The sequence below is a fragment of the Perna viridis genome, chromosome 2, assembly GCF_037379345.1.
Source record: "Perna viridis isolate PV_CMFRI_1.1 ecotype Kerala chromosome 2, ASM3737934v1, whole genome shotgun sequence".
NCBI lineage: Eukaryota > Metazoa > Mollusca > Bivalvia > Mytilida > Mytilidae > Perna > Perna viridis.
Genome location: NC_142446.1, coordinates 8,191,965 through 8,336,143, shown reverse-complemented (window position 1 = coordinate 8,336,143; position 144,179 = coordinate 8,191,965). Strand labels below are relative to the sequence as shown.

The 144,179-nt window shown below is 33.7% G+C and overlaps 4 protein-coding genes, 1 long non-coding RNA gene and 1 pseudogene across 21 annotated transcripts; 3 read left to right on the top strand and 3 right to left on the bottom strand.

Annotated features, from left to right (window-relative positions):
- Window positions 1-11,138: 11,138 nt before the first annotated feature.
- Window positions 11,139-28,546, top strand: LOC148623526 (cholecystokinin receptor type A-like). 9 transcript variants are annotated; one of them, XM_088565394.1, is made up of 3 exons: window positions 24,309-24,393; window positions 24,746-24,845; window positions 27,256-28,546. In XM_088565394.1, exon 3 carries the CDS (start codon window positions 27,276-27,278, stop codon window positions 28,485-28,487), a length of 1,212 nt encoding a protein of 403 aa, XP_088421520.1. In that variant the 5' UTR covers window positions 24,309-24,393; window positions 24,746-24,845; window positions 27,256-27,275; the 3' UTR covers window positions 28,488-28,546. The 9 variants fall into 9 exon arrangements, with proteins under 9 accessions (XP_088421523.1, XP_088421521.1, XP_088421515.1 ...); XM_088565391.1 differs by having other exon boundaries at window positions 24,746-24,858; XM_088565392.1 differs by having other exon boundaries at window positions 24,746-24,919.
- LOC148623527 (uncharacterized) lies at window positions 19,520-22,473 on the bottom strand. Its single transcript, XR_015919459.1, has 3 exons — window positions 22,346-22,473; window positions 20,270-20,366; window positions 19,520-19,713 (listed from the first exon to the last, which is right to left on the bottom strand). It is a non-coding gene; the product is annotated as an uncharacterized LOC148623527 (long non-coding RNA).
- Window positions 28,547-32,536: 3,990 nt separating the features above from the next.
- On the bottom strand, window positions 32,537-36,149 carry LOC148623525 (low affinity immunoglobulin epsilon Fc receptor-like). The gene is made up of 5 exons (XM_088565398.1): window positions 36,052-36,149; window positions 35,066-35,154; window positions 33,880-33,967; window positions 32,833-33,034; window positions 32,537-32,634 (listed from the first exon to the last, which is right to left on the bottom strand). The coding sequence occupies exons 1-5, from the start codon at window positions 36,098-36,100 to the stop codon at window positions 32,604-32,606; spliced, it is 459 nt and encodes a 152-aa protein (XP_088421524.1). The 5' UTR covers window positions 36,101-36,149; the 3' UTR covers window positions 32,537-32,603.
- A 14,271-nt stretch (window positions 36,150-50,420) lies between these two features.
- LOC148623524 (uncharacterized) lies at window positions 50,421-52,269 on the bottom strand (annotated as a pseudogene). The gene is made up of 2 exons (XR_015919458.1): window positions 51,339-52,269; window positions 50,421-50,960 (listed from the first exon to the last, which is right to left on the bottom strand). The product of XR_015919458.1 is annotated as an uncharacterized LOC148623524 (transcript).
- Window positions 52,270-69,550: 17,281 nt separating this feature from the next.
- LOC148623523 (neuroendocrine convertase 2-like) lies at window positions 69,551-130,314 on the top strand. 8 transcript variants are annotated; one of them, XM_088565384.1, is made up of 16 exons: window positions 69,551-69,710; window positions 72,586-72,747; window positions 81,319-81,384; window positions 82,242-82,367; window positions 86,687-86,739; window positions 88,887-88,972; window positions 91,389-91,561; window positions 95,068-95,197; window positions 100,125-100,225; window positions 103,486-103,586; window positions 105,462-105,574; window positions 105,845-105,962; window positions 111,080-111,354; window positions 115,775-115,852; window positions 122,344-122,512; window positions 123,735-130,314. In XM_088565384.1, exons 3-16 carry the CDS (start codon window positions 81,370-81,372, stop codon window positions 123,781-123,783), a joined length of 1,587 nt encoding a protein of 528 aa, XP_088421510.1. In that variant the 5' UTR covers window positions 69,551-69,710; window positions 72,586-72,747; window positions 81,319-81,369; the 3' UTR covers window positions 123,784-130,314. The 8 variants fall into 8 exon arrangements, 7 of the variants coding, with proteins under 7 accessions (XP_088421510.1, XP_088421506.1, XP_088421509.1 ...); XR_015919457.1 differs by lacking the exons at window positions 69,551-69,710; window positions 72,586-72,747 and adding an exon at window positions 77,001-77,063 and having other exon boundaries at window positions 123,735-123,870; window positions 128,264-130,314; XM_088565380.1 differs by lacking the exons at window positions 69,551-69,710; window positions 72,586-72,747 and adding an exon at window positions 77,001-77,063 and having other exon boundaries at window positions 123,854-123,870; window positions 128,264-130,314.
- A 6,801-nt stretch (window positions 130,315-137,115) lies between these two features.
- LOC148623522 (uncharacterized) lies at window positions 137,116-140,356 on the top strand. Its single transcript, XM_088565387.1, has 6 exons — window positions 137,116-137,273; window positions 137,635-137,775; window positions 138,167-138,277; window positions 138,519-138,711; window positions 139,072-139,192; window positions 140,157-140,356. The coding sequence occupies exons 1-6, from the start codon at window positions 137,211-137,213 to the stop codon at window positions 140,308-140,310; spliced, it is 783 nt and encodes a 260-aa protein (XP_088421513.1). The 5' UTR covers window positions 137,116-137,210; the 3' UTR covers window positions 140,311-140,356.
- The last annotated feature ends 3,823 nt before the right edge of the window (window positions 140,357-144,179 follow it).

The window sequence follows — 144,179 nt, the reverse complement described above, 5'->3', positions numbered from 1 at the left end:
TGGTTGAGCGTATACACGTTTTAGAACAGTCTAAGAAAGACACAACTGCAAAATTAGCGGAAATAGAACGATTGAAGGCCGAAAATAAAATACTAAATGATAAGATTAAAGACATGGGTCGAATCAATAGTGAATCTAACACTAAACAGTTTGAGACAGTCAATAACGGTTGATGGGAGTAATAAATAAAATTGGATCGTTCACTGAAACAGAGTTCAAAACACATACAATTCAATCGGACAATGAACTCGAAAGACTTCGTAAATACACAAAGGTTCTAGAAGGTATGATCAAAGATATTCAGACAAACAGACAATCGTATGCTAATGTCACTGCCGCTACTCCCGACCGTGCCCCTGACAATAGACCATACGCGGGCTCACAAAGTTCACCAGACCGTATAACGACTACACCAGTAAAACCAGACGATAGTCCCGTTAGTAATTTAACGGATAAGTCACCTGTAAATAGACCTAACACTAATCTAGAACCTGATACGCATGAGTCCTCTCAATACGAAATGAGTGAAAGTCGAAATAAATTTATAGACATAGTTACATAGATTCATCCGAAAAACGAAAGTGTAATGGTGAAAAACATAATTCGTCCTTTAAAATACATGATACTACATATCACATACCTGTGTGTGTTGGTAGAAACACTGCGGAACCGGAAAAGGTTAAGACGTCCGAAGACATATTTATAGGTTTCACGCGCAACAAAATCTCACGATTCTATGTCCGCAATATTAACTCTCGATTTACTAAGTCAGGCATTATTACTTTTTTGACAAATAAAGCTATTCACGCAACACATTTTGTACTCTTTAACTCCAAGAACAATACTTTATCTGCTAAACTAAATGTGCCAAGCGAACATGCGCAACAAATTTTATCAATGGACTTATGGCCGCCAAATGTGACTTGCCGTAAATTGTACGGTGTGAACTCATGAAACCAAAGGTCTACATTCGGACACTCAGATTATCAAAATGGATGGTAAAAAGTATTCTGGTTTCAAATTGCATATGACGCTTGCCCTTCTTATAACCCTGATTTCGCTCATGTGTTGGAATGTACGAGGTATGATATCCTCGTATTCTGCCTATAATCTACTGAACAATTCTTGTTGTGATATAGCCGTTTTCTCCATGTTACATCTTAAGCAATCAAACAAAAAATTAGACCAACTTCACACAGAATACATATGTTATCCTAGCATAGCACACCGATCCCTTACAGGTAAAGGCGACGTTGTTATTCTTGTCAATAAACGATTATTCTCGTTACTCCCGTAGTGGTATTAATTCAATGTGGATCCTGAAAAATTCGAAAGATCTTTTGGAGACAATCAGTTCAAGACTATTATCTGAATATAACAGCATTAAAACCTATGATTTTTCAACACTGTATACTTCTATTCCCCATACTCAGTTAAAATCCCGACTTAAAAACATTATACATCGTTGTTTTTCCAAAAAAGATGGTACACCTAGATACAAATATATAGTTCTTGGTAGAGATTCCTCATACTTTGTAAGAAATAATTCTAAATCATCTTCAAAATATACAGAGGAAGATGTTTACAAAATGCTGGAATTTTTAATCGACAACATATTTGTCCAGTGTGGTGGACGTGTTTTTCAACAAACGGTCGGCATTCCAATGGGAACAAATTGTGCTCCTTTACTTGCTGACCTATTCCTTCACTCTTATGAGGCTGACTTTATAGCTGATCTGATCAGAAAGAAAGAATATCGTTTGACTAGATCCTTTAATCTCAGTTTCCGCTTTATAGATGACGTATTATCTTTAAACAATCCTAATTTCGGGAATTTAATACATCGCATCTACCCAAAAGAACTTGAGATAAAGGATACTACAGACACTGTGAAGTCAGCCTCATATCTTGACCTACACTTAGAAATCGATGGTAAAGGAAAACTATTGACCAAACTTTACGACAAACGTGATGAATTTTCATTCAGAATTGTCAACTTTCCTTTCATCTGTGGCAACATCCCTTCGGCTCCTGCGTATAGAGTGTTCATATTACAACTCCCTCCTCATACGTTTTGCCAGAGCTTGCCGAAACTACGCAGACTTTTCTTATCGCGCTAGAACTCTAACAAATAGGCTTCTGGAACAGGGTTATGTTGCTACAAGATTGAAGTAATCACTACAGAAGTTTTATGGTCGTCATCATGAACTCGTGGATCGTTATGGTGTATCCATTAGCACCATGAAAACAGATTTATTCAACGGGTCATAGTTTTCTTTTCCTCGTTTGTCTACCCCGGACTTGACTTTTTATGAGCAACTCAGCGGGTGTTTCTAGAAAAGCAGAGGACGCTTACCCTACCGGTGCACCTGGTCCGTGCTCCTAGTTTTTAGTGGAGTCCGAGTTGCTCATTTACTTTTGTTCCTTTGTATGTATGGTTTTGGTTACTTTATGTTCTTTGTTATGTATGTCTGTTTTCCATGTCTGGTCTTTGTCACTGGATTACATTCTTTTGATTACCGCTATAACCTTGGTTCTCTTGCTTACTCTTTCTGTAACGTCTCAGAAATTGAAATTGAAAGTACCGATCGCATTGTTGACATACGTTTATATTACGGGAACGATGAAAGATCGTTATTTATATTTGGTGCGTATCTACCTAGTGATAGTGACATTACATCATATAAAGACTGTGTCACTGTCTTAACTGACGTATATCAACACTTTGTTCAACTTGGACATGTGATAATAGCTAACGGCCTTAATGCTACACATATGGTTTGAACTGTACAACAATTACCAAGCATAAATCAGATGAACTGCACAAATTTCTACAGGAAAATGACATTACAATACTTAATAAATCCAACATTTCCCGAGGATTGGAGCATACATATAATCCAATGCATTCGACACTAGACTACAATCTCATCTCACGCTCTATAATAGGTTATATTCATGACTGTCTTGTGTTTGATAATCCAGAAACGTGTGTAGCTTCCGATCATAACCCAATAATATGTACATTACACGTGCCGATAGCCGGTGCAAATCATAGCGTAAACGGCGACAACAATAAAGCAGCTTGGAGTAAAGCCTCCATAGACAATCTGATAAACTATCAACTTATAATCAACGAGCAATTGAACACTCATGAAAAAAATCTATCATTTGATTCGAAGGCAGATATAGAAAATGGTGTCACCTTGCTGAATGCCATACTCCATCAAGCAGAAAATAGTTGTATACCTAAATATAGTTACAAATCGTATTTGAAACCTTACTGAGCTATTGATGTAAAGACAGCCCACAAAGCGGCATCGACTAAACGTAATATTTGGATCGAAAATGGAAGACCACGTGGGACAGAACATTTGTGTTATATTGATTACAAAAAAGCTAAGCGAAATTTTACTAATGTCCAGATGAAAGCATATAATGACTATAAAGATAAGCAAAACCGTGATCTTGTAGAAGCGGCTGATTGTGACATAAAATCATTTTGAAAACTTTATCGTTCTAGGCAGTCGAGAAGCCTTTAATTGTGTAACAGTCTCTTAGTCAACGAAATTATAATCCAAACCCCACACGGTATCGCCAATGCTTTCATGTACTTTTTTAGTGCAATAACAGATTCAAATGATGAATTCAGTACAACTGAGTACAGCTACCCGGACACCGCAAATCAGGATTATATTTTGAATAAGGAGTTCTCAACGAGTGAGATAGATATGACGATTCGATCATTAAAGCTTAGAAAGGCATCGGGTGTTGACATCCCGAAAATATTCGCTATGGTGGTAAAACCTTGGCTGATGTATTAACTAATCTATTTAATAATATAAAAAGAGCCGCATACATTCCCACTCAATGGAAAACTGGTATTGTAATCCCTGTGTACAAGAGACACCCGAAAAATAAAGCTGATCCTAACAGTTTTCGACCAATAACATTACTACCTGTGATATATAAACTTCTTGAAACGATTCTGCTAAATCGAATTCTATATTGGATTGAAATATCTTCTGTTGACTTTCCATACGAACAACAACACGGTTTTAGAAAAAAAAACGTAGGATGTTCCACAGCTTCATTCGCACTGCATGAGACAATATACGAAAATATTGAACTTAATAGTCAAGTCTATGTTGTCTTTCTAGACACACAAAAGGCATTTGATACTGTGTGGCGTTCTGGATTACTCAACAAGTTGTACCAATTCGGGATTACGGGAGACATTCACAAGCTGATATATAATGCATACCAAAATATTTGTGGAACAGTGCTATTTGATGGAGCAATGTCTTCAAACTTTAAGATTCGCCAAGGCGTACGCCAAGGAGGAGTACTGTCCACCTTCCTTTACCAACTTTATGTTAATGAACTTTCAGACATACTTGAAGAACTGAATATCGGAGCCACTGTGAAGATGGTATATTCTGGCTCGCCTACGTTAGCTGACGATATTGCTTTAATAACTACAACTCCTCATAAACTTTTGCTATGATTATTCGATGCGTTGGAAATTCAAGTTTAATCCAGCTAAATGTTCTATTTTAGTTTTTGGACATAAATCGCGTGTGGTTGGGCATGTTTGAAAAAAGACGTTATCGAAGTAATTGATACACAATGTCATTTAGGTATTCATATTACTGATAACTTAAAACATGAACTTAAACCTGATAAAGCTTGTGAAAAAGGTCGTAATGCTCTGCATTCCATTGTTGGATATGGACACAAACAACCGGATATAAACCCAGTGACTACTGTAAAACTTTACCGAAAAGTCGTCATACCAACAGTGTTGTATGGCTGTGAAACATGGGCTAACTTACGTCAAATTGATATCACAAAAGTCAACCGTTTTCAGCATTATGCAGTCAAAATTATACAGAAGTTTCGTAGACTTACCCGCTCGGATATGTGTGAAAGTTTACTTGGTGTACATAAACTGGTAACTGAAATCGACAGGAGGAAACACTCTTTTTTTCACAAACTTACAAACTCACCATATAAAGAAAATCTTTGTAAAACGACTCTAATCATTTGTGTACAAGCCTGACAGTCAAATTTGTTTCTTACCGGATGTATTCAAACTATTTGTCAAGTACAACCTAACATATGCCTTTATCGACTATGTTTCCAAATATACAGGTTACAGACCACCAATTCAACCAATGAGCATTTGGAACGTACGCAAAAATAGTCCTACGCAGAAATTACCCCTGTTCCTCATAGTGCTGTGAAAAAAGTTCTCATCTTATTTTAAAAATTTAAACAGTTTCTGAAAGGAAAAACATTTCTGTACATTTTATAGGTGCATTTTGCTTCTTGTGATGTGAAGCCTAATCTCCATAATGATTTTTAAATATACCCCTATCTTGTGAAAACACTGGGATTTCCCATGCTATTTATAGACCCTTCACTTCCGGTGACCAGTACTGCACTGCAAGTCTGCTAACCCCACATGCCATTCTGAGGATTGTGAGCTGACATATGTAGAATCATGCTGATATATAGTCATCTGCAGGTTAAAGTTAAGGTAAAGTCCAGAGAAGCCATTGAATATTGTGAAATTAGCATAGAAGCCTATGGGAAGTGGAATTAGTGGTTTTTAGCCTATACATTCTCGAGTAAAACCGTGTGGAAAAACATTCTCAGCCATGCAATACATACCTTTGAAACTAGCGAATTGCAATCCCGAATGAACAATGATAATGAGTTTATAAGATTCAAAGAAATCGAAAACAAGGATGTCCCTGGATCTGTTTGGACTATTCCAAAAGACGGCTTCTGAACTACGAGATTCATTCTATGTCTCAAAAATGATTACATGCCCACCTCAACAGCAACATAAACTTTGTGCGAAATGTGACAATTGGCACCAGGACACAATATATCACAGTGTTATTGAATGTTCGTACACTGATCCATTACGGGATACGTTCTGGAACAAAGTAATTGACAATGACGTTAATCTGTTTGTTTATCTGGACAACCTTGAAAGTGAAATACTACTTCAAACAAGGATGGGTAAAGTTCTACCTGATGACAAATTTAGTGACTCCACAAAAGAGGAATTTTTGAGATTGTCATTTCATCTTCTGAGACTCATGAACACTTCATATCTTTCCTAGTGAATAATTTTAAAATGTCAGTTAGAATAAATTTATATTAAAGTGTGCTGTATTGTACATAAATTTTGTGATTATAATGTATTTTTGTCTATTTCTTTGTCTTTAAACTTATTAATTCATTAAATTATTCATTCAACTAGTCTCTATAAACTTTCAAGTCTTAAATTTTCAAAACTAATAGAGGTCTCTGTAAACATGAGTTATGAACTATATGATTAAACTTTTATTGCTTTCCTTTAAATGTTTTGAATGTTTTTTGTACATACCCTTATAAAAGTTTTCATGTATATACTATTATATCTTGCTTGGTCTCACTTTATATATGATGATCCATATGATGACTCTGTGCAGGTGTGTGTGTGTGTGTGTGTGTGTGTGTGCGTATACATGCGTGTTTCAGGTTGTGTGTATTCATTTTAAGCGCCTGTGTATACACGAGTAACTGTGATCATGTGTGTACATTCGCGTGAGTGTTTATGTAGAATGTTTGCAAATGTCTTGGGTATGTATGTGCATACTTGTATGTGTGTGTGTACAAATGTGCGTGCTTAACCTGACTGAGTGTATATATCTCTAATTGCAAATGATTCCATAACGGATATTGGTCTTTACGAACAGTATTCATATCTTATTATAAATGACTTGAAGTCTTCATCTGCATTCATTGATATATATTAGCATTATGAGTCTTCATGAAATCTCACTTGTCTGTATTTCAATCCTAAAAGGTCTTCATGAACATTACATATATACTCTCACGGCTATTCCCTTCATAACCTTACAGTCGTCATGGACATTTGCATGAATGGTGCATGTACATAGATAATTACGTGAGTTGAAACTTGTCACTGACTCATCTTTTCAAAATGAATTTTTGTGTGTGTGTATGATCATAATGTTTTGAATATATATTTGTTGTATACTTATACCATGTTTATTGAACGTAAATTCTGTAAAGAGGAAATAAAGATAATGATAATGATGATAAGGTCAGTTAGAAAAAAATAATCACCGCACAACATATTTCTATTATGATTTTCTAATCTGACGATTTATTTCTTTTTCCAGCAAAATTTGGGTCAAATACATTAATATAAATTATGATCACGTGGTTCACCAAGGAAAATCCCAATAAATCGAAAGAAAAATCGCGTATTTTAAAACCTGTTTTATCAAACAAATCTTACATAAAACGTATAATAGCAATTTTATTTATTTCAAAACAGTTTTACTGTAGAATGCAACTTATTTATTTTTTTTAAATTTCACTAAAAACGGCCTTAACCGTCCTGCGTTGCTCGAAGTAATCGGAAACCTGCGTCTGAGAGACCTGCTCTTACTATATCGCCATGAGAGAATTCATTTGCATATCCAAAGGATTCTGTGAACTAATTAGCATACAAAATTGACTTTTGTGACACAAAATTGAATTTTGTCTCACAAAATTGACTTTTGTGACATAAAATAGACTTTTGTTTCACAAATTTAATTTTGTGACACAGAATTGACTTTTGTGACACAAAATTGAAAATCTGTAGTATGTTATAAATTTTGTGAATCTGAATTCATTTTTGTTGAACAAAATTCACTTTTGTCTGTACAAAATTGAATTTTGAGTGCAAAACCACAAGAGTCCTATTCGGCGCACCGTACATATAAAGCCTTTTGTGCTGGTTAAGCCAATTTTTCATCGCTTTACATAAATTACCATTAAAACTGAAAAGTATCAGAATCTTCAATCTCTTCACTACAGATTAGGCTTAAATTTCTTTTTACTAAAAACAATAACCTTAGTTTTACTTATATTAACTTGAAGCCGCCAACTTTCACAATATCTCTCAAAAACATGAAGCATCTTTTTAAGTGCAGTATCGTCTGTGTACAATATAATAAACAGCTTTATATGGAACGCCTAAACTGTCTGATGAGATACACATTTGTTTACGTGTTGTTAATTTTATATTACTTGCTGTGGTTTCATAATTACATGTGGTCATTTTGTATTTACGTTATGTAGGAACATCTTTACATTATGTCGTTTTGTCTTTACGTTCTGCCATTTCGTCTTTACGTTCTGTCGTTTTATGATTACGTTATGCCAACATATTTACGTTATGTGGATTTATCTTTACGTGCAGTGGTTTTCCTATAACGTGAGGTCGTTTCATCTTTACGTCTCTAAAGATCTCTAAATACTTTATGTGCATGTTCTTTTCTTTACGTGCAGTGATTTATTCTTTACGTGATCTGGACAAAAGTTTCATGATGACGTGTGACCCCAGAACTTTTCGATCCGGGGTAGGTTACAGACCACCAATTCAACCAATGAGCATTTGGAACGTAGGCAAAAATAGTCCTACGCAGAAATTACCCCTGTTCCTCATAGTGCTGTGAAAAAAGTTCTCATCTCATTTAAAAAATTTAAACAGATTCTGAAAGGAAAAACATTTCTGTACATTTTATTGGTGCATTTTGCTTCTTGTGATGTGAAGCCTTATCTCCATAATGATTTCTAAATATACCCCTATCTTGTGAAAACACTGGGATTTCCCATGCTATTTATAGACACTTCACTTCCGGTGAACAGTACTGAACTGCAAGTCTGCTAACCCCACATGCATTCTGAGGATTGTGAGCTGACATATGTAGAATCATGCTGATATATAGTCCTCTGCAGGTTAAAGTAAAGGTAAAGTCCAGAGAAGCCATTGAATATTGTGAAATTAGCATAGAAGCCTATGGGAAGTGGAATTAGTGGTTTCTAGCCTGTAACTTCAAATCAGTCCGTAAAAGGCAAAATAGACGTCACAACGCCGATTAGAACAGTGCTGAACGAAATACACTTGGGTAGTCTACCCAGTCACCCTAGAGTGTTTATTCTATAGTAAAAAATAGCTTATTTATTATTTACGTTCAATATTATCATAATTGATACACCTTGGACTGTCTTGATGACTTGTGGGGATTTTCGTAGTCAGAACGTATTTTTTGAATTCCAAAAACATGGGAATTTCGACTCCCGCGAAAATTTGCATAAATTCGACTCTTACAATTTATTGCGTGATTGAATTTAATTTTCTACATTAATAAACCACCAAAACTAATTTTCAAGAAAGAATTTTCAAAAAAATATTAAAAATGTTACCCCTACCCCTAGAAAACTGGTCCCAGTATCAAACATAATTTTCATTCACAGCATACCGACACTGTGAAACTCATATTTTAGGCATTCATAATTTAAAAGATAATTATTTGCCCAAAATATCTGAACAATTCAGGCGTGTGATTTTTTTATAGGGTTACAATTACACATGTACTATAAAATCGTAAAAAGTAGAATTTACAGAATTTCTTCTATATCACCCGTTATTATCTTTTTTTTCCCAGAATACCGTAGTTTAAACAAGCTTTTTTGTGATACAGTAGATTTGTATAGTGTCTAAGCTTTCAAATCGGCCAGGTAATTAATATTTGAACTTTTCCAAGTAAAGTTGGTGCAAAAATTACCACCCATTACCATGAAAAAAACCTCAACATAAACCAAAATGTTAATTTTTAATATATAAACGGCGTACACTGGGCATGTTCCGGCGATTGCTTTCATTATCGATGCATCCAACATATTTGCTAATATCAAGAGCGTAGGCGACAATGTGTTTTTTTTTTTTTTTCATAAAAAGGGAAAATTCATAAAGAAATTCAAACGCTTGAATTGATTAGATATGTTAGGGACATCATTATCTTAATTATGAATGCTTAAAATATGAGTTTCACAGTATCGGTATACTGTGAATGAAAATTATGTTTGATACTGAGACCAGTTTTCTAGGGGTAAGGGTAATATTTAAAAAAAAAAAAATTTTGAAAATTTTTTCTTGAAAATTAGTTTTGATGGTTTATCAATGTAGAAAATAAATTTAGTCACGCAATAACTTGTAGATTCGAATTTATGCAAATTTTCGCGGGAGTCGAAATTCCCATGTTTTTGGAATTCAAAAAATATATTCTGACTACGAAAATCGCCACAAGTCATCAAGACAGTCCAAGGTGTATCAATTATGATAATATTGAACGTAAGTAATAAATAAGCTATTTTTTACTACAGAATATACACTCTAGGGTGACTGGATAGACTACCCAATTATATTTCGTTCATCATTTTTCTAATCGACGTTGTGACGTCTATTTTGCCTTTTACGGACTGATTTGAAGTTACACCGGATCGAAAAGTTCCGGGGTCACACGTCATCATGAAATTTTTGTCCACATCACGTAAAGAAGAAATCACTGCACGTAAAGAAAAGAAAATGCACATAAAGTATTTAGAGATCGTAAAGACAAAACGACATAATGTAAAGATGTTCCTACATAACGTAAATACAAAATGACCACGTGTAATTATAAAACCACAGCAAGTAATATAAAATTGACAACACGTAAACAAATGTGTATCTCATCAGACAGTTTAGGCGTTCGATAGCTTTACAATAGTTACACTTTTACTTGACATGAAATAGATAAATCATTTCGTGGTTCAACGTTATTTTCAGCAAAAAAAGCCTCCAAGTCATTTAAAAACACTGAAAATAGAAAAGGTGATAAACTTTCACCCTTTCTAATATCAGCATATGAAATAAATAAAATCAGAATATTCGTATCCTAATTTGACATAGGTTTTGACATTCTGATACATATTAAAAATGACAGTAAATATTGTTCCTTTAATGTTTGATTTCAATAAGGTTTGCCACAATTCAACCCTCCGTACAGTGTCAAAGACGCTTTTGAAATCAACGAACTTCAAGGTACACAACAATTTTTTACCAAAAGAAAAATAGGTACAGGTTATCGGGTAAACGATAAAGCGAGTTTAATGAAAGTACAGTTAATATAACGCTGATTCCGGTTTTCGACAAGGCTTTATAATGCTTACGTCAGTAACCTGTTACGTCATTGTCAGCGTTCAAGAATGGCGAACGGTTCTCAAAAATGAAATGCACGCAATTCAACATTTTCAACCTGATTAGCACGGAATGTTCAAAAGGATAGAAGTTAGGAGAACGTGCAATATCGACTGATCCCTCAACTTGAATCAGTGTATGTCGATTCAAGCTCGAGATGGAAAAAGGGCCATTTTGTCAGTTCTGTTTATAAATCTCGGTAAGTTAACTGCTTCACTCTTCAAATTGAGAGTTTTATTTTGTTTATATTTTGAAGTTCAGGAAAATAAATCATTTTTACTTGTAGCCGTTTTGTATGAAATTATATTCATAGGTTAAATCACCTTCAACATGTGCAATAATATTACTGTATAGGTAAACTATGGAACGCTAGTTTTGTCACCGTCAAGGGCAAAGAACAGGGTTTTTTCTATATTAAATGGATATGTAAACTACGCAAACGAATCATCTACATATATGACAAGCTTACTCTTAAAAGCAGCATTTAGAATTTCTATTATCGTACATACATGTATGTGGCATTTACTGATTTATTGTACTGCTGATATGTGGCATTTACTGATTTATTGTACTGCTGAAATTTGACTTTTGAGCCCGTACAAGTACCCCTTCCAGGAGGCACTGTGTAGTAGGTCAATTTTTGTCGAAATGAAGCTGTCTAATAGAAAATTCTAGTTCCCCATCCCCCCCACCCTAGAGGCATGATGAAGAAGTTTGTATAACAGTTCATGGAAGTACACACATAAAATGTTTTGTTAAATGTCGGGCACTTAGGAGTTGGTTGCAAGAGGCGGTATGCCAAAGTAAAAAGTGAAAGCAAGAAAACATTGATTAGATCAAGGAGCTAGGTATTGACAAAGTTTTAAATCGACTACCGTTCGGAACAGTACAAAGCCATGTTGTACTGTACTTAGGTTAGAGCGTGAGTATTGTATCACGAAATTATCACTTGAAATCTAAATTTCTGTTGTATTTCATTTGACGTGCTTAAAGTGAGTGAGTTACTCCTTTTATCCAGAGTCAAATAGTTATAAGGTATTAATTAGTGTGTTAAATTCTTACAAGGCTAGATAGTCTACTGTTCTTGTATGGTCAAATCCTCTTTATGTAGATACAAGTTTTGACACAAGATGTAAGAAGTTATTACTGTATGATGAGTGAAGAATATTATTAATGGTTTCGCATCTGTAATTGTACACACATTTTACGAGACTGTTTATGGAAGTTATCTAATATGTACATGTATGTAAAGAGAGGTGCGTATAGAATTTATTAAAATCGAAATTTTTTAGGGTTTAGCATCTGCCGATCCATACAGACTTATGATATTCTTATTGAAGTCATCATTTAAATTACCATTATAAAGTTTCTTTTATTTATATATTTCTTTTTCTTTAATTTTGGAGCATGACAGTAACTTTCAACGAGATACTATCCAGAAGAATGGTAATACTACTACTGCACAAAACATATAGTAGAGAAAACTTGAAAAAAAACGAGTAAACTAAGTTGTTAATGCATATCAAACATTAAAGCAGTATGAAATATAGAAACAAGCTAAGCATTATACTTCTGTAGCGGCTAGGGGTGCTACTAGTTATTTTTTATATACATATAATATATATATATACGAGACTGAAATGCAGGCATTCACTATATTGGGGTTATTGGCCTTGGATTTACAGTAACTGAGATCTAGTGAAATTCATAATTTTATTTTGTAACAACAATGGTTTGTATAGGTTAACAAATCTATACTAACAACATATCATGAGTATTCACTCATTCACTTTTATCATATTATATTTAGTACATGTGGCAAGAATCCATTGTAGTACCAAAATATATCTTCAATACTTAAAGATAGGACAATGAATAATCATAGATTCCTTACCCATGAAATTACAATAAAATTAAAAATATGCATGGGAAAATATCTGAGTTGAGTCCTGCTAAAAAATATTAGAAAAATAATTTTTGATTTGGTTGTCAGAAAAGCTTATTCTGACTATAATATAATTCAAATGACTGGTTTATCGCCAAATCATTTAACCAATAGTACTTCTCAACTCCTCGTTGAGGTTGTACAATGAAAAGTTTATTTGTACAAATTTTGTCCTCCAATCTAAGTACATTTTTAAAATAGTTTCTTGCCTCAAGAAAACTTCCTTAAATCCAAATATCTCCTATTTATTCCTATTTAAAAAATATACTGATGATTGGCAAAGTTCTATGCAATTCATATTTTATTAACTTAAGCTTTGCCTGCGAAAGTTCAGAAATTAACTATAATTATAATAAACCAAAATTTATAATTTACCATTATTCTTAACTTTTCTCTTAATTGATTAACAAAAAAATAAATTTAAAGTAAAAATAAGTATAAAAATAAGCTCTTAAAAAAATACTAACGTTTACAGCCAAAAGTTTCAGCAAGACTAATTTTTTTAGCGTAATTACGTCACTTGCTGGAAGACGTGCGTTGTTGGAAAATGTTCACTTCCAACAAGTTCACAAATATTTTAATAATAATTTATAAAAATACAATAATATTGTACATCATTTTAACAATAAAAACATTCTATGGTGCAAAACATATTTGTTTTATATTTTAATCTTAAAGTACAATTCTACTATGCGTAACATACATTGCGCACCGGAAGTGTAACTTGAAAACGAAAGTACAACGAGTGTTCAGAACCGTGAACAAAAATGACAAATATCACCAATTAGTGTGAGTAAAATCAGCGAAATACATGATACTTTGTTCCTAAATACTATGTGTATGAACGTTATTACTTTAAAAAGACTTGACAACTCTCGAATCTGTTTTTATTGAAAAATTGACTCTTCTGAGATTGCGAGATTCTACATGTGGCGCAGTGCGCATGTCACCCGGTTCATTCATAAGACCAGAAGATGCTAGTATTTACTATGTACGTTCCCTATTTCCATGATTTAATGGGAAAACATATCGAGACTCCTATGACAACTTATTCAAAGAAAGCAACAAAAACTACAGAGTTTGATGTTTACAAAACTACAACAAATATGCGTAAAAGCCGTTCAACAATGGATCATTCAACTGTAAAAGGACTAAACACATGGTGACCACGTGGTTTGCAGCAGATGAACAAGTGGACACAAGTGGTATCTACTTCAATATTTGTGACTTGTGATAATTATATTTTATAATAATTTCTACCTTGCAAATCTTGTAAAAATTGATATGGCAAATATGAATAAAAATGAAAATACCTGTCATGTCATGTACAAATATGATGTAGTAAAGGTTTTAGATCTGTCCATTTACTGAAACAGTGTTGCACATCACTATGGCAAATTATGATTGGATATATCATTCGTGTACATACTCATAGGTTACATACATAAATAAACATGCAATATTCATAAAATATTAGCCTTCATTTCTTCAACCCATTGAATATTCAAATACGCATGGTAAAAAAAAACAACACGTCTATCTATATTATATATGGCCTATGGTTATTTAATCATGAGATAATAACCTGATAAACGACTCAAGTGTGCTTTACTAAAATAAATGTATACTATGGCTAATGGTGTTCTCTACACTTCGAACAATCAGTCTAGGTTTTAATTCTGCACAAAAAATATATATTATGTAGCAGTAGAAAAAAAAACTCGAAAAGTGAGGAAACTTATTTGCTAATGAATATTAAAACGATCGTACATATCAGTACGACAGTAGCCTACATACATGTAATATAAACAACAACAAAAAGTTATTTTCGCAAGTGGTTTATCTCGCTGTCTTTTCCCGCTCTATTGGGAATGGACACGTTTGGACGTGACCATATTAGCGGAATCTGACAAGATGAGAGGGGGTCAGGATCCTATAATTCTGTGTTGGACCATATTATTTTATATCTTTCTGTGGTACCACGGGAAGGTGGGTTTAAATAAGGCTCTATTTGTTACCAGAGCGGCCGGTTCACGACTGGTACCAATGGAATTTCTCGTCCTCTGTAACAAGGAAGACTTATTTACATGTGGCCTAACGTATGTGAGAATCGGACTCCCTGTTCACTCAGTAATGCACGGAGGAACTTCCGTTATTGCTGTTACCAGCGAAACGCCTACCTTAGCAAATTTACTTCTCGGCCGTTTGTACCGTCTTGCCAGGTCTCGTCTTTCCGCTTTCTGCAGCCGTTTTGCCAACACAACACTTCACATTTTATTGAATCTTTTATCAAATAGTTATTAATGAATATAGAAGTGGGAAGTGGGAAGAGTAGCAATCGGAAGGCAGGGACTTGATGTCACACCAACAGACAAATGGGGAACAGCATCAGCAGAAGGAAAAAGAAAGTTGGTACAGAGAGAAGTGCGGACAATGCAGAAAGACTCTAGAATGGTGAAGGCAGTGGGAATGAAGCAACAAGGAAGCTGGTTAAACTGGGTACTCCAAGGCGCAAGACAAGTGAAGCTAGGATGGAACGATATATGTGTAACGGGAGAGCATGATTTGATTCACAAAATTATACTCCGCCACCGAGGATCGAACCCTAGCCCGCTCGGTGACAAGAGAGCGACAAACGATTCGGCTAAAGAATTAATCCTTTAGCCAAGTCAATTAACTGGCTATTAAAATCTCACTACCTACTACAACGCAGCTAGGCCGTCCTGCCACATATGGAAGATGGAACCATCTAGACTGCAGTTTAAGCTGAAATCAGTGTATTACGTCCTTCCAAGTCCTACTAACCTTGCAACTTTGGGGACTAACAGCAGATCCGAAGTGTGTATTATGTGGAAAGCCAGCAAATTTAGAACACATACTATCAGCACGCTCAGAGTTATTGAAAGATGGAAGGTACACTTGGAGACACGACAAAGTACTAGCAGTATTGACTGACACCTTAGAGAGAAATGTAAAGAAGCCGAAGAAAACGAAAGAAAGCTTGAGATTTGTCAACATTGAGAAGGAAGGGGAGACAGGACACAGAGCTGGTGCTGAAGGAAGTGGTCTATATTGCTGGGACAGCAACAGATTGGCAAAGAAGGGTAGACCTGAGACAGAAAATGGAGTTTCCAATAGAAATAGCAGTTACAAGAGGCCCGATATTGTCATCTGGTCGGCAACAACAAAGCAGACAATGCTTCTAGAACTTACTGTGCCATGGGAAGACAGAATTGAAGATGAATATGAAAGAAAGAACCTTAAGTACGAAGTGCTGGTGAAGGACTGTCAACAGAATGGATGGAAGATTTGGTTCTTTGCTGTAGAAGTGGGATGCAGAGCTTTTGTTGGACAGTCCACGTGGAGAGCACTGAGGGCCATGGGGATTACTGAAGCAGTCGAAAGGAGATTGATAGGATGTCTGTGTAGAGACGCAGAGACAGCATCTATATGGTTGTAGAGAAAGAGGGCAGACAAATGGAAGACCAATAACTGAGATGAAGAGCCAAGTGGTTCCGGGCTGGGACTTGACCACCCCAGTCGGCACACCTCTGGAGGTTGTAGTGGACAGCGCCGAAACAGCCGAAGAAGGAGGATCCACCTGAAGACGGAGCCACGCATCATTCCACCAAGATGTATACAGGTAGGTAGCACAAAAATGTTATCAGTTGTAGAAAATCCTTTGCGTAAACCTGCTTGTGCATTGGATATGAGGTCAATTTCTTTAGAAAATTTGTTCAGTCTATTATTCAGTACCACAGAGAAAGTTTTACTGAAAAGCAGTAATGTACGTGCGACTGAGATAAAATTTAACACAGGACCCGTCATTTATTAAAAGAATATCACACTACTTATATGGTTAGCTTGATATTGATTTTTAGTCCGATTTCAAAGTGTAAACTGGCCATTTTCACTGAGAGACTTGCACATACAGAAGACTCCCGTTACATCTTGACACTTTGAAGTGACTGTGAAGTTCTGTACATTTATAGGGTTTGTGTGTTTTGAGTTAAAGCCTATTGCAGCAATCCTCGACAAGTGTGACTATTTGAATCAAATGTCTGTGTAAAGACGTACATTTCAAGTTTTAAAAAATATTTTGTTCTGAAAATGCTATGATATTCCAGTTAATAAAAGCAAAGGCTTTAATGACAATAAATGAATTTCCGCGTATATCTTTACATATCGGAAATCATAAATTGTGTATCATCCGGATATAACAACACCGCCATTTTACGTGATAAAAGGAGCAACCTTAGGTATGGGATTCACTAACATTGTGTAAAGCATTGATTCTGTTTTTTTTTCTTGAAGAAATGAGGGCGTCGAATTCATATTCAAGGCTACCTAAGTCGCATGGCATTTTAGTACGACATCTGTGTTCATACATACAGTAAGTGTAAAGATGGTTTGATATTTCATGACGTAGTGTTAGTGGTGGTAATAAACTTATAACATATAGAGTATTCAAAACTCTCTAAGTTATACCATCATCTGTTCTTTTATCAGAATCTTTTTTTATAAGTACTTCTTTTATAACTAGAGAATTTTTCAGTTCCCGATTATGAATTTAAGGTTTTTATTTTCAAATACTGCTTTTTTCTTACTTTTTTGGATGGAAAAAAATTAAGAGTTCTATCAAAGAGTAATCAAGGGAACCAAGGTTATAGCGGTAATCAAAAGAATGTAATCCAGGGACAAAGACCAGACATGGAAAACAGACATACACAACAAAGAACATAAAGTAACTAAAATCATACATACAAAGTAACAAAAGTAAATGAGCAACTCAGACTCCACTAAAAACTGGGAGCATGGACCAGGTGCACCGGTAGGGTAAGCGTCCTCTGCTTTCCTAGAAACACCCGCCGAGTTGCTCATAAAAAGTCAAGTCCGGGGTAGACAAACGAGGAAAGGAAAACTACGACTCGTTAAAGTTTTTAATCGTCTCTCATAATTCTTTTAGGAATGGCATTAAAATATTTTTATCATAGTATAATCTATGTGTATTTTTTCTATGTACTGATGGTCATCCTCCCAAGTCGGGGTTTTGGGTCCATCCTCGCTACCTCAAACCCCTGACATCACTCATTCATATTTAGTGGGTATCGTCCAGCGCCATCTAGTAAATTACTTAAATTTTACCCGGCTCCAAAATCCAATCAAATCACTCGTAATAGAAACTCTTCGATATAACTTACAAAGAGGCTACACATAACGTCATTTTTGTTCACTAAAGACTCCAAACAGTTATCATTTTTGCTCATATTGCATCATTTGTGACATCTTACAACTTTCAGTTACTATATCGGATCGTCCATTACCTCGTATTATTGTTTACCTTTCCACAGACATTTTATGTTAAATCGATTTTCATTGATGCTTCTCACCCGGAGAAGCAACTTATCGGAATTACCTGGACGATACCCGTTAAATATGAATGAGTGATGTCAAGGGTTTGAGGGAGCGAGGGTGGACTCAAAACCCTGACTTGGGAGGATGATTGATGGTGAGACGTTAGTAAACAATCTACGTATCTACATGGAAACACATTTTTGACGTCACATATAGTTTTAAAATGATCTGTGTCCTGGGATATACGAGAACTTGTCCTTTCAATAACTAATGTTCGACTCAAGATTATGACCATTGATTGATGGTATACTCGTTATACCCGACATGGATCTGGAAACGTTTCTATTAGTAATCTCTTGCTGTCTAGAATGTGTGCCAAATGAAGATTCATTATAAATAAATTAAAGTTTCACATATTTTGACGGCTAACTGTGTCGTTATTTGTATAAAAGGATTTTTTCAATAGACATTTCAATCGTCTATTGTCCATTGTATAAAAGGATTTTTTTCAAAAGACATATCAATTGTCTATTGTCTATTGTATAAAGGGATTTTTATTATGTATATCAATTGGCTATTGTATAAAGGGATTTTTATTATGTATATCAATTGTCTATTGTATAAAGGGATTTTTATTATGTATATCAATTGTCTATTGTATAAAGGATTTTTTATTATGTAATAAATCTTTGGCAAATCTAGTTTCTTAACTGTTAAAAGAACATATATACTATCGAAAGTATCTTACTTCTTTTGTAAATTAAACAATTTATTTGATTCAGAAATTCCTAAACACTAAGCAAAACAAAACTTTTTTTTGCTTGGGATATGAAAAGAATACAAAAAACTATTAATTTCCAAAGATGTACATGTACATGTAGTCCCTGATACCGGAAGCATGAATACAATAATAAAGACATAAAGTTTTTGTTTGCAAATAGCAAAATACAAATAATCAAGCAATCGGACTTAAGTAAGTACATGTATATCTTAACTTTTTCAAATGCAAAGGTAAATTTGCCTTATAAATAATAAGTCTGTATAATTTTGCACTTAAAATTTAAAAAATAAGCATTATTCAAAACTCACTTATTGAATAACAAAGATATATGCCACTATTACTATTTGTTTACAAACTATCAATAAATCATAGAAAAATCAGCCTGATATTTTTCGATAAAGACATACTGTTATGTTTAAACAACTGCATGGAAACTAGACTTATGCCATCAAATGATTTTGATAACCAACAACCATTTCATTTTCGGGCTGGGGTTATGGATTTTTGTTCGCATTTGGCGGAAACCATTGTTTTCTACAAATATATGGTTAAGCTTTTAACAGATATATTATTTTATTGTTTTGTAACACCCCAACCCCCCCCCCCCACCCCGAAAATCAAACGAATTCCGCCTAATATAATTTGGTACCATGTGAACATTATAAAGGTCTTCTATAGTGAACGAATCGAGAAGGTCGCTGTTTTTTTGTTTGTGTGTGTGTGTGTGTTTTTTTTTGTAGTCCCAAGCGACGGAAGGACATGATTGATTGATTGATTTTTTTATGACGATTTACAGAACACATTTTTAACTATTCGATAAAGCACTTTTTGGTCAGTCATACACATAAAAAGAAATAGATTTAACTTACTCGATACAATTTACACGTAGTTTCTCAGTCAAAGAGTATAAAATACGTAATTAGTGACCACAACTGTAGCTGTTTTATGGAACTTATTTTAGCATATTTTAACAGTAGAAGACCTTGTGGGTGCAACTCCTTAAAAACCGTTAAATGAATTATGATTCATTTGATGTATTGTTATAAAGATGTGCAACATAAACTGTCATATAGACGACTCCGATACTTACACTCGTTACCATTTATCGTTATTCGTTATTAAGGATTTGAGTATTATACCAATCTTCCCACTTTAACAATAATAATCTTCTTTCCTTTAGTCACCATCTGCAACAGTGAAACATTAGTTTGCATATGCTATAGCAATAAATGTATACCTTGTAGACCCATTAAAATAGAATATTAGAAAACACACAATACCTGTTGGCAGCGCTTTAAACAAATGATTGGTTCTACTTAATTATACCACGTGCATATAGTACGGTAGACATATATCTGCTCAATACTTCATAAAAGTTTTCCCATTTTTCCCGCATTCTCCTATAATCAAACTCCACTTTCTTTCAGTTTCATAGGACTTAATTGGACATTTTTATGTTATAAGCTTTGTCTTCGTGCTTCATGTCGAATTATAATGAACCTTTTCACAGTAATAACTGTCTAACTGGCTAATAATATAATTATATTTGATTATCTGATTTAATTTCAAAAGAGGATTTCAATTATCTTTCAATCATTTGATAACATACAATAATTTGGGCCTTAATTATAAATTATGGATCATTAGATTTAATTTACTATCATTGCATTTGGAGCATTTCGTAAATAAGGGGAAGTCGTCTTTTATCGAATAATTACATTAACATATTCTTCCCTTCACGAAGTGACGAACTGAATTCCTACTTTAAGCTTTTAGAGATAGAACAACCGTACATACATGTATTTTTGTATAAAATCAACACACTTCCTTAGGCCATTGAAGTCAATAAATGAAACAATCTTAACTAGACAACTTTGTCAGAAGTTTGAAGATCAAGGAGTATTTCGGCTCCAAGGAGAGTGAGAAAGGAAATGAGAGTGATTCAGGCAATGAAAATACCTATCGGTTTAGGAAGAAAAGTGAGTGGGTCCCTCAAAAAAGCAAGAACTTAACTTTAGAATCTATTATAGATAATGTAAAATCTGACCTGATTAGAACTGTTAGAATGAACAAAGACAGTCACGACTACTTGTCAACAGGTGAGCGTACTACTCTACAAGACCTTCGAACCAATGTAGAAATCATAAAAAGCCTGCAGACAAATGCAGTGCAGTAGTGGTCATGGACTAATCCGCTACATCCAGGAGGCGGAGCGTCAACTTAATGCGTCAACGACCGTTTTTATACAAGAATAAACGAAGACCCCACTCAAAAATTTGCTCACGAAATCAAAACTGAATTGAACAAATTGTAAGGAAATGACCACAGCGACATGGAAACACTTCAATATCTTAAACCTGAAGACCCAAATCCTGGTCGATTTTATCTACTTCCAAAGATCCACAAAGTCAACAATCAAGGTAGGCCAATAGTCTCTGTTAACTGCCACCTTACCGAAAAAAATCGAAATTCGTGGACTTCCATCTACGCCCACAGGTTGGAAAACTTCCATCCTTTATAAATGATACCACCGATTATTTACAAGAAATGCAGGCTCAGAATCGTCTTCCTCCAAATACGACCTTAATCACTATGGTAGTTACCTCACTTCATACCAACATTCCTCTTATCTTATGCGAACATTTTCATGGGAAAGTTTGAAAATGAACTTCTTGAATCTTCGATTGAAAAGCCTCTGTCCTGTAATAGGTTTATTGATGACGTGGTCATGAAGTGGACCCATGACGAAGAAGGGCTGAACAACTTCATCAAAGGGGCAAACTATAAAGTTCACTCACAAAACATCTACCACAACCACCTCATTCCTCGATACCGCCAGTACATTATCAGAGGGTGAGCTGTACAGACCTATATTCAAAACCAATTGACACATACCAATACCTTATGCCCAAGAGCTGTCATCAACCGAACTTAACTAAAGCATACCATTTAGTCAAGCTCATAGGCTAAGGCGCATTTGTCCAAACGATAATTCTTTAAAGAGGGGTTCGCATCAACTAAAAACAATTCAAGAAAAGGGGGATATAAGAACAGCACAATCAAAGAAGTTTTCCGAAAAATTCATAACATCCCAAGGAGTAGCCTGTTGCAGTATAAGGCAAAGAGCAAAGAAAAATGTAAAAGAACCCCTTGTGTCCATACGTACCACCCTTGAGAAAAATTCCGCACTATCCAAGATCCTTCCCGAGCCACATATGATTGCTTTCAGACAGCAGACAGTTTGCTTAATCTGTTAGTACGGGCAGAAATATCAACTCTAGGTGCAAGTCGATCCTGTGGTGACAAAAAAGGTGTAAATGCTGCAAACAGATGCACCAATCGTCAACATGAAATTATTTATGCAGCTAAATTAAAATAAAATGAAACCTTTTGCGTTCATTCAGGATATTTTGATAGTAACGTACATTAAGTTAATGAAATGTTAATTTTTAATTGTTTCGTTTTTTTTTTTAATTTTGTGATAATGATGACAACTAGTCAATACATTAAATATTTTGTATGTATGTCATATAGGACTACCCTGGTTATACATATTATTTTGTGTTCAATTTTGATAATTTAAACAGTAACTCAAGTGAGTTTTCAGTAGAAAAAGACAAACTCATTTCTTAGATATTATATATTTTTTAATATTTCACTTTAAAAAAAATTGAAATACTTGTGTCAAAGAAAGGCGTTTAAGTTGTATATGGTAAAGGTTATTTAAGACGGATACTGGTCGGTTTTGAGATGCTTCATTATCATTTATAGAGCTATATGGATTTTTAGTTGCAGGAGATGGATACATACAAAATTTTCACTAACTATAGGATTTTGACATGAGTTTTCCTTGTTATATGTATTTTAAGATGTTCCCGAATATTGACAGCCAATTACATATGTTTTTGATAGTAACTTGGTTGTTAATAAGTATGTTCTCTAAATTATTTGCTTTAAAGTCTGTTAACCAACAAAGGAGTTCTAGTTCGGGGAAATTTTTAAAAATTTATAAAATCCGAAATAGCCCATTCGATGAGGAAACCCCTAAAAACCGAAAAAAAATATCAAGTACCTAATGCTACTACATTGGCATGTATATTTGCAAGAATCAATCATGTTGTGTCGAAAACATAATGCTGTCGTTGTATATTTATAAAAAGTGAGAGATTAAATATGGCACGTTATATCAAAATACAGTATGTTTGTAGTATACATATTGTGCTTTTTTATCATTTTTAGAAAAAAAGCACTTTGGAGGCAAAACAAAGACAATGAACCATTTCATTGTAAGATTTTAAGAATTTGAAAATTACCCATCTTTCAGGTTTTTGTAGGCACAAATATTTTTTAACGGTAATAAAGCACTTTCTGCTTTCAAGCATGTTTTATTAAACTTAAATGTGTCATGATCGTTCACTTTTGTTCAATTTTAGCATATGGTAGCCTAATAATTTTGTAAATCAAACTGTTGGGTCTCTACTCGTCGGTTTTTAAGGGGATGGGGTAGGGGTAAAGTTTCTAAATTCATACCATTTTTTTTTCAAAAAGTTAGCAACTTTTGTATATCCTTCTAGTAAAGAGGAATGCCTTGGCTTGGATGCAAATTGCATTAAATTGTATTAAGAAAAAAATTGCTTTACTTGTATGAAAGCATTTTTTTTTCAAAAACGAAAACTCTAACATGACCTTGTGGCCTTCTTTAAGAGACTAGTTTCCATGACAACGCTGCACTTATTTATGGGTAAACAGGCGGATTAACAATGCACATGTTTATCAACCTATATAGGTCTGCAAGAATCCCTCCGGGGGGTCGTTATCTGGCCTAATTAATGAACTCCACATTCTATGGTTAATTCATCTGGTGGTAGCTGTGGGAGTCGAACCCGGACCTCTGTAGTCAGCACTATATAGACTGAGTTAACACCCTAGCACCGCTAATGAAGGCTGGCTATACCTTATTAATTTCACAACTTTTAATTGTAATCATATTATGATATTTTCAAACGCTAAAGAATGAAATATTTTTTTTATATTTGTTATTTTTCATTAACATATGTTTTGTGGAAATAGTTGTTTGTTAAAGAATGACAAAACAGTATAGAAATTGTAAGACAAAGTAAACACAATAGATTACAACCATGTGATTAACCACCATGCATGAATGACACACACTTTACTATATATCGGGACGAGAATATTTCCTTAAACATCTAGGTTCGTAAGATTATTTTTCTTTCTTAATAATAATAATGATATTGATAATAATACTAAATTATTTTGATAACCATAATTAGACCTTGTTTATATAATACATAATATTTTGAATATACGTATTAAAGATAAAACTGCATGAAAATGCCTATGATTCAGCCCTGTCAATTATGGCACATTCATTGATTAAAGTTATGCAGTTCTGTAGGCTTGCGAATAACAATTTATCGAATACTAACTTTTGAATGTGACATTCAAACAGGAAGTATTTTGCGTCGTACACAGTCACTTGTGCTCTACTTAATGAACTATACACACAATATCTTGATAGCACTCCTTTTCGTGCGTGTTACAGATCAGAATGACACTCAAAGTAGACCGGTCCTAAGTGGTCAGGATGTCGGGATTTGTGTGTACGACAAACGAACTTGGATTGACAACATGATTTATTTCAAGTGTTTATTTTTAGTGAGAAGTTCGGCAACTGGCTATAATGTCTGACATGTCAAGTTGATTTGTCGGTGGTTTTGTACATATAATAATTACCTTTAAAAAGTTCATAAAATGCTTATGAAAATTTATATCAAATTGAAGCCTTTGTGTATTATATGTTATTTTGCTTCTTACATTTGTTCTATATCTTTTTGTTTTTGATTATATTTGCGATTAGAGGTCCCTCCATTTGTAATAATTAGTATGATTGGTAGTTTTTTTTAACTTAATGTCAGTATTTCAACTTAGTCTTGGATCAAACACTTTGATAAATTTACTATAGAGGTTTAACATGAAACTAGTTGGCAAAAATGATGTTTGTTTGTAAAACCAATTACCAGTATCATGATTCCAGATTCTATACATACCAAATCAAAGCCACTATATTTTCAATCACTAACACGTATCTTAATGAGTTAAGACTGTGTCAATTCCTCACCCCTGTGCGGGACTCGAACTCGTACCGCTGTGACATCTATGGCAACACCGCATGAACCAAGTCCAGCGCTCTAGACCACTCGGCCAGCTAGGTCATATATATAGCTTTGGTTGGCCGGGTCATGTCTCCTCGTAGGATTAATTTAGAGCTGTAACTTAGTACACGATGTCTGGTAGTATGGGACAACTCATCTAGGTAGTGTTATGTAGGATAGAGGATCAAATTAACGATACATGTCACAACAGATCGCATGTATCGTTACTACTTTACTCACCACAGTAAAGGGGGTTATTGTGATAAAGCCACTTTACAAGAGATGTAAATTAGATGTAGATTCTTATAAATAGCTAGAAAAAACCTATAGGAGTGTCTCTTTCTATTATGAATATGGTGTACTGGTATAACCTCTAAATAATTTCAAAGATTATTTAACATGAATCAACAAATTTGATTAGTTCTAACCTCTCAGGAGAACTAATAGAAGGGCCGGCTTTTGGACAGTTCTAAAAGTGTCAGAGAACAGTTCTAGAGCCAGCTCTTCTGACATTTTCTCTACTGGTAGAGCCAGCTCAGCTAGAACTGTAAGAAGAGCTGGCTCTAGAACTGTCTGAGAATTTTTCTAAATCTGTCATAGCTGTTCTGATGACATATCTAGGACAGTTTCGTGAGAGGTTAGAACTGATCTCATCTGTACATATATATAAGGGTCAGAAACATTCCCAACGATGTTAGAACTGTCAAAGTTGCGAAGCATATTAATTTTTGGTTGTTTCCTCCGCGGGATTCGAACTCTTACCGCTGTGATATATATGGCAACACCGCCTGCACTTAGTCCAGCGCCATAGGCCACTCAGAGAGCTAAGCTGTATGAAATATAGTTTTCCGTGTCCGGGTCATTCCTCCTCATAAGATAAATCTAGGGGTTTAACATAGTACACGATGTGTGGTAGTACAGGACAGCTCATCTAGGTGTTGTTTTGTAGGATGGAGGATCAAATCAACGAAACATATCACATTAACTATAAATATACAAACGTCTCTAAATTTTGACGTCTCTATTCCCTACACTGCTCCATATCAGATCATAAATAATACAAGAAATAAAATGTAACGTTCTGTACTACCACACACCGTGTACTAAATTACAACCCTAGATTGACCTGGAATGACTCGGCCATTGAAACTTATATTTTATATAGCCTAGCTGGCCGAGTGGTCCAGGACGCTGGACGGTGGTGACGGTGTTGCCATATATGTCACAGCGCTACGTATAAGTGAACAACCGAAATTTGACAGTTTTAACATGGTCGGGACTAGTACTTGTCTTCGGTTCATATATTTTGTTTTTGTTTTGCTTCTTCTGAAATTTTTGAATACTATGTATTATATTGCTTTCTAGGTATCTGAATAGTTAACTAAGTTAGAATCAGTTGTGTGCCATGATTTTAGTGCAAATAGTGGGGCACGCAATTAATCAGCGTCCAAACAAGTAATCTAAATGCACTCCAGATCTCATACTTAGGACATCCGTGACGTCCATCCGAATATTACAAGCCTGAGTAATTCATTCAAAGGCTTGATCTTATGGTTTCCTTTCTGATATAAATCAAATAGAAAGTGTCTTGCGGAAGATGATACGTAATGTTTTTAATATTTTCAAAGTTTTTATTCTGGATTTATGATTGTATGTATTTAGTTGTTTGGTTTTAAAAAATGTTTACATGTACTTACGAATCAATTGTTAAATAATGGAAAAGGAAACTTTTTTAAGTATTCAAAGAGCATACAAACTATTTTTTTATTGTAAAAGTTTTACAGAACGTTTTTGTTTTTCGTTTTGATAATGAATAACAGCTATTTTGCGTTTAACATCTGAATAATTATTACTTATTTTTAGATCACCTTTAATAGTTTGTTTCTCGTGTTGTTTGCAGGATGAGTTATTATCACAGACATGAATTCTGACATGAATGTGACATTACAGTGGCATACAAGCCAAAACGCAACACCTATATGGAAGTCTAACGCATCTTCGACATATAATGTTGGAATTTGTAAGATAACTAATTGGACTATAGTAGAAGCGGTGAATGATAAACAACCATTGTTATCTGTTATAATAGCAGTTAGTGTGTTGTTACTAACTGGGGCGATTGGTAATGGATTGGTGATATATGTATACTCAAAAAAACCTAAAACAACAACGAACCGTATATTTATTCTAGCTCTGGCAATTTTAGACTTTCTCAGTTGTACCGTAGTGATACCTTTCGAGATTTATGACATTTCACATAGTTATACTTTTACTCTAACTTTAGTTTGTAAACTTGCTCGTTACAGTGAGTTTACATTGATATTAGCCGCTGGGTTTACCCTTGTTGCTATATCAATCGATAGATACGTTCATTTGTGTAAATACAAAAGCCGGTTTCTCTTGACTGCAAGTAGGGCTAAGAAGGTTTGTGGATTGTGTATAGTTATTGGTATGATATTTTCAATACCTCTGTTAAAGTTCTCTGGACTGGAAAATATCACCGTGAACTACAATGAGACTAATATTACCGCTTGTGGCTGTACAACCTTCCATGACAAAAACTCAAAGGGTGGTAAGATATACACCTACGTTTTAATGACAGTGTTCCTCTCTGCACTAGTTACAATGTTGGTGTCATATTGCTTCATAGGTATAACCTTATACGGCCGTCGATATGGATCAACTAAAAACGGTCTGACATATATCAGCACAACAGAGGAAACAAAAAAAACAAAAAAACGGAATGTTGAGGAGAAACTCATGATAAAACAAGAAAGTTTTGCTATTGGTAAGAAATCATCTTTTAATTTGAGTGGATCAACTTTCATCTTTCTGACAGTTACAGTTGTATTTGTGTTGGGTTTTGTTCCACATTTGACTGTTCGGGTGCTGCGTTTTCTACATTTGGCATTTGACGAAGATAATACCATGAATTTGGTTTACAATTTTCTTGTTCGTTCCTACTTAATTAACAGTGTTAGTAATCCGTTTATTTACAGTATAATTCACAAACGATTTCGAACTGAATTATTCAAAGCTGTCAAAGCGGTTTTCTGTTGTCGGGAAAAATCGTTATCAAAATCGCAACGTTCTCGATCAGGTTCAACCAACATAGAAACTTCATTCACTTAGTTAATTGTACATATATTATTTTCATATTTTTTTATGATAATATAAAAAAAATCAATGTGTTTTCTATCATCTGTTTTTCTAGCATATTGTAGTAAACTAATACCATCAGCAATATACAGATTGTCGAGACAAAAACAAAAATTGGGATTAATTAGAATTTATAAACTAACAATTACGTATAAAAGAACCATTCTCGGGTGTTTCTAGGAAAGCAGAGGACGCCTACCCTACCGGTGCACCTGGTCCATGATCCCAGTTTTTATGTGGAGTCCGAGTTGCTCATTTGCTTTTGTTACTTTGTATGTATGATTTCATGTTCTTTGTTGTGTATGTCTTGTTTTCCATGTCTGGTCTTTGTCCCTAGATTACATTCTTTTGATTACCGTTATAAACTTGGTTCCCTTGATTACTCTTTGATTACCGCTATAACCTTGGTTCCCTTGATTACTCTTTCTGAACATACCTCCATATGAATTAAACTCATGTTGACCCCTCAAGCTTCCAAATTTCTATATAATGATCTATAATTACTAAGATAAGTCTATGTAACATATTTCCGGAAATTATTATTTTTGTAAATCCGTTGCCATGGAAACTAAAATTTTTAAATACCTATCTAAATTCAGGGAAATGTTGTTTTCAATGGACTCATTGCCATGGATGCCATTAAAGCAGACATTATAAACTGTTGCTATATATAGTTTGATATCTCCACAATAAGACAGTCAGTTTTTATATGTAGTGACATATGTATTCTCACATATATGGTATTAAAATGTCTACAATGGTTTAAAAAAATAATCGCTTTTTCATTTTCATAATTCTGCTGTATGTAATTTTCAATACTATACCTTACATTACAAAATTGGACCCATAAATATGTGTATATAAGTGGATATAAATGTCCTTGCACAAAACATTTAGAGAAAACTAATGACGTGTTATTTTTTTTTTTCATTTCAGTGTTTTTCAACATGGCTTTTAGTTAAAACAGTCACTGTAAAAGAATTTAAAAGAACATAAAAAGCTAGAATTTTAACTTTTAAGTTAATTTTTTCTCATTTAAACCCCTTTAACGCAGCCCCTGGGCGATTGTTTGTTTCTTTTTCGAAGGAAAACAATGAAGCAAAGCAGGAAGATGAAATTTCACACAGAATCGATAAAATTTTGTTTTTTTTCACTTGTATAGTATTGTTTTTATCTTGAACTTGACGCGTCTTCCCCACAAAGTTCAAGACATATGTTGGAGTTGATGTCTTCTTTGATTTACCTAATTTTGATTGTATTTAGTTCCTTTTATTTTTACGTATCTATTGTTCATACTTTTTTGTATCTGACCAGTAGCAATTTTATTCCCGTTATCGTTTGAACACGGGAACTAAAATTGATTGCTTCTGACCTGTCACGGGAAACGGAAGTCGGCGTGTACAGCGTAAAAATCAAGGATCCTAACTTTTCATTGGATTTCACTTTTGGTCAGGTATTTTTTCATTGGATAAAGTTTCATCAGACGGGAAAGTAACGTAAAAAGGGAGCACTAGGTGTTTAATTTTCGGATTCTTTCGTTACTTCGGAATTCCTTCTAACTCTGATTTAGAAAGGCTTAACGCTTCACCATCTTGACAACTTTTCCCGCGAAAAAATAATTCTTGACCTCTTTATGTTGTTACATTATCAATAATAGCTATGAAATATCTTTTATTAAAATTTAAGGTCCAAACTTCATACATGTCTTTGAAATAAGACCCAAAACAATTTGTATGATATGACCCATTAGGTCCAAATACACAAGTCATTTACGGCATGATAGCCTGATAGTTCACTACCAAAACAATATGCGCCACGAATAATCTTTAAGGTCAAGATCAAAAACTGAACTTCATATCAAAGGTCAGACATTGTGCATTTAAGATCAACACAACATTAAAGTTTCAAATTAACACTACCTTCTAATAATATAGCTCATACTGCTAACCATACATTAATATAAATAATCGTATACATATAGCAAATATTACGAAAATAATATTCAGCATCCAGAAAACAGAATGCCAAAACTTTACTGGAATTTTCATTGATATACTTCCAACATAAAAATAAGAAGCTACCAAGACGGCAAGTTTTTTTTTAATCTAAATGTGATGCATGTTTGTATTAAAAAATACCGAAAATAATTCACCATAATGAAAGTGGTTGGTTAAGCGAGCCACAAAACCTGGTTTAAACCACCATTTTTATCCGATATTCCTGCACAAAGTCAAGACCATTGCATTTTTCATCCTTGCATTTTGTTATACGGACTTACAGGTTATTTTAAATTGATTAATAATTTTTTTTATCCAGTCGAAAGTGTGTTACCTCTAATTAAATTATTACGAGAAAACCTTGTTTTGTGCAGTTTACACTTATAAACCGCGAATGTTTACGCTCCATAAAAAATAGTTCCCTTGGGGCGTGGCCTAAATACCAAACCAGGTTATCGTTACTCAGTGCAATTTAGCCAATGAAGTCACGTTAAATTGTTTCAAATGAAATTATTTTGAAATAGTTACATTTACTGCACACACATAAAAACAGGCTAATCTGATTGGATAATCGGCTTTATACATGATGTTTCAGGTCAGAGTCGATGAAACGCATTTCTAGCTTTTTATATAAGCAGCGCCCTCAATGACCGGACTACTTTTGTTGATTCCCTAACATATTATTAAAAATATAAAAATAAATATATAAAAATAACCCAAACGATCTTCGCCAGCACAGAAGCTTCGATACAGATGATCTTAAATAGAAAAAAAGTATGTCAAATCATAGACCTTTAATTAACTATTGGTCTCTGGTCAAATGTAATTAATAGAATTGAATGTTTTACGTTTGATGTTTGTGCTGCGGTACGACGCTTTTACACAACGATGAAACACCATAATGAAATTTTCAATTCTCTAATACTATAGTTGACCACTGGTTTTACTGATTTTGACGTGACAATTTGATGCTGCCCATTTGTGTTGAAATATACCGGAAATACCGGAAATAATGAACCGTAATGGTAGCGGGGGGTTAAGCGCGCTATAAAACCTGGTTTGACCCACTTTTCATTTTGAAATGCCTGTACCAAGTCAGGACTATGGCGGTGGTTTTCCAACTTTCCGGTTTTTGCCCTGATATTGCCATTTGTTATACGGACTTGACTATTCCTTTTGACTACTGTCTAGATTTTAGCACCATTTAGATAGTTAAAAAAGTGCTACTTTTGCCCCTTAAAGACACATTATGCCTCATCCAAAACAATTGAAGTTCGCAAGACAATTTGGAGCAATTCCAGTCGTGTACTTTTTTAAAAGAAACGACACGGAAAGAAAAGCATGTGAAATGAGTTTGACAAAGTATGGGGAGATAGTGTACAAGGATCGATCTAAACATCAATAAATATCAATAAAATAGTGACAGTTTACGTTCAAAACAGCTGCGTGACATGAGCTGACCACTTGAATGGCATTAACAGGGAACCTTATGGAAATACATGCGGAAATATTGAACTAACCTATAATTGAATTAACATATTAACAGAATGTAACAATGTTAGAAAAGTATTTGACTTGAAGAGATTTAAAAGATCCATAGTTACTTAATCGCACTTACAATGTAGTTTAGGTCACGAGGCACCGTCAGCATTTGAAACTTCTTTTTTTCTTGTACATTTATTATAGATTGATTTTTTCTCTACAGTTCTTGTACCTTGTGATTTATCATGTTCTGATATATGTATAATTTGTATCGAGGAGAGAACTTCACAAGTTTGATTAAGTTTGATTTTGTGATATTACAAATAAAATATGATTAAACTAGTTACGAGTTTTTTTTTAAAGGTTTTACAAATCTAGACTCTGGCGGCTGTTATATCACTAAGTTGATAAAATCAACGATGAATAATTTTTTTATAAGAGATAATTCTCAATATAATAACTGAATCGTTATAAGGAATATTCCATGTTTTTTTTTTGTTTTTGTTTTGTTTGTCATCAATATTAAAGAAAACGTCTTATAAATAAGTTATAGCACTTTATTTGTCTAAAAAGATAATCGCATCGGACTGTTGATTGTGGCAATATTCTTTCACTCTTCACAATCTGGATCAGCAAGTTCTCTGCAAAACAAACGACAGAAGAATTAATTGTACAAATCCAGACAGTGTCATTGATGTATAACTTAAAAGATGAATAAACAAACAAACCCATGTCGTCTTCTGTGTAACCAGTTTAAACAATATGGGCTAGTTGTAGTTCTTCGCGCTTTTGGAAAAAATACCACCCAACTATTATAAAGTTATATGCAGATGACTTACTTTTCACAGATGAAGTATTGTTCTTTATAACAAGAGACGTCGTTCCACAATCCAGAATACCTCATCTCTCCACAGTCCTCCTTTCCCCCAGAGTTATTAGGCTCACCTGGCCAAAAGTTGTTGTACTCTAAGGTTTTACCCGTTACCCACTTAAATGTGCCTTCGTTTATCCTGTCTGTTAAGCCGATATGGTGCCAGTTCCCTATTGCAAGTTAAAAAAGCAAATAAACAAAATAAATATAATACAATAATCAAACTTACAAGTATATCCAATAATGAAGCCTTCCTGTATAATGATATCTGATCAATAGGACTTGAAGACAATGTATTTATAGTAAAATGAACAATGCTAGTCCTACAATTCACAAATAAATGATTGAAGGCGGTAAAGGTCAGGAATCCATCATCATCTACTAGATGTCATAAAGAGTTCAAAAACATTTTCAAAACTTCGCACATAATGATAATACGTTAATGACTGGTATCAACACATTATCAGATTGAGAATATTGCAGTTAAGAATACAGATGTGCATAACGCACATGAGAAAAAATAATGATGATCACTCTTTATACCAAGCCTAATTCGACAGGTTGAATGAGAGTTATATTTGAATTTCTTAAGATTTATTAAAGTATGAAAATGATGTTGCATAAACAAAACTACTACACAACATAAATTTAAATTTACTACGTAAATGAAATTACATTGATTTTTTGCCGAGTTCCTATATTAGTTTAAGTCATTAATACGCCTATGGAAAGCCTAGTCACCCAAAGATAAGATTTAACTATTGATCTATATTATATGAGAGCTAAGAGTGTATGATATTTAAAATTAAGCGGGTTCTATCATACGGGTTCAGATGCATGTACGTAATTAATTGGGTACTATCTCAAGGATAAATAAAGCATGCATAAAAGGTTCATGCAGGTAAAAACGAGTCTTTTAGTTATTTGTATCGCAATATTTTTATACTTAATAATGAAAACTTAATCTTTGAAAAAAAAAAACATTCAAACACGACACATTACTTAGTTGACTTACAATAGTTAATGAGGTTTGAGTGTACGAATTCATTTTCTTCGGCATCAGCTATATCTACAAGATGTCCACCTAACGACTTGCATTCTTGCTGAAAAAAACATCATTAAACACAGTGAGCCTTGCAAAGATAGAAACAGCGAGAGTATGCTTGTACTGACATGGACTGATACAGAAATCAGGTAAAGTATGTTTGTACTAACATGGACACTTACAGGGTGTGTGTAACAAAGCATGTCTTGACAGGGACAGATGCTGAGAGCAGGTAAAGTACAATGTATGATTGTACTGACAGGGATACAGAGAGCAGGTAAAGTATGCTTATACTGACATAGACAATTACAGGGTGTGTGTAACCAGGAATGTTCTGACAGGGACAGAGAGCGTGTAACCAAGCATGTCGTGACAGCTTGATCCATATATAAAATTGCTCTTGATGATAAGGAAAATAGTAAAAGACTAAACCAAAATTGTTATGTTTTTCAATTGCAGTAACTTCATATCACGGAGATATACAAGAAATAAGAGCCTCATGCTTTGAATTTTGAAAAATGTAGAATATCGACATGTACATGTAAGATTTTTTTTTCTAACGGTGGTTTGAGATTTCCTAGAGTTTTGCCTTTGTTTAATAGAGTCGATGTTTGTTTTTTGTTTGTCGTCTTTTTTTTACAATTCAAGGAAATTTTACAATAACGTCACGTGTTTTATATCACCCACGCATCTGACAGTGCAAGACAAGAGATCTCAGACATCAAAGGATGAATAACGCTGTCTCTTGGTTCTTAGTAAACAGTCATTATCACAAGAGACCATCGATTATATCTGAATAAATATTTGGGACAAACGGTTATACCTGAATAAATTTTGGGGAAAAATAGCATTCGAGGCACATGTTACGTACATTAACTGAATTTTTATTCTTTTCATTCATCATGTAAGAAAACAATACTTTCTTTCGTAAATAATTTGTACACGAAATAAACCCCAAATGTTTAACTAGTTTCTTCCTACTGTTATACCCAACAGAACGTCCACGGTTCTGTTCTTATCCTACTGTTATACCCAACAGAAGGTCCACGGTTCTCTTCTTATACCCTTCCTTTCTGAGGTCGAGAGCGATGGATACTATCATGTCTGTGACCGGGTGTGGGTGTGATTGTGTTCGCCTTCATTTGGAGATTCTTACCTGTGCACGTAACCAAGTTTCAAGTTCCTTAACATACAGATAGCACGAATCTCTGAAGCTAAGCCAACCGTCTTCACATCCAGCATTGGCTGAAATGTATTAATAACATAACTTAGCTACCTTATGCGTAAATGATTACAAACATAAAAATCAGGTAGAGAATAATTATGCTGTAATTCAGTGAGTAATCGGTCAAAGGAAAGGAATTTGCTATCTGTATCTTAAAATGTTATAATGATATTCACTTATGTCAAAATGTTTTATAAATATAGATATAAAAAGGAGATATGGTATGGTTGCCAATGAGACAGACATCCACCCAATACCAAGCAACAAACAATTAAACGTCTTCAATGATGGGCAACACCCATACCATAAAGCAAGCTGTAAATAGCCCGAAAACAAATGAAGTGAAACTATTCATACAAGACGAAAATCGACCTAATCTATTTAGTAAAAATGCAAAACGAATAACAGAGAACATAAAAAAACCAACGTCAACCACAGGATTACGGGTTCCTGGCTTGGTTAAACAGGTTTGTGAGCGTTCTACCCTCCCCTAACCTGGGAGAGTGTTGAGAAATATAATCTTCAATAAAACGAACAATACAAATCAAACTCTTGAGATCGATTTTAGAATACATATACTTAGCAAACAGGACAAAAGACTACAAGCTGTACCTACCTCGAAAGAGTACTCGTTTTTTTTTGTAAGATTGTTCAAAATCCAAAAACAACTGATAGGCAGTATTCAGTGAAAATAGATCATAAAATGTCTTCGTAAAACAAGGTCTTCGTGCAAATGCCAAGATAAACAGCGATGACGTTCAAATAACGCGGAATTCGTTAGTTTTGAATTTTGTGAAAGAAATATTATAAAACATTTCAGAATTAATCCTTCTATTTGTTACAGTGTCCCAACAGTAGTAATTGCAGAAACTTTAAGTAATTGGAAACATGATGAGTATAAGTTTAACCGAACATACCCGAATAAATACAAAAAGTTAAAGCCACAATAATTCTCATTGCATCCATTACGTCTCTTTTCTCGATTTTCCGTCCAGTTTGCCTTATATAGCCCTGTCGTGTGATTTAAGTAAATATCAAATATCATCATTTTCCCATTATATCAATTTATGTAAGACAATTATAACGAATCCTAAACTTAAATTGTAGGTAATTTTCATATACATGAGAAAAAGATCGTCACGATAACTGACTGTGTCCTTACAATTTTGGTTTTGTACACTTTTTATTGCAATTTATTCTTTGGATTTAGATCTTCCTACGTATTTGGTTCTAATGCTGATGATGAGACACTTATAAACATCGGAAAGGGGATTATTTTACAGTGTATTAAATCTGTGTGGTCTTGAAACGTATGAGAGTTCTAAGTAGGTCAATGAGTGTAAATGCTACATCAGTTTTCCAAGATCTCGATGTAGTCAAAGCATTGCCTAGTATACATGATGCGTATGTTGTACCAGCAGAAAAAAATCCCAAAACAACATTGGTTTTTGTCTACAGGTCGTATTGCATCCATGTAATGTTTGTTATCGGAGTTGGAAGTATATAATACTAGCAGTAACAAGCCTTATAATGCTACCACACTCTTATCCATACAAACAATGCATTATAGCTCAATCTTCAAAATATTCTACAAAACATTTCCCGGAACTATTAACTTCCATACTTACAGCTATTAAAAAGGGTCTCTAAGTCTTACCGCGTCACTTGTTACTCTCAATTCATTGTTGATCCTGAAATTTCCTAATATCTTCGGGAAACGTTCGTTGCTAGATTATTAGCGGAATAAAATAGCATCAAGAATTATGATTTTCAACTCTTTATACTACCATCCCCCATGCTCTGTTGAAATCCTACCTCAAAAGAATTATGCAATGTTTTACCCTAAGAAAGATGGAGCACCCAGATGCAAATATAAAGTATTTTTCATAGATTTCTCTTTCTTTGTTGAAAAAAAAAAACGATTCCAAGATAACGACAACATATTTGACGAGTCGACGTCAACAAATGATTTCCATTCCAATTGGAACATATTGTGCTTTTCTACTCGCTGACATCAGTTTCCGAATAAAGGTGATGTTTTATCTTGACCAGTCCTTGCCTCGGTGATTATATACAGATTTTGACATGTCATGATCATCATGTCATATATTTCAACTATACTTCAAGAGTGTTTTGTGTAGGGTTGAGATATAGGGTCTGCGATATAGATCTAGGCGTGCGATTAGTATAGGTGCACGTTTTAATTTTCGGGTAGATTTGGGTGGATTATATCCTGGTTCCCGGGACTACATTCCAAGTATTAGCTACTGGCCATACAGCCACTATTTGTATACAGGACTGGACGGGTTAATAGTATGTAGGCGCAAGTAAAAGAATTATTTCAATAGTTATTTCTTTCTCAAATTAAAGATCAATTTTTGGTCGTTCCCTCCGCGGGACTCGAACTCGTACCGCTGTGACATCTATGGCAACACCGCCTGCAAGGACGAGGAGGAATGACCCGGCCAGCGAAAGCTATATTTTTATATAGCCTAGCTGGCCGAGTGGTCTAGGGCGCTGGACTTAGTGCAGGCGGTGTTGCCATGGATGTCACAGCGGTACGAGTTCGAGTCCCTCGGAGGGAACGACCAAAAATTTGCTTCGCAAATTTGACAGTTCTAACATCGTTGGGACCCTTATATATATATATATATATATATATATATATGTTTTTAGTATTTTTATTAACAAAATTTTATCAATAAAAGTATAGGTAAACGTCTTTCATCAGCGTTTAAGGGAATTTTTTTTTTTGTATTGAGCCTCATTCTACTTTTTCTAATTATTTCATATTCCTATACTTCTCCCGTTGCATCCAAAATTTTCAGTTATAAAAGGCTATTGCAGAACCTCGAGATTGATGACTTCAAGGCTAAACCACCTGACTGTTCTTGCAAAACCTCTCCATTCAAATATTGTCCTTCTGGTCACGTTGTTACGGGAGATTTAACCATTATCGAAAACGAATCTCTGCGTAATATCCTTTCTAAAGGTCCAAAGTACCGTGAACCACGCTCCATAAATTGGAATTATAACTTTAAAGTTCTTATGGATGCCGTCGAGGACTATGTAAGAAAATGGATAAAACGAGAACAAGAAGACATTGATTCTCTGTCAGAGTGGTTAAAGGCCATGAGGTCTTTAATTTTGAAACAAATGAAAGTTTTAAGTAGGTCAATGAGTGCCAAGCTACATCAGTTTTCAAAGACCCCGATGTAGCAAAAACATTGTCTACTATACATGACAAATATGTTGTCGTACCAGCAGACAAAGCCCAAAACAACATTGTTTTTGTCTGCAAAATGTTTTATATCCAATGTTTATATTCAGAGGTAGACGTAGAAAATAATAGCAGTGATAAGACCTATACTGCTATCACTCTCTCCAAAGAAGAGATTGTGGAAAACCATAAATCTGTGCTATCCTCTTTTGGTCTCTCTACCAAGGACGATGATTGTGATTTACCGTCTATGTACTGGATTCCTAAACTTCACAAGAATCCATACAAACAACGTTTCGTAGCTGGATCTGCAAAATGTTACGAAGAATTTCTTGTATTTTTGTCGAAAAATTATCTAAGCACGAACAGGATATAAAGTAGTGAAGATAATCTTCGTCTTCATTACAGAAATTGCACTGAATATTTTGAGTTATTTTCCACTTACATAATAGTTTTCTGTTAGGAATTATGAATTGTAGAAGTTTCCATCGAAACATCTTCAATTTGTTTTCTGGTAAATAACCAAAAATAAAATTATAAATGTTTGGCATAAAAAACACGTCTTTTATATAAAAAATTCTTAACCATTTGCTTACTCCAATAGAGGATTCAAATTTTTTAACTATAAATGATTCATACAATATCTTGTTCGAAATATTTTTTACATTTATATCTATATTTTTTCCAACAAATTTGAAATCTTTTAAAATGAGCCACACTCTTTACAGAATTTTCTGATGATAAAGATTGTTTCCATTCGAAAGGTATGGCTTTTTTCAAAGTTTGAATTTCTACTATCCAGTTAGATTTGTTTTTCAATTTACTTAAAATGATTTCTTGAGATATGCATCCATTTGCATCTATTATGTCATTTATATAAATTATATTACTTTTAATCCAATTATCAAAAATTACAGGTTTATTTTCAAATTTAATATATTTATTATTCCATAATATTTGTTTTCTTATTTCTGTGAATGTAGTAGGTTTTTCTTGATTGCCCCCACCTGATAAATTCCAACATTTTAATACTTCTTTGTAAAAACCAGGAATATCTTTAAAATATTTATGTTTTATACTATTATCATTATTCGTCATAAAAATTAACCAATTTGTACCAATACCATTATAATATTTATGAGGAATAACCTTCCAATTTACAATTTCTCCGATAGCTAATCTTTGCACCCACGCGGCTTTCAATGAACAAAAATAACTCCTTATGTCTACCATTCGCAATCCCCCCTACTTCATATCTACCAATAATTGTATTTCGTTTTACTTTGTCGGGTTTATTATCCCATATAAATTTAAAACATCTACTTTCTATTTCTTTAATGTACACTTCTGGTACGATACAAGTGGACCCTATGTATGTAAAAATTGGCAAGACAAGTGTTTTTGTTATTAAATTTTTTCCTAAAATTGTTAGGTTTCTCTTTCCCCATGTATCAAAAAGTCTATTCATCTTATTTATTATATTTTCCCAATTTAATTTTTCACATTCTTCCCTACAATAGCCAAAATATACCCCCAGAGCTTTTACTGGATTTATAGTCCAACTAATTCCTGCAACTTTATCTTTACAAGATTTAAACTTCCCTACCCATATTCCCTCCGTCTTGTTTCGATTTAATTTTAACCCCGGAAAAATACCAAAAAATTTCAATTTCGTTCATAGCAAATTCTACTTCTTGCTTTGAGCTACATAACAGAGTAGTATCGTCTGCTAACTGAGAAATTTTTATACTATGATTTCTTTGGTCTAATTTGATATTGATACCTTTGATGTAATTATTACTTCGTATTCGTGATGCCATTATTTCTACAGATAATACAAATAAAAGAGCAGATAAAGGACATCCTTGGCGTATTCCCCGTGTGTTTTTAAATATTTCAGAAATCCATCCATTATTAGTGACACAAGTTTGAATACCATTATACAACGTTTTAACCCACGATATAAATGAATCATTAAAACCAAAATGTTTAAGAACAGTTAACATAAAGTTCCATTCTAGGGAATCAAACGCTTTTGAAAAATCAACAAATACAATTGCCCCTTCTATTTTATATAACTCTGTGTAGTCGATAATATCTTGTATTTGTCGCAGGTTGAAACCAATAAAACGTTTTTTAACATAACCAGTCTGATCTTCATTAATGATATCAGGTAAAATTTGTTTTCACCTTTGAGCCAGAATATATGACAGAAGTTTCAAATCCACGTTTAAGAGCGAAATTGGGCGATAATTATCCAAAGACAAAGGATCTCCCTTTTTAAATAAAAGTGTTGATACACTTGTACGTTGTGAATATGTGAGGTTTTGGTTTCTATAGCCAGTATTTAAAACCGAAACTATAATATTTTTCAATTTCCCCCAAAATTTTCTGTAAAATTCGACAGTTAGTCCGTCTAAACCAGGTGACCTATTAAGCTTCATTTTAAAAATAGCATTAGTACATTCGTCTAATGTTATTTCTCCGTCACAATTAGATTTGTCAATTTCGCCTATTTTAGGATCAAGATTAGTATTAAATATGTATTGGTCACTAAGTATTTTGTCTGGATAAGAAGATGAATATAAATTTTCATAATATTTTTTTAATATTTGTTAGCAACTCCCCCTGATCTGTTAGAATGTTTCCATCCCTGGACGTTAATTTGTTAATTGATTTCTTAATTTGTCTCTGTTTTTCTAAACCAAGAAAATACGAATTATTTTTTTCACCAAGTTCAATCCATTTTTCCCTAGATCTGATTTGTGCCCCTTTTGCCTTTTCATCGTAAATTTTACCAATTTCAATTTCAAGATTATTAATTTCCTTATCTGTAATATCTGAATCTACGTCTTGTTCATCCCTTAACTTCAACTTATGTTCCAATTTTTTCTCAAGAAGTTTCAAATTTTCCCTAGTTGTTTTTGCTTTATTTCTGCAATGTTCAACAGTTATCTCCCTTACCTCAATTTTGAAAACATCCCATGCTAATTGTATGTCATTAGTATTTTGTTTATCTTTAAAACACTTATCAATTAATAGATTAATCGTATTTACATAAACATCATCATTTAAAACCGATGTATTTATCTTCCAATAACCCCTCCCTTTTTCTGACGCACCGGTCTTAAACTTTAAAAATATGCTCTGATGATCTGTATAATTAATGACAGCTGGCTTAATTTTACAACATTCTACATACGGGATAAAATCTTTTCCGATCAATATCATATCTATGCGACTCGCTTGAGACTTATCCTTTCTCCGCCAAGTAAATTGTTGTTTATTTTCATTTAAAAGTCTCCAGATATCAGTTAACTTATTTTCTTTTATTAAAACTTTAAGACTATTAACTGGTTGGTTATTTTGTGTCCCTACTCTAGTACTTTTCCTATCAATACTTTTAAAATTATCGTTAAAATCACCCCCAATATAGGAATTCCAATCCCATGTTCTTTAGGCTAAAAACCACTAATTCCACTTTCCATAGGCTTCTATGCTAATTTCACAATATTCAATGGCTTTTCTGGACTTTACCTTAACTTTAACCTGCAGAGGACTATATATCAGCATGATTCTACATATTTCAGCTCACAATCCTCAGAATGGCATGTGGGGTTAGCAGACTTGCAGTGCAGTACTGGTCACCGGAAGTGAAGGGTCTATAAATAGCATGGGAAATCCCAGTGTTTTCACAAGATAGGGGTATATTTAAAAATCATTATGGAGATTAGGCTTCACATCACAAGAAGCAAAATGCACCTATAAAATGTACAGAAATGTTTTTCCTTTCAGAAACTGTTTAAATTTTTAAAATAAGATGAGAACTTTTTTCACAGCACTATGAGGAACAGGGGTAATTTCTGCGTAGGACTATTTTTGCCTACGTTCCAAATGCTCATTGGTTGAATTGGTGGTCTGTAACCTTTAAGTATACTATTTACTTTTTTAAAAAATGCATTTCTACTAGTTTTACAATTAGGCGCATATAAACATAATAAAGAGAATATACAATTATCTATTTCAATATTAATCAAAATGATCCTACCTTCCTCATCTGAAAATGTATCAATAATTTTATGATTTAATGATTTTTTAATTACTATTGCAACACCACACCTGTTTGTTGTTGCATTATTGCAATAAACTTTAAATTCGTCGTATTTCAACATTTCTTTTTCAATATTAATATCAAAATGTGTTTCCTGTAAAAAGCAAATCGAACACTTTTGTGATTTAATCCATTCAAAAACTCTATTCCGTTTATTTCTACATTTCAAACCGTTTACATTTAAAGTATTTAGATTTAATACATTTTCAGATCCCATTGTAAATAGTGATAATAATATTTATATTAAATACATATATATCAATATAACATTTATTAACATTTACACAAACAAAAAACTTTACACAAACGATGACACAGATATAGTTACACAACACATTTAAAACGTGTACAAACATTGGGTAAAGTGTACGTGACCTGATAGCACCTATTGACCTTGTCTGGGTCAAAGCTTTATAATGATAGACACAAAACATGTGGTCAAGAGTGTGTGCTATTTTACCTGGATGTTCACTTTTTTCATCTAAAATAACATTAACATCCGTAAAAAGTGGAAAAATTATTGTTCTGAAGTGACAATGGGTATTAGCCTGAGGAATATAAAAAATGTAAGTTGTGACAATTGCGTATTTTGTGAAAGATAGCTGTAAGATGAAAACTTTGGAACAAAATGTGATGAATTCGGATTGAACAAGTGTTTCCTTACTCAAAACGAGATAAAAATTATCAATGTGTTCTTTGAAACGCACCGAGACAGCAAACCCTACAAAGACGTGGAGCTCGAGACACAAACGGATTAAATACTGTGAGTATTTCTCGATTTTATAAGTTTCTTCAGTATAAGCTAGCAAATATTTTTTGCAGACATCGTGTAACATATGCAAGTACACGTATAAGATGTTATGAAAACACCGATGGAGACAAATATTGTAACCACTTCTAGATCGGATGAAATATGGAGTGATAAGTAAATTTCCAAAATTTGGTCTTAAATCAGAATTTAAATGGACAGTGTCGTATATACATACTATAAAACGGTATAAACAAAAACCCAAATATAGTTTGTCTAGTGCTGAAAATAGAACAGGTAAAATCCAAAATAAAACGTAAACAAACTTCAGCTGTTTTAATAAACGTTTGTAAACATAAATAGGATATGTGATCTTGACACATTTTATTCTTTCGTTTTTGTTTGTAAACGAATTATTTAACAAGCTATTGTTGGTAAAACTCATTTCACAGTTTTTGTAAATTAAATCAGCTACATAGTTTGACATAATGAACTCTATTTTGGCAACTCTGTTATTACCACTTTCTATTAAGTATTTTGATTTTACATTAGAACCTTGTATTGTTTTACATTTTTTCATAGTTTGTAACAACGTAATAAAGTAAGTGCCTGTACGGTACAACTTAGTGATAGTGTTACACAACATTAAAGATGTATTGCATACAAAAGAAAAGCTAAAACAAGTTTTGATTTTCTTTATATTAGAATCCTTCACACAAATATTAATATCATCTCTATGTGAAATATACATCACAATTAAATTCAATACAACAAACTTTAAGAAAAGAATCATTATCTTTTCACAAAAACACAATTCAATGTTTACTCTTTTGAAGAGCTTGTTTTTACATACCATTTTTATCTTTTTTGGGGGGTTTAATTAAAATTACACTATTACATAATAATTAACCTTTATTTGCTTTTTTACCTTTGTCCCTCTCCTCAGGCGTTGGAGGAGTGTGTTGATTTTTGTTTCTACCCTTACCATGTTGATTTCTACTTTCTGGAGTGTTTACAGAAGCGTCAATTGTACCTTGAGATTTAACAAAAGAAACAGACTTTTCATTTTTTTTTTTGGAAGTGTTTTGATTTCTCCCAGTTCTTGGTTTTTCTTGTTGATGGGGTGTCTTGTCAGGTTGCCCAAAGGCCTGTCCATTTGACTGTTGACCCCCTTTTTCTTTCTGCTGTTGTTTCATTGTCTGTTGTTGTTTTATTGTCTGTTTTTGTTGTTCACATTGTTCTTGTTGTATCTCAGGCTCATCAGCTTTTGTACTATCATTATCATCATTTTCATTTTCACTTAATTCAACATCATCATCATCATCTTTACCTTCATTGTCACTAAACATTTCTGGTGTTAATGCTTCTGGACAATCCATTTGTCTGTGCCCTGATTCATTACACCTTTTACATTTCCAATCATTTGGACATTCTAGAAACATATGCCCAGTTTCAAAGCATTTATTGCATGTTTTAACATTTGACTCATTTGAATAACTGTCTGTAGGCTGGCCACTGTGTAAGACTATAGCACTGTATCTCCCCATTTTCATGAATTTAGGTAGAGGTTCTATAAAGGTTTTACACAATAGGATCCTGTCTCCATTTTCACAGTTAGTGAGTCTCCCATCAACTCTGATGTGTGCTCTTGTTATGAAATCCACTTTTACCCCTTTAAGTTCTATTGTTCTTTTAATAATGCCATCATCAGCACTAAGAGGGACACCTTTCACTATAACTTTCATTATGGCCAGGTTTGCAGTCAAAGGGTTGTTTGGATTGTGTGTGTGAATATTTATTTGCTTGCCCCTCAGCGCAATGCCCTTTGTTAACAACGACAAACGACCTTCCTGGTTGTCCATATATATACGCCACATACGACGAATACATTGGATACCTTTGATTGTACATGGATCTACTACTTCGCCGATAGCCTTGTATATTTCAACATGTGTGACAAATGATTCTTTTCTGGGAATTACAGAACCAAATATATCACTGTCTTTTACGAAAATTGGTTTCACAGAATTAGGGTCGTCATCAATTTTTTTATCACCACTAGCGTTAGTGTCTGTTCTCGCAACATCAGAATAGGACGCCGCCATGTTTGTTATTGTTGTTTCGTTCAACGAAAAAAGTTATTTTACAATCAGAATACTGCCTTCTAATATATCAAAATGCATTTACGTGTAAACGTTAATGTCTTAGGAATTTCCAGAACAAATCTAGATAAACAACACTCAATTGAATTTGTAATAAATCAATTTTTGTCGGAGCTATCCTCAATACACCTTAGCAGATCAAGGACTGTAACCCACATGTGCAAAATGTACCATCAAACCTCTTTCAAAACTTTTAACTTCTATACTCACAACTGTAAAAGAGGGTCTGCATTCCTACCACAACACTTGTTATTCCCGTAGTGGCATTAATTCAGTGTGGATCCTGAAAAATTCGAAAGATCTTTTGGAGACAATCAGTTCAAGACTATTATCTGAATATAATAGCATTAAAACCTATGATTTTTCAACACTGTATATTTCTATTCCCCATACTCAGTTAAAATCCCGACTTAAAAGCATTATACATCGTTGTTTTTCCAAAAAAGATGGTACACCTAGATACAAATATATAGACCTATTCCTTCACTCTTATGAGGCTGACTTTATAACTAATCTGATCAGAAAGAAAGAATATCGTTTGGCTAGATCCTTCAATCTCAGTTTCCGCTATATAGATGACGTATTATCTTTGAACAATCCTAATTTCAGGGATTTGATACATCGCATCTACCCAAAAGAACTTGCGATAAAGGATATTACAGACACTGTGAAGTCAGCCTCATATCTTGACCTACACTTAGAAATCGATGGTAAAGGAAAACTATTGACCAAACTTTACGACAAAAGTGATGACTTGTCATTCAAAATTGTCAACTTTCCTTTCACCTGTGGCAACATCCATTCGGCTCCTGCGTATGGAGTGTTCATATCACAACTCATACGTTATGCCAGAGCTTGTCGAAACTACGCAGACTTTTTGTATCGCGCTAGAACTCTAACAAATAGGCTTCTGGAACAGGGTTATGTTGCTACAAGATTGAAGTCATCACTACAGAAGTTTTATGGTCGTTATCATGAACTCGTGGATCGTTATGGTGTATCCATCAGCACCATGACAACTGATTTATTCAACGGGTCATAGTTTTCCTTTCCTCGTTTGTCTACCCCGGATTTGACTTTTTATGAGCAACTCAGCGGGTGTTTCTAGAAAAGCAGAGGACGCTTACCCTACCGGTGCACCTGGTCCATGCTCCCAGTTTTTAGTGGAGTCCGAGTTGCTCATTTACTTTTGTTACTTTGTATGATTTTAGTTACTTTATGTTCTTTGTTGTGTATGTCTGTTTTCCATGTCAGCTCTTTGTCCCTGGATTTCATTCTTTTGATTACCGCTATAACCTAGGTTCCCTTGATTACTCTTTGTAATACAGATATAGCAAAAACACTGGCTCCGCGGATATCGGATCCACGACTGCATGTGTAACATACTGAATGTTGCGATCTCCTACGTGAATTACACCCCAATACGCATACGCAAGACGTAACATCCGGTGGTCGTGGACCAGAAGTGACTGGCAAAGGTAGGGACGCACGAGGGTATTTCTGTCGGTCAACGGTGACCAGAGATCCCCCGCAAATAGTCCCATATGATTGCGTACTAATTTACACATATTGGAGGTTATTTATGTGCAGGAGGATATTTCTGTCGCTCAACAATGACCAGAGGTCTCCCGCCTGATCACGACCTCTTTTAATACACAAAATATAGTTCGGTACAAATGAAAATGAAAGTAGGGAAAAGATAAACATAACAGTGTACACTATATACAATAATAACAATAACAACAAAATATGCAGATTATAAAAAAGAAAACAATGTAGTTTTTACAGACAAACAGAAGCTGTGCTTGTAGCTCAACGTTAAATGTATTACTGAATGATTATGATATCATTTGTTGGCTGATTTTGCAAGATAAGCCTGTTAACTGCAGCTCCACAGTTGGATTTTATTTGACTTTTATAACATACATGGTTAATTTTCAATTTTTCTTAACTTTCTAATTGACTCTAAAAATATACAAATAGATTTTACATTTATTTACCAATGATCCATTTGAAAATACATGTAGATATAACATTGGGTTACCCATGGTCCCCTATTGAAACATTGCATATTGATATAACATTGGGTTATCAATGGTCCCATATAGCAACGTACAAATAGAGGTAACAGTGGGTTACCAATAGTCGCCTATAGGAACATATATATTTATAAAACGTTGGGTTACCCATGGTCCCTTATAGGAACATACATATATAGATATAACATTGGGTGACCTTTGGTACCCTATATGAACAAATATATATTGACATAACACAGGGTTACCCATGATCCCCTATAAGAACTTACATATATAGATATAACAATGGGTGACCATTGGTCCCCCTATAGGAACATACATATAGATACATGTATAACCTTGCGTTCCCCGTGGTCCTCTATAGAAACATTCATATAGATATAATACTGGGTTACCATTCGTCCCATATAGGAACAAACATATATACATATAACACTGGGTTACCCATGGTCCCCTACAGGAACAAACATATATAGATATAACAATGGGTGACATTGGTCCCCTATAGAAACATACATATAGATGTAACACTGGGTTACCCATGGTCCCCCATTGGAACATACATATAGATATAACACTGGGTACCCGTGGTCCCCTAAAGGAACAGGCCCCGTGCAGGTCCGGCCGGGTGTTAAAAGAATAGGCCTGCAGCAGCGCTAAGCTTGTCGTAAAAGGCGACTAAATAGTGCTCAGAACACTAGCCGGGGGCTAGGGCGCTCTGCCCACAGAGCAACTGGGATGTGTGCCACAGGTGGTGGAATGGGGTACCCCTGGCGTGTTACATGCTGGGGTTGTCAGGCTATAATACGGAAAACCTGACCGCAAACCATACTGGTGCACCGTGTTGGGAAAGATGCCACGTTCCTCCCACGTTAAAGAACCCTACTGTGGTATTCTCCCGGAGTAGGAACCATAAGGCTCCGCCACAGGAGGCTAAATTGCCCGACCCTACCCACCTCTCCCCATTTCTAGTAGCAATCAAAATTTGTTGACCCCATAATCCTTGTGTCCCATCCCATTTTTCATTTCATCATCATTTCATGTTCATTTTATCATCAATTTCATGTTCATCGTCTGAATATAGCTGAAATATTGCTGCTTGGACGTTAAACCCCAACAACAAACAAACAAACACAAAATTTTCGATCCGTGCACGTCCAGGTGTCAAAAGAATAGGCCTGCAGCAGCGCTAAGCTTGTCGTAAAAGGCGACTAAAAAGTGCTCAGAACCTTATCCGGGGGCAAGGGCGCTCTGCCCACAGAGCAACTGGCTTGTGTGCCCCAGGTGGTGGAATGGGGTACCCCTGGCGTATTACATGCTGGGGTTGTCAGGCTATTATACGGAAAACCTCACCGCAAACCATACTGGTGCACCGTGTTGGGAAAGATGCCACGTTATGGGGTCAACAAATTTTGATTGCTACTGGAAATGGGGAGAGGTGGGTAGGGTCGGGCAATTTAGCCTCCTGTGGCGGAGCCTTATGGTTCCTACTCCGGGAGAATACCACATTAAGGTTCTTTAACGTGCGAGGAACGTGGCATCTTTCTCAACACGTTGCACCACTATGGTTTGCGGTCAGGTTTTCCGTATTATAGTCTGACAACCCCAGCATGTAACACGCCACCACCTGGGGCACACATCCCAGTTGCTCTGTGGGCAGAGCGCCCTAGCCCCCGGCTAGGGTTCTGAGCACTATTTAGTCGCCTTTTACGACAAGCTTAGCGCTGCTGCAGGCCTATTCTTTTAACACCCGGACCTGTACGGGGCGCAAATTTTGTGATGATGATATATATTTGTTCTAAAGCATTATACTGAATGTTGTGGTCTGATGTGTCTATTGGGCGAAATGTCCTGCATTCATAAGGAATTATTTGTTGTCATGGTCCGAAATGTCTTTGGGTCGAATTGTCCGGCACTGGTTAACATTATGGTTCTTATATTTGCGAAACGTCTTCAGAGATTTCTTTTGTTAGTTTCGCTTCATTCTATTCCATTTTATATAGTTAAATTATGTTCTTATAACGATTCATTTTATTGAATTGATTCGTTTCGATTCTTTCTTTTATCGATAATTTTCGTTTCGTTCTGGTTCGTTTTCGTTTCGCAATTTTTATGACCCGAGAATTATGGGTAATATTGATTACGTAATTTTCGTAAACATCTGGACGCCATACTGCAGACTATAATGCCAACCCTATCTTGTAAAATCTTTGATTCGATTTGTATTTAATTATCGAAACTAGCAAGTATTTTTAGAGACTGGTTTGGCTCTCAATCACACATTTACAAGTATACGCAAATGAAGCTGCCATTTTTTCGGCTCCTTATAATGCAGGTACAAACTGGATATTGATGCTTTTTCTTGCCATAAGTATACAGAACCAAGTTGATAATACAACCATAAACGTTCCCTTCGGGAGCGTATAAATATCAAGGGAGGACATGTGAAATTAAAGACTCAGATAATCAGATATTTTATTCTTGTTAAAGCCAAATAAAATTGATTAATAGATTAACATTCCATTCCGCTCCTAAAAAATGATTTTTTTTAAATGGAACTGGAATTTCAAAATCAGAATTTTTTTCACTTCAGTTTCTTGTATTTAGGCATTATGATATGCAAATCTTTCAATTCTTGGTGACCAAAATAATGTTTCTTCTCTGAAAGTGATGTGGCTATGGATTTAGAACATGTCTATACACCAAAAAAGGTAAAATTAGGCCAGCAAATGTCTGGTAAGGAGTAAATTTTGGATGAAATTTACTTGGCTTAAACAAGACATGGCTTTGTCTGTAGCCAGAAATTGATGAGGAGCTGCTTCTTTATTCTAAACCATAACAGAGCACGAGAAAGTCTGGGAATTGTGCAGACCGGAAAGTGTCCCTTACGATAGCACGAGAACTGGGGTGTGTGTCCCAGTTGGTGGTAAAACCTGACTGCAAGCCATGGTGGAGTAACGTGTTGGGTTAGATGCCACGTTCCTTGCACGTTAAATTACCCTTCTGTGGTATTCTACCGGAGTAGGAACCATTTGGCCCAGCCACAAAAGGCTAAATTGTCCGACTCTACTCACCTCTCACAATTTCAAGTGGCAATCAAAATTTGTCCCATCTCCCATCCCATTTTTCATTTCATCACCATTTCATGTTCATTTTATCATCTGTTTCATGTTCATCACCTGAATTTAGCTGAAATATCACTGCTCGGGCGTTAAATCCCAACAATCAATCAATCGAGATGTTGTACATTGGGTTGATCTTCAAAACCTCAGGTGTAAATTTCGTCCGGTCTGGGGCTTTTCCAGTCCTTATTCGTATGGGTTTTATGATTTCATCCTTCGTGATTGGGCCAATATCAACATCAAGATCTTCTCTAGGAGATAGATCAGGAGCATCTGATAATGTTTTTTGCATAGTCCATTTGTGTATCTGAATTTGCCCAATGATTTTCGGAATGGGTTATGTCCCAGTCAGACGGGAATTTATAAACAGGGTGACACTTGTCAGTTTTACCTCCGTATATTATCTGGGGTGGTAGAAATTCACCTAAAAGGGAAAGTAATAGTAAGGACTTAGGTCTATTTGTAAATATACTTTAAATGATATTTAAATGGACGAAATTATGTTTACATAGCCGTCTATCTATAGCAGATTAAAAGTAAAAGATTGTGAATAGGATCAAATATGTGTTGTTTGTCTTCACCGTAAATTATAATCGGATTAATTTTTCAACGCTTGGAGTGTTCTGTCAATCGAAAACATAAACAACCTTTTGATCTACCGATGTCATGACAGGTGTGTATTTACAGTTATGTGTGATCAACACTTATTCTTATTTTATGACAATTAATTATGTATCATTATTAATAGAATTTATTTAATGGATAATTTTATAAATTAGCGAATTTATAAGATTTTACTCACCTGAAAGTGTACCAGCAAAAACTGCCGTAATTTGTCGCTTATCACCCAAACCAATGATCTCGACTCTTTTAGATCCTTCTGTAGCCATTGTCCAGTTTGATACAGGAACGATATTAATTCCTGCATGATCCCAGTTAATGATAAGAGCAGAGGGTATATCATAATCTTTGACAGTTTTTTTCAATACGATCAAGGTACTCCTCTTTAAGTTTATCGAAATTTTCAACTTTGTCATTCTTACATGCAGTGGAACCACGGCGTTTAATAAAATTCATTCTAGAGAGTAAAGATTTTGCCCAGTCTTTAGAAATGTCTATAGAGCCACCATTTTCGATTAATAAACTCCTATCAATGCCGGTCAAAATGCCTTTAGCAGCAGCAACAACGATCTGTGTATTGATAACGGCTCCATTGTCACGCAAAACGTTAATGTATTTCTGAACTTTAGCATCAAGTTCTGCTCCTATGAGTAAAGGTCTACCTCGCTTTTTGGGCTGCAGTTCACAGATTTCAACGTCAAAGTCTAATTTTCTTTTTCGTGAATTTAAGGAATTTTCATACGCCTTTTTCATGCTACGAACAGTACTTTCAGCTAATTTCGGGAACTTTCCACTGAATTTCCTAACGGTTGAGGCTGGTCCATTCTGTGAACAGTATTTTCCAATTTCTGCCCGATCTTGTGGCGTATAAATAAGATATTTTCCTCGTTTCGTCGAAGTGGGTGTTTTATCTGAACTTGCTATGATTTCAATCACACGCTCATTTGCTTCTTTCAAAGCACTTGGACCCACTACATCAGCCAATTCTGATTTTTCGGAAGGCACAAAGGTTTTCGGCTTGAAAAAATTTAAGATGCTCATTTTCAACTTTTACTTAGCATTCCTGTCGTAATACTATTTTGTGTGAAATGTAGTGAGATTCATTCATGACGTCTGACTAGAATGTCGGGGTTGATCGATCTTAAAAAGTATTCACAATTTAAATACATATTGATCCGTCTACCGTTAGAAAATATGGAAAGTCCCCTTGCTATTTAGTTGAAAATATGTATTTCGATAGATGGATATTTTCGCGGGATTTATTTTCGCGGTTTCCGTCGCACCGCGAAAATAAGCGAAAATAAAACCACCGCGAAAATAACCCGCTATACGGTATCCTCTCCATTTAAAAGTGGTCGATCTAGGATTGTTATCACATTGCTAGCTGTCTTTCACTGGTTTGGATGTGTCGGTCTTTCTACCTGCCAGTTGGCGTGTGATGTTGTACGCAGTTTTTGTGTCATTTCTGCCCATTTTATTCTTTTATTTTGAACGAGCTCGTTGATGTATGTTCTTTTATCCTGTTATCCTGTTATCTTATGTTATACTTTCGCCCTCTAATCTGATCTTGTCTAGTTGCTCTGGCTATCTTGATCTTAAATTCATCCACCACAAGATGATGATCGGAAGTAATATCAGCACCTCGATAAGCTCTAACATCTGTCATGCTCTTTCTTCATCTCCTGGCGACTGTAATGTGGTCTATCTGGTTTCTATTTTTCATTTCTTGAGATACGCAGGTTGTTTTGTGTATATCCTTGTGAGGGAGTGGGAATGTCATGCCTCTTGTGACCAGATCGTTCTGGGACCAAAACTTTGTTACAAATTCATTCCTTCCCCGTGATGAGTTCTCTCCCTGTGTTATCTTTTCAGACTCTGGCATTCATGTCACCCATTACAATCAAGATGTCCCAAGTGTTGTTCAAAGAGTAATCAAGGGAACCAAGGTTATAGCGGTAATCAAAAGAATGTAATCCAGGAACAAAGACCAGACATGGAAAACAGACATACACAACAAAGAATATAAAGTAACTAAAATCAGACATACATAAACTGGACAATGCGAACCATATTCCAGTGTCTATGTCTGAGACATCTTGACTTGAAAGCCCGGGGAAGAACTAAATATCAGGTATTGCTTTTTTGTGACAACCACAAAGAATGAAACGAAATTGTGCTCCATTTTGATTTTTAACTTTTTTCTAATTTATTGTTTATTTACTCTAAGTGAAGCTTTGCTATGTATTCACTATAATTTTAAAATGATAGAGTAAACTTCTATTACAAATACCAAAATTTATTTCAGATGTATATACATGTATTGAAGCTGATACATTTAATTATAGAAAAGAAGGTATTGGATTCATGCTAATGATATGCAAAGAAGTCATGAGAATATACTCTGTGTAAACGGAAAGTTACTATAATCAAGATCCTTAAATAAAAACACATTCTGATGTCTTTACATGTCATATTGTCTAGACACAGTTTGGATTGTTATTGGCTGTATTAGTCTGAATAACAATTTTTTGGAGGAATGGGTTTGTCTTGTAGCGTATGAGGTCAAAATGTTGTTTTTATATCTTGTGTCTTTCTGCCATCTTTCTATTTTTCGCTATCCATTGTTTTTATCTCATCCAGATAATCAATACATATGCCTGGTTATTGACAAGAAGGTGTGACTAAGTTAAGCAGGTAGGTTTTAACATGCTTATTTACTTAGTTGGATGATGGAGATGTACCCCGACCCTTGATTTTAGCGTACGCTAAAAAGATGACAGCGTCTCCAGCCTAAAATTTTGAAACTTTACACAGTGAATCCTGCAAACAGGCTAAATTTAGGATTCTTGCGCCTGCAGACGTATTGCTTACGCTATAAAAAACGAGCTGCGTACAAAAGGGGGAGGGGTTACACACACAATGACATTTTTCATCACTGGAATCATGTTACGTGTATAAAGTTACGGTTCTCATTTGTAGGGTATTCAGATTCAGATTTGTCAACATGTCAAGGTTTTGCCAAATGTCTTGATAAGTCCTGTGCAAAAGGCATTATAATTTTATTGACATCACTCAGATTGTACTAATTACATCTAGATAAACACTTTGAATCAAATGATGTAATTTTAAATAAACTTATCATAAATAATGAATTATTAAAAGGAGTAACTCCTTTATCATGTTTATACACAAAACTCTGTGCTTAGATCATTTTCGCTCTACTGGTAAGGTGAGGTCCTTTCGACTATTTGATCTCCATCAGTTCTTGACATATTTGGCCGTTCGGAAAATACATCTCACAATCATCTAGATGCTCCTGTAAACTATCTAGACACTTCTCACAAGCATCTAGAAACTCTGCAGAAGCATCCAGTTGCTCCTTACAACTACCTAGATACTTCTCACAACTATCTAGATACTTATCACATGTATCTAGATGCTTATTACAACTATCTAAATACTTTGCACAAGCATCTAGATGCTTCTCACAATTATCTAGATACTTCTCACATGTATCTAGATACTTCTCACATGTATCTAGATGCTTTTTACAACTATCTAGATACTTAGCACAAGCATCTAGATGCTTCCCACAACTATTTAGGTGCTTCTTACAACTATCTAGATACATTTCAAGGCTTCCAGATGCTTCTCAAAACTATCTAGAAACTTCTCACAAGCACCTAGATACTTCACACAAGAAATTTAATAAAATTACGCAAAACGGATAAAAAATTGGAATAATATTGACGTCTCCGCCAATAAATACAGCATACAGCATTATCATATCTGCTATGAGGACAGACTTATTTGTTTCTTGTACCATAATTTTCCACTTTGGATCACTAACGGACTTGACATACGAGCAACTCAGCGAATGATGCAAAATAGCAAACCAGTAACACCAGGCCCCGAATTCACAACTCTCTTCAAGACCGTCATTATCTGTAGAAGATGGTAGTGCAATCGTGGTAAAACAATGTCATTAGAGAGCTACATGTTCGCTGAGACCAGCCAAATACGACCGCAAACCTGTAATTTGGGGACTAAGTCGGATACTCTATAATATTTTACGCATATTGAAAATGGCGGACTTCTTAGGCACCGACCATTTTTTTATCCTGGGGGTGGGGGTTGGGTTAGGACTTAATGTCGGATAAGATTTTTTATCACGTAAACGGAAAATTGATAAGCAGTGGCTATTTGACCGGAACCGGTTTAATAGCCTGTCGTTTATGGACAGACAATGAACCGGGGACTAAAAAACAAACAAGTAGTATAATTAAGATATATGTATATACATCACTGATAAAATTTAGTTGTATCGTATTCATATGAAGTACACGTACATGTACCAATATAATTGTGAGGATTATCTATATCTGTGTGAGAAATATTTAGATAGTTGTGAGAATAATTTAGATGATTTTGCAAAGTATCTAGATACTTGTGAGAAGTATCTAGATAATTTTGATAAGTATGTAGACAGTTGTGAGAATCATCTAGATGTTTTTGCGAGGTATCTAGATACTTCGCAAAAGCATGTACATGCTTCTCACAACTATCTAAATATTTTCACACATGTATAGATGATCCTTACAATCATATTGGTATATGTACTTCACATGAATGAAACAAGATAGATAAGGAACACTACTTCGGTAGTTCACTAACGGTACACATAAAGCATATTGCGCTGAAAACTAAAAACGATATAATATGAAAGCGATCATGTGTGATTCCACAGACGATTTTTTTCCCAGAACGAATTGTGTTTCTTCCGAAATTAAATTTTGTTTGTTAAAACTTGTGTCCGCAATATTATACTTATTTGTTTTTGTCTTTATCCTTCCTATTTTTAGGTCACCTGTCCGTCGTCGTCGTTAATAACTTTTTCAAAACTCTTCTCCTCTGACAATTCTTGACCAATTAGAACTAAACATGGTATGAATGTTTCCTGGGGTATTCTGCATAGAACTGAAGTGGAAATTTTTTATCCGTCGAAAAATATTGCGCAATTACAAAAAAAACAAAAAACAGAACATAGGAGTCAGACAGAATTTTTTTCTAATATATCTCTAAAACCGTTAGGATCCGTCGAAACACATGAAATAGAATATAAGGGTCAGAAGTTTTCCGCATATATCTCTAAAATCGTTAGGTTTAGTAAATCTCTGTCAGGGATAAAAATATTCAACATGATGAGATCTGAGATATTTAAGATATTGAGATATTTTCATTTCACTAAAGACCCCACATAAGGTATGTTAGTACACTTTGTGAACATATTTGCAATGGAAAAGAATAATGCATATCATACACAAACAAGTATAGAGGCATATAATGTGTCAATATGACAGAAATTACAAAATAACATTTCACAAAGATTGAATGACAGTTTTACAATGTTAAACAATTGCAGTAAGTGTGAATGAATCAGATGGATTTAAGAGTTCATGAAACGTAAAAGTATTTGGATCTACATATAAGTTTCTATGTAAATATTTACGTCTAACATTATTTAAGAAAGTACATTACCAAGTTGGTTAGTATTACAAAGGTAATACCTCTCAGATCTATCTATTTATTATGGAATTTTTCATGCTGTTTCAATGGGTCAATTGTTACTCAAAAAACGAAATCGACAAAGGTACGTTTTTAAATCCCATGGCAACATTGATAAATATTGTTCGAAACAAAAATTAAATTTACTATAATTGAGACATTTTGCAGAATTCATAGCATTATCTTGCCAGTTTTGTATGAACTTATTTTTGCTAATACAATCAGATTTAAGAGTTGCAATTACATTCATTACTCTTAATATCTTATAACCATTTAGAATGATAACCTTTTATTTTACTAAGCTAATACAGTATAGTATACAAGGTATATTTTGATGACTTATCGCATTTACCACACACAATGCGCTATAAATAGATATAAATAAATAAATAAATAAATAAATAAATAAATAAATAAATTATATTTACAGTCGGCATGAAAAAACATGATAATAAACACAAGTTCTACCGAGCTTTTGACCAACATGCCCTGTCCGAAACCAACCGTTCTAGCTTTTACAAGAACGTTCAAAGGTATCCTCCCCAAGTGGCCATAAGTACTTTTTAACCTTCAAGATGGCTTTACAAAATTTCATATGAAAGTTTTCTACAGTAGTACAATTTTCAAAGTCCCCATATCTCTACACCATACAATAAAATTGGCACGACCTTCAAAGTGCATTTCTATAAGTAAATTTAACTTTCTAACTTTTCTTAAAACTACAAACATTGCTTTCCTTGTTTGTTGTACAAGATGTGCTTTTGCATCATTAAAAGTACCTTTACATGAAAATATTTTGAAAATTATTAACAATTCAGGTTGTCACCATTATATTTCAAGCTCATATCATTTGTATTTCCAGATCTAGAGAATATTACAACCTTTGTCTTAGATATAATAACTTGTTTTCTTCTATGTTTGACAGTGCAGATATGTTAGTGAGGCTCGTAGCTCTGCTGCTGATGCAACTAATTTTACATTATGATCTGAATATAATAATAGGTATAAACCGAAAGTAAACAGAGACTACACCAGTATCAAGAAGACGTGCCGCAATACTCATATCAGCTAAACCATTATGAGCATGAGACTAGGTCATTTAAAACAATTGCAAATAATACAGGCCACAGAATTTCGCCTTGGCGAACACCAACATTAGATTGAAAAAAAGTTTGTATATAAACTACCTTGTCTTACACATAACTTTGCATTATATACATAATATTATTGTTTCGAACATATTTTCATCAATTGTATATTGTAATAGTTTTTACCATAAACATTCGAATCGAAAGCTTTTCTATAATTAACGAACACACAATATAATTTTCTACCTCTATGCAAGTATAAGTCAATTAAACAGTTCAAATTAAAAATGTGATCCAATGTACTATACCCTTTTCTAAACCCTGCTTGTTCCTCACATAACAAACCGGAATTTCCTAAATAATTGTGACGTCTATTATTCAGTATACATTTAAACAATTTGCCATAGCAGCTTATAATAGTAGTACCACGATAGTTATCCACATCATTAGGATCGCATTTATTTTTTATAGATTGAACAAGTATAACCAACTGCCAGGCACAATACAATATTTACCTGTGGTCAAATGTTCGTGTATGTTGGAGTTATTGCCCTTTTTTGGCGTTTTATTTTTCTTTCGATATTTTAATGTTATTACTTTCTGCTTGGAAGCAACTGGACAGAATTAAATGAAAGTTGATGTGATTGTTCCGTAGGTATGATCGTTGGAAATTTTTATCCAAGAAAAAAATATGTCCGCTTTTATAAAAAATAGAATGTTGCTTATTAAGCCAGGTAATTTTTTAGCATTTATAATTAAACAAAGATTTGAATGTTACATAAGGCATTTTCAGTGAAATAGATATTCAGGTGAATGTTTTGCCATTGTTTCTTCTGTTTGAGTGGTTTTCAGCATGTATAGATGTAAAAAGTGTCAAATAGCGAGATGAAAGGCCGGAAATAAAGTGTGGTTTATGGAACAGACAGTGGGGGAATCGGAAAATAGACAACTACACGACGAATGAAACAATTAATATGAATAGAATATAGAAAAAAAGGAAATAATTCCTGTTGTGAAATAAAACTATACTAAAGAAAGACAAACCAAGCAACTACTCCTTACAAAAAGGGTATCTCGACTTCGATCATTCCAAACCAATGGCAACTACATTTGTGTTAAAACCGGTAGCGTCAAACTCATATCAAACATAAATGATTTAAAGAACCAAGCATTTACACGATAAGGCCCCATACCAAGCATTTACACGATAAGGCCCAATAACACAGAATAATTTACACGATAAGGCCCCATAACACAGAATAATGTAATAGACCCTTTTGTGGGATGGTCGATGAGTATGCGTAGAGCATGCTTAATATACACGTCCGTGAGAAAAATTCTTTTGTTCTACCCAAGCCCTACCTCGCGGAAGCGTATATTGAGCATACTCATCAACTTACCACAAAAGGGTCTATTTTGTTTTGTAAGTGCGTTAATATAACGGGAATAAGTATGGTGTATATTTAAAAGCGACAACAACCCCACCGGCCTAATAGTCTGTTTTCTTTCAATCATCAACTCTATTTTCATTTTGTAACCGTTGTATTGTCATGTTTATTCTTTACAATGCCCCAAGTGGGCCACTGATTTATGAAGTATTTGTACCCTTTTATAAAAAAAATAACCTTCTTACAAAACGTGTTAAACTTTTTGAAAAAAAGTTTAAATCCAATTAAAAACAATAAAAATACCGTACAATTTTTTAAAGGCCCTGCTCAACATCCCTATTGTAAACAAAGTACTAATGCAAATCCCTGGGAAAAGAGATTGTTAAATCTTTCCCAAAAAGAAAACTCTTACACCATATATTCTGACCCAATAGAGCCCATAACACAGATAGGAGCGACATGTAAAGCTTGGACACGTTATGGAAAGGTCGTATTGACAGTAAAAATCTAATAATATAAAAGAAAAGCCACACAAATTTAATAAGCCCTGCTTAATTTTCTAATTGTAAGCAAAGCAAAACGAAATTTGCATAAAATGAGGAAAGGTAAAAATCTAATAATATAAAAGAAAAGCCACACAAATTTAATAAGCCCTGCTTAATTTTCTAATTGTAAGCAAAGCAAAACGAAATTTGCATAAAATGAGGAAAGGTTAAAATCTCCATACAACCGCTAGTATAAAATCATTCATAAAGCTTTACATATTAGATAGGACAAAACCTAAATAAAAAGGTCACATCGGAACAACAGCTGTAAAAGGTCATTACACTGAGAGATGTATGGCAAACACCTACTTATTCAAACTGAATTACACACACAAAAATATTAAACATAATCGAAAAAAAGAGAATTCAACATTATCAAGAAAAAAATCACAAGTTGAAAACTATTCAAATTACAACCGTCAGTATAAATTTCATTCATCGAAATAAAAAAAAAACACTAACCAACTGAAAATCAGTAAAAAGAATATGAAATATTTAGAAGATCTGCTGATATATATGGGGTTGAGAATGGTACAAAAATGATTTGTGCACATGATACCATTCTCAACCCCATATATATCTGCTGTACATTAAAAGGTCATTACTCGGTGAAAAGGAAACATATACTCAGGTTACTTATACTATTTAACATTTAACATCAATTTAACATGATCACTAACAAAACTTTAAACACACACAAATGTAAATAAATAAATTACATCAGAAGTGTATAAATGAAACTAACAAACTACTGAATCATTCAAAGAAACATAACTTTTGTCATAATACTCCCTCTTGTTTATCAATTCAGATCGAAGATCAGAATTGATATATCAGTCGCCAGAGCCTTTAGATTTGTAAAGCCTGTTAGCATCTGAAAATATCTTACACTGCCACAGGAAAATAGTCCCAGTGAATTACCCCATTAAGGTTCAAATGCAGGTAGTTAGGTTCACTTTCTAGGTATTTCTAAAACATCATATATAACTCTATGCTATTTACGACAATAAACAAAGCCAATAAACAACTTTTATTGCGAACTTAATATTTAATTTGGTTTGTATTAACATCGATCCAGTTAAAAAAGGTTACCTCTAACTTCAGCAGTACCTGTTTATACCTATGCATTTACCCGAATAAACCATTTGCAATCGTTCATTATATTATATTCAATATGTCGATATATTTAAGTTATCTACAAATGCAATATTCTTAAACGCATACTAAACCATTTGATGTTTAGCTACAAGTGCAAACCCTTCGAGATTATAAATAGTCATCGTTCGACCATATATAGAAATGAAAACGAGCAATGCTGAGTGCCAAATTTTAAGAGCGATCATCAGATATTTCATGCAGGGCCTGGCGGATCCATATATTGCACATATATGGCAGTGGTTCCCATCAAGAAACTTATATAAAGAAGGAGGTTCCAAGCTAATATTTTGCCGCTCATTTTTGCTAAATTTTTAACAAAACGGTAACATAATCCCTGAAATCATCCTGATCTATTATCCACTGCATCATGTACTTTAATAAAGGTTACCGCCTCGTGAGATCGGAACCCCAAAATGACAAATAAAAATGAAACTTTGCTTATAGACGATGGCATGTGAATTTCGATAATGAATTTCTAAGGAATGTTGTCAATCTGTGGTCTGGTGATATTGCTTTTTGTAATAACAATTCTATTTGGTTATTTGGCCATGTGTTATAATAATATAGCCGTAGGTGCTTCAGGGCTTTAAAAGTGCATAGCGAAATAGTGGAAATTTTATTCTAAGACTTGAAATCTGTGCTATCCTCTTTTGGTCTCTCTACCAAGGACGATGATTGTGATTTACCATCTATGTACTGGACTCCTAAACTCCACAAGAATCCATACAAACAACATTTCATAACTGGATCTGCAAAATGTACCACCAAACCTCTTTCAAAACTCTTAACTTGTATACTCACAACTGTCAAAGAGGGTCTGCAGTCCTACCACAACACTTGTTACTCCCGTAGTGGTATTAATTCAATGTGGATCCTGAAAAATTCGAAAGATCTTTTGGAAACAATCAGTTCAAGACTATTATCTGAATATAATAGCATTAAAACCTATGATTTTTCAACACTGTATACTTCTATTCCCCATACTCAGTTAAAATCCCGACTTTAAAACATACATCGTTGTTTTACCAGTTCTTGGTAGAGATTCCTCATACTTTGTAAGAAATAATTCCAAATCATCTTCCAAATATACAGAGGAAGATGTTTACAAAATGCTGGAATTTTTAATCGACAACATGTATGTCCAGTGTGGTGGACGTGTTTTTTCAACAAACGGTCGGCATTCCAATGGGAACAAATTGTGCTCTACTTGCTGACCTATTCCTTCACTCTAATGAGGCTGACTTTATAGCTGATCTGATCAGAAAGAAAGAATATCGTTTAGCTAGATCCTTCAATCTCAGTTTCCGCTATATAGATGACCTATTATCTTTAAACAATACTAATTTCGGGGATTTGATACATCGCATCTACCCAAAAGAACTTGAGATAAAGGATACTACAGACACTGTGAAGTCAGCCTCATATATTGACCTACACTTAAAAATCTATGGTAAAGGAAAACTATTGACCAAACTTTACGACAAACGTGATGACTTTTCATTCACTTTCCTTTAATCTCTGGCTACATCCCTTCAGCACCTGCGTATGGAGTGTTCATATCACAACTCATACGTTAAGCCAGAGCTTGTCGAAACTACACAGACTTTTTGTATCGCACTTGAACTCTAACAAATAGGTTTCTGGAACAGGGTTATGTTGCTGCAAGATTGAAGTTATCACTACAGAAGTTCTATGGTCGTCATCGTGAACTCGTGGATCGTTATGGTGTATCATGAAAACTAATTTATTCAACGGGTCGTAGTTTTCCTTTCCATGTTTGTCTACCCCGGACTTGACTTTTTATGAGCAATTCGGCGGGTGTTTCCAGAAAAGCAGAGGACGCTTACCCTACCGGTGCACCTGGTCCATGCTCCCACTTTTTAGTGGAGTCCAAGTTGCTCATTTGCTTTTGTTACTTTGTATGTATGATTTTAGTTACTGTATGTTCTTTGTTGTGTATGTCTGTTTTCCATGTCGGGTCTTTGTCCCTGGATTACATTCTTTTGATTACTGCTATAACCTTGGTTCCCTTGATTACTCAATGACGTTTACGTTAATGTACGTGTCTCTGGAATTAGGTGCCCAGAAACTAAGCGCTTTTACACGACACACTGGTGTCTATGTGATAAATTGGAGGATTTGAGCTATATATAGCTTATCAACCGAGCTAGTTGAGAGGGACATGTATCTAAGAGCATGCTTTATTTAAATGATTGTGTCTTAAGTTCGACAGACAGTTTCGACCTGGAGATCTTTAAATTGATCTTTGACTTGAAAATTTAGAAACTGGGAAAGGCCAACTATTAGTTTGTAGTTCAACTATGCAATATGTTGGTTGTTTTGTGTTACTAGTAATTCATATCTAGGTGTTCCATGTAAACCAACGTCGAACCTGAATATTTCGCAAACTGGCGCACTGTATGCAACGATGTATCGCAAACTTTGTTTTTTTTTATTAAATGTCCTTCGTAATCAGAATGGTGGATTTAAAAAAATATTATAGAGTTCATTATTGGCTAACGTTTGATTATTAACCTAAAGATGATCAAAACTGCAGATACAAGACAAAAAAACAAAACAAAACAAAACAAAAGTGTGCCAATACGGGCTTTAGTTGTCCAATGCGTCTTTTACCCATCCAATATGGGATGTAGTCGTCCAATACGGCTTTTACCCATCCAATATGGGATGTAGTCGTCCAATACGGCTTTTACTCGTCCAATATGTCATATTGACCTGGTAAAGATCAATACTAAGAAAAATAGAAAATGAATCAGATCAATACGGATTGGACTTACAGAAAACTAGAGACTTGGGATTAAGGTTAGTGTTAACACAATAGAAAAACTACCAGAACAGAGTGTTAAGGTTAGGGTTAGAGTCAGGGTTAGGGTTAGGGTGAGAATAATAGAAAATAAATCAGAACAATACGAAAACAAAACACCAGAGACGGGATTGGAGATAGTGATTAGGTAATAGAAAAACAACCACAGCAAAGATTAGAGTTAGAGTTGGGGTCAAGGGTTATGGTCAGGGTTAAGATAAGTGGTTGAACAACAGAGAAACAAACAGGACAAGGATTAGGGTTAGATTTAGATTCAAGGGTTAGGATAAGTGTTTGAACAATAAAAAACAAACAGAACAATAGTTAAAGTTAGGGTAAGAGTCAGGGTTAGGGTTAGTGTTGAAACAATAGAAAAAATAACCATAGCAAAGATTAGGGTTAGAGTAAGGGTCAAGGGTTAGGATTAAATAATAGAAAAACAAACAGAAAAAGGATTAATGTTAGGGTAGGAGTCGGGGATAGGGTTACGGTAAGCCTTGGGGTAAGAGTTAGTTATACAAGAGAAAACAGTCAGCACAATGATACGGAATAAACCTAAAGAACAAATTATACATAGTCACACGACTTAGGGTTAGGGCTGAGGAGGGTTTACATAGAACGGACATGACTGATAAAGATTAGGGTTTGCAATAGAACAATTGTCAGAAAAATAGTGAAGATTAGACCCAAAAAATAAACTACAATAAGTCACAGTTTTAAGCTCGGTAAAGTCTTAGGATAGGGTTATGGTAAAGTTAGTGTTGAGTAAACATATAAAAGACCGGGATAAAGAGAGTTAGGGTAAAAGCTAGGATAAGTGTTATAGTGAGGGTTATAAGTCACGGGTTAGGGTAAGATTTAGTGTAAGATCTCGGGTAAGTTCTTCGTCTTGGATACGGTTAGATCTAGGGTTAGGTCTTCACTTGATTACATTTAAATCTATAGTTCGGTATAGGGTTATGTCTACACTTATGATTAAATGTAGGGTTGGGACCAGGTCTTAGCATTTTTCTAGGGATAAGGTTATGTCTAGGGTTAGGATTAGGTCTAGAGATAGGTCTGGGTTAGGTTTCGGTTAAAGTTACATCTATGGCAAGGGTTTAGTCTATAGTAAAGTGTTGGGTTAGGCTTAGGGTTATGTTTAAGGTTGGAATCAGATGTTGATGTTTGTCCAGGGTTATGATTAAGTTCGGGTAAGAGTTAGTGGTTAGGGTTAGTAGTAAGGGTTAGGGTTAGTTTAGTATTAAGGTGAAAGATACTGTCATGATAAAGAGCTAGGGTTAGGGTCTGAATTTCAGATAATGTCTAGTATCAAGAAAGTTGCTAGAGTCAACTGTTAGATCTACGGTCAAGTGTATGGTAAAGGCTAAGTTTATGGTTATGTGTATAGTTAGGTATTGGGTTATGTTTAAGGTTGGGGTCAGATGTTGCTGTTTGTCTAGGGTTATGGTTAAGTCTAGAGTTAGGTCTATGTTAGGTCTTAGACTTGATGAAAGTCAGAACTAGAGTTTGTTATGGTGGTTAGGGTCAGGCCTCGTTACATATTTAGGTTCGGGGTTATGACTTGGATCAGTGTTAGGAAAACAATTAGAAAGATAGCGTACGGGTCAAAGAACTAGGGATAGGGTTAGAGTTTCAGATAAGTCCAGTGTCAAAAAAGATAGAGTTAAATGTTAGATCTAGGTTCGGGTTAGGGTTAGGGGTATGATTAAGCAAAGGGTTAGGCTTTGGTTTATGTTAAGGATCAAGTCATGTCATTTGTCATTTGGGTTAGAGTTAGGGCTGTGGCCAATAAATGTGAGAAATTGTTTATCGATTAGGGTACAGTTCTAGAAAGAGATTCGCTTTCAGGTCGAATAGAGTTAGTTGAAAGGAAATGGCTAAGGAATAACATACAGAACAAGGATAAAGGTTTGGGTAAGAGTCAGGGATAGGGTTAGGGTTAGGTTGTATCTGACCTCAATCACACGTCCAAATACACATACAGACACACACACGTACATACACACACGTAGAAACACACACGTACATACAAACACACACGTACATACACACACACGTACACACACACACACACACACACACACACACACACACACACACACACACACACACACACATACAAATACACACACACACACAAAACAATGTTCTAGAAACCATATAAAACGAGTTTAACCCGGAAAAAGTGATAGTTGTACATGGACTGTTGAAGAGTAAACAAGTTCCCCTATTCCATCTGTTCAAAGTCTTTGAGTAGAATGGATAGTTTAAACAGACATATGAGATTAGTTCACAGTAAAAATTCAGATACGACAAGGTACAGATCTTACCCGCAGATAAGACCCAGTCAAACCGACGTATCGGACTATGATACTTTGATGACCGGACTTCACCAGTATTCTTTGAGGAAAGAAAACCAAGATACTTTGATGAATGGACTACGCCAAGACCCTTATACTTCAATGAAAGGGCTACGCCAATCGATCCAGGATGAAACTAAAGAAAGCTTGCCAAAGGGCACAACTGACGAAACCTTTTTCATACATCCGACAGAAGACCCCCTAGCTTTCGACGTAGCCAAAAGATACTTGAATGAACGACCATTTCATGTCGTGGGCCCATCCCTTTACCAGTGTCATAGCAGGTCCTACCGGAAGTGGAAAAACGATGTTCGTACGTCGATTCGTACAAAACGTGAATCACAGAATGATGCCTAGAGCCGATCGAATAACGTGGTGCTACGATGTGTACCAGACCATTTATGAAACCATGGAGGATGTCGACTTTGTGCAAGGACTCCCCGACCTTGACACCTTGGATCCCAGAGAGAAACACTTGCTTATTCGAGACGAGATGATGAATTCGGTCACTGAATCTATCTCGCATCTCTCCACGAAATATTCTCACCATAAAAATATAAGTGTCGTGTTGCTGGTCCAGAATCTGTTCAACAAAAACAAGTATCACAGGACCATCAGTCTGAATGCCCATTACTTGGTTCTGTTTAAAAACTTTCCTTTCATCTGTGGCAACATCCCTTCAGCACCTGCGTATGGAGTGTTCATATCACAACTCATACGTTAAGCCAGACTTGGCCGAAACTACGCAGACGTTTTGTATCGCGCTAGAACTCTAACAAATTGGCTTCTGGAACAGGGTTATGTTGCTGCTAGATTGCAGTCATCACTACAGAAGTTCTATGGTCGTTATAACGAACTCGCGGTTCGTTATGGTGTATCCATCTGCACCATGAAAACTGATTTATTCAACGGGTCATAGTTTTCCTTTCCTCGTTTGTCTACCCCGGACTTGACTTTTTATGAGCAACTCGGCGTGTGTTTCTAGAAAAGCAGAGGACGCTTACTCTACCGGTGCACCTGGTCTATGCTCTCAGTGTTTAGTGGAGATCGATTTGCTCATTTGCTTTTGTTACTTTGTATGTATGATTTTAGTTACTTTATGTTCTTTGTTTTGTATGTCTGTTTTCCATATCTGGTCTTTGTCCCTGGATTGCATTCTTTTAATTACCGCTATAAGCTTGGTTCCCTTGATTACTCTTTAAAACATTTCATATCCTTGAAAAAAAGAAAATATATAAAAAAAAATCCTATAGCATTGTGTTTTTTTTTAATTATGTAGGCATGAATGGAAATGAGAAGCCATAATATGTATTCCGAAGAAAATTCATTATGAAACAAAAATTCCGTTTGGAATGTATTTCATGTGATACTAATTTTGATGCATCAGTACTTTTATTATGCATTTGGAAAATATATTACATAAAATAGACTCCACTTTGAATTTTTGTTCCATAATGAATTGTCTTTGGAATAAATATTATGGTGGAACTTCTATTCCGTGACAATTTAAGCCAAACATAGTTCATTACAGTCGTAAGTGGACGGTCAGGGGTCCCCAGAGTGATCACTCATGAGAAAAACAATGAGGATTTTTTTGCAATTTTTGGCTGCAGATTGGTCTAAAACCGAAAGTGGTTAGTATATGGGGTTGACATCGTGGGGATGGTACGAGACAAATATTCTATCGAATGAAGCACTATGAATCCATTCTACTGTTGATATAGGCCGAGAATGTACCCTACACCTAAAAAAAATCACAACTTTTTGTGGCTTCTGAACTCTTGACATCTTGTTCAGCTGTCAAATCCCTATTTTTGACACAAAATAATTTTTTGATAAAACTCTGTACAAGACAGCCTAATTTTAAAGCACATTAATACACTCTGCTTGTATATGACATCAAGTTGTGGTTTCCGAAGCTAAAAACAAAATTGTCAGGACCCAAAATTCGGAAAACGTATATACGGTTCCCGCGTGGTAACTACATTAGAGGTAAGGATTAATTGTTGAAACAAATTTAACCTGATTTTTATTAAGCCTGGTCATATACGAACTAATTTATTATTATTACATGATTTGTAGCATGAAAAGGTGACATAGCGGCATGCATTCACGAGGACCAGAGGAATTAAAACTTTTTTTAATGTAGTATGAAATTGAATTTAATTTATATATTAAATATATATTATGATATAGTTTTATGTTGAGGAAGGATATCTGTTATCCGAAATATTCAATTTAAATTTTACCATCTTCTGGTGATGTTAAACATATTTAGAACCAGCGCCCTAGACCACTCGGCAAGCTAGGCTTACTAAGTCCAGCGCCCTAGCCTAGTTGGCCGAGTGGTCTAGGGCGCTGGACTTCGTGCAGGCGGTGTTGCCATGGATGTCACAGCGGTACGAGTTCGAGTCCCGCGGAGGGAACGACAAAAATTTGCTTCGCAAATTTGACAGTTCTAACATCGTTGGGAATTTTTCAGACCCTTCTATAAGTTTACGTTATCTTCCCTGTATCGATTTGATCTGATGGAAAAGGGGAGGGAATAGAGTCGTCACATTCTGAGACGTTGTATATATATAACAACGTCTAAATATGTTTAACATCACCAGAAGATGGTAAAATTTAAATTGAATATTTCGGATAACAGATATCCTTCCTAAGCATAAAACTCATAAACCTATATGAGCATAAAACTCACAAAACTTAACGAGCATAAAACTCACAAAATTCAAGATCAAAACAGATTCGGAAGCTGAATCGCATACGCTGTGGGTGATTGTACCTTTATCAAAGGCTCACATAAGCAACTGATGAGGAGCCTGAATGAAAATAACAAAGAGGGTCTTTTTATCAAAGTTACAATTAACCGTGGAAAACAATTTAAAAAAATATAGAAAGTCCAAATATAGTAGTAGTAGCCCTAACCTAGTTGGCCGAGTGGTCTATGGCGCTGGACTTCGTGCAGGCGGTGATGGTAAACATATTTAGACGTTTATTTTATTTATTGTTATGTTTCGCATCGTTTTTAACGATCCATCACCCCGTAAGAGTGATTGTTGACTATTATTTAGACGATTAATTAATTATATATATATATTTGATTAAACACTTGTCACAGAGTTATTTTTAGTTTTTAGAACAGCTTATCGATAATGCGTTGAGTCATATCCGTCACACCCTCTGAGAATATATATATTTTCTAAAAACTAAAAATAACTCTGTGACAAGTGTTTAATAGGGTGCAGGTACTTTATGTTATGTTGTTTAAAGGGTATACAGTACACTCTCTGAAGAGTGGAATGATTCTCGGAATGATTCGAATTTAAGATCAAAACAATTTATGTAGTTTTTATTAATATTGTTACTTTATTTTTAGCCCTTTTTCAATATTTTAAGATAGGGAGTTAGTTGGCCCCGAGAATTTGATAAATTAGGATGAAACTCTCGTGGTGCGACGCGGTTAAAACAGACAGTATAGGCGTAACACTCCCTTGTCTGGATCATGTACCGAGAAAATAATGCTATTTTTAGCATACATATGTACTTCAGTAATGATTATTCAATCTTCTTCCGGGCTTCTTTCGTTAGAGTATTAACTGTTTTGTTGATCTACAGTTAGGTAAGACTATATCACGGGGAGGGTGAGGCAGGAGGGGGAACTAAATAGGTAAAAGGGTTTCGGGTGTGCGGCCCCGAAAATTTTTACCCACCCCATTCATAACCCATTCATATACATGCTGGGCATTTATCTGTATCTACATATCACAGCAGGATGCTGATCAGAACATAGGACATTGTTTTTTAAGACATCATTATCATGTCAAACGAGAGGGTTAATTGGAGGCAGTGGCTTTTCAGGCTAAACGTACATCCATTTGGCATCAAAAACATGCGGAATTTTGAAGGAATTGCCTGATTCGTTACGGGAATGTTGTTGAACTTACATGTATCCGCAAATGTACAACTATTATTGTTATCGCGAACTGTGTTCACATTTAATAAACTGAACCGTTTTCTATTCGTGTTATATACTAGTTTGACTGCATATTTGATAGTGGGAGCAAGCCCCTGTGCTTGAAAATGGATGGATTTATGTTGGTCAGACCAAGAACAAGTCACAGAAGTTATGATGACTGGTGCCAAAGTCGATGCATCATCTTTACCAGATGTTTAAAAAAAATAATAAAATTTGGTGGAAAATATAAATATCCCACATGTTAAAAACACATGGAATGTTCTTTAAGTTTAGTCTCTACAAAGAAGGACCAATGTAAATGTGTATATTTTGTTAATTCTGAATGAATTTTAATTGTTATTTGTTACATCAGTTACGATTTAAATTGTTTTTGTATCATTTTGTATATATTTATATATTGTTATGCATTGGCTTAATTATGGGTCAGTAATGGGTACATGAACATGTATGTAATTGGCTAGATAAGATTCCAATTCCAATTGTTCCAATGATTTGAAATAATTATGCCCCTTACCCTAGGTCTACCTCCTTAATTGCTTTTGACAAGTAAATATTTTAGTTCGATTGAACTTTATATAATTGGCCATTGGTCAGAGTTAGAATTTTTAAATGCTTTATTGATAATTTGTGGGAGGAGCTTTTGGTGCGTTACATGTATATTCTGTGCATGTTTTGCATCTTCAGATAGCTTACCATCATGCTCTGCTCTTTTAACATTCAGTGTTACTTATGTTAATTGTAAATTATTATACCATCTATTTAAAATCATAATAAACAATATATTTGGATTGAGATAGTGGAATGCCCAGCTCCTGTTAATTATTTGGTTGACTTTATCCAGTCTTGTATTTCAATAGTTATTATTTCAATGAAATTTTGTGTCCCCAGTTGTTTACAATATTTGTTAAATACATACTAATATGGAGTAGGCATTACCTGTTAAAGCAAGCACTGTAAGATTCACCATACTGGAAATTTTGTTTTACCAACATGAGTGGCTCACAAGTATTATATGCAAGATATACTGATATGGGGATTCTGTGGTATGTGAGTACAACCAAGCCCCCATATCAGTATATCTTGCATATAATCACTTCCCTGTGAACAGCTCCAGCATTTTTTAAGTTTCATAATTGTACATTTCCAAAACAATATCAGTTCCCCATAGAAGGTAGGAATATTTTACACAAAACTAACGACATAAACAAATGCACATCAAAGATTTGGATGCAACTGATCGTCTATTTCAAGACAATAACGAATAATATAATGTATCCTAGAAAAGCTATGCTTTGATTTGGATAACATGACCAAATATATTTTTTTAACCTCTCTGAAAAGATTAACTTATTTTTACTGAAACATGATCTTCAATCAAACACTTTTATTAGTTTGGCGTAAACTTTTCTTGTAAGGACTGTCACCTTTTGTTACTTTCAGGACATAACTTTTTGTATGACTGCAAAAAATTTGGGGTTGTATGTCTTCGTTGTAGTCGTCCATAGACACTTGGTTTTCAAGCTTTAATTTTAGTTTTAAATGGTTGATCTTGATAAAATTTTACAAGATTCCAATCCACAGAAAGAAGGTTTGTATCAGTTTTAGGGGTTTTAGCTCTTAACTATTTATGAATTAAGGACCAACAAGCATTTCTCAAAATTTAAGGATATAATGCCACTAAAAGCATAGGAATGTATATGATATTGTTCCACAATATTCTATATCACAGTGGTCAGACATGGATTGATTTTAGGGGTAAAGACTTGGACTTTTTAGAAATAGGGGCCTAAATGGGTCCTAAGCATGCATTTTCCATACTCATGATACTTGCTCCAACTGTTTAGGGTTCAATCTTTGCAGTTGTATCAAGCTGTGTCCTGCAAAGTATTTTATTTTCTTAATGCTATTGTTGAGCTGATTTTTTTTTCGCATGTGAGCATCTCTGGTTGGGAAATTTCTTTTTTTTTCAAATGGGCCATTTTCAACATTTATTACAAGTATTCAAGATGTTAATGGGCCATTTATTAAAATTTAAAAATTTTAAAAATCCTTTAACTTTAATGGGCAATTTTCAGCTTCAATGAGCATATGGCCCCTGCGTTTCCTGATCCCTTGGTATGTTAGTAGATTACAGATCAAATTCACTGACTGATGTTTCATGAAAGTTAGGGCCTGGAATTTGAAATCTTTTACTGCAGTAAGATTTTTATAAATTGTTAATTCACAATCATGTTCATATTGTGTCAGAAACTGTGACAGACATGTTCCAAGTTTAGATAGAGAATCCATAATTGCTCATATATCTCATAATTTAACATTTGCAGGGGCCGTCAATGATTACTCAGACAAATGTAGTTTTGCTACATGTAAAGGAAATAAATGTACCAGTAGATACAAACATAATTCAGAAAGTTTACACAAAATAACTAAATTATAGACATACACAGTAACTAAATTAATGTACATTTTAAGCAGTAGTATGCTGATTCAATTTCTATACCACAGTTTTTTTTTTCAGATTGTCATAGATGAAGAACCAGTATTTGAATTGAATAAAATACTCAATGTTTGGAATGGTCAGCTGAATTCTACATTGTATCTTCAAATTCTTAATTATGTCAGACATCAAAATGGATCTGGATTTCTATGGAAATAGAATACTTGCTGTTTGCTTTTTCCTGTAAGTCATGATATATTTTGTGTATACCTAGAAATTGCTATACTTGATAGCTTATTAACAGAATTGTATTTAAGGCTATATGACATTCTTTGAAAGAGAGATTACTCTCACGCACTTCCTCAGAGAGGCAGACATTATGTTTGAAAAAAGAATTGTAACACAGAATATTATGTTTCCGTGAGGAATATAACTTTTCATAAAAATGTTTCTACTCATTTAGTATATCTGAAGCATTACAAATATGCGCTTCCCTTTCACACCAGTGAGCTTAGCTACTATTTTGGACAAAACATTTGAACTTGTTTCTAAACTACAAAAGAACTTTGATCATAATGCCATTGATAACCTTTTTGTGAAGTTTAATTGGCTCATTTCTTTTTCTCTTATTTAGTTTTAACCTCATCTGTTGGAATTAGTTGGAATTGGTTTTCTAACATTATATATAATGTCATCAATACACATAATATCTTTCTTTTAATGCCTTGACCTATTTATACCATTAGAAATAGTAGAACATTTTGTACTTCTTATTTTCATTTTCAGGATTTCAAAAAACAACTGGTCATAACATGACAGAACAATTTTCAGTGGGTCATTAGTTTCACCAGAAAATCTACATTCTTTTATGGTATCTCAACAATATAACTTGAGTAAAGTGTATGAAATTAAGTTACAAGGTGCCATAACACAAAAAGTAGTCTAGCATTGATTTTTGGGGTTGTAACTTAAGCCATTAGTGATAAGGCGCCAAAAAGCGTCTAGAAATAGCATTTTTCCATTTGTCCTGACAATTACTAATAATTGTATTAAAGCGTATAGAAAATAATTTAATCTCATTTATAACATGTTTTCTGATTGGCTACCTCTCTATGATCAAACCAAGTTGGTTTTTGGTTTTTTGATCCTTCAGGATCAAAATACCTTATGTCACTGATCCATCACTGGAACTTTCTACTATTTCTGAACACTACACAAAAATATAGTCCAAATGTAATTCCGTTTATATCATTCTATACCTTTTTTATAACCAATATATGTTTCTTGCAATTAATCAGCTCAGTAGTATTCTATTGTTTCTACAAATAAAATTAAAATCTAGTCTTCATATCAACTCAAGATTTGAAGGATTCCTTTTTGGCCTTGAAAGATATTTATTAATAAATTTGCATTTAGGGAATTGATTTTTTGCAGTAATGCGTCTAGAAGCATAAAATGTGTAGAGCATGTTCATTTTTAACACACTTTTCAGTTAAATTCTCCATCCTATCATTAATATTTACCATTTATAAACAGGAAGTGAAGAACCAAGTAAAATTGGCGGGAAAATTCAAATTGATAAAAGTGTCTAGTTTTTGAAAATCTTGTTTTAAGGAAATTGTTTTCTTAAGCAGAAATTATTGTGAGATGATACTCTGTTAATGTAGTTTTTGAATGTAAATGCACATAAACTTTTGGATATGTTTACAATTGGGGAAAAAGGTGAAATGGAACAAAAATTTGTAAATGTGTATGAAGTTTGATCAGTAGTATAGACTGACTTTCAGTTTATACATATTAGAAAAAAGACAGATATTCATAGTATTTAAAATGCAGATGTATGATCACAATTTTATATAACATCATGTAATCTTTGAAATTTTGTTCATGCTACAATTTTCACAAGAATCTAAAACCTCCAGTGCTTTCAGCCCTTTGATTAGTACTGTGATGTCACAAAGGTCAATTGGTCCACATTCTGTAATTTAAATATTCCCAAACATTTTGATTATAAATTTATTCTTGATACTTCAAGTTGAATTAGAAATTAGAAACATTTCTTATTGTACAATGGGGTGCCATGGTAGTAAGGCCTTCTTTTTGGAGGTTGTGACTTAAACTAGTTAGTAGTTATACTCCTCCTTAATGACTTGCAGTATTGTTATAAAACTTGATTAATGGGGTGTTAAATTACCATATTGGGATGTGTATACTGTCCGAAATTTATGTTTAAAGTGTATATTGTCGTTGAGTTGTAGACAAAAAAATATAGTACTGATTGCAGTTTGGAGTTGGGTGTTTAAGATAAGGCATCAAAATAGTGTGTCAAAAGTGTTTAATTTATCCCCCATAAAAAATGGTGTCCAATATGAATCGTGTGTCCACATTGGTCCTCAAATGTACAAGGTTCAGCCATCTGCAGGGTATTAGTTCTGGTAGGAGCAATGACTAGTTAGTAATTGTAGCCAAAAAGAGCCAGAAATAAGAACTTTCTTGATGTCTGGATAATAACTTGAGTAAAATTACATGGATCTAATTGATCACAAGGTGCCATACTACAAAAGAAAGAGTAATCTAAGGAACCAAGATCATAGCAGATATTAAAAGAAAGCAATCCAGAGATAAAGATTAGACAGGGAGAACAGACACACACAACAAAAGAACATGAAATAATCAAAATAATACATACAAAGAAACAAAAGTAAATGAGCAACTCAGACTCCACTTAAAACCTAGTGTATGGACCAGATGCACCAGTAGGGTAAGCTTTCTCTGCTTTTCTACAAATACCTGCCAAGTTGCTCATAAAAAAGCAAGTCCAGGGAAGATGAAAGAGGAAAGAAAAACTCACATGGTGAACAGATATTTTGGGTTCTCATGGTGCAGATGGATACACTTTAACAATCCATGAGTTTATAATGACAACCATGAAACTTCTGTATTGATGACTTCAATCTCGCCGCAATATAACCCTGTTTAAGAAGTTTTTTATATTCCATTCAATGATTTGATGTATCAGTTTCTTTGTCTGTCATTCTATTGCAATTATCTTGTCTATTAATGGATGGATTACTTTCCAATTTAGTATATATGGCTTCAGATAAGTTGGGTATACATTGTGATTATGGTTGCTGTTTGATTTAAACATCTTGTTTTGTTAATTTTTGCCTTTTGTCATTATATGGAATGATTTTGTCAGAAATCATATGGAGCAGATGTGGTATATGACTTTATAGGCATTTATTGTAATTTTGGTTGCTGTGCATTGTCAACTTTTTGTTTTGTTGGACTTTCCCATTTTTTTTTCAAAATGTCCAAATGTAAATTGGGTTTTTAGTTTGGGGGTGTATGGCAGCCAGGTGGCTGCCAAACATTGTCCATGCAAAAAGTTGTATTTGATAGATCCTGTTGAGGATTGGATATGTTATTTTGTATATGACAAAATAAAGGTCATGTTCAATTTAAAAAATATTGCTTTAGTTGTCTGCATGGAAATTATTTTTGTTGTGAAAATATGGATTTTAACCATTGTCCTTACAATGACTTGAAAAGTGTTAGGCAAACTTTTTTGATAGGAAAATAAGGACTTTGACTGCTGTTGTGACCATTTTTATTATGAACATCAATCATTTTTCATGCTGTCATATTCTTCAGTCTGTATGTATGTACGATGCTTGTGAACATTCAACATTTTCAAAAAATTGGATTAAATTAAAAACAATAATATAATATAATAATAATAATATAATAATGTAATAGTAATATACATGTATTATTACAGATAAGGATTTGTATTGTACTGTTACATTTAGTTGAAACAGTTGTAGTGAAATCTTTGCATTTTTTGTTATCATGTTATTTGTGTAGGGTCATCTGAAAAGCCATTTGGACTTTTGCCCACCTCAAGCAAAGTATACAAAAGCAAAAGACTCCATGAATCTATGAATTCCATTATCAGATAAAATTATTTCTAGTGGAAATGTCTCTTGTTTTATTAACAGACACTTGTATTGTATTTTATTTTATTTGTAGGATGTTTTGTGCGGTAAGTAGAAATGGTGAATGTTCTTATTGTAGGAGGTAATATACATATCTATGATAAATATGGTACAGTGACAGTAACTGTTTACACCAGGTTTGTGTAATGATGATCACATGTAGGGGTTATCTATCTTTTTTATCAGATTTGATATTTTAGCAGGTCATATAACCATATAGTATTGTCATCCTTGCCAGCATTGTTTTCATGTTTCTGTGCAACAATTTGAGTAAATACTACTGATCTTAATGATATTGTGCCACAAATCCATATCACGAATATCAGACTGAGTTTGATTTCCAGCACTGTGCCCCTTGCCATTTATTTAACACTCAAGGCTCCTTAGTAATGATGTTGAAACTAAATAACGTCATTTGATATTTTGCTATATTCAACCTATATATACATCTGTCTTTCTAGATGGGTCGTATTATAGTAAACCGGTCCATTCACATGGTTGACAGTTTGCATAATGTCACAAAATGGTGCAACCTTTGGTGAACTGTTTCTCTCTATTGATGTGAGCTCCTTTTTTTTTTTTTTATAAAGGGGTACATTTGTTTCTACAAGTTTCCATACCTGTTATCTAGTAAAAATTTTATTCTACCCACTGAAAATTATTGTGTGAAAAGATAACATAGAAATCAAATTACTCATGTACTGAATCAATTTATATCGATCGTTTGAATTTTTACGCCTCAAATATTCGTCATATTGCAGAAATATAGGATAAAAGGAAAGTATAGGAATGGAACTACTAGTTGGCCATTCCCAGTTTTGAAATTTTCAGGTTGAAATTCAATTTATTGACCTCCAGGTCAAAACTGTCTGTTAAATCATTCAAACATAAGCCACAATCCTTGGAACAAATCATATCTTTAGAAACATGTTTCTATCATTTAGCTACTTGCACATTTCTCAGGTGATAAGCTTTATAGCTTAAATGCTACAAATTATTCCATAGACAACTATGTGTCTTGTGAAAGCCCTTGGTTTCTGGGCACCAAGTTCAGAGACACGTACATTAACATAAATGATAAAGTCTTATTATATAGTCACAGGGCTTGCTCCCACTATCAAATATGCAGCCCGACTAGTTTATAACACAAAAAGGGGGATCCCAGATTTTGGGGTAACTAGCTTCAACTATTACTATTTACTGCTCTGCAACCAATCTTATAAATAAACCCAGGTATAACCACCAAATAATTCTTATTACATTTTTTGTATATACAGTTGGGTCGCATATTCGATAGTGGGAGCAATGATATAATTTCACCAATCATGCCTGGTGCAGAAAACATAAGCCATGGAGCACCTACAGCTTTATTATAATTACATACACATGGCTAAAATAGTCAGAGAGAATGATTATTGCAAATAACACCAGACCAAAAAATGACACAATTGCCGAAAAATGCATTATTGAAATTCCTATGCCATCATCTTTGCAAATTTCATTTGTATTTACCATCTCTGGGCTTCTGATGTCATGGGGCTGTAACTTTAATCAAATACACGATATAATGAATGATACGTCAGGATGGTTTCAGGGTTATGCTACCCTTTTGTAACAAAAATGACCAAAAGATGAGCTGCAAGCAATAGCCTGAAACCCCTTTCTATTCACAAGTTTCTTGATCAGAACCACTGCCCCTTTTATCCATCATGGCCTGCGTGAGATATCTGAAGACAGTTCTGAGTTCTTCCAATTGGTACTCAGCATTCCTCTTCATATTCCAGTTCTATGGTTGAAGACTACTTATAATCTTGCGTGGTTTTCATTCTAGCTAAACATCTAATGGTTTATTATGCGTTTAAAAATAAATAGGCAATTTGAATATATTGACACTGAACGACTTGTTTATTCAGGTAAATGCATAGAAATAAACAGGTACTGATAATTAATTACAAACCAAATTAATCAGCATATTTAGTTCCCAGTAAAAGTAGTTTATTGGCCTTGTTTATTGGTGTCAATAACATAGAATTGAAATTCACATATCATAAATACCTACAAAGTGAACCTAACTATCTGCATGTGAACCTTGTTGAGGTGTGCCAATGGGATTATTTTCCTGCGATAGTGTAAGATAATTACAGATGCTATCAGGCTTTACAAAGCTAAAGGCTCTCGCAACTGCTATATCGATTCCGATCTTCGATCTTAATATAAAAGCCTTTTGCATGAGTTTTTATTATATTAATATGTCAAAATGAAGACACAGAGTATCATTTCTTTCTGAAGAAATTTTGAGGTTTGACTGATTTTTTTATTCTGAAATATTGGCCACATTCTTTGACATACTAAATATTATGTCAAAAACTGTCTTGATTCAATAGGCCTTTATAGTTGAAATATCTCCTGCAAAGAAATGTAATGAATTTTTTTTTTCATTTATTTGACAGAATTGATAAGTTGTGGCTCCATTTTGCACTAATATTTTTCATGGTTGAATAGCAAAAAATGGTTGTTAAAGTAAGTGCACCTTTCCCTTAATAGGAAGCAGCATCTACACTGATTTGAATAAGTTTATTTTCAGGGCGAAATTTGATGTAAACCCAATATACCCTTTTCTGATATTTGGTTTTTGAGTTATTGGACTTACATAAATTGGGAAATTCTCTATTTTCATATTCTATTTGTAATATTTAGAGTTGTGGGACTTAATTCATAAAAATGGGATAAGTTTTTTTGGATTTTAACTCAAGAGTGCTTGCACAAATTTACTTGAAACTTAATGAAAGCTTTTGATTGTCATGAATTTCTGATCTTTTATTTTGAAAGTTATGGAACTTTGTTCATAAAAAATAGGGGGATTTTCCATATTTGCACAGTATCTTGAAAATGTTTTTAGCAATTTCTTGAACCTTTAATAAACTGTTAACTTCTATTAATGTACGCTTTTTTTATTTTTTGTATTTCACATGGTACATTTTCGAGTTATGTGACTATATTCTTACAAAAATTTTCATTTTTAAACCTTCATTCAAAAACCCTTTGACCAATATCTATGAAATTGCAAAGTGTTACTTATTATTCACCCAGTAGCAAAATGTTGAGGCATAGAAAAATCACATTGTCTGTCTGTCTGTCCATGTAATCTTTAATTATTGTTATTGCAAGTATTAAAGTTATTTATCCACTAGTCAATTTATCCTGTGTCAAACATTTATTCACAATCAAAACTAAGAGCTGTACAGTACCTGAACCGATTCACGCAATTGAAATGGCGATAGGTCATGGATCACCGATTAGTTTCCGAACTGTCATCCATCCATCAAACCAATCCATTAAACCGTAGATTGCATTTCATGACCACAGAGCGGTCAATGTAATTTACGGATTCATTTGTTTCGTTTGTGAATTTTTTGACTGGTCATTGTTTATCAATCTGTCAGCGATCAATCAGTCAGCAGTCATTGATCTGTCAAACAGTTGCACGGATGGGTTCAGGGACTATATCATGTTTGAATGTTGTGTCTATATTTGCCTGAACTGTTCAGGGTACAACCTTTGTGTGGATATCTAGCTGCACCCTTGGAAGAATGTTATTTCATTTTGTATTTTGGAAAAAAGTGTGTGAATCTTAAAGAAAAAGTACTAAAACTTTCAACATTTCAGAAGAAAGATTTATGGCCTTAACTGTAAGGGATAAATATCTCCAAATAGACAGTTGATTATGAGGATTGTTTTTATACATTGATCAATATTTAGATCATATGGACCAGAAGCCCATGATATATATTGTCATTACTTTGCATCTGTTGTCATTAAAATTCTTTGATGTAGATAAGAACGAAATTTGGTCACAAGCATTATTGGGGTATTTCTTAAATAGTATGTCGCTTATTTAGATTGAACTGAAATCATGACTGCCATTGCTATTTTTAGATCATAGGGGTCAAGTCACCTATTTCTACATTTATCTAAAAAAAACTATGAGAGATTCTGGAAAATTAATCTGAATGTCATTCTTGTTCTTGATGAGCTGTACAACATTCTCTATTTGATTGTACGACAACTCCTTATTTGATTGTACGACAACTCCTTATCTGATTATACGACAACTCCTTATTTGATTGTACGACAACTCCTTATTTGATTGTACATGTACGACAACTCCTTATCTGATTGTACGACAACTCCTTATTTGATTGTACGACAACTCCTTATCTGATTGTACAACAACTCCTTATCTCAGTGATTGGCCTTGGAAAGTCAAAAGTGAAATTTTTTTGTGGTTTTTATTTTTAGCATGTAACTCGAACATTGTAAAAGATAGAAAGAAACTGTCTGTATTGTTGAAATGACAAAGCTTACAAAATTCCTCATAGGGTCCTTGTTTTGTGACAACTCCTTATTGGAGTTAATGCAACTTCAATGATTTTGTAGTGTGAGATGATCCTTATAGCCTACTTTAGTGTCCAAGAGTTCAAGTTGTATGATGATTCTTTATTAGAGTTATTTATTGCCATTGAAAGGTAAAAAAAAACAAATTACTTTTCATTGGTGAGTGAATCAGGCTTTCTAGTTAGATATTTATCATGAAGTTTGAAAATGCATGTAATACCCTGTGATTCCAGAGACATTTGTCATTTAAAGGTAATGAATACTAGAGAATAATGTCATTATTTTCTATTTTAATATCTTATTACTACAATATTTTAATACAATGATTACTGTTGATGTAATTTGGGGTTTAAACACAATTGTAACATGCAATTTCATAACATGTAATATACACATGATACAAGAAAACTTTTTCTTTCAGCTTGTAAAGTCAGAGAACTGTATCATAGATATCCAGGATGAATTATGGCCCATGCAGTGGTATCTAGTATGTATAATGAAATTGAAACAATAATTATTTACAGTAAAAATATTTTGTCTTATTTCTTAGTTCTATTAAGAACTGTTTTCATTACTAAAGAAGAAATAAAAAAAGACTTATGTGAGTGGCAGATCCAGAAGGGGAAGTTCCATTGGTTGCATCACCTATTTCGTATAAGCTCAAAAAAAATTGCAGCCACATAATGGTATGATGCTGTAATTGTCAGTTTTGATGTCCGAACGATACAATGTAATTTTTCTTTCAGAGAATAGATTTCTTTGAATTTGAACCTCAACGTGGCATATCACAAAGGAAGGCTAGGATTGATTTTGGGTGTTTGGACGAGAACCATTTATGAATAAGGGGTCAAAATTCTTGCCAAATTCTTATCCTGTGTCAAACAGAAAATCCCAATTAAAGTTAAGAGCTTGAATGCTGTGTTCTTACTGCCAGAAACTGTTCAGAGATTGACTTCTGTGGTTGTTATGAAGCTGCACCCTGCAAAGCATTTTATTGAAAAATTTTGTTCATTTAAAGCAAATGTTGGGCAAAAATGAGCAAATAGCTTAAATTCCCCTTTTTTCCTGGACTATCACCCTTTTTAAAATCATTGGATCTGCTCCTTTGTGTATTTGTGTATTTCAGAACTAAATGTTAAAAAAAACAAAAAAACAGCGATGATGCAGGTTTCCCAACGCGACCAATAACTTCATGACCCTAAGGAAATCAAGCAGCTTAATGTAGGAAAGACAATTTTAAATGTACTATGTGTGAAGTAAACATCCATCAGTATTGATTGAAAGCATTTTAATTTGCCATGATAGGAGTGGTAAATAACTGTACTAACAGTATTGCTTTTTCAGAAGAAAGGAGTTGATGACAAATATGATATGAATGTTTTACCAAGTTGGGAGAGTTGTATAAATGGTACAGGTGTTACAGTAGGAGTGGTGGACAAAGGGGTGCAGGATCACTTTGATCTTAATATTGTAAATATGATAATGTTAAGAAGTTAGAATATTGTTCAGTGATTTCATAGATTTACTGATGATATCTCCAAAATCAGCAAAGTGTAGAGGGACAATTAATTTTGTATGAGTTTTAATAATAGGAAACAAGCAGTTGGCTTGCTTTACCAGGTTTTTAGGATACACCAGTACTGACATGTTTGTTAGTTAAAAATCTCATTGGCATTTATCTGTCTACATGTAGATAGGCTTTGGAATTGATCTGTCTACATGTAGGTAGGCTTTGGTATTTAATCTGTCTATATGTAGATAGGCATTGGAATTTTATCTATCTACATGTAGATAGGGTTTGGTTTTCATCTGTCTGCATGTAGATGTCTTTGGTATTTGATCTGTCTACATGTAAATAGGCTTTGGTATTTGATCTGTCTACATGTAGATAGGCTTTGGTTTTGATCTGTCTACATGTAGATAGGCTTTGGTATTTGACTTGTTGGTTCTAGGAAACCACAGGACATGTCACTTAACAGAGTTAGTAACATTTGAAATTAAACTTTGACCTTGTGGTCTAGTTTTGTTTGTTTTTTGTTTATATACCCTGCCGAACAAGTGGCAAGGTATTATGTGATATCCTCCAAATAAGTTGTGTCCCTCTTTTTGCCAATCTGTCCCTTGACTCTCACCAAAAAAAAAATAGATATGTTGAAATGCAACAAATGCATAAGCATACAACCTGAATACAAAATAATGAATAGTTTCAGAGATTACGAAAAGGTCTTCAACAGGTATAAACACATCTTGAATTAAACTCTAAAAGGTCCTGACAACAAAAGTAATCAAATCCACAGTAAAAGAAGGATGACACTTCTTCAAAATGAAAATAAATGTAAAATAAGACACATTAATGACCAACATCTCTTGGCTGTTGACAGGCACATGTCTGTGGTGGGGTTTATCTGGTCTTATAATACCTTAAGCAGATTTTATAGCTCACTTGAATAAGAAGAACTTAAAGCACTTGCCTAAAGGACCTTTCACCACAGTTTCCACTGCAGAGATGATGTTGTTTCATTGAATAATCTAGAATTCTGTGATTTTTTTAAACTTTAAAAATTCCAGAGAGAGGTTGAGATAGGATATTACAGACACTTGGGCATACTGAGGTCTGTCTTACATCTTGACCTACTATTAGAGATTGACTAAGAAGGAATAACCATGATGACTACTAATTTAAAAATTTGTCAAATTTCCATATGTTTATGGCATCATTCCTTTACCCCTGCATTTGAAGTATTTATATCACAACTCATTCATACACAAGAGCCTACCAAAACTACAAGAAATTTTTTGCATGGTGATAAACTCAAATAGCTAGAACAGGGTGATGTTGCCCAACAGTAACATTATCACTTCAAAAATCATGAACTATTGATAGATATGGTACTTGTGGCCGTCTCCACTGTCAATGCAGATTTGTTCACAATGTAATATTATCCCTCTTTCGTTTTAATCCAAATGTGACATTATGTAAGTGTTTCTAGAAAAACAAAGGATGTTCACCAATCAGTCACCATTCTCATTTTCTGTGTGACGTTACACTTTAGTTTGATTGTTTAATTAGGGAATTTAAATTGACTGGAAGCCGTTCAGAATGACGAAGTCCATTTGCCAAAATGAAAAAAATCCTTATTTTTCAATCATAAATTTTCTAATTTAAAAAAAATCTTTTTTTTATAAATAAAGAAGATAGCTTCAAGAGATTTTGAATTATCTTTTAGAGTTCTATGTAAGTTACCCAAAGGCACATTGACATGCTAAATGTCATTTTGCTACATCTCCAATATATCACATAACACTGCACCTGGTTCATACTTTTAGTTTTTAGTTAAGTCAGGGTTGCTAATTTATTCTTTTCTTTCTGTGTATATTCTGTTTAGTTCCTTTGTCTGGTTTTTTAGTTTAGTCTTTGCCCCCAGATTATGGATATCCTGATCCTCTTTCTAATCATGGCTCACTTTTACTTGCAAATGATAACTTCCTATTCTTCCTGTTCTACATGAGGAAGGGAACCATACTGTTTTTTATGCAAGTTATTTCCCTTTGCATGAAATTTCTAAAAACCAAAGTGACAGCTGTAAGTGGAAATAGGTCTTCATGATAATATTTGTTGTACCTTATCTGTTGGAATATATCAAATTCAGTCAGACTAAGGGAAAGAATTTAGTATGATTTCGAGCAAGAACACAACCTAAAATTGAACCCAAAAAGTTCAAATCTTGCACAACTAAGATTGGGAGTTTTACCATTGCAAATCATGTTAAATTTCTTGGGGTGATCACAGTTGATAAGTTAAATTTTTGCAAGATCAGTATATGACAGAATTGTCAATCCAAGCTATCATTAAAACTCTATTGTATGCCTATTTTGACCTATTATCCCCAATCAGACATTGCCAATTTTAATCAAACATGGCAGGTATGATGTATTGGTGTCTTACCAGCTTATCTATTGTTGTATCAGCTTGATTTATCTAAATAGCCACCATATGCATTAGGTATGATGCCAGTAGTATTTTAATGAATAGAAACTGAACTAGTTGTATTACACTTTTGTTAGCTTCTGATTGGACAATCTATGAAGTACAGATCCCCTACATATGTCAATGACATGACTTTATGAAACTTGGTAGTATTGTTGACTACAATGACTTCAATTAACGATTCAATTTTGATGCCTCTCATTTGTTGTGGCTGCCATTAAATCCTATATAATAACTACTTATGGCTTATATCTGCTTAAAAATTTCTGTATAATGCAGATTCAGGTCCCTAGAATCCTCCGATTGGTTATCATTAAAAATAATGAAAGTTGTGGAGTGTAATACATGCATATGAATCATAAATAAAAGATACAAATAAAATACAGATAACACATGTTTGGGCCTCCCAATCTTCATTAACTTGTATTTCATTTTGTTAGCTCACCTGGCCGAAGGGCATGTGAGCTATTGCCATCACTTGGCGTCTGTCGTCGTCGTCCGTCATCGTCATTGTTAACAATTTTTCAAAACTGTTCTCCTCTGACACTACTTGAGGTTTCTTGGGGTATCCTGCATAGAACGGATGTGGGGATTTTTGATCCGTTGAAAAACATGGCAGTTGTTACTAAAATAGAACACAGGGGTCAGATGGTAGTTTTTCACATATATCTCCAAAAGCATTGGGTTTAGCCAAATTCAGACATCGGGGTAAAATTATTCAGCATAATGAGATCTATCTGTGGTCAAATTTTCATTTTAATCTATTATGCCATGTTGGAGTTATTGCCTTTTTTTGACATTTTTTGCTATTTTTAATGTTACTTCTTTCAAAAATCTTCTCCTCTGACACTACTTGACCAATTGGAACCAAACTTGTTATGAATGTTCCTTGGAGTCTCTTGCATAGAACTGATATTGGGATTTTTGATCCATTGAAAAACATGGCCGCCGTTACTAAAAATAGAATAAAGGGGTCAGACAGTAGTTTTTTGCATATATCTCCCAAACCATTAGGTTTGGCTAAATTTTGAGATGGGTAAAAGTGTTCAGCACGATGAGATCTATCTGGTCAAATTTTCATTTTAATCTCTTAAGCGATGTTGGAGTTATTGCCCTTTTACAAAATTTTTTGCTATTTTTAATGTTATTTCTTTCAAAAGTCTTCTCCTCTGACACTACTTGACCAATTGGAACCAAACTTGGTATGAATGTTCCTTGGAGTATCCTGCATAGAACTGAAGTGGGTTTTTTTTATCCGTCGAAAACATGGCCGATGTCACTAAAAATAGAAGATAGGGGTCAGACAGTAGTTTTTCGCATATATCTCCAAAACCGTTAGGTTTAGCCAAGTTCTTTCAACAGCTGAAACGATCCTTATTTTTAGGACTACAAAAGTCTTCAGGCATAAAAGTTGTCAGATGCCTCCTTGTAAGAGTTATTGCCCTTGAAGGGTGAAAAATGACTTTTTTTTACAGTTTTCAGTCAGTATCTTGAAAACTATGATAGATTTGCTGAAAAGATCCTTATGATAAGTCCTATCTTGAGTCAAAATTGTTGGACAACTTCTTGTTTAATTTATTGTCCTTGAAAGGCATAATTCAACAAGGTGAGCGATTCAGGCTCCTGGGAGCCTCTTATTATGTTCCATTTTTAATCTTAAAATGTGATTACTTTTTACTGATTGATTATTATTAAATATTTGAGATGATACGACCCTACAGTTGCTATGTAATTTTGAATTTTATACTTGATGTAATTGATTGGCCATATACTGCTTAGAATATACATTATTTTTTTTTAGGACAGATCAATAAGTTTTAAAACTGCTGGAGAGGACTCTTTAGAAAATTTACAGTAAGTTGAATTCTGTGTTTAATGTTTTTAATATCTACCCCTATATGCCTACAACCAAGATAAGCTTGTATGGGGCTATGTATTGCTATGCTCAGTATGCTTTTAAGATATGGCATGTTGTTATTAGTCTTTCCCTGAAGGGGAATTAAGTTTTACTCTTCCTCCATATGTCTGTCTGCCAGGATGGCAAATTATTTTCGATACTTTTAAGCTCACCTGGCCAAAGGCCATATGAGCTATTGCCATCACTTGGCATCCATTGTCGTCATCCGTCGTTGTCATTGTCTCCTTGATAAATTTATTCGCCTTGAAAGGCAAAACCAGGTGAGCGATTCAGGCTCCTGGAAGCTTCTTGTTTTTCTTCATGCATGAAGATGTTCATTTGATATTTTGAACTTGCTTTACCATAACAAGTTACAGATCAAGTTCAATATTTATTCTGGGCTGAGTTATGGCCATTGGACTTTAAAATTCAAGCAATAACAAAATTTTGCACACTTTTTTTGGTCATGCTTTAAAATAAACATTTGATATTTAGTACATTGCTTTACTATAACAAGTTACAGGTCAAGTTCAAACTTTTTTTATGAGTTATGGTTCTTTGACTCAGAAAATTTATGCATACTCAGTTTTTTTCACGTTTCTTGTTAACAAATTATGCTGAAAGTTTTCATTCTGTTCTCTTCAACAGATTTATCTCCCAGGAGTGGACTGTATTGCCATCTCAGTATTCCCTGTTTGTACATGTTTTGATAAATAATTATTATCCTTATTGGCAATCTAATCAAAACTAGCTATTGTAATTTGTCTACTGTGTTCCAGGACAATTAGATTGCCATATTGGCTACATTTACTATCTGCCAGACATAGTCAATTAGTCTCCAGAACATATAGTATGTGTTATTTAATATGCAATTTCAAATTAAACAAAGTATAACTATCAATACAAAGAGGCTGGTCGAAATGTACCAACATCCTAACTGTAATAATAATACAAATAGGATCAACTTGGTACACTCTAAAGCTATTAAATAGTACTCCAGCTAAGAATCATGCAAAATGTGATACTTGGTTGGAAAGCCTACATATTTTTATTTTTGATATTTTGTTTAAAATGCTCTAGTAAACAGAAATTAACATTTGGTTTTTCATATAACCCGTGCTCATAGGAGATAAAAATTGTATAGAATGCACTGTAGAATTTGAAAGTAAGGGAGATAACTCTGTAGATGACACTCAAATACAATAGAATCTTTCAATGTTGATTATCTCATAAGAGTAGGCAGACTTAAATGAATAATTACACATTTCATAATATAGACCCATAAAACAACTTAATTACAAAATAAAAATATGTAGCCTTTTTTCGGGTGTAACACATTTTTCTGATTTTGCATGATTCTTACAAAGACAGCTATTTGAATTTACAGAAAAATACAGGACTTAAACTGTGTCTTGTTATAACTCCTGAAACGAAGTTTGGAGAGGTATATAAGTTTCACTCTGTCCATCTGTCCAAAAATTTTTCAAAGCAGCTTGCAGCATTATGAAACTTTGTGGGTTGTAAAAATTGTAGAAATGACCACTGTGAGACTTACGCATTTTTTTCCGCAAAACTTGGTCTCATGCATTGTCCACAACTTCCCTTAACAACTTGCAGGATTGTAATGAAATTCAATGGCATATAAGATTACCTCAGTGGAGATGTGCATATTGTCATGAAATTATGTTTGGTCAAAAATGTAAAAATGAGGGCTGTTAGACTTATGCATTTTTGAGCAAAACATGGTATAATGTGTTGTCAGCAAATTGTGTTTCAAAAGTTCTTTGTCTATCAGCCATAAAAAATTTTTCTAATATAAATAGAATGTCCACATTGGTCTCAAAATGTACAGGGCTCATTCAGCTACTAAGAGGGATGGGGTTTAAGTCCCGTTTTGTTTTAACTTTCATTCAGAAAGAGCAAAGAAAGGAGAAAGAATATTACTAGAAAAATGTACTACATTTTGTACTAGTAAATTGTGTTGTATGTCAGCTATTATTTTCTACACAAACTTGAATGATTATAATACACCCATAACTTTAATATTAATTGATTTACTTGCTGTAGAATGAATACATAATTATAATTCATTGTTTAATTACAGACATGGAACAAGAGCTGCTGGTGTAATAGGTGCCTTAAAGAATGGCCAATTAACAGTTGGAATAGCTTTTGGATCAGTTATAGCAGGTACCTATTGAACCTGTATTTATAGTCTTTTTGTTTAAGTCAGACATTGAAAGCAAAGTCCAAATGGAATGTTAATATTTCATTGTAAACTGTGACACTTTTTTGTATCTAGAAACTTGGAGATGGGGAAGGTTTATAAGTGTTTTGTAAGGAATATCACCTAGAGATTTTCAATTTTTATACCATAGATACAACTTCACAGACATATTATTATGCACGAAATAACAAACATAAAAGAAGTAAATTAATTATTTAACACCACAGGATTATTAAGTTTCCTTACAAAAATCAATTTAAATATGCCAGATATGGCTTGCTTAGCCAAATCAGACCATAAAAAAGTCATTTTCAAAATCAAAATGCCAGATATGGCTTGTTTGGACCATGATGAAGTCACTGTCAATAACAAAATGCCAGATATGGCTTGCTTGGACCATGATAAAGTCACTGTCAGAAACAAAGTGCTAGATATGGCTTGTTTGGACCATGATAAAGTCACTGTCAAATACAAAATGCCATTTTGTAACTAATTGGCACGTGAAGTATTTTGCAGACTGCATTTATCTACTAATATTACAGGTCATATACATGTAGCAACATCAAATATATCATGGCATTTGCTGCCTGCATTTTTATTTTTTTCTATTTTGATGAATCTGCACTGCCTGAATTTATGTTTTATTGTCTTACTTTGCACAGATTGCAATTATAACGACTTGTTTACTTTTTGCACTTAACATTTTATTTATATACATCTTTCTATTACTTTCAAGTATTGAATCTTTGTTAAAAAGAAAATAAAGATATTAATTAATGAAGACAATTGTTGATTTCGTATATTTTCTTAGTGACAGATTAACACAGTTATAAAAGCTCTTACCTCTAGACATCTAATATTACCCAAAAGCAGTGTTTGCATCTTTGCATTTTGTATTTCTATCATTGATATCCATCAGTATTGTATGTGGGAATGTGATTAAGTTAATACGTGATGGGCATTGAATGTGGTAGGGTGGTCAAGTTAAAACTTGATGTGTATTGTATGTGGAAGGGTGGTCAAGTTAATAAGTAATGAGCTTTGAATATTGGAGGGTGGTCAAGTTAATAAGTAATGAGCTTTGAATATGGGAGGGTTGTCAAGTTGATAAGTAATGAGCATTGAATGTGGTAGGGTGGTCAAGTTAATAAGTAATGAGCTTTGAATATTGGAGGGTGGTCAAGTTAATAAGTAATGCTATGTTCATGCAATGTAAAGCATGAATTATGTACATTTTTGCTGGTATAATACATTATTATAAAACTTCATATAGTGCCAACATATGATGAATGGTTAGTTGCAATAAAAGCTTGAATGGGAATTAATTTTCACAGAAATTAGTCAGCCATTAGGAAACCACTTTTTCTTGCTTTTTGTCTGTTCTACAGTATATTTATTTTTTTGCCTCGTATTGTGGTCACTCATTCAGAGAAGTATATTTTATCTACATGTGGATGATTTAATACTAGAAAATACCATGTAGGGGAACAGAGTTTTGAGTGCAGTGAACCAGCCAAAAACTTTATGTTGTGTCAAACAAGATGATATTATAGTATTATTGTGTATGGTTTTCCATATTGGCTTAGTTATTGATCCGAGGCTAGCAATGTTATTAGCCAAAGACCAATAACTCGGCCAACATGGAAAACCATACGCAATTGTACTTTCATTGAGTAACTAGTCTAATACGCTAGGCCAATATGGATTTTTACCTGTCCGATATGACGTATTGGACGGGTAAAAGCTGTATTGGATGGCTAAATCCATATTGGAAGGCTATATCCCGTATTGGGGCACTTTTATATTTTGTATTGTATTGGCATTTTTGATCTTATTTAGGCCAATATTGGAACGTTAGTCAGTAATTTCTTTTAACCAGTATATTCACATTGAGATGTCATATTTATAATCATTTAAATACAATGAAAATTGCCAATCTCAGATATCTTAATGCTTTTGTATTAAGGCTTGAAATATTGTCAGAGATGTCAAGAATGTAGTCCCTGTCAGGACAAAGCATGATATTGTTGTTCGGGAGGATTGTATATGGTGTTAAATGATACACTTGTGATATGATGTTGATGGAGTGTTATACAGTCTCTGTTGTCATATTTATGGTTAAAATGATAATGATTGGTAATTGTTCAACTGCTGATATGGCCAGATTACACAAGTTTTACAGAATATATTAACAGAATGATATACACACAGACATGAATGATAAAATATACATAAAGTTCTCAGCTTAAAGGTTTTTGTGAAAAAGTTAATATTTGTAGACCTATGAACTACTTTTGTTAATATTGCATTTAATGAGAAAGTCTGAAATGACTACATTTTGACAGTACTTAGTGTTCTTTCTTTCAAATTACATTTCAGACATTGATTTATCATCTACTAATGTTTGGGAGACATTAGACACAAGGGCCATGACCCACAAGATGAATGACATTGATATTTACTCCTGTAGTTTTGCTAATTTTCATACTGGTACAAAAACCTACCCGTTACTGGATGACCAGGAGGCCGCCTTTAGAAATGGAACAACATTGGTAAGACATTCCTTTGTAGCTTACCTGGCCAAAGGCCAAGTGAGCTTTTGCCATCACTTAGCATCCATTGTCGTCCATTGTCATCGGCATTGTCCATCGTCGTTAAGAATTTTTCAAAACTCTTCTCTTCTGACACTAATTGATAAATTAGAAACTTGGTATGAATGTTTCTTGGGGTATCCTTCATAGTTCTGATCTGGGGATATTTGATCCATTGAGAAACATAGCTGCTGTTATTAAAAATAGAACAAAGGGCTAGGATAAGAAAACTATATTTTGATTCATCATGTCATAAATACAAACAAGAGCTCTAAGGAGCTTTTGACAGAATATAAAACCGTAACATAACATAAAACAAGGCAAGGACACATACACACAAAGCAATACATATAATCAAGCACAAAATAAGCATAGCATATTATTATATAGCAGATAACTAAGCATAAAAGTATATAAATATGCTGAAACTAAATCTAAAGCAAAAGTATTATTATTCAAGTAGAAGCCAAACAAAACATATAGCTAAAAAGCATGATATAGAACAAAAAGTTACATGCATGCTGGACAGTGACATTCCAAACCATTCCAGGATTGAATTAGGCTCTTGAAATGAGAAAACTGTTTTCTGTCCTGAAACGGTTGAGAAGGCTGTTCCAGAGTGTTGCTGCAGCAAATTTAAAAGATTTTTTACTGTATCTGCTTGACTTTACCTGAGGCACATCCAATAAGTTTACATACATGAAAGAATATTTAGATTTTTTATATTTACCTGTTTTGTTAGACAAACAGGGTCAATATTATTAACAATTTTAAAAGTTTTTAAAGCCAAAGTTCTTATCCATCTGATTTGCAGTGAAGGCACCCTATCTTTAATGAGGAGTTCCTTGTATGAGCTATTATAGTCCTCATATATGAAGCGAAGTGCTCTTTCTTGCCCTTTTTAGCTCACTTGGCCAAGGGCCATGTGAGCTATTGCCATTGCCATGACTTGGCGTCCGTCCGTTATTTAAAGTACTCAGTAGCCTACCTAGATTTGTATTGAAATTGGAACTGGTCTATTTCAACTAGTTGTAAAGTTGTCAGATATTTCTTTGTTAGAGTTGTTGCCTTTGAAAGGCCAATAATCATGTTTTTTAGCAGTTTTCAGCAAATAACTTGTAAACTATAATAATTAGAAAGAAACTTTCAATTGATAAAAGGTCCTTATGATAAGTCCTACCGAAAATCTACACTGAGTCAAAAATGTCGGACAACTCCTTGATAGAGTTATTGCCATTGAAAGGCAAAAATATAACCAGGTGAGCAATTCAGGCTCCTGTGAGCCTCTTGTTTACTGAAAACATCAGTAAAAATCAAATGAAGTAGAAAGGTTTTATAATCATCCCAGTATGAGGATGTTTCAGTCAAAGTATTTTTACTTGTAAAAATGTATTTTAGACCCCAAAATCAAGAGTCTCAAAAAAATTCAAAGTTTCATTTGAAAAATTATTCTTAATTCTGTTGTCTATTCCATTTATTTCTTATATAATTCCAGAAAAAGCTTGCAAATTTGATTCAGAGCAGTAGAATACAAAAAAATTAGCTTGAAAATTTCAAAATCTTTGTGAATGAAAAAGATTCTAAATCCAAAGTTCTCAGCATATTCCAGTTGAAAAAAAATTATAGGTTCTACTTTCCATACATTTAAAAGTTTTAAAGTTAGTATTTTCCGAAAATTTTCTGAATTTGTAAGTTCTTACTTTCCGAACATTTTCTGAATTTTTAAGTCCATACTTTCCAAACTATTTCCATGTTTGAATACAGTGTTCTGAATTATTCATTTTGAATTTTAAACTTTTAGATTTGAATTCAAAGTTAAGTTTAGAATTTGCTGCTATGGATATAGGAAGTTTACCTGTTGATTGTTAAGTTTCATGTAAATAAAATCTGAAGAATTGTTCCATAACTTGATGTTTACCTGATTACCTGGTTTTACTCACTTGCAATATGAAAATGTGCCACTGGTGTTAGAGGAGTTCATATGGCAAGTGCTTTAGTTTTTGATACAACCACTTTGAAAATCAGGAGGTATATACTTATCATGCAGTCCATCTGTTTGTTGCTCAAACTGTCCATTCACAGGTGTAATTTTAAAGACCTATAGGGTTAACTGAAGCAAAACATTGACTTTGCCATAGATTAACCAGGGGAACTATCTTCTAATACATTACTCCTCTAAAACTGATGAATGGAATTCAGTGAAACTTTTTCACATTCAGTATCACATGATGCCATGGTGCACCTGCTATTATGTTTTTCCATCTGATTGACATCTAGTGTTTCCTACATGGTTCCTTGGGAGAGAAGCTGCAGGTTTCTTCAAGTGAGCTTTGCTCTGAGTTTCTCTAGTTTCAAGTTTTCATATGTAATTGTATTTGCACCCTCACACAAAGAGTAGGTGTCTTTCCATCTGTCCATCCAAATTCCATTGCCATTATCTCAGTTTCAATGAATGGATAGAAATTTGGTGTGTGGATTTGTATAAATGGAGCATACTTTGTAAGTGATTTTGGGTGTTGTCCAGTATCAACTCCCTGTACAGATGAGGGTGTGATGTTTATTGTCTGTATTGTGTTTGTAGATTGTCTCTGTTTTCTGTTTTAATGTTTAGGCCGTGTACTTTGATTTCGATTTCTCTAAATGGTCCTCTTGTTCTAATGCTATAGTATTTTTTTCATTTCTTCGATGCAATGGAGGGATATGGTGATGACAGGTATCTGTCCGTCCAGTCAAAAAGTTTTGTGGATGCAACTCCTCTAAAACCGCTTGATGGATCTTGATATTTGGTGTCATGTATTGTATTAAAGTGAAGGTGTGCATTCTGCACTAGAGCAATTTGATAAGACAATTTTTTAGAAGTTTGGGTATTAAACTATTGTCATTATTTCCCACAATAAAAGACCTTGTGGACATAACTCCTCTGAATGCTCAATGGATTCTATTGATATTTGGTACAAGTGTAGATGTGCATGCTACACCCCCATTTTTATTTACCAAATTTTGTTTGAGATATGAGACTGAGACTGTTCTCATTTTGTTTCAACAATAGAAGACATTGTTGATGTGACTCATGGAAAACCTCTTGACAGATTATTTTTTATATTTGGTGTGGTAGATTATTATGAAGTCTTAATGTGCTTACTGCATAGACATGGTGACTCTGAAAAAATAGCAATAGGAACTATGGACTAAGTGTTTTTAGGTACATGGTTTAATACATTTATTCTATTTTCTTTTAGAAAGAGAACTTAAGTAATAAAATAGTTGTTCTAGAAAATAATGATACAACACAGTGCTGAAATAATGATACAACACAGTGCTGAAATAATTAATTAATTCTTTGGTAATTTGATTGCTACTTATTACTGTATAAAGATACCGAACTATTAGTTTGTTATGCTTGGTATTGAAAAAGAGCAAATTCTGATGGCCTCTATTGACTCAGTATTTCAGTACTTTGATTTTAGGGAAGAAATGGGCGTGGAAATGTTTATGTGTTTGCCACTGGTAACACTGGAGGTACAGAAGATGATTTGTTCCGTGATAGCTGTGCCTATGATAGACTGGTCACCAATAGATTTGTCATATCTGTAGCAGGTAGAGTAGGAATAGTCAATAAAAACACTCCCAACTCATAAGAATGGGCCAATACTGCTTTCAAATTGTCTGTTTGTCCACAAAAAAATTTTGGTTGTATTGTCTCAATTTTCTTCTAGCAAAATAGTTCCTGTTCAACAAGACATTGACATTGTTGAGCATGAAAATTTGATCGCATTTCTTTTTGGCACATACAGAACTTTCTCATATAAGCTGCAGACAGATTTTGCTGATATACTGCGGTGATGGGGTGAGGAAGAGCAGATTAAAAAAGATAAGAAGTTGATCCTCAACATACTTGGTTCAGCTGGGCCAAAGATCAAAGTGAGGTTATGCCATCACTTTGCATCTTACCTTCATTGTCTATAAATTTAGATTTTTGTATCTTCAAAACCGTTAGGTTAAGCCAAATTCTGACACTTGTAAAAGTGTTAAAAAATGATGAGACCTATCGGTGGTCAAATTTTCTTGTAAATGTATAATTGCCCTTTCTCTGTTTTTTTTGGCAATTTTTCACGTTATTACTTACAAAATTCTTCATCTCTGAAACTACTTGACCAATTTGAACCAAACTTATTATGAATATTCCTTAGGTATTCTTCATATAACTGATGTGGGAATTTATGAACTTTCAAAAAACATGACCGTGATTACTAAAAATAGAACAGTGGGGAACAGACAGACGTTTTTCACATATATCTCCTAAATCCCTACCTTTAGCCAAATTCTGACCAGGTAAAAGTGTTGAGCATGATGAGATCTATCTCTGGTCAAATTCTTGCTTTTACTGAATAAGTTTGTTTATGGTATGCGGCCTTGAAGAATTACAGATTAAGTTTTGTTATGGTTGAATGATTTTTTTACACCCCTTGGACTTAGAAATTTCAGAGAATTTAGAGTTTTCCGCACTTTTTTTGTAATGCTTATACCAATTGATTTTAAATTTTGTTTGTAGACTTACTATGAGAAGTTACAGATTAAGTTCGACTTTGGTTATGGTTGAATGATTTTTATGGAAGTTACAGCCCTTTGAAGTGAATTTACAGTTTTCTGCACCTTTTTTGTAATGCTTTTACCAATTGATTTTTTCTTTTGTATGTAGTCTTACTATGAGAAGTTCCAGATTAAGTTCGACTTTGGCTAACTTGAATGATTTTTTCGGAAGTTACACCCCTTGGACCCAGAAAATTTTAGTGAATTTACAGTTTTCCGCACTTTTTTTGTACTGCTTTTACCAGTTGATTTTAAAATTTGTATGTAGTCTTACTATGAGAAGTTACAGATTAAGTTCGACTTTGGTTACAGTTGAATGATTTTTAAATACGTGATGGCCCTTGTACTTAGAAAATTTTAGTGAATTTAAAGTTGTTTTTTTTTTACATTGGAACGCTATTCTTTTATTAATATTATTTTCTTTAAAAAATCTTCTTTGCAGAAACTACCAGACCTATTAGAACAAGACTTAGAATGAATGTTTCTTAAGGTATTCTGCATAGATCTGGTGTGAGGATTTTTTATTTGTCAAAAAAATTGCCGCTGTTTCTAGAAATAGAACAAAGTCTTTTAGAAAGAAATTTTGAATTGATGATTAGTCCTATGAAAGTCTTTATTGTGTCAAAATTGTTGGACAACCCCTAGTTAGAGGTATTGTCCTTGAAAGGCAAAAATTTTACCAGTTGAGTATTTCAGGCTCCTGGCTGAGGAGCGTCTTGTTTTTTTTTTTCTCAGGTGGCTCAGAGGGTGGGTGCAAATGCCCATTATTACTTTTAATCACTATATGATACACAACTAGTTTCATATGTCTACTGAAAGTAAGTCTATGGAAACCAAACTTAACTTCCACTCATTACTTACTTATAGTTCTGCTTAAATATCAAGAATCTGCCAGATGTGCTCCTGTTTGGCCAGCTTTCAATCCTCTGAAACAATTAGTGCAAATGTTCTGAAACTGGATTGGGCTTTTGACCTCAGTGACCTTTATTACTCTACAAATAATCCACTTTATATGTGTTGTTGAAGGCTTAACAAGTGGGAAATCTTTTGGGTAAGCACATTTTGGTAAATATCCAATGAAAATTTGTGGTTCTGCACATTTGGCAGGAATGGAAACTTGATAGGGTTGTAGACCTTAATGCTCACTTGGGTTTGGCTTAAATAGTTCCATATGTTCTTATCATATTATAATTGTCATAGAGATACGATAAAAATACATAAATGGAATTACACAGCACAGATATTGTTCTATGTCTACTCTTAACTGTTACAAGTGTATTTGATTTTGTATTTGTCTATCTTTTGGGGTAAAGTGAATAAGCGTTTAACATTCAGCATGTATTTGATAAAAAGCAAGAATGCTAATTAGTTTTGACTTATCGTTAAATAGTGTTAACTAATATGATTTCGTATTGTATTATAATTACATTGTATTGTATACTGAATACTGAGAAATTGAATGATTTTTTCACTGAGTTTCTAAATGAATAACTTAGTTAAAAAAGATTGAATATAGTAGATTTGGTGGACACACAATAAATTTCCATACTTACTTACTAGGAGGATCCATAGGAATGAGGTTTACCCTGGGCCCTTACAAAATTGAATATCTTTAGTGCTATATATTTTTGCTAAAACCTGTAAAATAACCAGAAAGGAGGTGTAAAGTCCAGTAAACTTGTTCTTTCAATTGTATTATCAATTCTGTTAGGTTTTCATTGATATTATCAAAATATCAATGTTCTGTCCCACCTATGTTTTTAATAGATTATATACAGAATTTCCCAGTCAATAAAAGTGGTCTGTAGGAAGCCACAATATCCTGTAAAAGGTTTTTAGTTCAAATTGTAGCAGGTGTTAAGTCATATTACCTTAGTATCAGAATTGTAATCAGTTTTATAATGTAAACATTGTGATGCTGGATTGATGTCATTGGTTTTGAACAATTCAAATTTTAGGGAATGTCATTATGCAATACATTTCATGGGGTGTATTAATTAATTTCGACAATGATAGATAGTGAAAGATTTTTCAATCTATTTTTAATTTAAAAAAGTCTGAAACATGAACTAAATGCCTGTTACATATACTGAATATCTAATTCCCATACTGAATGTCTGATACCCATACTGAACGACTGGTGCAACACGCTGAATGTCTAATACCATACATATGATAAAGTCATTCCTTCAAAACTGGAGATATGTCATTTTTCAGCTGGGGATTTGGTTTGAAAACTGGAGATTTTTTATCCGTGTTTTTTTTTTGTGGTGTAACAAGTCAAATATGTGTGAAACCTAAGGAAAAAAAGCTGAATACTCAATTTGAATAGTTGGAATGACCCTTTTGATGGATTAACACTTGAGTATTTTAATGATTTTACTTATTGATGACAATATTTACATAACAAGAACAGCATAAACATGAATAACTTTCAATTTAAAAGTTTCATCATTACTTTATAGCTACTATTAATTAAGTAATTTTCATTTAAAAATTGTCACTACAGTAGCTACTATTGCATATATATGCATCAAAATGATTACATTTCAAATAGTCATTACTGGCTTGTCTGATACATATATTGAATGGCTGGTACAACATTCTAAATGTATGATACACCATCTGAATGTCTGATGCATATACTGCATATATGTTTTCAATATGAATGTTGGATCCATATACAGAATGTATGATACCCATACTGAATGTCTGAAATACATACTGAATGTTTGATACAACACACTAGATGTCTAATACAGTACCTGAACCGATCCATGCAACTAAAATTATGATGGTCATTGATCACCGATCAGTTTTTCGATCAGTCATCGATCCGTCAAACTGATCCATTAAACCGGTAATCGCATCATGTGACAACAGAGTGGACATTATATTTTACAGATTCCATTATTTTGTTTGTCCATTTTTACATATATTTACATAATGCAATAGATTTAAACATCAATTAATTACCAGTACTTTTATTTAACTTTGTTTTGTTTTTACAAAATACAATAAATTTATTTAATATCTGAAATTTAGGGTAAATTTAATATGGTAGTATATTGGATTCTTAAATTGCATGAACCAATCATCTGTCATTTAACATAACAAAACTGTGACCAGATTGTCATATTCATCGGTTATAGATCTATCAGAGATCATTCAGTAGGTAATCATCTATCCATCAAATAGTTGCTTGGATTGGTTCCATGATGTAAACATAATGAAATGGTTGTGACATATCACTTGCCACAATGATAAGTCATGATTACCAGTAGGTCATTTCAACTATATATATTTAATCGGAAAGCAAACTCGAATCTATGTAGAGCAAATAATGATTATGATGGTCCATGATTATGATGGTCCAAAATGTGTAATCTCTTTCTAGAGGAAATAAAGTATGTATGATGATGTTGATGATAATGATTAGAAGACTGGGCACACATCATCTCAGAAACCACTCAACTTATCATCCCAGGAACCACTCAACTAATTCTTTCGATTGTTGGTGTGGTGTGTTGATATGAGGTGTATTTTGAATCAGCATATTTTGCTGGGGTCATGGGGCTTTGACTATTTTAACATGTTTCAACAATACAAGGCCTTGTGGATGTCATTCCTCGGACACTGCTTGATGGATTCAGTTGGTATTTTGTTCGATGTATTGTTATATATATGAAATGAAAATGTGCATACTATACTACCATTTAGTTTTGGCATATTTTGTTGGAGTTATGGAATAAAGATGTTGTGGATGCAAATTGTTTTCTGCTTGTATTTTTAAACTTTATTAGTTGAACTGCTAATTTGTTTTTTACAAGTTCTTTTATTATTTTGACTCTATGTTTGAATTCTATGCAGTGCCAAATGTTTAATCATAGTATTTCACCGAGGGGAACATTTGATTTAATATAAGTTGTTACAGGTGTTCAACATGATTTGAGTAGAGTACCCAATGGAGAAGCTTGCAGTGCAATGTTGGTAGCAGCCTTTACAGCCAGAGCTGGTGCTACAGATCATAAAGTGGTAGGTCTCTAGTTATTGGATGCAAGGTTCAAAGTAATAGCTGTCATGTTTAAGCTGCAAAGTTACAACTAAATCATAGTTAATTTTTCTTTCCTACTTGGACACTTTTGAAAATTTTATTTTTAGCCTTCTTAGTATTTGACATGAAATCCAAGGCTGTCTGTGCACGACATTGTAGTGTACACACCAGATCATTGAAGAAAATTGATTTGAGTCAATCAAACAATTGCAAAATTTTTATCTGCTATGAACATATAATAAAGAGCAAACAAGAACTAAAACATATTCTAAATGAAGCCAAAGAAACTGATGTTGAAGGAAAATTGATGAATCGAGCAAATACAAGTATGGTAAATCAATCTAATAATCCGAGTACCAACATGCAAATACTATGGTTCAAGAATTCCATAAACCTATCAATTTAAATTCAGAACAACTTCATCAAGATTTGTCTAACCAATCATCAAGTCTATTTCATAAAAAAACTCGAGCTTTATTTGCACATATTTGATAAAGACTTGTTTGACTGATTTTTGTTTTGGGACTCCTACATATCTGCTATGCATGATAACCCATCATTGAGTGAAGTGCAGAAATTTAGCTATTAATATAATTTGAAATCACAGTAGTATTAAAGAGAAATTGATGAGGACTTCTAGAGGACTGATTGCGACCTGTTCTATAATGAAGTTTTAAGTTTTAACAATTAGAGAACTGATTGTCATCTGACTTATAATGAAGTTAGAGGACTGGTTGCCACATGATCTATAGTCTAGTTGCACCCATTTTAGGTCTGATAGGTTATAATGATGTTGTATCTATTAGGGGACTGAAAGTCATTTTACCTATTGAGTATATGTACCCATTGAAGGACTGATTGCTACCTGGTTTCTACTGAATATGACCCCATTAGAGAAATAATTGCCACTTGTCCTATAGTAAAGTTGTATCCATTAGAGGACTGATTACCACCTGACCTGTACTAAAGTTGTGTTCATTAGAGGACTGATTGCGATATAACCTTGTGAAAAGGTGTACAAATTAGAGGACTGATTACCACCTGACATAATGAAATTGTATCCAGTCAAAGTCTGATTGCCACCCAACGTAAACTGAAGTTGTATCATAAGAGGATTGATTGTCATCTGACATATTGTGAAGTCTTATCAGTTTGAGGTCTGATTGCCACCTGACCTATAGTTAAGTTGTATTCATTAAATGTGTAATTGCAATCTTACCCATAGTAAAGTTGTAACGATCAGATGTCTGTTGGTTACCGGACCTATAGAAAAGTTGTATCTATTAGATGAAGAACCCATTTGATGTCTGAATGGAACCTGACCTATAGTGAGGTTGTTTTCATCAGTGGGCTGATTGGCACCTGACCTATACTGAAGTTTTTTCCAATAGAGACCTGATTGCATTCTGACATATACTGGAGTTGTATCCATTTGAGATCCTATTGCAACCTGACCTATTGTAAAGTTGCATTCATAAGAGGGTAAATTGCACTCTGACCTATAGTGAAGTTGTACCCATTTGAAGTTTGATTGCCTGCTGACCTATTGTGAAGTTGTACCAATTTGAAGTCTGATTGCCTACTGACCTGTAGTGAAAATGTATCCATAAGAGGACTAATTGCCACCTGACCTTTTGTGACGTTGTATCCATTACATATCTGATTGCCATCTTACCTGTAGTAAAGTTGTAACCATCAGAGGTCTGTTGGTTACCCGACCTATAGAAAAGTTGTAACCATCAGAGGTCTGTTGGTTACCTGACCTATAGAAAAGTTGTAACCATCAGAGGTCTGTTGGTTACCCGACCTATAGTAAAGTTGTAACCATCAGAGGTCTGTTGGTTACCCGACCTATAGAAAAGTTGTAACCATCAGAGGTCTGTTGGTTACCCGACCTATAGTAAAGTTGTAACTATTAGAGGACTGATAATCACCTGAACTTCAGAGAAGTATCCATTTGAAGACTGAATGCCACCTGACCTATAGAGAAGTTGTATCCATTAGAGGAATGATTGCCTTCTGACTTGTAATGAAACTGTATCCATAAGAGATGTTAATGTTTCATATTTCACAGGGATTGCAATATTTTGAATTGTTCTCCTTTTATGCGATCATGTCATTTTCACATTTGAGACTTCTAATGAAATGAACATTTACATTATGGAGACTCTTATCTTATGTTACACAATGTAACATTCTAGATTCTCACACTAACATCAGACTATTGTAATTGCATATATGGTCTAATTCTAGTTTCTAGTAATCAAAATGAACATTTAAGAGAACCAATAAATTCACTTATTATATAGATAGTAGTGATTTACCAAATGTTCCCAGTGTAATTTTTCTTGGAAATTCACACTGTGGAATAAATTCCGAAATTTCACTCTCGCGTTTTATCCCACCAAAACGTCACAATACAAATATCAATCCGCCGTTCACAAAGTTTTAAATTAATGTTGAAAATAACAATGAATAATGCAGGAAATCTATATAATAAATAGGATAATCAATTGGTTATTGTGAATAACCAAAATATGATCACTCGTGCCAAGAATGCATTAAGATTTAACTCGTGCGAGGAACAACTTCCACTCACTCATTAAATCTAGGCGTTCTTCGGCACTCGTGATCATATTTTGGTTATTCACTCTTTCCAATTAATTATCCTATTATTATGTTAATTTTATATGATTATGGACATTACCTTCAGAAAGCTCAGAATGTTAAAGGTGATACATTATAACAAGTTTAAGTGACCAGACATTGCCTTGCGGCTCAAAATAAAGACGTATCTATACTTTAAAATATTCATAAAATTCAGCACCATGAAATTCTACAGATGAATTCAGCAGTTTATGCTCCATGAACTGGGAAGCAGTTAATGAACAAGCGTAAACTGGTGGAAAGTTGGTTGTACAAGAGTTATCATTCTTGATTTGAATGATTTAGAGGGAGAGGAATGTATGGTTTTTTTTTCTTCAAAATATAGATTTGTATACAGAATATTAAAACATGGCATATGTAGATTGAAAAAGCATTGTCTGGTGGATTTACAGCATGATCCACCTCTACCGTTGCAATGTCTGAATTTTATATTCATTGGTTCAGTACTTACTTACAATACTACTGAACTCCAATGCAGATTCAACCATTAACACAGCTATTCTGAAGTAATTCTTTTTTGTTTTCCTTTCCTAATCAATAAATGTGTTATTATATAGGAAGTTTTAATTTTTAGTATACAACAGATATTAGAAACAATTATACAGAACATTTCAACCAGAACTCTGCAGCAGCTCCTATGGTATCTGGTGCTGTAGCCCTTGCTTTAAGCGTAAGGTAAGTGCACACTATGATCTGAAACAGTAGCTTTTTGTTTTGGAGTGAGTGAATTATGAAACATGTACTGTTAATTTAGTGTTGTTAACATAGTGCTGCTTAAAGGAGTAATGATTTGTCTATCTTGCCTTAAAAAGTTACAATATCTTTGTCAAATTAATAGTATTGGAATAAAAACAAATAGTCTGAAAATATGGAATAATATTTAAATGAAAAAAATATATGCATGTAACTTCCTGTTGATAGCTTCTTACTTTTAAATCCTGACTTGAAAAAAAAACACTTATCATAGCAATAAAACTTTTCTTCATTTATTAAAAAAGATTGCCTCCAAAGTTGTAAAAAAAAAATTTGGTTATGACACATATGTTTTCTTTTGAATGGTGGTTTTAACTTCACAGATCTAAAACAAAATCTCATCAAAATAACAAATTCAGGTGGGACTTTCGTTTCATAAGTATAACCAGCCTTAAATACTAAAACCTTGTAGAAATGAATGCTTGCAGATTATCCAACTTGTACCATTAGATCTCACTTACCACTTCAACATTTCCATTACTTACTTGTTAAAAAATAATTTTCAAAGTTTTGCTGTGAATTCTCAGTACAAAAGACACCTTACAGTTGCATATCATTGTGAAGCTTGGAACATAAGGCTTTCAAAATCATTATGCTTATGGTATGATGGTCGTAGACTTTCTTTACAAAATAATACTGAAGATCCACATTTAACCTTTCCTGCTAACTGACAGCATGGAGGCAAATAGCTTTATTTTGATTTCATTTTATCTGAATATACACAAATAATGTTTTTACAATGCATAGATCTAGGTTCAGTGTAGTTTTGTATACATGGTGGCCATTTGACCTGGAAGTGGGGAAACCTAAGCCCCAACCCTCAACCATGAATGTTTAAACAAATATTATGAAAATTTTGTGCTTTGGTTCATAGAGGAAAATCATTTCAGATATTTGCAAGGGCAGTATATTCAATTTGAGGTTTCTGAGGCTCCAAGTAAAGGGAGCATTAAAGGATATGTTTGTGTGTGAGTTTGATCACTGTTATTCTTTTTTAATGTATTATTTGGGATTTCTTTTTTAAAGTATATGTTGTATGTATGAGCCCTTCATTTTTTTGTATATCAATTTGTTTGTCTGCAATTCCATCTAAATTATTTATCAATGATTTTTAATTGAATTGGGTAAAGGGTTAACATAAAATTTTCACATTGTAATAAAACTAAAAAGATAAAGAATGAGACTATTAGAAAAATGTAATAAAACTTCTGAAAAATCCCATTTACATATCTTGATAACTATATACTTTGTGTACACACTTCTGGGTTAGAGTAGTTTTAAAATGGCCTAAAAAAAAAACAACTTTTAAACCATTTTCAGTGAATTGGAAATTCATGGAATGGTTTTTCAAATAAGAATATAGAATACAAGCTTTGAAGAACAAAATATATTTTGCCAAATGTTGTCATGATGCAAGTGGCTATTTTAGTACAAGTTGATCAATCTTTGTTATTCTGATATACAGTATTTTGTCAATTGGCTTAATCTTCAAATTTTGCTTAATATTCGTCTCCTGTATCTATACACAACATGTATAGAATGTAAAACTTAAAAGAAGGTACACATGCAACAAGTGAACTTTATTTCAAGTACAAGTATTTTAATGTTTGCTATTTATGTTAAATACCCTCTTTAAGACAGAAATTTAGCTGATTCATGCAGCATTCTTGGGACTGTAATAGATTTACAGTTGTAAAACAGATTTGGCTGATTTAAATATGTAAACAGATTTGATTGATTTACAAATGTTAAACAGATTTTTCTAATTTTACTTTGACCATTTTTTTTACACTTTAGACCTGATTTGACGTATCGTGATGTAATGCATTTATTGGTTTTAACGTCACGTAGTAATCTGTCAGAGTTACAGCAGAGCGACAATTTTATAACCAATGCAGCAAATCTGTCAGGTGTGTATACAATGTTGTTTTGTAATTTTGAAGCATACATTTTTTTCATGAATCTTCTTTAGTGCAAGAGATTAAGGTACTTTGCTATATGAAATTATACCATATTACATACAGTGCCATGGTATATATAGAGAAATACATATTTATACAGAGAAACCGTTCTCATCTGACACCTGAATATTACAGGACTATAATTCAATATTAGAAATAATAATATTGTCAAAAACACTTGAAATTCATGTTCGTATTGAAATTATTGTTTTGTTGTAGTATCATCATACTTTGGGTTTGGTCTGTTAGATATTGGTTCATTAGTGGCCAGGAGTCGTTCATGGCAGAATGTGCCAAGTCTGAAGAGCTGTACTGCTAATAACAAATACACTTATCCGTATGTATATATTTGAACCAGAGACATTACAATACAAAACCAAATTTTAAAAAAAAGCAATAATAATAATAATAATAATAATAATAATGAAATACTACAGAAACCATCAAAATAGGTTTACTTGATTTTTTTCCAGTTCCTTATAATATATTACATTTACCTATGTGAATTTATCAAATATTTATATCACATTTAATGGAAGAGTAATCAAGGGAACCAAGGTTATAGCAGTAATCAAAATAATGTAATCCAGGGACAAAGACCAGACATGGAAAACAGACACACACAACAAAGAACATAAAGTAACTAAAATCGTACATACAAAATAACAAAAGCAAATGAGCAACTCGGACCCCACTTAAAATTGGGAGCATGGACCAGGTGCATCGGTAGGGTAAGTTTTAGGTAAAGTGTGGATAATCTGAGACTCTGATTTCAGATAATCACATATATCTCCACTCAGTGAGTGGTATATTGAAATGACTCCGTCTATCTCATTCCTTCACTATGTCATTCTATCCATCTTAATTCCTTTAAGCTGGCTAAAACCTAATGGATTGATTTTAAAGTTGTAGGGGCATTAGGCTATGATTATGACTCAAAAATATTTACTTTGTTGTATTAATATATAAAAAAAAATAAAAACTAGTGTTATGAACATGAATAATTTGTTGTTCATCATAATGACATTACAATGGTACCACAATTATACGTCATTTATCAAAAAAATGTTGATAATTGTAAATTTTGTTAAAACAAATATATATTTTCACATATGATAAACTACGTTATAATGAATGTATTTATTAAATATGAAGTTGCTTTATTTGTCAGGACACCATTATTTTGCCAGAAATATGACCAGAAAATGACCAAAAAGTACAAAATAATCTGTATTTATATGAATTGTTGTAAACTTCAAGCAATCTTTCTGTCCTTTTAAGAACATTAAGTCCTTATGTTTTCTCAGTTGTTATGAATTCAAGTCTCCTAAATTAACACTTTTAACACTTGATGATTGATTTTGAGTTGTGTTTAGTCTAAAAAATGCCTTTCTCATTAGAGATGTAGTATATTTTTAAGACCACAAATTTTATGAGGTTAAGTAATGATATGTAGCTGTCATCATCATCACTGTTGTGATCTTCATTGTCTGTGTGTTCATCCGTAGACACTTGCTTTTTATATGACTGCATTTTTTCTGTCATGTAATGGTATCACTCTGTCCTTGACGTTGGTGTCCGTTAACTTTAGTTCATTTACGATAACGTAAGTTAACTTATCCAATCTTTTAGAAATTTAGATACTTGGTTTTTAGGGACATGATGGAGGACCTTATAGTTTTTAATAAGGTTTTTGACTTCTGTAAATAAGGGGCTTAATTGTTGATAGAGCAGAGTTATGTTGCTACAAGATTGAAGTCAACACTACAAAAGTTTTATGGTAGTCATCATGAACTCATGGATCGTTATGGTGTATCCATCTGCACCATGAAAACTGATTTGTTCATTGTGTCATAGTTTTCCTTTCCTCTTTCATCTACCACGGATTTGACTTTTTATGAGCAACTCGGCGGGTGTTTCTAGAAAAGCAGAGAACGCCTATCCTACCTGTGCACCTGGTCCATGCTCCCAGTTTTTAGTGGAGTCCGAGTTGCTCATTTGCTTTTGTTACTTTGTATGATTTTAGTTATTTTATGTTCTTTGTTGTGTATATCTGTTTTCCATGTCTGGTCTTTGTCCCTGGTTTACATTCTTTTGATTACCACTATAAGCTTGGTTCCCATTATTACTCTTTGATATAATTTAGATTATTCAGATGCCAATGTGATCTATTTGAAATTTTGTTTCAAAACATTTTTTTTACAAGGTAAACTTGTTTTTTTACTGTATTGGAGTGAAAGGCGTACAAAAATTGGGCCACGACCATAAAATCATCTTTTATTTTTTTAATTTTTGTGACTGATTTTGAATTGTTTTTATTGGATTTTCCATGAAAATCCCCACCTTTGATTTCAATCAGATTTCAGTTTTCTCATATGGTTTTCGACTCTTAAGGCTAGGGTCCGAAGGGGTCATACCCCCAAAAAATCATCTTTTTTTCTAATTTTTAATCAGATTTAAATTTTTTTTATTGGATTTCTTATTAAAATCCCTGCTGCATTTTACAGTCCAATTTAGATATCCCTTACTATTTTGAAGTTATAAAGGGCCAAAGATGTCAGACACTCCAAAAAAATCTTTTTTTTTTTAGTTTTTGATGCAATTTTGAAAAAAAGTTTTCATTGGATTCCTCATGGTTATCATTCAGATTTCAGATATCTGTTTTGGTTTTTGAGTAATAAGGGGTCAAATGGGTCACACACACCCAAAAATGATTTTATATAGGTTTTGGTCTGATTTTCAAATTTTGAAGAGAAAATATTTCATTCCTTATGAAAATCTCTGCCTTCTTTTTTAAATTATATATTCATTTCTTATGTTATTTTTAGTTAAAGCAATCAAAGGCAAAGTGACGGACGCCCTATAGTGATCATTGTCCGTCCGTTACAAATTGTGTCCGGGCTGTAATTTTTTTTGTCTTTCGATGTGAGCTTTTGATATTTGGCATGTGGGTTGATAACCTAAATCAAATTCATGTTTATGGCTTAATTGCCACGGTAGGGCCCACGGACATGGATTCCATCTCAATGCTTTCTAGTAAGCACTGTAAAGCAACACATTTTTCACCTGTAATTGATTTTCAAATTTTGTGCTATATTGTGTCCAAACCTGTTGTTTTGTCCATATTGAACGGTAAGTCCCTTTGCTTAACTATGTCAAAAAATTAATATAGAGCCCACACTTGCCCCAAGTGAACAGACTCCAAATTGTTGTGGTTGTATCATGCTGCACCCTGAAAATGCTTTATTGTATGATAACTTGATTCTTGAAAGTTGTGGATCTAAATGAAATTGTACAAGATTCCTTACTACAAAAGAAAGTTGAGGAATTGTTTTTTGGAATGATGGCCCCTGCCGGTAACTTACTGTAAAATACATATATCTTGATCAATTTTACTAGGATTTGTTTTATTATGAATTTCTAGTATATTTGTGACTAAAATATAAATTTAGATAGATTTTTGTAATAAACCTGGTTAATACAAGGTATTTTATAGCAGTTGAAAGGTTCTGACTGACTTTTGGGATGTTGCCATAGCCTTCTTAAATGAAAACGACAAAGAAAACGATTGAGCTTTTAGGTAATTTGCTAGAATAGGGTTATTCCCCTTTTTATTGATAAGCTTATTATGGTGAATGGTGTAATTTTTACATTGTATCTATTCCAAAAATCACCACTAAGACTGAGTGATGGGCTGTGTTAACCTATTATTGAGATTGACTCATAACTAAACTATACGAGCGATGTGATGATTATTCATTAAAAAAAACACAAATACCATTGGTACATGGCAACATTCCTTCAGCCCTGGGAATGATGTTTTTACATCACATCTCATATGTTATACTAGAACTTGATCAGTAGTAGCCATATCTTACAGATCTTTTGCGTACAAAATTCGGGGGTATATGAAAATCACTTAGTCCATTCTGAGCGTTTGTCTACTCAGATTTATGTCTGGACCATAACTACTATGTTCTGTGACATAGGTATGCCATATTTTACACGTGGATGTATCACCATGAGAAGATGTGTCACATACATTCATAACCTCTTTATTACCTTGACATTAAACCACAAGGTCAAAATTATATGAATTTTAACCTGGATTATTGCAGGCAAACAATTTCTAATATTTGGCACACTAGTGTATCACCATAAGTCGATAAATAGCCTATATTCATGACCTCTATATGACCTTGACATAAAACCTGAAGGTCAAAATTATGGAAATTTTAACATGGATTTGTGTCCTGGCCCTAGCTTTTTTTGTTCTTCAGCTTTGGTATACCATATTTAGCACTATGGTGTTTCGCTATGAAAGAATGTGTTTTGCATACATTTTTTACCTCTGTATGATCTTGACCCTTGACCTCAAGATCAAAACTTTTTTTTTTTATATGGATTAGTACAGGCATACCATATTTGGCATATGGGTGTATGACCACGTGGAGATGTGTCTTGACAAATTTGTGACCTCAATATGTCCTAGACCATTGATCTCAATGACAAACTTATAGGCTTGTAACATGCATTTGTGTCCGAGCAAAATAATATGTGGGTAGCAGGGGGTATTCTTTGTGAATTTACTCACAGTATTTCTAGTTTGTATTATCCTGGATTTGACATTATGTTTACAACTTCTGGGCAGTTTTACGAAAGCAGAGGACATTTAATGTACCTTCACCGGGTCCATATACAACCAGTTTTTCTTTCTTTTTAATTTAGGTTCCTCATGTATTCCTAAGTTTCTGTATGTTTTCCTTTAGTTAATGTGTGTTATTATATTGTTATGTCTGTTTTCGTGGCAAAGTCTTTGTCCCGGATCGTGAATATCCTGTTCCTCGGTTTAATCGTGGTCTCCATAGTTTTATTGTAATACCATATATCTGGTCATTTTCGTGGGGTTCAAATTTTGGTGCATTTTAGCGGTCTGTCTAAAAATGCCCGAATACATTTTGCGAAATATTTACTCTGAGCTTAGATACATATGGCACAACTTATCATTAGAATTAAAATTAGAATTGCCGAAACTTTTGGCATACTCTTTTGCCTCAAAATCGCCAAATTTTACACCTGCCAAAATAAACCGCTATATGATAGGGAGCAAATATACGTTGATAAAAAGATAAGTATTATTTTTTTGTAAATGGAGCTAATTTTTTGTTGACTTTTGAAATTTTCGACTGTACTGCAGTAATTGGTAAATGTCTTATTGTAATTTTAAAGTTCTTTGAACACTTTCGTTCCAAGTTGGAAACCTGAACAATGTTGAAAACATTTAGTCACATTTCTAAAAGCTTATTAAACTTGATACTTTTATCCATACTTGCTCCAATTGTGCAGGATGTGACCTTTGCAGTAATATTAAGCTGTTCACTAAAAATTGTTCTATTCTAAGATATCAATGTATTTAACACCCGTCTACATTTTCATGCAAGCGGATATTTATAGGGTGGCAAGTGGATATCTTATTGTACATGTGGACTCCTGCCAAGTCACTTATACAGAACATGTTGAAGTAACACTGAGGGTGAATCATCCACAAGCGGGCCAAATCCGATGGGTCCTGATATCACCATATGGAACAAGGTCTATAATTCTACCTGGCAGAGGGTTAGATCCGACGAAAAGCATGGATCTCACTGTGTTAACTGTTCAGATGTGGGGAGAAAATCCTAATGGGTATTGGAGACTAGAAGCTATACCTGTCTTTGGTGCTAAACTCGGTAAGATAATCTTGATGGGTATTGGAGACTGGGAGCTATACCTGTCTTTGGTGCTAAACTCGGTAAGATAATCCTGATGGGTATTGGAGACTGGGAGCTTTACTTGTTTTTGGTGCTAAACTCGGTAAGATAATCCTGATGGGTATTGGGGACTGGGAGCTATACCTGTCTTTGGTGCTAAACTCTTTAAGATAATCCTGATGGGTATTGGAGACTGGGAGCTTTACTTGTTTTTTATGCCAAACATTTTGGGTACTGGAGACTGGAAGTTTTACCAGTTTTTGATGCCAAACTCGGTAAGATAATCCTTATGGGTTCTGGAGACTTGAAGCTTTATTTGTCTTTGATTCCAACCTCCATAAGATAATCCTTATGGGTACTAGAGATTGGAAGCTTTTTTTAGATGCCGAACTTGATAAGATAGTCAAATTGGTTACTGGAGAGTGGAAGCTATATCTGTCATTGGTGTCGAATTTGGTAAGATAACCCTAATTTGCACTGGAGACAGGAATCTATTCTTGTCTTTACTGACAAACTCAGCAAGATAGTCCTAATGGGTCCTGGAGACTGGAAGCTTTACCTGTCTTTTGTGCCAAACTTTGTAAGATAATCCTAATGGGTACTGAAGACTGGACGCTAAGCCTGTCCTTGGTGCCAAACTCGGTAAGATAATCCTTTAATGGTTACTGGAGAGTGGCAGCTATACCTGTCATTGGTGTCATAGTTGGTAAGATAGTCTTAATGGATACTGGAGACTGGAAGCTTTACATGTCTTTGGTACCTAACTTTGTAAGATAATCTAAATGGGTACTGAAGACTGGAAACAATAACTGTCTTTGATGCCAAACTCGGTAACGTAATCCTCTTAATGGGTACTGGAAACTGGAAGCTTTACCTGTTTGTAGTGCAAAACTCAGTAAAATTGTTACTGGAGAGTGGAATGGTTCCAAACCTGGTAAGATAGAGTAAGCCTAAATATTAGTAAAATTGTTCTTTCTATACATTGGTGAAAGATAGCTGATTGTTGAAAGCATGTATTTTTGTTTTAAGATGATGTATAAGAGGAGGCTTACTACATTCACTGGATATAATAGTATATACTTCCAATTTTGAGATTTTGACTTGAAGAATTTGGGAATTAAGGACCAAAAATGGAAATGAATGGTTCTTTTTTAAATTGTAACAAGAACACACCCACAAAATCGTGGGCATTTAGAGCGTGGTTGAAATTATGTAAACTGTTGTAGGATGAACTTTTGTAAAAGATTTTATGCGTGGAGAAATCCATGAATGTCTTGTGAAAAGTCGTTTTTCAAAGAGAGGTGTGCACACCTGTTAACGGAACCATAAGTTCATACGTTACTCATGTACCTGTTTTTGGGGTCCCAAGAAATCTTATTTTTATCGCTTCCAAGAACCGAAGAAATGTTTCCTGTAGCTCATGTATCCAAAAAATTGTATGTTATCAAGTTCAAGGTTGCTTGTAAATGTACAAAAATTCTGTGCACACTGATAAAATAGTTGCAGTTTTGACGGAACGAAAGTGTTGTCTATTACTTAAAAGTCCATCCGATGATGGAAATAATATACGGACACCTTTATTTTTGTGTTTTACCAAAATAACTGATGCGGATTAATCATAAGCGAGGATGATAAATGCAACTATGTATGGTACCTATAGCACACAAAGGCTATGATGATTAATATATTGTGAAAGGAAGCGAAGCAACACACATAATGAGGTCTTATTTCATTGTATAGATGCAAGGTGCCTCACCTGACTTCAAAGGGAAGAGTGGGATTAATTTGGGGGTATTTCTTGATATGTTAATGAATTAGGGGCCAAAAATGATGTCTTGACAATATCTTGAGTAAAAGTCTACCGATTATACTATAAGGCTCCACTCCACTCCACAAAAAAAACAAAAAAAAAACAGTTTGGATGGATTTAGAGGGTGCTTGCCCTTGCTTTAAGGAATGAGTTCCGAAATTAGCCTTTTTGTATACGCCCATCTTTTAAGATTAGACTGTTATAGTATGTATACCGGAGTCCTTCTGTCCGTCCTTCCGTCATACACACTTCGCACAACAACTCGAAAGCACTGCCAATTTCTTTTTTTTTCTATGCTATGATTTTTTTTATCATACTCCATAGATACAGAAACAAAAGAAATTCTTGAATTAATAGAAAGCACTTTGTCCGTCAATCTATTCATGTTATCTTTTTTAAAGTCTTATTGCAAGTATTTAAGTTATTTGACTGTTTCCATTCTGGTGAAAATATTATCCTGTGTCATACAATTAATGACAATTCAAATTCTGAGCGGTATTTAACTTAAACGTTGTGTCAAGCTGCACCTTGCAAAGCATTTAATTTCTTTTGTATTGTTACTTTTAAGAAAACAATAGAGAGGCATAACAGGTTAAGTATTTAGTAACATTTCTTTAATAAAACTTGACACTGTAAAAAGTTTATAAGGGCAATGTATGTCTCGAGCTAACCTATTTGAAATGTGTGAATTCATGACATGACTTATCCAAGTAGATATAAGCCTAAATCAAAATGTTATTATACCCTATTAGCTCACCTGGTCCGAAGGGTCGCAGGAGCTATTGTTAAGGCTATGTGTCCGTCGACAGTTGTCATCCTCCTTTAACTTTTTCATTCATCTTCTCACTACTTGACAGATTGTTACCAAACTTTGCACTAATTCTTCTTAGGATATCCTCAACAATTCGTTCGTATGGATTTTTGATTTGGCGAAAAACATGGCTACTGATAATAAAAATAAATATTTTCATAGAGATCCGTTCACCGATGTTGGAGTTATTAGTACTGCCATGGAAGAGCAAAAATGAGAGATCTGTGATGAAATAAATTGAAAACCGGGTGGAAAATTAAATGATTCATATGACAATAGTACAGTAGTACTATAGTAGTAGGGTCAAGAGTTTAATTTAAAGTTATTACTTTGGAAGGTTGAAAAGATTGTTTTCTACTAGGTGAGCGATCCATGCTCTATAGAGCCTCTAGTTTAAAATGGGGCAGTATGTAATGGTCAGAATATCTGTCCTTCTTCAATCCTGTCAATTCTTTCCTTCATCGATCACACACTTATATCGTCAACTCTTCATAAGCTCTTGATGAATTTTAATTAAAACTTGAAACCGTGACAAGGTAATGCTATATTTGATTTTGAATCAAATGATCGTGATGTGTCATAGCCTTACTAATAACAGTGTCCAGTCTGCACCTGAAGGATCATATGTAATTTATATTAAAACTGGAAAAACTGCGTGCAAAGCTTACTAGGTGATACCCCTGCTCCCTACCCCAGAAACCATATAGGAAACCCCATAAGTTATTTAAGGTATTCAGACATAAAAACGAAATAAAAGGTGCACAATGTCATCGTATGATAAAACATCAGTTTCAGAAAAGTTACGAATTAGAAGATTGTCACCCATGGTCGACCAATGACAAAGTCTATGATTTGTATCAGTAAAATCCAAAAAATCATTTTGATAAAAAAAAAAAATTGAAGGTGCTCAACGGCATCATGAAATAAAGAATCTGAAAGTTTCATCAAATTCCATTCAGCGGTTTCAGAGGAGTTCGAACAGATGACGGACCAACCAACAGATGAATGAATGGACATTATAATCTCTATGTACCTCCGCTTTTTAATACCTTGAAGGTTTATATTAAAAAAAAAACCAATTATGTATGTAGATTCCTCTTTGCTGACTGAAACTTGTTTCCTAAATCCTATAATGAAATTAAATATACGTTATTGATGTCTAAGTACCAAGTCTAGGGTTAAAGATAATTACCAGCTTGTCAATAGAGGACCAATCAGTCAGCAAGTTAATAGAGGATCAATCAGTCAGCAAGTTAATGAAGGACCAATCAATCAGCAAGTTAATAGAGGACCAATCAGTCAGCAAGATAGTAGAGGACCAATCAGTCAGCAAGTTAATAGAGGACCGATCAACCACTAGTCAAAAAAGGAACAGTCAGTCAGCAAGTCAAAATAGAACAAATCAGTCAGCAAGTCATTAGACGACCAATCAACCAGCAATTCTGTAGAGGACCAGTAGATTAGCAAGTCTTTAGAGAACCTATCAACCACTTGTCAATAAAGGAACAATCAGTCAACAAGTCAATAAAGTACTAATTAACAATTCAATAAAGGACCAATCAGTGACCAAGTCAATAAAAGACTTACCAACCAACGAGTCATTAAAGGACCCATCAACTAACTACTCAATAGGGTACCAATCAACCAGAAATTTCATCAAAACTTAATTAATTTTTTAAAGGTAACAAAATTGTTTTAGAGGTGAAATTTGAAACTTCATTTTCTTATTATATTGATACTTATGAATGAAAGTCATATGTTTGGGTTTTTTTTGGCAGATGATGGTATGGTTCCCTTATTCAAACTAACTGCATATGGATTTTCTTCTCAAGACTCTCTAGACCCTGCTGTGCAAGGTAAGTATCATCAGCTAGCCTATCTTACTTTGTCTAACTGGTTTTCTTTAAGAAACCTTCAATTGCTTTTGTTTATCTTGGATTATAATTAAAAATCACGGAAATATTTCATTTTGAACTAGTGGTTAAGCTTTAAAATGTTTATTTTACTGATAAAATTTATAGCAAGAGCATTTTTAGTACTGTTACATCACAGTTTATGCCGCCATTCATAGTTACACCTTTGTTTTACATCAATTGACGATGTTAGAAATTGTTTATTCAATTATATTTTTACTTAATTTATCAGTATTTTTCATTCCAGTATAGATTTTATTCGTCGTGGCTTTTTGTTTGATTATTTTAAATGTTTTAAATGTTATCCGCTTAATTATTTTTATCTATACAATTTAGCTCAGTACATTTATGTATGGTAGATAATGCGCTTTCCAAGTGTTATATTATAATATTAATAATGATATATATATATATACAAACGTCTCATGATGTGACAACTCTATTCGCTACACTGCTCCATCGGTTCAAATTGATACAGGGAAGATAATGTAAACTTATTGAAGGGTCTGAAAAATTCCAAACGATGTTAGAACTGTCAAATTTGCGGGCAGGCGGTGTTGACATAGATGTCACAATGGTATGAGTTCGAGTCCCGCGGAAGGAACGACCAAAAATTTGCTTCGCAAATTTGACAGATCTAACATTGTTGGGAATTTTTCAGACCCTTCTATTTATATATACGAATGGTCTAATTGATTATTTTTAACAAGCCAATTAAATGTAATAATTATGTTTGAACAATGACTTAAGAGAAAGTGAATGGGTTTCTTTATGGTTTGCCAGAGTGTGCCTTACTACAACAGGAAGGCTTTGGCCGATCTGATGGGTTGTTCGGCGAACTGTAAAGGAACTGGGTACCAAAAGGGACTAGAAACAGGTATAGTCCTGATGTCCAGACAGTAACTTTATTAAAAACTAATTGATCTCTGAAAATGTCCCAAATAGGCCTTACCATGAACAAGCATAGATTGGAGCCAAAACGTTTGGACAATAACTGCATTATAAGTGGGTGGATCTCTACCACAAGGTTTCATATTACAACAGGAAGGCTAGGATTGATTTTGGGTTTATTTACTTGAATTTATTAGAAATTAGAGGCCAAACAGGTGTTTGAATGAAAAAAAGTAAGCATTTGCTTTTCTGATAGTTTGTATACAAACCAGGTACTAGTAGTTCATTTCTTTATCATTTCTTTGTCATTGGCATGCTTAATCTACCTAAGTTTTAGATTTTCCCATTTAAAGTTGGCCAAGTTGGTGTCCAGATTATAACTATGTTTGATTTCAACTTCAATTGAATTCTAGCTTTTTTTTATTTCCAGAATCTAGGACTGTTGGATTTTAAATCTAGCAATGCTAAAATGTTACCATGCATTTAGATATTTTGACTAGGGCCTGTTTTTATATGCCTGTCTTTTTGTTCCCCGTTGAAACGTGGAAGGGAACATAGAAATACCGCTGTCTGGGCAACCATCCGTTTGGCTATTTGGTAACACTTGTGGACGAAACTTCTCAGGAACTGCTTAACATATATTGTTCAGATTTTGTAGAAATGTTTATAAACGTGTGTAGTTGATATTGCGCCGCCATTTTGATTCAACACATTTTACAGGAGTTATGCGACTTTTTTTAACTTTTACTAATTGCTTGACAGATTTTGTTCAAATTTGTACGATTATTAGTCACCATTTACAGTTGATCATATTGCGCTACCATTTTGATTCGACAAATTTTATAGGAGTTATGGGACCTTTCACTTCAACTTTTCTTGTGGTGGAGGGGGACAAATTGTGAGACTAGACATATTATATTATACCAGTTTCGCTCTGTCCATTCATCCATCGTTCACACTTTGCACATGCAATAATTCAAAAACCCTGACACCAATTTTTGTAAAACTTTGGTGAATTGTTTCTTTCTATTGATGTTACCTCCCTTTCGATATTTATAATGTTCAATTTCTTAATTTTGAGTCAACTCATAAAATCCCTGTAGTAATGTGAATAAAATTTTGGTGAATTGTTTATTTATGTTCATTAAAGCTCACTTTCTACTTAATTTAAATTTCAGGTTTTATGATTTAAGAGTTATGGGACGTTATTCATAAAAATGGGTGATTTGATAGTATTTAATCCGGCGGAAAACAAAATTTTCTGTCCAAAAAAGACATCATCCTGTTGTTGTCATAGTCGTCTGTGTTGTTATAAGCTTTTCTACGGTTACTATTTATTTTTTTTTATTTTCTTAAATTTTAAATTTTTCCTAGGGACATGGCAAGGACCCTATTGTTTTTGAAGGTTTTTGATCCACCCTTTGAAAATAACGAACTTACAGGGTGAATGGCTTTTATCATCAGTATTGATAGAAAAAAGTTTATTGTTAATCTGATTATGATGATTCTGATGTCAAGGTGTTCCTTTTGAAATTTTGGTATAATGGACATTTATTGAATCGTTGAGTAAAAGGGTTAAAATATTTGTTTAATTATGAAAAAATAAAAAAAAAATTAAATTGTTACGAAAATATCTGACTTCACAATTCAGATAATTCTTATGGGTTTTTTAGTTAAAAGGGGTCAAAGGGGGACACGCCTAAAAGAGTTAACTTTTTAAAAATTTTTGGCCCGATTTAGATGGAGGTTAATGTGCTAGTTGTCTGTGGTGTCAATAATGAAATGTTAGTCCCTAAGCTTAAGTGTGTCCACACTATTCCCTTAAATGAACAGAGTTCACCCATTATCATGAGACTTTGATAAATAATTTGTTTTCATTTTCGCATGTTCCCTTTTCAATTTTCAACAAAGTTTGGGGTGGTATTTATGAATCGTTACATCTTTCGGCCTGTCTGTCCGCCAGTTCATCTGTCCACATTTACTGTAAGCATGAATCTTCTTAAATTCCTCAAGGAATTCTGATGAAATTTCATAGAAAGATTAGGCATGGCGTTTATTTTACAAAAAGTGGTAAGTGTGAAATTGATCGTCAGATATGACGTCACAATGCTATTTAATGATAATCCAACTTGAAGGTTTTTATACAATGGGTCGTATAGTGGTATCTGTAGACACTTCAATGACGTTCAATAACTTGAGATATTAATGACATTATACCACAAAGTGCAGGACAATGACTTGAATAAATGAGACTGGATTTCTTTGAAATTGTAGCACAAGGTGTCATACAAAAAGAAGGCTGGGATTTATATTACGATTTTTTACCGAAACCATTTAGGAGTAAGAGCCAAATAATTGACCAGAAACAAGAATTTCATGATGTCCTGACAATTACTTTCATAAATGTGAATGGATCTCTTTTATATTGTACCACAATGTGTCATACCACAAAAGGAAATGCTCGGATTGATTTTAGAGGTCTGCCTCTAACCGTTAAGGGATTAGGGGCTAAAACAAGCATTTTTTTGTGGTGTCGGGACATGAATTTGACTATAAGTGAATTTACCCTTTTTAAATTGCATTACAAAGCACCATGCCACTATAAAATTGCTGGGATTAATTTTTAGTGTTGCCGTCAGTCGTTGTTAACAATTTTTCAAAACTCATCTCCTCTGAAACTACGGGATCAATTAGAACCAAATTTTGTATGAATGTTCCTTATGGTATTATGCATATAACGTTGGATCCATCAAAAACAAGGCTGCTGTCACAAAAAATGGAACAAAGGGGTCAGACAGAAGTTTTTTGCATATATTTTCAAAACTGTTAGGTTTCTCAAGATTCTGACAGGTTCAGCACGATGAGATCTATCTGTAGTTAAATTTTTGTGTAAATCTGCTGAGCCATGTTGGGAACTATTGCTCTTTTTCAACGTTTTTCGCTATTTATAATGTTGTTACCGTACAAAAATCTTCCTTGATACTGCTAGACCAATTAGAACCAAATTGGTTTGAATATTACTTAGTGATTTTTAGTCCGTCAAAAAGCATAGTTAGCATTACTAAAAATAGAACTTAGCGATCAGACAATGGTTTTTCGCATATATCTCCAAAATCGTTAGGTTAAAAAAAAATTCTTTTTTAATGTATTTTCTCAACAGAAATTATTTGACAGAATACGATGAAAATTGATTTAATTGTTTCTTAAATATGAGCTTTAGGAATTTTTATCCAAGAAAAAACACTTGCTTTTACAAAAGATAGAATGTTGCTTATCAAGCCAGCTGAGCAATTCAGGCTGTTTATACTTAAGAGCCTCCTCTAGTTTTAATTGGTCTCTTATGAAATTCTGTTTTTGGAATATTTACTAGAGTTTAAATAGCATTTAGCATTGTCAGTTTATGGAAATGGGACCAAAATGATGTCACATCCTAAAATGTAATATATATATAATAGGAATAATTCAACCTCGTTATCTTCAATTGGTGTATATGACCTGGAGATGGGGAAGACATAATAAAAGTTAAAAGTCCTAAATTTTTAAACGTCTTTCAATGTACCAAACCACAACTTTAGAAAATAATTTTCCAGAAAATATATCAAAAAATGAGGAAGGTACCCACTATCAAAGTTGGAACTACATTCGTATACTACAAGGAAAAACCAAGGGGAATTAATTGTGTTCTCGTACCATATCACATCTTATTCAAAATCTGCGATCATATAAAACTGTGCTTTGAGAAGCAATATTTTTTCTTTACAGGAAGTTATTTACGTAATGGGCTAACATGTCAGACCCATACCTTTCATATCATGTATTTGGATTGATGTATTAAATGCATGTTTTATTGGGAGACACTGTAACTTAGTTCTCATGAATATAGTATCGAGATGATCTTTTTCTCTGTGCTTTTGATAAAGCTCTTTATTGGCTTGGTTCCACATCACATTTGTGTTTTTAAGCAACCTTTTGATGGATTCTTAAGGATCAAAATACCTTATGTCACCAGTTCATCAAAGGAACTTACTTCTGTTTCTGTACTTTACACAAAAATATAGTCCATATGTAATTTCGTTTATATCAATGAATAACTCTTTTTTCAAAATGTAAATATGTTTCAGGCAACATATTGTCTTAATAATATTATATGATTGCTGCAGATAAAGTTAAGATCAAGTATTCTAATAAATTGTAGGTTTGAGGAACTACTATTTGGCCTTGAACGGTGTTGAGTACGCACCTTACATTTGGGAAATTAAGCTTTAGCAGAATGAGTCAAGAAAAATTAAATATGTTAAGCTCGTTAGTTAAATTCTTCATCATTTGATTAATAAACAGGAAGTGAAGAGCAGTAATTCTAACCCAAGTAAAATTGACAGGAAAATTCAAATTGATAAAAAGTATGTTTTGGAAAATCTTATGTGCATCTTGAAATTATTTTCTTAAATTGGTTTTATTTGATTACAGTGTAGGAAGTTAGTTATTGTTTTACCATATATCAAAATCTCAATCTGAAATCAGTATCATATATTAACATTCAGTTCAAATATTAAATAAAAACAATTCCAAATTATATAGGGCATGTTAATTTATGATTATTTATATCATATAGTCATCGAATACACTGTGTATACTACTATTTTCACAAGGAAAGTCTAAAATGTTAACTGCACTTTGATTTGGAATGATTTTATTTGAATTTAAAATACATGGGAAAGTTCTAAAATTTTATTTGAAGCTTCAGTTTTATTTTTATTAAGAGTCTGGTTTTGTAACTGTTGAGTAGAAACCAGATGTAAAAGTCACCGTATGATGGCATTTAGGGTACCAGAGTGTCATTTTATAGAGTATTGACCAGGACTGATATTCAACTTGTATACGTTTCGACTAAAGATATTTGACTTTTTCTCTAGCTCCGAGCTATAACCATGTACATAGTAAAACATGCACGTATTTAAGATAGGCTTGATTGACATCTATAAATAAGACAAAGGCACCTGATACCTTGGACTGCCATTGGTTTGACTGATGTTTTATACACATTTTAACAGAAGATATGTAATTGTTAGACAGTTTAAGCATTTTAATTAGAAAGCATTTTAACTAGATAATATAGTACATTTACGTAAAAAAAACAAGCCTCGGCTAACTTGGACAATGCCTACTTTTTTCATCAGTGTCATCTATGGGTCAGGTGATGTATTATAATTAGAAATGTAATTAACAGAATTAATTGATCAGTATGGGGAAAAATGTCTCCACTGTTTGTATCGCTAGTGTGTTAATCACTTTCCTGTCTTTCGTCATAAATAAAGTAAAGTATCAGCTTTCGTTTATGCCCTAGTTTTCAGTTCTAAGTGATGTTTTGACCCATCAGCTGCACAATTTAGCTATCAATAATACCAAAAATATGCGTATGTCCCGTTAGAAGGACATTAAACGGTAAAGAGTTAAACTGGTTACAGTATGAAATAATTATCAGTATTATTGCTATCATGCGTGCTACACTGCATTATATAGGCATTTGTATTCTTTTAATATAGATTCCAGCCAGTTCGTAACTCCAAAGCCTAATGTTACTGATGACACTGAAGTTCAAGATGAGTTCCTAATTGTGAAAGTTATTGTTCCAGTCATTGTGTTGGTATTAGTTGTGTCCGGTATTATTGTCTTTGTGGTGTGGTATAAAAAGAGAGACAGCAAACGCCAATGGTAAATAATAAACAGAGAGAAACACATGTATGTCACTAATTTATCTATGTTGAATATGATAAAGACTTTTGAAATACAAAATATTGTAATAGTAATGAAAAACATCTAAATAAACTCCTTTATTATACCCCTACTCAAAGAGTGGGTGGTATATTGGAATAACTTTGTCTGTCCGTCTGTTGATCCAAATTTCGTCGCAATCATCTTTGCTCCCAATGAATGGATTTATTTCAAATTTTGTTTGCAGCTTCATATATACATTGTAATAAATTTTGGTAGCTGTCCAATATCAAATTCCTATACGAGTGGCAGTATGCTTAGCGCAACAACAACGCATGCAACTTAATGTTTTGTATCATCATTAAAAAGTGTTGATAGAAAATAGTATTTTTTTTTTAATTCTTACTCCAAAAGTAATACAAATCATATACAGTGACCTCTAATTTGACTCACAGATTGCTATCAAATTTGTTATGTTGCTTTGTATAGATAGGGCAAACATTGTCAGCAATTTTGGTTGCTGCCTGATATTAACTTCTTGTTTTGTGTGACTTCGCTGTTAACGATAGAGAAAATTTATGTTAAAAAAAATCTCTGGTTCCACTGGACGGTTTGATTTCAAATGTGATATGTTGATTAATTTAGAAGGGTCCGTACAAATAGGGGTGTACTAAGTATGACAGCACATGCATGTACCATAATGTGTTCTTTTTTAACCTTTTTTCTGGTCAAAAACAAATATGCTTTGTCAAACATTCAATCACAGTCTAAATTCAAAGCGGTATCAAACTTATTTTGTGTCCAGTTTTGCACTGACAGTTTGCAGTTGTATCAAGCAAACCCCTCAGAGCATTTTATTTACTGTTGCTTAAATGATTACAGTGTCACTATAAATGTATGTTATGTAGGGAGAATGTCAGTGTACAGAATACGAATATTTTGAATTTTTTTTTTGTGATCTTAATTTGATGTTAATTTATTACTTTTCCTGGTTTTTAATTTTCAGCTGTTTTAATTTTATAAAATAATGAATTTTTTATAGTTGATATATGTTTAATATTTTTCAAGACTCTATTTTTAGACACATTTTCATAAATGTGGAGGTCGGAAATCTTAATTTTAACCAAACTATTGCCTTACGTACACCAAGGGAGATAAATAATATGAAATGTTATGTATCATGTAGCTAGGATGAACACAAATAGATATATTTTTATTTTAGGTCAGAAGTAAATTTAGAGGGAGACCACGGAATGCCACTTAAAACCTGACATGATATGTATTGATATTTAGAGTGATTCACAATGAAATATATACACTGAATGTTTTTTTATATTTCAGGGGTGTTTAAATGTCTGGTGAGGTTTCATATTTTTACATATTTGGTATTCAGCTGTTTCATTTGCTTATTATATATTTCTGCATGCAATCTTCAGTGATAGGCATCTTGGCCATGCCAATTTATTATTGTGGTACTTTTAAGCATCTGATTGTTTTGTTATACGCCATCATTTTTTTTCAGTTGTATAATGTAACTGTGAAGTCATTGGTGTTTTTATTATGCTCCCTCTCGTTTGAGTGGAGCTATATTGCAATCACCTAATTAGTCCACCCATCCGTAGGTCCGTCAGTTCTTCCTTTGTACTCTGTAATGGATATCTCAGCTTCTATAGGAGGGAATGAATTGATATTGGGTACATTGCCTATGCATGATGAATAATTTAAGGTTCCTCACTAATTTTACTTCCTGATTACCGTATGCACTTTGTGATCGTACAAGTTCGTAATTATTTAGTTGATGCATAGTGAAAATTTTAGTAACAAATTTCTATTAACGAAAATGCTTTGATATTTGGTATATTGCTTTTGCATGTGTTCTACATGTCTCCCTTTTCAAGTTTCTACACTCACCTACTTCTGTTTACCGATTTACAAAACAGTATTTTATGCGATTAATAAGGGAAATTTTTGCAACAGATTTGTCTGCTTCCATTTAAGGGAATGCTTAGATAGTTGGTTTGTTGCTTTGACTTGTCTCCCGTGTCAGGTTTGACAGTTGAGTGGGGGTCTTTGCACGACATTGCATGTACCTTTGGCTGAAAGCACCTTGATTTTGAGACAATTACTTCAGTTTAAATGAATGGATCTTATAAAATTCCAAGATTCCATACCATGAAAAAGAGGTAGAGAATATTTTCAGGCATTTTGACTCAGTCATTTAGTATTTCGGGGTAAAATGAGACTCAAACGAAGCATTTTAACGTATGAAACATTAAATAAACTGCTTAATTTCAATGGGGTTTACTGAATAGTCTATATATATATATATTAGTTATATTAGTTACATGAATATGCCGAGTCTAACTGTGTATTAAGATCTTTACAAAAAATATGCAGTTGTTTAATGGTACTATGTAGTCATCTTTGTCCTTGTAATTATTGTTCAGCCTCTGCAGATAATAACTTGAATATAGAATATAAGTATTTTGATATTCATCAAAATATGCCACAAGGTGCCATACCATAGAAGGAAGTCTAGGATTGATGTAGGGCATTGTTACTTAATCACGTAGGAATTTTGGACCAAAATTAATCAAACATTTTAATGAAATCTGGACCATAATGTGACAAAAGTGCATGGATCTCTTTGAAATTGTACCTTGAAGTGCCATACTTGCAAAGGAAGGAGAGGATTGATTTTGGGTGGTTGTGAATTATGTAATTATGAAGGGTCCAAAAAGTATGGTCAATTTCTTACTCTGTATCAAACATTAAATGGGAATGAAATAGAGCTGTATCATGTAACTATGTTTTTGAAAATAATAATTTATAATTAATGTATTGCCTAATTCTGAACCAAGTCTGAATTGTCTAGTCACTTTCATAAGAAGACATGTGAAACATTTTGTTATATGTCTTTATATGTGTATCACATACTAGAAATACTGTACTTTCCGTTTCCTACACTTATTTGTATATAAATGTATACATATGGATTGTGTAATTGTAGAAATGGAACAAATCTCCATGTAGAAATTGCTTCCAATGATTTCTCAATATTTTAAAGACCTACTTTAAGTTACACATAGTTTGTGGTTTTATCATGTATTTTATTAAGTATATAAATAAACAGATAGATAGATTGATAGATGAATGCTGCTTCAACATAGCTTGTATCTAATGTAGTAGTGCGATTTTTTATATTTATCATCCTTACGCGTGTTGTTTCCCTGTCATCAAGACTGCAAGTGTGTTCATCAAAACATAATTGTACTATTTTGTATTTTTCTCTTTTTTATATAACATAAATACGAGCGTATTTGCATTTCATAGTTTGTCAATAACATACAGTTCTAGGAATAGGTTAAAGAAAAGTCAATAAATCTTTTAATTGACTTGTAGCACTATCATTTTCTGTGAGAACAAACAACATAGTTTATTGTGTATGTGGCATGGATATGTATTTCCCCTCGTGTATTATCTTGCGTCTCTTTTCAATTATTTTTTTTTACTAAAAAGAATATTTGTGATGGATCTTTCCTTCCTTGAATAGTCGTCTGAATATAGCTGAAATATTGCTGCTCGGACGTTAAACCCCAACAAACAAACAAACCTTCCTTGAATTATCTGTCTTTAAACAATATACATGTAATTAGGAAATTATGTTTCGGATATTTTCAGATACATTTGATATACATTAATCTAAAAAGCCTTTTTTTTGTTTAACAGCCGGGGAAAATTGTGATAATATAATGGTGTGGCACTGTTGCCTTTGCCCGTTGTCATCATCGTCATTCATGAAATGTATGTCAATGGAATACAAGATAGACCTTGTAAACTCATAACAAGAGTTGTTACCTTTATACTTCGGAAAGAAATTTGACAATTTTTATACGCCCGTCTATAAAGATGGGACGTATTATGGTATACCGTTGTCCGTCCGTCCACACGTCGCGCGATAACTCAAATTCGCTTTTACGGATTCAGATGAAATTTTAGCACAATATTAACGGAAGAAAGCTCCCTTTCGATTTTGAAGAATTTTGTATTTGTCGTTCCAGAGTTACGGAACTTTATTGACTAAAAGATTTATATTATTGTCAAATCTGATGTAATAACTCAGCTGTACAGATACTATTCTTGAAATTTTGCATACAGTTTTATGGACATGCTAGATTATGGTTGTATAATGGTATACCATTGTCCGTCCGTCCATTGGTTCTTCCGTCCATCACTCAAATTCGCCTTTACGGATTCAAATGAAATTTTAGCTTAATATTAATATTCATGGAAGAACGCCTCCTTTCGATTTTGAAGAATTATTTATTTGTCGTTCCAGAGTTACTGAACTTTATTCACTTAAAAATCTATATTGTCGTCCAATCTGATGTAATTACCACGACATAAGATTGCTGCTTACTTACAGTTTTGAAAAGCTGTATTATATTGGGACCTACAAACGACTTCAATTCTACAATAGATTTGATTTTTATGAATGCTGACAATTATCAGAGTGGTATCCTAGGAACTTATTATTCTGACCACAAGGCAATATGGACTTCCTTACAATAGAAGGAATTGTACTATTAACTGTAGGTCTTACCTCATAATAATATTATTACATAATGAAATTATTTGTCCAGTTTTCAATTCTGTAGTTTATTAGTTTATTATAGTTTTATCTAGTTCAAAAACAAAGAATCCCTTTTAAATGCTATTGTATACTTTCATCATGTCAAACAGTTGTAGGATCATTTATACTTTTTGAATAACTGAAGAAAAAACTTTGCTCACTATATATACAGACTAATTTTTTGGTAATCAGAAATCAGGTTATGGTTTTCTAAAATTTATACCATCAGCTATTACGGACGGGCGTATCTTGCGCTCTTATCGCAGCTGTTTATTTTTCTTAAGACCCCCTTTTTGGCTTTTTTAGGCTGATGATGCTACAAATGTCTTGTAAAACTAGTTTATGTAATTAAACATGTATCTGGTATTTCAAGACAAGGATTGCTGGATTAAACAACTTGAGTAACTGAAGAGACGTGATTTTATTTTTATTTTATTAAAAAGAATTATTTAAAGTCTACAAGAATTCCATATTGTACCAAGGAACATTGAATATTTTTATAATGTTTATACAATCGCAAAAAAATGCGGTCGAATCATACAATCATGCTCTCGTCGTATCTACCGACGTCGTCGCTTGTAGACGTTTCGTCTACAAACAATAACTTTAAATTGAAGCATAATGTGCCAAACCACAAAAAGAATACTTGGTTTGATTTTGGGCTTCATGACTTGTATCATTAAGGGAATACGGGCCAAAAATAAGCATTTCCATGATGTTAGGATACTAATTTGAGTAAATAGTTCATTTTGACATTGTACTACAGGGTGCATCATCACTAAAAGGAAGGCTAGGTTTAAAAGGTTGTGGCTAGAACATTTATAAATAAGCGATCAATAAGTGGCCACTTTGATTCTGGTTAAACTCGTATCCTGTACTATATTTAACGCCAAAATAAATTCAGAGCTGTATCAAGTTAGAATTGGAAGATCACACTAACCTCAACTATTCATGGTTCGATCTACGTGGTCGTATTAAGCTGTGCCTCGCGCGAAGCATTTTGTTATATTAAGTTGTTAAAGGGATTATTTGTTGTATTATTGTTAAATGTATATTTCTGATTCCAACCTTTGTTGATGATGTCATAATAAGGTTATTTGTTGTATTTATAATTCCAGCCTTTGTCGATGATGTCATGATGTTTAGAAGTATATGATGCAATCGCCTTTAGTAGATATTACTTATAGTCTAGTGGCTTTGATAAGAAAAGAATGATAAATAGCTCGTATTCGTTAATCTATTTTGTTTATTGACACTACATCTTCTGTTACAAATTCAATAGCTTAAAACTGATTGACATGTTTCACCCTACCGGTGCACCTGGTCCATGATCTGAGTTTTGAGTGGAGTCCGAGTTGCTCATTTACTTTTATTACTTTGTATGTATTATTTTGTATGTATTATTTTGCACTAAAAACTGGACCAGGTGAGATGCACCGGTAGGGTAAGTGTCCTCTGCATTTCTAGAAACACCTGCCGAGTAGGTCAAGTCCAGGGTAGACGAAAGAGGACACGTTTAATAAATCAGTTTTTTATGGGACAGAACGATACACCGTAACGATTCACGAGTTCATGATGACGACCATAAAATTTCTGTAGTGATGACTTCAATCTTGTTGCAACATACCCTGTTCTAGAAGCCTAATTGTAAGAAGTCTAGCGCGATACAAAAAGTCTGCGTAGTTACGGCAAGCTCTGGCATAACGTATGAGTTGTGATATTAAAACTCCATACGCAGGTGCTGAAGGAATGTCACAGATGAAAGGAAAGTTGACAATTCCGAATGAAAAGTCATTACGTTTGTCGTAAAGTTTGGTCAATAGTTTTCCTTTACTATCGATCTCTAACTGTACTGTAAATTGTCAACGAGACTGGCTTCACAGTTTTTAAGTATCCATTATCTCAAGTTCTTTGGGGTAGATGCTATGTATCAAACCTCCGAAATTATGTTTGTTTAAAGATAATACGTCATCTGTATAGCGGAAACTGAGATTAAAGGATCTAGCTAAACGACATTCTTTCTTTCGAATCAGATCAGTAATAAAGTCATCCTCATAAGAGTGAATGTAATTTCCAACAGGACGTCAATAATATGTTCAACATGTAGCCAAATTTCTCAGATTTCCAATGGTATCAGGAAATTTCTGGCACACTTGCGATTTTTTACTTGAATGCAAACTACCTGTATGTAGAAAAGGGAACAGATATGGTGAAACCGAGACCTACCCTACTGAAAAGTCTCGAAAAATAATGTCAAACCCGTATATTATTTATGCTTAAGTAATAATAAGGGCTTATTAAGTATGTCCTGTCCAGTAATATTACAATTAATACTTTTGTTTTGCTTTCGATAACTCATGCCGATTTTCAATCAGCATTTTTCAAAAAAAATTAATATAGGAATTTTCTTCTTTTTTCATAAAAAGTTGCATAAATTCGACTCTTCAAGCAAATGCTCGGCGACAACGTTTCAAATATGGCATCAGTGAATAGATAATTTAATTAATGACCTAATGAAACCAAAACCAAAAAAGACTAATGCTGATGCAACAATTTTCCAAGAATATTAGAAATGTTAACATTCCTTTAGAAAACCGGTCTCGGTATCAACAAAATGCTAATACATAACAGATTGTTTAAACAAATATTTGGACATTAATAACTGAAGTAACAATGTTTAAACATATCTGATGAAATTCAGATAGTAGTACTTCTTATTCCAAACAGATCTTATATTTTTTTTTAATTCAAACAAGCTTGCACATGTTAAAGTACTTTATATGTAGTTTCCCTCCTTTCAATTGAGCCGAAGTAATGAATGTTATCGTCCATTTAGGTGAAAAATTGCCACCCTACTCCTGCAAAAAATAATTACCTCAACATGAACTGTAAAAAAAGACATTTTGAGCATTAATGAATACTTAACATACATCAAGGCCACTAAAATTTGCCTCGGTATGAACAAAAATGAATGTTTATAGCATTCAGAAACTGCAGATCATGCTTTTCAAGCATTTATAATCAAGACAATGTGTCAAACCTGTAGTCTAGCATAGATGCTCATTTTCTCTGCTTATGTCCCAAATATGTCAAAATGAAAAAAAGGATATTTATCACTAGTTTTACCAGTAAATTGTACTTTTGTTTCAAATAAAAGTTTAAGCATGAATTTGTTTGCCTTTTTAAAAAAAAATATAGCCTTTTCATATTCCAATAATGAGTAAATAACGCTTTTTTAACCCTGGATTCTTGCAATCTTTCAATCAACAAGATCATTGAATCCTCTCTTTGAAAGTTTATATTCTAGAAAAAAAATATACCACCCAAAGAACAGCCTTGTCCTTAGTAAATAAAAACTCCCTTAGGGACAGAGAGGAATACTGGATACCTCGACTAGGTACTGCTATATCTTACGTATGTAATGACATCATCAGAAGAATAGAAAATTTTAAAAATCAAAATAACGAAAAGGCAAAGAATTTATTCGACGGCAATCTAAAACGGACAAGGTATCTTTTGTCACTACACATCGCCAAAGAAGAATGATGTCTCGATAAATGGTATTCTTCATGTCAACCAAACACCCCTTGGACCTAATCACATTCGCACTATACTCAATTATAACCTCTCACTTTATTGCACTATCCTTTCAAAACAAGTTTTGTACTCCAGTTTCTGAACCTACATCATCATTATACAGACTTGTCATTATTTTGGATATTGGTAATCACAGACTGGTGTAGACAGGTAGGATTTAAGGCCAAGATAAAGAGAAAGTTAATTTCTTCCACTCCAGTTTGTCAACACGTGTATAGTATAGATGCTATTATTTTGGCTAGCATCCTCCATGCATCATCAAACCATCAAGAAAAAACTTTCACCGTTTTTCAAAAAAATAATCCATAATGATTTTTTTTCAATTTTCATACCCATACTTCACATATGTCTGTTTTCCATGTCTGGTCTTTGTCCCTGGATTACATTCTTTTGATTACCGCTATAACCTTGGTTCCCTTGATTACTCTCTCACCTACTGCATCTTAAATATTAACTATAAAAGGGTAAGGTAGGATCTCAAGATTGGGGACTTCAAGGCTATACTGCCTGACTGTTCTTGCCGAAGCTCTCCATTCAAAAATGATCCATCTGTCAGGTCATTAACGGAGATTTTGACCTTTAAGGTGAACCACCCTCCATAATATCAGAATGCTTACAATAGTTAGGTCATTTCTGAAAATTTGGTCTCATTTCGTTGAAATAAAGCTGTTTTGAAAGAGTAATCAAGGGAACCAAGGTTATAGCGGTAATCAAAAGAATGTAATCCAGGGACAAAGACCAGACATGGAAAACAGGCATTCACATCAAAGAACATAAAGTAACTAAAATCACACATACAAAGTAACAAAAGTAAAGGAGCAACTCGGACTCCACTAAAAACTGGGAGCATGGACCAGGTGCACTGGTAGGGTAAGCGTCCTCGGCTTTCCTAGAGGCAGTTCACACAGAAATTTCTAGTGTGTTGTCATAAAAAGGTGCATATTTTCTAAATCCTTGGTGTGTGGAGGTTCAAGTCATTTATAAGTAATTTAGTGATTATTTTTATAAAATCCAGTATCCATGGTAACATACTGAAAAAAAGATTACTGAGTTTTAGTACAAATCAGGGGTGCCTTTCCAAAACTAACAGCCAAATACTATGTTTTATAAAATATCAGGCACTTGGACACTACCACAGGATGAAAGCATGCATGGAGTAGGTGAAAAAAAGGTAAAAATAGTAAGTCCCGTTTCGGTTCATTCTCTCACAATTTCAGGCCCAAAAGTTCGTGCAAAATAAGGTATTTTGAAAATCAGCCATCTGATGCTGAGGAGAGAACCTAATACGGCAGGGGACTGAAACGTTCCGGATACCATTTTTGATTTAAATTACACCTGTTTACCATAACATATATTACATCTGTATATGTATAAATGCTTATCTACATTTAATCAATATATCCACCAAATTTCAACTTTTAATTTTAAGTTTTACAAAATTTGACCGGGGTAACTTGGTATGCGAAACAGTGCGCCTTAATGTAACTATATAGTGCACCCTAAGAAGGAACATTGTTTAACCAAGTCCTTTGATCTCACCTTTCGCTATTAAGATGACGTTTTGTCGTTGAACAAACGTAGTTTCGGTTATTTTATACATCGCATCTACCCCAAAATAATACTATACGTACACCAAAAAGTGAGCCTCTAAAAATTGATAAAAAGAGAATAATCATGACCAAACTATAAGACACAATAGTTTTTCATTATGTCCGTACTGCCATTTTTCCTTTCATCTGTGACAACAACTCTTCAGCACATGCGTATAAAATTTTCATATCACAATCCATATGTTGTGCTAGAGCTTGGGAAAACTATGCGGACCTTTTTGTACCACGTTAAATCTCTTCCTACTACTAGGCTTCTAGAACAGAGTTTTGTTGCTACAAAATTAAAGTTATCACTTCAAAATTAGTTTGGTCGTCATCATGAACCTATGGTTCGTAAAAACTTAACTTGTATCCATAAAGGCTAAAAACCACTAATTCCACTTTCCCTAGGCTTCTATGCTAATTTCACAATATTCAATGGCTTCTCTGGACTTTACCTTAACTTTAACCTGCAGAGGACTATATATCAGCATGATTCTACATATGTCAGCTCACAATCACCAGAATGGCATGTGGGGTTAGCAGACTTGCAGTGCAGTACTGGTCACCGGAAGTGAAGGGTCTATAAATAGCATGGGAAATCCCAGTGTTTTCACAAGATAGGAGTATATTTAAAAATCATTATGGAGATTAGGCTTCACATCACAAGAAGCAAAATGCACCTATAAAATGTACAGAAATGTTTTTCCTTTCAGAAACTGTTTAAATTTTTTAAATAAAATGAGAACTTTTTTCACAGCACTATGAGGAACAGGGGTAATTTCTGCGTAGGACTATTTTTGCGTACGTTCCAAATGCTCATTGGTTGAATTGGTGGTCTGTAACCTAAAGAGTCACTTTTTGTCTTAGAAAAAATAAATAACTATACAGGTATCTTCCTACACACATACTGAATGCATTTGCAAAGTTTCAGTGAAATGTGACAAGCACTTTTTTAAATATTTGATTTTTAAATATAGGGTAACCAAGTTGTGCGAGCAAAAAAGTGACAATATTCTACCATACTTAAATGCATTAAATATTTGCAAAGAACTTTTTCTGACTTTTCAAATAAAAAATATCAATCACAACTTGTTTTTTAACAATATTAATGAAGAAATAGTTTTAAAAGTAATCATTTTCTGAGAAATTGGTCTATTTTTAAAAATTTATTTCTGACATGCCTCCCCCTTTTTCTTGATCACATGTCAAAAATCCTAAATCGTTAAATTTTCACAAAAGGTGATATATTTGGCTTTAAATTTGTAAATACAGTGTTTTCACATTAAAACATGACCAGTAAAGGGCACCTAAAGCAAAAAAAGTACTCAATAATGGATTTTCCATGTTGCCATAGGGGAATGCTGATATGGCCTTAACCGCAGTAATGAAAGTGAGTTTTTCCTCATTTCTTACCTAATTTTTGCTCAAATCTACACAAAACTTGATTTCAAGTGCTTATTACCACCATATTTAGGTAAATATAGCCCTCAAAGTTTAATATTTGATATTTTTACTAAATTTTCTACACTTTTTACAAGATAGGACATAAAAATCAGCCAAAAAGACCAATTTTCCATAATTTGGACCTATAACTTAAAAAAATGCATATTTTGAAGGATTTTTGTAGTGTATTCCTCTCATGGCAAAGTTAACAAGATCTTCAAGTAGTTTAAAGCTATTTCAAGAAACTTTTCATTTTGCCATGGCTTCAACTTAACGCTAAAAACCACTAATTCCACTTTCCATAGGCTTCTATGCTAATTTCACAATATTCAATGGCTTCTCTGGACTTTACCTTAACTTTAACCTGCAGAGGACTATATATCAGCATGATTCTACATATGTCAGCTCACAATCACCAGAATGGCATGTGGGGTTAGCAGACTTGCAGTGCAGTACTGGTCACCGGAAGTGAAGGGTCTATAAATAGCATGGGAAATCCCAGTGTTTTCACAAGATAGGAGTATATTTAAAAATCATTATGGAGATTAGGCTTCACATCACAAGAAGCAAAATGCACCTATAAAATGTACAGAAATGTTTTTCCTTTCAGAAACTGTTTAAATTTTTTAAATAAGATGAGCCCCGTGCAGGTCCGGGTGTCAAAAGAATAGGCCTACAGCAGCGCTAAGCTTGTCGTAAAAGGCGACTAAATTGTGCTCAGAAACCTAGCCGGGGGCTAGGCGCTCTGCCCACAGAGCAACTGGGATGTGTGCCCCAGGTGGTGGAATGGGGTACCCCTGGCATGTTACATGCTGGGGTTGTCAGGCTATAATACGGAAAACCTGACCGCAAACCATAGTGGTGCACCGTGTTGGGAAAGATGCCACGTTCCTCGCACGGTAAAGAACCCTGCTGTGGTATTCGATAGGAGTAGGAACCTTTGCGCTCCGCCACAGGAGGCTAAATTGCCCGACCTTACCCACCCCCCCTTTTCTAGTGGCAATCAAAATTTGTCGACCCTGTTGTCCTTGTGACCCATTCTTTTTTTTTTATCATTTCATGTTCATTTTATCATCCATTTCATGTTCATTGTCTGAATATAGCTGAAATATTGCTGCTCGGACGTTAAACCCCAACAAACAAACAAACTAAATAAGATGAGAACTTTTTTCACAGCACTATGAGGAACAGGGGTAATTTCTGCGTAGGACTATTTTTGCCTACGTTCCAAATGCTCATTGGTTGAATTGGTGGTCTGTAACCTAAACACCATTGGAACCGATTTGATCACTGTGTTATGGATTTCCTTTCCTCTAACTGGGTAGTGCCACGTTATGAGCAACTCGGCTGGTGCTCCTGGAAAAGCAGGGAACGCTTACCCTGCCGGTGGACCTGGTCCATACCCCCAGATTTGAACCGGGTTGATCGTTATAATACTTTTGTTTCTCTATATTTGTTATTTTTGTTTATTTCCTGTTTTTGTTTTATTATTTCTATTATTATTATTTTAATTTTCCCTGTCTAGCCTTTATCCTTGGAATATATTCTTTTGATTACCGCCCTATTCCTTGCTCTCTTAATCACTTTCTTAAAAATATTCTTGTAATTGTTTTAAATCAATGGTTTCATCTTACTTAATTATTTGATGTTTTGACAAGGAGCCAACCATACTTCTACATTTATTATTTTTCACATTCTTAGATTTATATAAATAAAATACTTGGTCATCTTGTAGCGCAAGATTTTTGTCAATGTGATTTTAGGTGAAACTTAAACATTTTGTTTAGAAAGTAAAACATTATTTTAAAAAAAATAAGCAGTAGACCTTCAGTTGTTTATTACAAAGTCTTGTAAGTATCCGTAGGAAAATTGACATTATTATTAAAATGTCATTTCTTTTCTTCAATGAGCGATTACCTCTTACTTATTGAAAGAACGTATTGTTCAAAAGCTTGTTCCACCTATTATAACGTGTTACCCAATGGACTACATACAAAATTTATTCAGTGCGTATTCTTATATACTAATAGAGAACTAAGTTCTCATAACAATACTTGACCTACACAGGCAAAATTATTTCACATGATTTTCACATGAATTTAGCAAATAAACTAAGTGACAGAGTTCACGTGAAATTCACACGAAATATTCACATGAAATTCGTGTTAAGTGAATTTCACATGAACATCATGTGAAGCGCGATTAACATGAATTTCACGTGAAAAATATTTGCCTGTGTAAGAAGCACTGAGATTCCAATTTCAGGAAGTTAACGTGAAACACCCAGTAACGATCTTTATCGATTTCGTATCTTTGTTAAATCATGAAGAAAAATAAACCCTAGTTGATGTAAAGCTAAAAAGGCATGAGTATTATTAATATATCAATTTATTAGTCCTCTTACAGGTTTCTGCCTGATATTACATGACAAATAAATATTCTTTGAACATTCTTTTATAGTCCTTATTCTAAACCCGTTTTAAACCTAAGTTATTGGCCGTTTCTGTTTTCTGGGATTCGGTATGTTTTTAAATTAACAAATTCTTTAATTATTTTATATTCAACATTTTGAAATCAGAATACAATGGTCTTTTTTAAATCATTTAAAAGTATTCATAATTTGTGATGTGATCAATAACTATTGAAATACAAAAACAAGCTTTTTTTAAACTTAGCCTTACTTATTGCCAAGCGTATATACATATATGCATCATATAAATTTAAATGAGCTTAGCTCGCACCCTAAGGTAACATGAAACTTTTTATCTCTATTATCTGCGATTTTGTCCGCATATACACATTGAACATAAACTTAGTCAACAGAAACAGTTACACCCAAAGGTATAGAACATCAGAGATCACTTCTTCTAACTACAGATAATTAGTCTACGTAAATAAAAGATATGAATAAATAGTTTGAAAGGCCGATGGAACGTTACAATGAGTTCACACCAATTCATCAAATAAGCATCTAATCCTGAATAAAACAAAGTACCAAGCGCCTTCTTACATTGACGAAATCAATCAAAACTATAATGAAAGGTGAATCACGATGCAAAATAAGACTTCTTCAACCTGAAACTATTAAGAAATAAACAACAGAAAGTAGAGTAGTGAAAAGGGACATTCTTAATATTTACGTACTAAACATTTTATATTGCAATATTTACATGTAAATCAGTTTTCAATTATCAATTATATATTTGTCTTATTCGGTGTGAATGCGTCAGAATGATTTGATTTTCGCGGAAAATGAAGATTTCACCAACCCGGATTATTTGAAGTAGCTACATCTTGTCAAAACAATTACAGTTGTTTGTGAATTTCCTAAAATAACCTAAGATTATATTGGTCAAATAGATAAGTTGTGCATGGTATAAAATAATGTGAGTGAATAAATTTGGTGTATATCTAAGGGGAGTTGACCAAAGACATGGAGGCACAAATTTTTCCTGTCATAGCTGCGATTCTTGCAATAAGTCATGCATATGATATGGTTAGTTTTGAAATATGTATTTTTTACTTCTGCTTCAATAACGCAATTACGCTCGTGGTTCAGTAACACAATGTACGTTCATGGTTCAGAAATACAATTTGCGCAGTAACGTAATTTAAGCTCGTAGTTCAGTAACGTAATTTACAATCGTGGTTCAGTTACTTTATTTGCACTCGTGGTTCTGTAACGTTAAAGTAGTTAAACCTGGTTCAATTATATAGGCAATTATTATTGAATTATGCAATGTTTTATCTTCTTGATTCTCATTACATTGCCACAATTACTTATTTTTTTTAATCAAAAACTTATTCGCAAAACATTACCCGTTTTCTCTTTTTTTTTTCTTTTTTGCTTTGGTTAGAATTTTGACATGGAAATCAGAGAAGGAAAGGCTAGATTTGTCGAAAAAATTCAAACAAACTTACAGCAGAATACTGTCCGATATGACGTTCCTGCTCACAATAATGTGTTAGAGACTCATAAGATGCAAGATTTCAAAGCTGTAAGTAATTGATTTGATGTATTTTGAGCATTTATAAAATATTGTTGTTTTTGCATAACCGACAACTTCGATATATTGTGTTAATTTCTGTAATTGGTAATTTTGGTTTTGATACATTTGTAACCACTGGATCGATCCCATTTTTAGTGACCTAAACGTCCACGAGGATATCAACACAGTAGTCACACTGGTAGGACCGATTTATATCAAATTTTCAGTTTTTGGTAATTTTGTATTCTGTCTCATATTTTGTAATTTCCTACATTTTTAGTCCAGGATTTGTACTACCTGTTAATTGATAAGCCACTTTTCATTGAAACTAGTCTTTTATAAGAAAAGTTGAAGATACCAAACTGATAATCGATGTTTTTATTCGTTTTTCTTTCTCTAGGGATTGCAAATAACTTGTCTACCAAAACTTAAGCAATGCCGACTGAGAACAATGGATAATTCTGTAGTCTCTCCAGCTGGAAACCTTACAGAAAGTATCGTTCATAGCTGGGTAAGAAACAAATTATTTTTACTCGAAAGAGGCTTTGTGTCGCTTTACATTCTGAAAGACTTATTTGTGCTTAGCAAGCACTCAATTAAAGCTGCACTATTCATAGTTTGATACGCATTACTTAATTGTTCAAAGAAAGGTTAAAAATCGTAACAAATTGACATGAGTAAAAAAATATATTGTTTTGTGTTTAAAAATACATGTTGGCCATTGTAATATGAGTCAACAAATTTTTTTTCAGAACCAAGGGATAAATAGCATATCCCATGATGACTCAGTTGTAGTAAGAGAGTACTACTATCTTGAAAGTGAAATAACAGACACAACCGGATTAGGAAGTGAATTAAGAAAATTTCTCGATTCATTCAAGTACCCATTGTACAAGGAAGTGAAGGTCCCAAACGATGCCATTATAATGAATGTAACAACGGGAGGTAAGAAAGTTTCTCGAATTCACTTTTCTAATAAAAGTACCAACGTTTTAGAAAAAAAGCTTAGATACATTTAGGAATTTTCCAGTAAACTTACTAACAATAAATTCATTCGTTCAGTTCGGACTTATTTGGATTTCAATTCAAATATATTTTCTAGAATAACATAATGTTATTTTATTCGAATAAACTGTTGTCACCATAGTATATTCAAAGTGAATCATTCTCTTCTATAAGATTGCTTCACTCATTATGTTACAGGCATTCGCAATTAAAGTCAATAACTGACATCGACGGGTTTTCTCTTAAATGATGTTGATTTACAGTGTTTCCATCTGTTTTTTTTTTATGTCTTGTCTAAAGGACAAAATAGGGTAAAAAGACAACTGCAAACACTGAACAACGATTGCAACGGCCAAGGATTTAAAACTGTATACGGCGTAGACAGTGGGGCATCATGTAACTATTTGAGGATTTGTGAAGAGTAAGATATGTTTTATATTTATTTATGATCGTCCTAAAGAAATATTCAAATATGCGTACATACACAGTGATAAAAAATACAAGAATATCTTACTTTTTCATATAGGGAGGAAGATACTTTTCTTTTCCAAAAGGCGACGATTTTCAAATTAAAACACTTTTAAGTGGGAGAAAAGGCATATAAAACTGTTAACAAAGGCGGATCCACTTTCTTATATTTTAAGCAGAAGATGATGTGGGTCTCCCTTTTTTTTTTGGCTGATTATACGAACTTTTTAAAAGATGTAACAGAATCTATGAAATGGTTTTAAATAAATAGGAACTTTTTGTAAAAGCAGAATCATGTTTAAGTCTAACATAGATATTTGTTTTAAGAAAGGAACACAATAAAGGAACATCAATAAAGGAACACAATAAAGGAACATCAATAAAACCTGTCAAAACAGAAACCAATCAAACAGTTCCCTTACTATTGTTTTTAACTGTTCAATAAAGGAACATCAATAAAGGAACATCAATAAAGGAACATAATAAAGGAACATCAATAAAACCTGTCAAAACAGAAACCAACCAAACATTTCCCTTAATATTGTTTTTAACTGTTCAATCGATACACAAGAATAGCTTCCCATTCTTGTAAAGTGTATTCGATATGACTTGAAATTAACTCGTGTTTGCTTGAATAAACTATTCTTTGGTTGATATATTCGAATTATGGCTGTAAAAATAACACAGAATTAGTCTTAATACGTCTAGAATTAATGTATTGAAGAATTATATTAATTTAACTTATTTTTGTGTGCAGAGAAAAAGTTTGCCGAATATTTTATTATTATTATTATTATTTTAATGACAAAGAAAGAGGAAGATGAATATTTTATCATATTTTTGGTTTGATGATGAAAAAAATAAAAGTGAAATATTCCATTTTTATCTTTTTATTTATTTATTTTTTTATTTTGCAGAGTTAAAGAAGTTAATGGGGAGTACGTTTTTGCAGATTGTGGTAACGTTCACATTACGTCACCACTGGTTTATAGATGCCAGTGCTGTCCGGACGCAACAACCGTCAGTATTGGTAGTAACCAGTGTACATGCTCTAAAATGGGCATGAAGTAACATATTCACGCATTGGATTTTCTTAGGAAATAAAGATCAAAAGTGACGCTTTTGAGTCATACTATACATCTACATCTCAGTATTCATTTGTCCAATGCATAGTCCATGCTTATATGTCCTGGTAGTAATTTTGATACCATTCGGACGAAAATATTATCGATTCTTGGCGTATTCAATTACATTCACATTCTGCTGTACACATAAATAATTTAGTGCAAAAAAACGCGAATGTCCTTTACAGGTGCACCTGGTCCATGCTCCCACTTCTGAGTGGAGTCCGAGTTGCTCATTTACTTTTGTTATTTTGTATATATTATTTTAGTTACTTCATGTTCTTTGTTGTGATTCTCAGTTTTCTATGTATGGTCTTTCTCTATGGATTACATTCTTTTGATTTCCGCTAGAATCTTGGTTCCTTTGAGTACTCTTCCACAAGAGATTTTAAGAACATTGATAAAGTATTGATTTCATATCATGAGCTTTAATATCAGTAAATGTTAGTGATAGTTTAGTAATTGTCATAACAAGTTAATTTACCCTGGATACATATATAGTACTAATAAAACCCCAACAATAAAAATTCAACACTTAATGGCAAAGGTGGGAACATGAGTATGTGCATAGAACAAACCTATTATACACATTCAAGTACTTCGAACGCTTTGTATTTTGATCTTTCTAAAATGATTTTATATGCATGAAAACATTGCCAAGAACTAAAATACACTACACTACTGGAAAACTAAATGTCGTATGCTTTTTAAAACTGGAAAAAAACATAAATTGTGGGGAACCTATAGAATATTGTGACCATGTAATTGTCATACAAAATAGACGAAATCAAAGTTAACATAATTATCCTTTGTTTAAGATAATTATCAATAAAATGATAAACGGTGAAAAATAAACATTCAATGCATCAGATATCCATTTGAATAATCGCATGAGAATCCAATAAAGTTAACGAAAAGTAATAAGCCTCGATCATTTCACATGTGCTAAAACAATATAATTATTAGTTTTATTATTGTTCAAAATATATTTATAGGTCATTACATGACATTTTCCATATCGCCCCCGAATCAGCTCGAGAAACATTCGATCAGGGAAAAAAGGTGGATTTTGAACAAGTAATAGAAAAGAAAGAAATAAAATGTACGATTCTTATTTATTTGATAACCAGTCGTGGTTAAAAGATGCCTTGTTTAGATTTATTGAGTTGCTATTTCGTTTTGTTTTATTTTTTATTGTGGAAAGACCAATTAATCTAAGATATGATAATTTATTGAGAAAAAAAACATAACTGAACCTCAGCATAAGCTCGCTCACAATAACACAAATGTATAGCCGTGTGTCATATCATTAAAATAAACTGACTAAAACCGACATCCTGGTACCCAACAACTTATATTTAAACGTGTAATTTTGTTGTCCACGATACAAACATGTGATTAAAAAAGAAATCTGAGAAAAAAACAAACTTTGGATAACTACTTATGGCTTTGTTAGAAAAGAATTAAAGTTAAATTCGTGAAAACCCATTGCCAACTTCACTGCGCATATATGTCAATAATTTAGATATTTTTTATCCGAAATGAACAAAAAACTTTCTCTGACGCCACCTTGTCTGGTAACAAGAGGAATGAAGAACAACGGAATCGGACGTCGTCCTATCTAAACAGGACCAAACATGACAACAGACCGGGCACACTGTTACCTTGTAAGGCTGTGATGTCACATCTGGTATGGATAGTGCCCCGGCGATTCCAACAAAGTGTACTTAATCGCACGTTCAGTCAGTTTGCTGACCAATTCCAGTACAAAATTTCGGACTAGTTCAAACTAATCACACTATGTTCTTTCACTTGTAATGATATATTTCATTACAACAATTACAAACCACAATGTGGAATTAAAAATTGCAAAACATCAACATTCTAATAGAATCTTTCTTCATTAGTACCCTTACGAATAAAGCCTTTCTCAAAAGAAGTCATAATCACTTGAGTAATCAAAGGAACCAAGATTCTAGCGGAAATCAAAAGAATGTAATCCCAGAACAAAGACCAAACATTGAAAACAAACAATCACAACCAAGAACATAAAGTAACTAAAATTATACATACAAAGTAACAAAAGTAAATGAGCAATTCAGATTCCACTAAAAACTGGGAGCATGGACCAGGTGCATCGGTAGGGTAAGTGTCCTCTGCTTTTCTAGAAACACCCGCCGACTTGTCCATAAAAAGTCAAGTCCTAGGTAGATAAACGAGGAAAGGAAAACTATGACCCGTTGAATAAACCAGTTTTAATGCTGCAGATGGATATACCATCAAGATCCACGAGTTCATGATGACGACCATAAAACTTCTGTAGTGATGACTTCAATCTTGTAGCAACATAACCCTGTTCCAGAAGCCTATTTGTTAGAGTTGTCTCGCGATACAAAAGTAACTTCGTAATTTCGGCAAGCTCTGGCATAACGTATGAGTTGTGATATAAACACTCCATACGCAGGTGCTGAAGGGATTTTGCCACAGATGAAAGGAAAGTTGACAATTTTAATGAAAAGTCATCACGTCTGTCGTAAAGTTTGGTCAATAGTTTTCCTTTACCAAGATATGAGGCTTACATTACAGTGACTGTAGTATTCTTTATCTCAAGTTCTTTCATGTAGATGCGATGTATGATTTTTCAAAATACCATGGTTTTCCTTTCCTCATTCGTCTCGGCAGGTGTTTCTATAAATGCACAGGACGTTTACCCTACCGGTGCACATGGACCATGCTCTCGGAGGTGGTGCTCATTTACTATTGTTTCTTTATACGTATTACTTTGGTTTATGTTTTATGTTCATTGTTCATTATTGTGTGTGTGCCTATTTTCCCTGTCTGGTCATTGCCTGGATAACATTCTTTTGATTTCGCTACATTCTTGGTCAGTTTAATTACTGTTATCATGCTCCTATATAACTGTCAGAAATTTATAAATTTTAAATCTGTTTGTATGGAACTAAACCTTAGATATTAATCTGATCATTGTGTCAGACCGATTTGAAATGTTATATATGCGATATATACATTTAAAAAGCAGTCCCATGTTTAGAAATATAAATGTTTGCCTTCAACCAGAATTTTTATCAACCATATTGAATAACGATGACATTAATTTCGTGACGAAACATTGTTTGATCTTTCCATTAATATATCATTTTAGCTGTATTATACTAATTAGATAAATACAATGTTACCCTACCACTAACTCGTATTGCAACCAGCAACCAATGCATTCTTACGGAGGGGCATGGTGGTTTCATTGGAAAATGTTTTTACCATGATTTTACTTATTATTTGTCTAGAATTTCTGTTGAATTATATTTATATATCTCATTACTCTTCAAAAATTAATGTGAGTTCTAAAACGTGTACCTACGCATGCCTTTACATATAGTTGGTTATTCATCCTAAGTGTTTATTGGAAATTTCCTCAAGTAGGGAAAACCGTTCAGGAAACAAGGTTATTATCTTGTCAACCACCTTGACTGATGTTATTTATATAGTTTGTCATAATTGAAAGTCCTATTGAAAGTATTATGAACACGAGTATACTATCAGAAAGCGAATGATAGTTCCTTCTACTCCTATTATGCAAATACATTAAGATTTGCCCATCTTCTTATTGATAATACACCAAAAACCAAATCTCTTGAAGGTTAATATAGTACAAAATAATATAGATTACTTGAATGATTTGCCATATTTTATTTATACACTTCTATAAAGGATGAAGTATCACCGATCTGCACCACAAAACAAAATCAGTTTTGTATTTCTTCAACCAAAAAATTCAAACCGAGCACGAGATTACCA

Excerpts from the sequence above, each read along its gene's own strand:
- LOC148623522 (XM_088565387.1), top strand. The coding sequence starts at position 137,211 with ATGGAGGCACAAATTTTTCCTGTCATAGCTGCGATTCTTGCAATAAGT. Across the intron at positions 138,278-138,518 it reads AAAGTATCGTTCATAGCTGG|AACCAAGGGATAAATAGCAT; the intron begins GTAAGAAACAAA and ends ATTTTTTTTCAG. Across the intron at positions 138,712-139,071 it reads AATGAATGTAACAACGGGAG|GACAAAATAGGGTAAAAAGA; the intron begins GTAAGAAAGTTT and ends TCTTGTCTAAAG.
- LOC148623523 (XM_088565378.1), top strand. The coding sequence starts at position 77,016 with ATGTCACAAAATGGTGCAACCTTTGGTGAACTGTTTCTCTCTATTGAT. Across the intron at positions 88,973-91,388 it reads TTTTGGATCAGTTATAGCAG|ACATTGATTTATCATCTACT; the intron begins GTACCTATTGAA and ends ATTACATTTCAG. Across the intron at positions 105,963-111,079 it reads AATAACAAATACACTTATCC|GGTGGCAAGTGGATATCTTA; the intron begins GTATGTATATAT and ends GGATATTTATAG.
- LOC148623525 (XM_088565398.1), bottom strand. The coding sequence starts at position 36,100 with ATGGATGCAATGAGAATTATTGTGGCTTTAACTTTTTGTATTTATTCG. Across the intron at positions 33,035-33,879 it reads CTCAAACCTCATTAACTATT|GGAACTGGCACCATATCGGC; the intron begins GTAAGTCAACTA and ends AACTTGCAATAG. Across the intron at positions 32,635-32,832 it reads CAATACTTCATCTGTGAAAA|AGAACTTGCTGATCCAGATT; the intron begins GTAAGTCATCTG and ends TTTGTTTTGCAG.
- LOC148623526 (XM_088565397.1), top strand. The coding sequence starts at position 27,276 with ATGAATTCTGACATGAATGTGACATTACAGTGGCATACAAGCCAAAAC.